This window comes from Sorex araneus, chromosome X (assembly GCF_027595985.1).
Source record: "Sorex araneus isolate mSorAra2 chromosome X, mSorAra2.pri, whole genome shotgun sequence".
Lineage (NCBI taxonomy): Eukaryota > Metazoa > Chordata > Mammalia > Eulipotyphla > Soricidae > Sorex > Sorex araneus.
The window spans coordinates 370,754,550-370,891,262 of NC_073313.1; the positions used below are offsets into that span (position 1 = coordinate 370,754,550).

The following is a 136,713-nucleotide window of genomic DNA, read 5'->3' on the forward strand; positions in this document are numbered from 1 at the left end:
CCCCTGAGCCCTGCCAGGAGTCAGCCCTGAGCACAGAGGCAGGAGTCAGCCCTGAGCACCTTCTGGGGTTGCTCAAGCAGTGCTCGCTGTTGGTGCACATACATGTGTATGCGTGTATGTGCCCGTATGTGTGCTTTTGGCATATCAAATACTCCAAAATTTTATTTGACATAATAATACTGTGTGTGAGGGATGGAGGGTGTTTGGTGCGCATATATTTAGCACGCATGTGCATGTGTGTGCATGCCCATGTGTGCAAAAAATAAAACAGAACAAACCTTTCTCTGGGGGTGAGGTTCTGGGTAGAAATTGAGTCGTACCAGCGATGAACAGTCACGCCAAGTTCGGGAAATGGAAGCAAGGAAGAAGCATCGTTCCGCCGCAGGGCTGGGAGGTGCCGCTGCTGCCTCCGCGTTCGCGTCTAGTCTCAGGGCTGGAGCGCCTGGCGGGGCCCACGGCCCGTGCCCTGAGGCGTCCTGACCTGCCCTGGCCGCGGCAGCTGCCGCCGGTCCTCATTCCCGCTCTTCCCGCCTTCCCCGTGCCGTCTGCTCGCTCCCTACCATGTTACCCGGGAGACACACGTGTGTTCTGGACAAGGGGAACCCGGATGACAGACACTGCCCCCTCGGAACGTTGTTGAGGAGTGAAGACTAGCGATCTGGTTCCCGGGGCCAGCACAGAGCACAGGGTCCAAGCCGGCTTGACCTGGAGGCCCGTAGCATGGCCGGGGGGCTTGGGGGGGCCGCACCCCCAGCACCGCAGGGCCTGAGCAGAGGTGCAGCTTCGGGCCCTGAGCTAAACCTCCGGCAAGAACGACAGAACTCCAAGGGGGGTTATGGGCTTCCTGAACAATGCCTGGATGTCCCCTACCCCCTAACAAAAACCAAAATAACATAAAGTGAATCTGGTCTTATAAAGTAGGATTTTTTTTTTTTTTTTTGCTTTTTGGGTCACACTTGGCGATGCTCAGGGGTTACTCCTGGCTCTGCACTCAGGAATTACTCTTGGTGGTGCTCAGGGGACCCTATGGGGTGCTGGGAATCGAACCCGGGTCAGCCGCGTGCAAGGCAAACGCCCTCCCCGCTGTGCTATTGCTCCAGCCCCTGATTTTATTAATTTTAGTGGGAAAAAAAGAAGAAGAAAAAGTAGGCAAGGCCTGTCTCTGAGTGCGGGATCAAGCCTCGCTGGTGTCATCTCATCCTTAGCCAGCAGTAATGTCGGAAGAGCCTTTCCCCTTTCAAAACATGTTCTATTAATTGCATTAAAAGCATCCTGACATTTACACATAAAATAAAATAATGAAACCTTGTTAGAAAAGTTTTCTCCCCTCTTCTCAGTTTAGTAAACATTCACTGAGTGCTTACTGAGTGCAGACTGAGCTGCAGATACAGCGACTGAAAATAACTATGGATTTAAAAATGAAGATTTGGGGTTGGAGCGATAGCACAGCGGGTAGGGCGTTTGCCTTGCACGCAGCCGACCAGGGTTCAATTCCCAGCATCCCATAGGGTCCCCCAAGCACCGCCAGGAGTGATTCCTGAGTGAATGAGCCAGGAGCAACCCCTGTGCATTGCCAGGTGTGACCCAAAAAGCAAAAAAAAAAAAAAAAGAAGATTCTTCTGTGGGTGGAGGGGGCCAAACAGAGGACCCTGGGAGTGACCCCCAAGCACTGCCAGGTGTGGCCCCCAAATCAGTGCTTACACACAGGTGTCTGGAGAGCAGTGTGGGGACACAGGATGTGGCTGAGTCGGGGCTTTGGAACATACCTCTGATAGCTCTGGTAATGGTGAATTACCCTGTCCCATTCGTTGGGATGACCAGAGGCTGCACCCTCGGCTGTGGGCTGGAGGTGGGTCCCACAGCTGTGCTGGCACCAGGGAGCCCCACCCTCTGAGCAGACGCTCCCAGCCCTGAGCACCCCCAGTGCAACTTCCGCTCACGCTCCGTGGTGTTCCTGCCACGGCCCGAGAACCCTGATTGGGTTATGCCCTCGCCAGAGGCACAATTTCTTTCTCTGGTTTGACTCTCAGTGTGTCTTTTTTTCCTCCTTTTTTTCTTTTTTCACTTTTCTTCTTGCGAATGGTAAGCAGCAATTTCTAATCAATTTATTAAATCAAAGCATTTTATTTATTTATTTATTTATTTATTTATTTAGGGGGTCACACCTGGCGATGCTCAGGGGTAACCCCTGGCTCTGCACTCAGGAATTATTCCTGGTGGTGCTCGGGGGGCCCTATGGGATGCTGGGAATCGAACCCGGGTCGGCCGTGTGCAAGGCAAGTGTCCTACCCGCTGTGCTATCGCTCCAGCCTCTCATTGTGTCTTTTAAATAAAATATAAGAGTGAACAGAAGGAGTCTTATCATGTGCCAGGTCCAGACCACAGGAATCACGGGGTGCCGTGCCGGGAATTGAACCTCAGTCCGCCACGTGCAAGGCAGATGGCCTCCCTGCTGTAATAATCGTTCCAGCTGTGTGTTTTGGATGTTGGATGGTGCTCAGATGTTACTCCTGGGAGGACTAGGGAAGATCACGGCAGAGCCTGGCAAGCTCCCCGTGGCGTATTCTACATGCCAAAGACAGTCACAATAACAGGTCTCGTTCCCCTGACCCTGAAAGAGCCTCCAATCATTGGGAAAGACGAGTCAGGAGAGGCTGCTAAATTCTCAGGGCTGGTACAAATAGAGACGATACTGGCACCCGCTCGAGCAAATCGATGAACAACGGGACGACAGTGACAGTGATATAAGAGTGGAACAACTAAGCTACAAGGAAAGCGTCTTGCAAGTACCGAGTATTTTAGGGGGCCGTGGGGCTCCAGATCACCGTGTCCCGGGCTGCTGGCCGGGCTGTGCAGTGCCGGGATCAAACCCGGGCCTCTCCCTGTGCTCGGCCGGGAGCTCTCTCGCGGGCCCCTGGGCTCAGCTGCTGCTGGACTTGTTTGCCTGGTTTGGGGGCCATTCCCAGTGGTGCCCGGTGCTCAGGGATCAGTCCCGGCCAGCTCGGGGCATGATACGGAATGCCAGGGATCGAACCCGGGTCCTCACATGGAAGGCAAGAGCCTTCCCTATTCACTGTCCCTCCAGCCCGGCTCTGAGCAGTTTTAACTCCCCCTGACTCTGGGTCAAAGCAGAAACTGCTCCCAAGAGCACTGGTGGGGGAGAGCGGGCACTGGAGGAGGGATGTAAAGCGACCATTGTCTGGCTGAAATGCAGACACGAAAGTTCCTAAGTCTGTAACTGTACCTCTCTGTGATTCACTAATAAAAAATTTAAAAAGGGGCTGGAGCGATAGCACATCGGGTAGGGCGTTTGCCTTGCATGCGGCCGACTCGGGTTCGAATCCCAGCATCCTATATGGTCCCCTGAGCACCGCCAGGAGTAATTCCTGAGTGCAGAGCCAGGAGTAACCCCTGTGCACCACCGGGAGTGACTGAAAAAGAAAAAATATATATTTTTTTTAAAAAATAGAAACTGCTGACTATGCTGCAAAATATACAAAGGAACCCTGCCACCAGGAAATAAGTCACTTTCCTTTCTTTTTTTTTTTTCTTTTTGGGTCACACCTGGCGATGCACAGGGGTTACTCCTGGCTTGCTATCACTCCAGCCCCTGGTCACTTTCCTTTCTGCCCCGAGCACTTGCCCTAATATTTCTCACCATACAGGTACAGGGGGGACGGATTCAGCCAGGTGTTAAAAGCAAAGATCCTCTGTGAGTGGAGAGGACCCTGGGAGTGACCCCCAAGCACGGCCAGGTGGCCCCCAAATCCAAAGTGGAAACCCAAATCAAACCAAAACCGGAAGTGAACGACAATGGAAGATCAGCTATTAGTGGGGTGGGGGTGGGGGTGTCTAAGGGCTCCAGACGCGACCCCCAGCCTGAGGGGCAGTGCCCTAGGGGTGACCCCTGAGCCCCACCCGTGGGGTGTCCTGGTGACCCCGCCCTGCCCCCACTGACGGCCGGTCTCCCACTGTTGTTCAGTTTCAGTTTTGGTTTTGGTTTCCACTCTAGGTTTCGGGGCCCCCAAACAAAGACTCCCCCCTGAAAGGAGAGAATGACGGAGAAGCCGCAAAGGGACGAGGCGTGACTGTTTCGCGGCGCCTCTGCCCCGTCCGCTGTTTACTCTGAGGTGCGCGGTAACTAGGGCCAGCGTGCAGGCGGGCTGCCGGCCGCTGCGCTGGCCCTGACGGCTGACCGGGCTCTCCCGGGCCCGCCCCACTCTGACCCTCCCAGCCCCCACCGTGATATATGTACTTTTTTGTGTCCTTCAAGAGAAAAATATTTTCCTTCTTTGTTTTTAATAATAATAATAATAACGACCATGATGATGATGATGATGACGGTTAGGGTGGGGGCTCAGGGGCGTGGGGGCGCTATGGATTGGCCGCCGCCCGCCCCTGTGTCGTCGCCGCAGCTCTTGGAAAGATCTCCCGAGCCTCCATCTGGTCCCCTCGGTGTCCCCAGCGCAGGGGACGGATCGCTTGCTTGTTCTGTGTGCCAGGCCCGTGGCCCAGGGCCTGGAACATTCCACTGCCGAGGCCCGAGTTCCCCAGCCCGGGAGAAGGGGCGGGGCGCTGTCTGACCCGGCCTTTGCTTGGCGCAGGCCTGTGACCGTCCCTCTGCACCCTGCGAATCTCACGGGCTTGGGCTCCGGGGAGGAAGGAGGCAGAGTGGAATACGGGGCGTCAAGGGCCCAGAGGGGCAGCCCGGGAGGGTGCTGCTGCTCCTTTGGGCAGCTGCGCTGCAGTGTGGCCGGCCCGAGTCTCACCGCAGCCCGGGACTGTGTGACCCTGGAGAGCACCGGTCAGCCAGCGACCCCCCACGCTTCTGCCCGGTGCACCCCCACGAGCCCACTGCACCCTGCCATCCGGGTGCAGCCCCACAGTCAAACAGAGCAACCCCCGTGGGCACTGCAGCCAGCTGTGTGACCCCCCCATCAGCGCAATGACAGAAATGCAGAGAAGGGGAGCAGCAGGGGGAAAGGCGCGACTGAGAGAATCAGAGGGCCACCGTCCGCTTCCCCGGAACATTCTCGACCTTCCCTGTCATTTCCCACGGGTGAAAACGCCCCGGCCCAGAGAAAGGAGAAGCCGAACAAAGCAGCAATGCAAGGCTTTGGCTCAGACAGACGCCCACCGGGCCAGGTGGCCCAGGGGTTAAGGCACCTGCCGTGTATGCGGTGGACCCCTGTGTGATCCCCGGCACCACCAGGAGTGATCCCTGAGCACAGAGCCAGGAGTAAGCTCTGAACACGGCCAGATGTGGCCCCCTAACAAAACAAACCAAAAAGAAAGCTCCTGGAGAGTGAGGTGAAACCAGCGTTTCTTCTTTTTACGAAAAAAAAAAAATTTTTTTTTTGAATCACCGTGAGATAGAGTATTACAAAGCTGTTCGTGATCGGATCTCAGTCAGACAGTGCTCCAGCACCCGTCTCCCAACCAGTGCACGTGTCCCACCACCAGTGTCTAATGCTTCCCTCCCGCCACCCCCTACCCACGCCCCCTCCCCCCGCACACCCAGCCTGCCTCTGTCCCACCAGCCTCTGTCACCCGGAGCCCTTCCAAGCTTGTTTCCCCCTTGGGCTCCCCCGTCCTGCAGCTGACCCCCAAGGCTCATGCCATGGCCTCCCATTTATGTGATTTTTACCTGTGACCCCCTTGGGATATCCTGGGGGCTCACATGACCCCCCCGTTGAGAACACTGGTCTATACTATTCACGATTCTTTTTGTATCTTCTTGGACATTCGCTCTTTGAAGCTATCCCTAAAAGGGGATCACAGAGATGGGGCCGGAGCGACAGGACACTGGGGAGGGCGTTTGCCTTGCAGGCAATGACCCAAGTTCAATTTCCGGCACCCCATATGGTCCCCTGAGCATCCCTAGGTGTGGTTCCTGAGTATAGAGCCAGGAGTAACCCCTGAGCATTGCTGGGTCTGGCTCATAAACAACAACAACAGCAAATGGACACAGTGAGATTTATGCTTAGGAAATGATGTCTTATGGTGATCGCTAACTTTGTGTTACTATCTAAGTATTATGAATATTATTTTCCCAGTGGATCAAGTTGCTGAATCAAATTCGATCATTACTAGGTAACTCGCTGGAGTCACACGTGGCAGTATGTGTCATACTTCAGTTTTTCCCCCAGGCTGGTGCCCGCTAAGCACGCTTTGAATTTTTCATCCATCTCTTGGTTCTGAGCTTCGCTGAACAAATTTTTCCAATCGCCGACTTCACCTACAAAACACCAAGAAATGATTAGAACATTTGAGTTTCCCATTTCTTGGCACAGAGTCTCACTGTGTCTGGGTTTGGGGCCAGTGGCACTCAGGCTCACCCCTGCCTGGGGGCCACGTGAGGTGCCAGGTTTCCGGCAAGGGTCGGACACGTGCAAGGCAAGTGCCCTCGGACCCTGGGTCACCTTCAGTACTTCTTGGAAAGAAACCATTTTACAGCAGGTTTAGGTGAAGAACACGGGTACTCAAATTTTTGTCAAAACTTATTCTGGGACAGGAGCGGGGAAGGCATTTGCCATGCACGCGACCCCCCTCAGGTTCGATCCCTGGTATCCCATAGGGCCCTCGGAGCACTCCCAGGAATAATCTCTAGGAGCAGAGCCAGGAGTAAGCCCTGCCCTGAGCATCACAGGGACGGGCCAAATCAAACAAAACAAAACCAACAAAAAATAAAACCCAAAAGAAACCAACAAAACTTTTATTCTTCTGCCTGCAATTGGGAATTTTGCTAACTTTTTTTTTTTTTTTTTTTTGCTTTTTGGGTCACTCCGGTGATGCACAAGGGTTACTCCTGACTCTGCACTCAGGAACTGCTCCTGGCGGTGCTCTGGAGACCACATGGGATGCTGGGAATCGAACACAGGTCGGCTGCATGCAAGGCAAAGTCCTACCCACTGTGCTATCGCTCCAGCCCACTAACTTGTTTTAAAAATTAAAGGATGCCACTCCTGTCTCCAGATGATTTGGGCTGAAGTTCTCAGTTGCCTGTGTAGACATGGGCGTGTGTCTGAAGAAGAAGGACTGGCATGAGGAAGTGTGTTAACTTGGAAATAAAGCAGAAGCTTGTTTGAAAATATCACCATCTAGAAAGTAGACTGTAGACCAAACATGATGGCCACTTACTACCTATATTGCAAACCATAACACCCAAAAGGAGAGAGAGAGTAAAAGGGAATGTGTCTGCCACAGAGGCGAGGGGCAGGGTGGGATGGGGGGGGTTGGAGGGATACTGGGGACATTGTGGTGGAGAATGGGCACTGGTGGAGGGATGGGTGCTCGATCGTTGTACGACTCAAACGTAATCATGAAAGTTTGTAAGTCTGTAACTTTATCTCACAGTGATTCATTAAAAAATACACACACACATATGTATATATATGTATAAAGAAATGTCCCCAGCAAGATGAAGCCGCAGAGAGCAAGACTGGAAGGAGCCAGTCAAACCTCTCTCCAGCAGGAAGCGGGAGGACCACTGTTCTTTTCTGGAAGCCCTCAGAGACTGCTCCGAGTGAGGCTCAGGGGACCCTTTCTGGTGCCAGGGATCGAACCAGGGTTGGCTGGGGCACGGCCAACATGGAACCCCAGTGCTGTCTCTGGAGCCCTGGAGGGCGGCACCCTGCTGAATGTTTTTCTACCTTTTCTTCTGCTTTCTGGACTCCCTAGTAGGACTCCTACACCTGCCCCTCCGTCCTGCTAATAAAACCCACGCAGAGCTCAGGGAGAGGGTCGGGATTAAGCCAGAGGGCTGCTGGAGCCACGGGACCGTGAAGGGGACATTTGCCTTGCACGCAGCCGACCTGGGTTCAATCCTTGGCATCCCGTAGGGTCTCCAGAGCACCACCAGGAGTAATTCCTGAGTGCAGAGCCAGAAGTGACCCCTGAGCACTGCCGGGTGTGGCCCCTCAAGCCCCCAGAGGGTTTTGTTCAACAGACTCGGGGAGCCCAGGAGCCAGAAGTGTGAGTCCTGACCCTCTCCCTGCCCCCGAACTCTGGACCCTGGAAACATGCACATCCCTGAGCCTTTATCCCCACATTAGCAACCGGAAGGATTTACTATCCTTGTTGCTATAAAAAAAAATTTGTTTGTTTGTTTTTGGGTCAGGCTGGAGCGATAGCACAGCGGTTGGGCGTTCGCCTTTCACGTGGCCGACCCGTGTTCGATTCCTCCACCCCTCTCGGAGAGCCCAGCAAGCTACCGAGAGTATCGAGCCCACACGGCAGAGCCTGGCAAGCTCCCTGTGTGTACTGGATATGCCAAAAACAGTAACAATAAGTCTCTCAATGAAAGACGTTACTGGTGCCCGCTCAAGCAAATCGATGAGCAACGGGATGACAGTGACAGTCACAGTGTTTTTGGGTCACACCGGCAATGCTCAGGGGTTACTCCTGGCTCTGCACTTGGAAATTACTCCTGGCGGTGCTCAGGGGACCATATGGGATGCTGGGAATTGAACCCGGGTCGGCCGCGTGCAAGGCAAACGCCCTCCCCGCTGTGCTATTGCTCCAGCCCTCCATAAAATTTCAGCCCAGAACCTAATACACCATGCCTGGCAATGCCATCGTGTGCGTTGCCTCCCATTGATTTATATTTTTATTATTTATGTAGCCAGAAAACAGATTATCTGTAAGTGCAACTATCTGAAATTCCCATAAGCCATGGAAAGGTTTTGGGGGCCAGAGTGATAGCACAGCAGGGAAGGTGCTTGCCCTGCGCACAGCCAACCCAGTCGCAAACCCCAGCACCTGCGTGCCCCTCTGGGAGTGAGCCCTGAGCACAGATCCAGGAGTCAGTCCCAAGTACAGAGCCAGGAATCAGTCCCTGAGCACAGAGCCAGGAGTCAGTCCCAAGCACAGAGCCAGGAGTCAGTCCCAAGCACAGAGCCAGGAGTCAGTCCTGAGCACTGCCACATGTAACTCATCAACAAGAAGGAATGAACATGTTTCCTGGCATTGAGTCAATCACCTGTACCCGGCCAGTCGCTGGTGCTACCCCAGGATCATTTCCTCACCCTCTCTGTTTAGTTTGTTTGGGGGCCACACCCTGCAGTGCTCAGGAATCATTCTGGTGGGCTCAGGGGACCATACAGGATGCTGGGGATGGAACCCAGGTCGGCTGCGCGCAAGGCCACGGCCCTCCCCGCTGTGCTGTCGCTCTGACCCATCATTCTCTCTCATTAACAGCCCCATTGACTGGGCGTGAGGGCCCCCCTACAGGGTGGGTGGTGGGTGGGGAGAGGGAGCGCTGGGTGGGACGGCTCATCTCTTCATCTCAAGGAAGTGGCGTCTCTGGCTTCCGCGGGGGCCACGGAAGGGGCCAGGGCCTGAGCCGCTCTCGGGGCCTCAGGCCAGCCTGGGCCCCCGCCCCCCGGGGAGAGAGCCACAGCCTCGCGGAAGCTGGGGCTGGGGGTGTCCGGACCCCAGGGCGCCTCACCCTTGCGGAACAGGTAGGGGCCCACAGCCCCGTGCGTCTCCGGGGCCCGAGCCCGCATGGCCTGGAAGGTGCTGAGGGCCGCGATGGCGCCCAGCTGCTCCCCGCCCAGAGAGAAGCCCAGGAAGTCGGCGATGCGCTGGACCCCGGCCGGCAGGTCCTGCAAAGCAAACGGGAAAGCGTGCTCGTCTCCCGGGGAAGCGCTGGAGCAGGCCGGCGGCCCAGCACCCACCCCCGGGCCGCTCTCCCTGGGCCGGGGGCCGGGACTGTCTAAGGGAGTGGAGAAGTCTGCCCCCCTAGGACGCGGTCCTTCCGGGGGCCTTGGAAGCTCTTCAGGACACAGTGACAAAAGCATCCGCGAGCTTTCTCACCCGTGATGGTATTTATTTCACTGAAAAGTTCCCGTGTAGGAGACCAGCCGAGATGGACACACGTGTGCGCCATCACTGTCTGCTTCCTTCTGAATCTCACCTGTCGTATTTACCCAGAGATTGGCTCCCCCAGGTCAGAAACCTGAAGGAATCTTGAAACGTGTCTTGTCTAAGTGCCCCTGGGAGGGGCCTTCTTGTTGGTGAGTGAGTAGTACAGTGGGGAGGGCACGTGCCTTAAATGCGGCTGACCCAAGTTTAATCCCCCGTACCCCGTACAGTCCCCTGAGCTGCCCGGACGTCCCGGAGTGCAGAGCCCCGCCGGGTGTGACCTGAGGCCCCCAAAGCCAACAACATACTCCACACCCACCACTTCCCACCTCCCCAGATATTCCGGAGTGAGGTGGGGTCAAGGCTTTCCTCCCGGCCTCCGTGCTGAGACTTCTCGGCAGGGACCACGTGCTGGTCCCATGGGGTCTCGGCAGGGCCCTCCTGGGTTTCCCATTGCTCGTGTGGACTCTCAGAAAGGGAGGCGGAAACAGCCTCTGGAAGCATTATGTTCCAGAACATTCCTCACTTCTGTTTCACAAGTAGCATCGGCATTTGTGCCTGAGTTGACTCTCCTCCCCTAGCTCTGGGTCCCTTATCTGGAACATTCTTCTCCTAAAATGGAGTATCTGGGGGCCGGAGTGATAGCACAGCGGGTAGGGCGTTTGCCTTGCACGCGGCCGACCCAGGTTCGATCCCCGGCATCCCATATGGTCCTCCAAGCACCGCCAGGAGTAATTCCTGAGTGCAGAGCCAGGAGTAACCCCTGAGCATCGCTGGGTGTGACCCAAAAAAAGAAAAAAAAAATGGAGTGTCTGGTGGCTGGAGAGAGTCTCCAGCAGGTAAGGTCTGGCCTGGTACGTGGCTGACCTCGACTCAGTCCCCAGCACCAACCCCATACCAGCTCTGAGCACTGTTGGGGGAGTCTCCCCTGCTCTCCCAAGACCAGCAAGCTAAATCCCTACGTACGTACAGCCATGGCAATGAACCTCTGCTCACGGAGGTCAGTGCTCGTGGTGGCAGTTTATCTAACATCTGTCTAAATATCGATGGCCGGAGTCTCACCTCCTTCAGGTCCTCGTACAGTATGAGCTGGACGTTCTCCTCTGCCAGATGTTCGTTCCAGCTCACTGCAAAATCAAAGAAGCTCCCCCACGAGACTGAAACGCAGGAAAAAGAAAACTTTCAAACTTGAGGAAGTTAGTTTATTTATTTATTTTTTGCTTATTTTTTTTTGTGGGAGGGGTCACACCCGGCGATGCACAGGAGTTACTCCTGGCTCTGCACTCAGGAATTACCCCTGGTGGTGCTCAGGGGACCATATGGGATGCTGGGATTCAAACCCGGGTCGGCCACGTGCAAGGCAAACGCCCTACCGGCTGTGCTATCGCTCCAGCCCCTCAAGGAAGTGGGTTTAAACTGACAGGGTGTTGTTCCGGCACGCTGGGTCCATGGGCCAGTGGGAGGGCCGTGGCAGCCCCCCAGGTCCCACCCGCTGCTTGCAGGGCAGGGAGGGAGAGAACCCGGGAGGGAGGGTGAGGACTCGGAAAAGACAAAGACAAGACTCGGCTCGGAGCCTCTGCAGGGAGGAGCCTCGCAGCGCTGCGACAGGCTCAGCGTACAGAGCTTAGGAGAGGAGGGGACACTGGGTGGACACCTGGGGGGAGAGGCCCGCGCCAGCCCTCACGCAGTCGAGCAGGGCGTTCCTGATCCTCGCTCTCCTGGCTGGCTGGCAGTTGGCTCCACAGACCCAGTGCAGATCTGAGGAGGGCGGGGACTCGCTGCCCTGAAGCCGAGGGGGTCTGCAGGGGAGGGCCCACCTGGGCCAAGTGTCGGGGCTCACCTGGACCCCAGCTGTTCCCCCAGTCACTCCCTGCAGCTGGGTCACACCAGGCGATGCTTGGGGGTTACTCCTGGCTCTGCACTCGGGAATCACTCCTGGTGGTGCTGGGGGATGCGCGATGCAGGGATCGAACCCGGGTCAGCTGCATGCAAGGCAAACGCCCTCCCCGCTGTGCTATCGCTCCGGCCCCAATATTCTTCTCTGAACTATGAGCTATATCCTTGCACGTGTGCTCCGGCCGGACATTTCCCAGCGTCCCGAAGCTCTGTTCTGAACCAGGCCTATTGCCAAATCTCAGCTCGTTTTCTTTTCTTTTTTTTTTAGGGGGGTGTCCCAAGTGTTACTCACCCCCCAGCCCCAACAACCCTCCCCCAATCAGGCAAGGCCCGAGGACGCAGCACTGCTACTGCTGGGGTCACCAGGCCACTCCGGCGATGCTGGGGGCCTCCAGGGATGCACCCAGCAAGCCTGGGGGCCTTCTCGTGTCAGGGCTGGACCGGCCCGGCCTCACACGGACATGAGCAGTGCCCCTGGATGGTCTCAATGCTCCTGGGGGCGGGGGGGGGCGGGGAGGCCGAGTGAGGTGCTGGTACTGCATGGTCCCAGGAGCACTGCTGGGAGCCACTGAAAAATCAAAACTAAAAGAGAAAGTCGGGGCCGGGGAAATAGGATGGGGCAAACTGCTTAGATCCACGTGGCAAACTCCGATTGGATCCCAGCACGGCGGGTGGTCCCTGAGCACCAGCAGGGGTCGCTCCTGAGCACAGAGCCCAGACAAGCCCTGGAGTTTGGGGTGTCAATCACAACAGCCACTCCCCAAAGAAAAGTGGATTCCCACACTCAACTTTTAAGTAACTTAATAATTTTTAATTTACATATATGCTTTGGGTAGGACTGGAGCAATAGCACAGTGGGTAGGGCATTTGCCTTGCACACGGCCGACTCGGGTTCAATTCCTCTGTCCCTCTCGGAGAGCCCGGCAAGCTACCGAGAATATCTCGCCTGCACAGCAGAGCCTGGTAAGCTACCTGTGGCATATTCGATATGTCAAAAACAGTAACAACAGTCTCACAATGAGAGGTTACTGGTGCCTGCTCGAGCAAATCAATGAGGGGAGGACAGTGATTATGTATATGTGTAGCTAGCACTGTCACTGTAGCACTGTCATCCCTTGTTCATCATATAGCTAGATAGTAGTGTAGCTAAATAAGTATGATTTATATGTCTTAATGTAATTAATCAAGGTAGAGCCTGGCAAGCTCCCCGTGGCATATTGGATATGCCCAAAACAGTAACAATAAGTCTCACAATGGAGATGTTACTAGTGTCCCTGGAGCAAATCAATGAGTAACAGGATGACAGTGCTACAGTGTTACACTAAAGTTATGTAAAACTGTGTAATTACTGAATGATGCATCCGTTCTGAAATGTCTCATTCTTGAGCTGGAGCGATAGTGCAGCCCTAGGTAGGGCCTTTGCCTTACATGAGGCCAACCTGGGTTTGGTTCCCAGCATCCTGGTGATGTTCAGGGGTTCCTCCTGGCTCTGCACTCAGGAACCACTCCTGGCGGTGCTCGGGGGGCCCTATGGGATGCTGGGGATTGAACCCGGGTCAGCCGTGTGCAAGGCAAACACCATCCCCTCTGTGCTACTGCTCTGGCCCCTGATACCCACTTTGCTGACGGGGAGCTAGAGGCCAGGGGAGGCGAAGTCTCAGCGGGAGGCTGCACTGCTGGCAGAAGATGGGCGACACCCTCTCAACGCTGCTGACGTAAGACCCAGAGCCCAGATGAGAATGTCGCAGCGCAGGGCTGGGGCGATAGCACAGCGGGGAGGGCGTTTGCCTTGCACGCGGTCGACCCGGGTTCGATTCCCAGCATCCCATATGGTCCCCTGAGCACCGCCAGGAGTGATTCCTGACTGCAGAGCCAGGAGTAACCCCTGAGCATCGCTGGGTGTGACCCAAAAAGCAAAAAAAAAAAAAAAAAAAAAAGCAAAGTTCAGGCCATAAAAGCCGTCACCGAGTCAGCAGCAGGCAGGGAGCGCTGAAGACCCGGCTCTGCTCCGTGACCTCCCAACCCCCTCGCTGGGGCCAAGGGGGTGCCGGTGAGTCTTTCCTCCTCTGTAATTACTCTCTGGTTACACAACTAGAGGACCCTCCCCTCCCCAGACCTTCTCCTGCCGAGTGCTCTTAAGTTTTCCGGTTTCCTCCAGAAGCCAAATCGATGCGTGTACCAGCGGCAGGTCAGTGCGTGTGCCCGTGCTCCTCGCGCACGGCCCGGCCACTCTCGGCCACTCCCAGCCCCACGTCAGGCGCGGGCCGGTCCTGCTCAGTCCCCAGCACCCCATACGGTCCCCCAAGCCCGCCAGCCATGCTCCCTGAGCACCGAGCCAGGAGTAAGCCTGGGCACAGCTGGGTACGGCCCACAAAAACCAACACATTTAAAAACTTGATTTAAAAGCAACTTTTTGGCTTTCAGATCTGACGCAATCTCCTTTTAAAAAAGGGGTGTGGAGATTGGAGCAACAGTATAGCAGGCAGAGCGCTTGCGCACGCAGCCCACCCTGGCCTGATCCCCAGCATCTCATATGGTCCCCTGAGTATGGCCAGGAGCAATTTCAGAGCACAGAGCCAGGAGCAACCCCTAAGCATCACTCATGGCTGGGCGTGGCCCCAAAACTGAAAAAAGCATATTTCATTTTTTGCCATTTGGGCCATACCCAGTGGGGCTCAAGACTTACTCCTGGCTCAGTGCTCAGTGATAATTCCTGGCAGGGTTCAAGGCTTACTCCTGGCTCTGTGCTCAGTGATCACTCCTAGCAGGGCTCAAGGCTTACCCCTGGCTCAGTGCTCAGCGATCACTTCTGGCAGGGCTCAAGGCTTACTCCTGGCTCAGTGCTCAGCGGTCACTCCTGGTAGGGCTCAAGGCTTACTCCTTGCTCAGTGCTCAGCGATCACTCTGGCAGGGCTCAAGGCTTACTCCTGGCTCAGTGCTCAGCGATCACTCTGTTAGGGCTTGGGAAACCATATGTGGTGCCAGGGATCCAGTGAAGGTTGGCCCTGGGTTGACACACGCGAGGCAAGGGCCTTAATGCTGTTCAGTCTCTCGCCCCACCCCCTCTCGACCCTGAGAGGCAGTGCCTTTCACATGTACGCGGCCGTCTCTCGAAGGAGACAGGCTCTCCTACCCGCAAGCCCTACCTTCTCCTCGCATGAACTGGGTGAAGAACTCATCCCAGGAGCCGTAGCTGGGAATGTCCGGGACATCGTTGTGGAACCGGAAGAAGGAGGCGGCTGTGTCTTTGGGGTTCCGAAACATCACCAGCATCTGGGGGGAACGGGTTCACTCGCTGGGGTCTGGGTTGGGCGTTGGGCAGCGGGGAGGGGAGTGGCCGGGTGAGGAGGAAGAGGAGGAAGAGGAGGCTGGGCAGTGCGGGAGAGGGGGAGAAACGGCCGAGACTCGCGCTGAGCACTGGAGACGGACAAGGCCTGTCACAGACCCCGCAGACCCTAGAGGGCCGGCGCTAGCCTGGGAAGCTGCCCCGGGGGGCCGGGGGGACCCACCTTGGTCTTCTTCCTGAGGATGGACCCGGGTAACCTGTCGTAGCGCAGGTGAGTTGCCAGAATCCTCGGAGACGGGAACTGTTTCATCCTCTGAAAAATGAGCACAGGAAGGTGGGAGTGTGTGTCTGAGCCCGACTCACACCTCACTCCTCCTCTTCCTCCTCCTCTGCCCGATTTCCTTAGCGTGTGTGTGTGTGTGTGTGTGTGTGTGTGTTCATCTGTTTCTGATCACTTGTGCTATTGAAGGGGGGGGCATGGGAAATCACCCCATGCTGCTCCCAGCTCAGTGCTCGAGGGTCAGGCACCATATAGTGCTGAGGTTTGGACTCAGACCCCCCCATGCGTGACGGGGGTCGGTGCCCAGTCCTAGGAGCTCTTTCTCCAACTCTATTTCTGATGATTTTCTTTGGGGCCACACCAGGCAGTACTCACGGCTTCCTCCTGGCTCTGTGCTCGGAGTCCTCCTGGGAGCACTTTGGGGACCCCTACAGATGCCAGGGACCCAGCCACCCAGATCAGCCATGCGCAAGGCCAGTGCCCTGCCCGGTGTCCTACCTCTCTGGCCCCAAGTCTAGATCATTTAAAAAGTCAAACCCCGGGGCTAGAGTGATAGCACAGCAGGGAGGGTGTTTGCCTCGCACACGGCTGACCTGGGTTCGATTCCCAGCATCCCACATGGTCCCCTGAGCACCGCCAGGAGTAATTCCTGAGTGCAGAGCCAGGAGGAACCCCTGTGCATTGCCGGGTGTGACCCCAAAAGCAAATAATAATTATAATAATCCCGCATGGCAGAGCCTGGCAAGGTACCCGTGGCGTATTCGATATGCCAAAAACAGTAACTACAAGTCTCACAACGGAGACGTTACTGGTGCCCGCTCAAGCAAATCGATGAACAACAGGACGGTGGTGCTACAGTGTCACAGTGCTTGTTCTGGGTCCCCGCTGGCAGTGTGCAGGGCTGACTCCTGACCCGGTGTCCAGGGATCACTCCTGGTGCTGCTCAGGGGACCAGGTGAGGTGCTGGGGAGCAAACCCAGCCAGCCACGTGCAAGCCAGCGCCTCCTCCTCTGTCCTGTTGTCTTGCACGAGCTTTGCATGCCTGGACCACACATGCTCCCCTAAGCACCATCGGGGTACGCCTGAGCACAGAGCCAAGGAGCTCCGGATACGTACCCCACCCCCACCCACTTCATCCTCCACCGCACCCCATGACTTTTAGACATTTAGAGCCAGATGCTCAGGGGTTGCTCCTGGCTCTGCACTCAGGAATCTCTCCTGGAGGGTTTGGGTGGGTGCTGGGGGCGGAACCTGGGGAGACCGTGTGCAGGGCAAGTGCACCACGGCCAGGGGGGTTATATTTTTTAGATTAATATGGATCCAAGCAGTGAAGTATAGCTGTGATATTTGATCTCCCTCAAATCGCACTTCTGTATTCTGGCCCAACTCGAGTTCGTGTTTGAATGAATGAACGATTGAACTCGTGTTTTAAGGATTAGCCGTGACTTCTCAGCTCCCAGGCCTTTGTGCAGTTTCATAAAGATGGTAATTTACAGATTAAGTTAGAAAGCTGTTTCTAGTAATGTTATGACCCCAAACCCCACAGAGACATATGAGAAAACTCAAAGTTCCTACAAGGATCAGAAAGATATCCAGGGAGGAAACTGGGAGTGAACTGTAACAAAACTAGGTTACTATATAATCACCGTATCACTGTCATCCCGTGGATCATTGATTTGCTGGAGCGGGCACCAGTAACGTTTCCATTCATCCTGGCCCTGAGACTTTAGCAACCTCTCTTTTTTTAAAAAAATTTTTTTTAATAGTTTATTTTTAATTAGTGAATCAACGTGAGGGTACAGTTACAGATTTATACATTTTTGTGCTCATGTTTCCCCCATACAAAGCTCGATAACCCATCCCTTCACCAGTGCCCATTCTCCACCACCAGCAAACCCAACGTCCCTCCCACCCTCCCCAGTCCTGTCTCCCCCCACCCCACACTGCCACTATGGCAGGGTATTCCCTTTTGTTCTCTCTCTCTGATTAGGTGTTGTGGTTTTTAGCAGCCTCTCTTTACTCATTCTTCCCAGCGGTGCCTCATTGGAGGCTCTTTCAGGGCCAGGGAATGAGACCCATCATTGTTACTATATTTGGAATATTGAATGTGCCATGGAGAGCTTGCCAGGCTCTGCCATGCGGGCAGAATGCTCCCGGTACCTTGCCAGGTTCTCTGAGAGGGAGAACTAGGCTATAAGAGCCACATCCGCAACACTTCCAGGGGCGTTGTTTCATATACTATAGAATACAACCATGAAAATGTGTGATGGAGAAAATCTTAAGCAAGGTAAAGACTTGGTGCATCTTTTTTTAGAAAAAATACATATTTTAGAGGCTTCCTTCAATCCTTTCCACTCCTCCTTGCACCCACAGGTGCTCAGGGCTTATTCCTGGCTTTGCACTCAGGGATCACTCTTAGTAATGCCCAGGGGACTATCTGGGGTGCTAGGGATCAAACCCTAGTGTGCCGTGTTCAAGGAAGCGTCCTACCCACTGTACCATCTTCCCAGCCCACCTAAAAGCGAATAACTAGTAAGTGAAGCTCATTTTCACTTATTTCCAGCTTAAATTTAAAAAAACACATGGCACAGGAAAAAAATCTTTTCCTTTAGGTATGATGATGACATATTAGTTAAAAAAGTTTTAGTCTTTACGATCACCAACTACATTGTAGTCGAAGGCCATGTGGGGGAAGGGAGTTGCGGGCTGAATGAGGGCTAGAGACTAAGCACAGCGGCCACTCAACACCTTTATTGCAAACCACAATAGCTAATTAGAGAGAGAAAACAGAAGGGAATGCCTTGCCACAGTGGCAGGGTGGGGTGGGGGGGAGATGGGATTGGGGAGGGTGGGAGGGACACTGGGTTTACGGGTGGTGGAGAATGGGCACTGGTGAAGGGATGGGTTCCCAAACTTTGTATGAGGGAAGTATAAGCACAAAAGTGTATAAATCTGTAACTGTACCCTCATGGTGATTCTCTAATTAAAAATAAATAAATTAAAAAAAAAAAGAATAAAAAAAAAATAAATAAACTCAGGGCTCACTCCTGGCGGGGCTCAGGGACCATACAGGGTCCTGGGGATCAAACTCAAGTTGTTGGCAAGGCAAGTGCGCTGTCTACTGTACAATCTCTCCAGTCCCTATAAAGTAAACATTTTATTTCATCTTATCAACTTTGCTTTTATCAGTGGAATAAAACAAAATAAAATGTATGTTTTGAATTAAAAAAAAAAGTTTTAGTCTTTAGATAGCTCTAGAGAGAAGGAACTATTTCTAATAAAGTATAGCTATCAAAACCCTCAAAATCCAAAATACTATGTTGAGTTAAATATTTCACAGATATTCTGGGGCCAGAATCCTATATTTCATTCGCCTGAATGAACATTTCAGGTGAGTGCTAGCTTTACAATTTTAGGTTTTTTTGTTTTGTTTTGTTTTTTTAGATAAATTGAGATCAGCGCTGAAGGATGCTAGGGCTGGTGTGAGCGCCCAATAAGTTTCAGCGATTATCTGGACTGTTCTTTTTTTTTTTTTTTGGCTTTTTTGGGTCACACCTGGCAATGCACAGGGGCCACTCCTGGCTCTGCACTCAGGAATTACCCCTGGCGGTGCTCAGGGGACCATATGGGATGCTGGGAATCGATCCCCGGTAGGCCGAGTGCAATGCAAACGCCATCCCCGCTGTGCTATCGCTCCAGCCCCCCGGACTGTGTTTTCTGAATTCAAAACTTCCCCCAAAAGGAAGGAACCTATCGACAATCTGTAAGTTCAAAGACTATGTTATACTAACCTGATATTTTTCTGGGTCTCCACACTCAAGAACTGGGAATTCTGGATGTTCATACTTTTTTTTAGAATCAGCAGATATTAATTCACTAACGATGTGGAGAATCCAATTTGAACCTACAAGGAAAAACAAAAAAAATACAACCAGACTCAAAACTCCTTAAGGAGACTTATTAAATAGCAAAAACATGTTACTGAATGTCTGCAGATCTATTATCTATCAGTTGATTATGATCTACTAACATAATCAACTGTTCCCTGTGTGTGCCATTGGCTCTGTTTGAAGTAACCTGAGGTCTGTAAAGAAATCAGTTTGTGGAAAAAAGCACCTGCAGATATTAGCATAAAACTTTTCCTATTTCCCCAATTTTTCCTTTAATAAGAAAAAATGTTTCCATTTTTTGGACAATATCTCTTTTTTGGATCTAAATCATGACCCAAAGAGAATAACATTATGCTATAGAGATGATTATTAATTGCACTTCATATATTATTTTACCATAAATGAGTACTTTCTACGGTAGTGTAGAGTTCTGATTTCATACAAAAAACAAACAAAAACCACCCCAGCTTCAGAGAAAAGACACATATGACATGAGGTTGGCTTCATAAACCCTTAGAGATAAAGGAAAAATTTTAAAAGAATATCAAAAGCAGGCCTGGGGTATAATTCTTTTTTTTTTTTTTTTTTGCTTTTTGGGTCACACCCAGCGATGCTCAGGGGTTACTCCTGGCTTTGCACTCAGGAATTACTCCTGGCGGTGCTTGGGGGACCATATGGGATGCCGGGGATCGAACCCGGGTCGGCCGAGTGCAAGGCAAACGCCCTACCCACTGTGCTATCGCTCCGGCCCCTGGGGTATAATTCTAGTGGGTAGGGCACCTGCTCTGTATGTGGCAGACCCGGGTTCAATCCTCGGCATCCCACATGGCCCGCTGAGCACCACCAGGAGTGATTGCTGAGCGCAGAGCCAGGAGAATCCCCTGAGCATCGCCAGAGGTGCCCAAAACCCAAAAACCAAAAAGTCCATTGAAAGCCCCCCGAGTCCAGAGCAGGAGTCAGCCCCGAGCACCGCCGGGTGTGGCCCAGAAATAAACAATCCAAGCCAAACAAACAAAAACCAAACCCCAACATCCAGAAGGCAGGAGGGTGCTCCGGACTGAAGCCCTCACCCCCCCCCACGGACCCCCACCCAATGCGCAGTGCAGCCCTAGCGGGCTGTGAGCACTTGGCGTGACGGGGGAGCCCCAAGGTAGCCCTGAGTCTCGGGCCTCACTCAACCGCCAGGCAGCTTGGTTGAGAGTCGGGAGGGACCCCCAGCCCCTGACGGCGGCCTGGGAGCCCCGAGTCTCGCTCCTGTCCCTCCAAAAGCCCGAGATGGAGAAGGATATGAGTGTCTTCCTGCTCAGGCCGGAGGCAGCTGCTCTTGGTTCCTGTGTCTCCCTCGGGGCTGCCTCCCGCCCCGCGCCCCGGGGCCCGGAGTTCAGGGGGTCCAGAACCCAGAGCCCCCAGTTCTAGATGCTCATTTGGTTTGGGGGCCACACCCAGTGGTGCTCAGGGCTTGGGGGCCCAACCCAGGTTGGTCGTGGCAAGGCAAGTGCCCTCCCCGCTGTGCTGTCACGGAGACGGGCCCCCCGGCAGGCCGTATTTACCGCACTTGGGGTAGGAGGCCAGCACGATGTCGTCGGCCCGGGCTTCGAAGGCGTCCAGGGCCTGAAAGGTCTCCGAGCTGCAGAGGGTGATGGGGTAAGGGACAGCCTGGTGGGTGAAGAGCAGCCGAGACAGTGCCGTGTCCTTGGATTTCTCCAGCGCCTCCTCGATGTCCTCGAGGAATCGGGACTTCCCGGCCATGCTGCTGGGCTCTGCCTCGGCGAAGCACCAAGCCAGCCGTGGCCAAATAAATGGGGGTGGAGGGGAGGAGGAGGAGGAGAAAGTGGAGGAGGAGGAGATGGAGGAGGAGGAGATGGAGGAGGAGGAGATGGAGGAGGAGGAGGAGGAGGAGGAAGAGGAGGAGGAGGAGAACGAGGAGGAGGAAGAGGAGGAGGAGGAGGAGGAGGAGGAGGAGGAAGAGGAGGAGGAGGAGGAGGAGGAAGAGGAGGAGGAGGAGGAGAAAAAATGTGCTGGGCCAGGGAACAGCCACTTTTTTTTTTTATTGAATCACCATGAGATACAGTTACAAGCTTTCATGTCTGAGTTTCAGTCATACAATGATCGAACACCCATCCCTGCACCAGTGCTCATTCTCCATCACCAATATCCCCAGTGTCCCGCCCCCCATCCCATCCCTCCCCCTGCCTCCATGGCAGACAATTTCCCCCATACTCTCTCTCTACTTTGGGGCAACGTGGTTTGCAACACAGATACCAGGAGGCTGTAGGTTTGGTCCTTGTCTGCCTTCAGCACAGTCTCCGGCCCAGAAGGATCCCGTTAGCCACCAGTGACTGGCCACGTGTCTAAAGGGGCTTTCCACAGGCGCTGAGACTCCGCCTGCTCTCTCTCAGCAGGAGGGACTCGGGGACCTCTGCACCCCTCCCCACCCCTGACAAAGGCCTGCCCAGGTGCAGTGAGGCTGTGGGGCGGGAAGGGGATTAGCAGCAGGTGGGGAGAGGGAACCTCCCTGAGAAGCAGGACTGGAACTTGGGGACTGAGACAAAGCAGGAAATACCCACGGGCATCAGTGCCCACAGCAAAGCACAGTTCAGGGACGCAGAGTGCTCCCCACCTTCCTGCAGTGCTCCCACCCTCCTGTAGTGCTCCCATCCTCCTGTAGTGCTCCCATCCTCCTGTGATGCTCCCATCCTCCTGTGATGCTCCCATCCTCCTGTGGTGCTCCCACCCTCCGCAGTGCTCCCCACCCTCCTGCAGTACTCCCACTCTCCTGCAGTGCTCCTCACCCTCCTGTAGTGCTCCCACTCTCCTGCAGTGCTCCCACCCTCTCCAGTACTCCCACCCTTCTGCAGTGCTCCCACCCTCCTGAAATGCTCCCATCCTACTCATGCAGGCAGGAGCTGCAGGACAGCGGGGGCTGCCATGGGTGGACAGGCGCAGGTCATCTCTGCTGTGTCCTGGCTCCGTGGCCACAGGCGTCCACAGGCGTCCGGAGCCCCGAGTGGCCCTGAGTGTGCTGTGCGTCTCAGCGCCCTGCTCCCCACCGCCCGCTCTGAACTCACACGCCCCGTCCCGCGTCCAGGGCACAGGGACCTGACAGTGCTCTCATCCCCTAGAAGGGGGCTGCACATCGCCATGGGGGCTCAGTCCCGGGAGCGTAGCCCATGGTCAAGGGTTCGAGGGGAGGTGCCGTGTGCCCCTCAGGGGCTGTCCCTGAGCCCAGGCTTCTGGGTGGGGTCCCCCCCCCATTCTTCTCCAGCCACACCTGGAGGGTCTCCCTGAGACTGGCCAACAGCTTCCGCCTAAGTGAACTTTCCGGAAACAGACACGGAGCTCTGGGTTCCCTCCTGCCCTCGGTGCTGCCGCTCCTCCCCTCTGGCCTGCAGGCGCGCAGTGGGGTTGTTTGCGTTTCCGTGTTGAGGACTCGTCCAGCCAGCTGTGGGCTTTGGCGGTGCTGGAGGGAACCACGTTTGGGGCTGGGGATTCGAACCAGGGTCACAGTCTCTGCAGCCATATGCAAGGCTCGTGCCTGTTCTGTGCTCTGTCCCGCTGTGTGTGTGTGTGTGTGTGTGTGTGTGTGTGTGTGTGTGTGTGTGCATTGGGAAGCCAAACAAGGGGCTGCAGATTTGGAGATGAGGCAGAGAGAGCGTCTAGGGGCCCCCTTAAGGGAGAGGTTCATATGTAATATTTCCCACAAAATGGCACCTTTTTCATTTTTTGGTTTGTTTTGGGGCCACACCTGGTGATGCTCAGACTTACTCTGGCTCCCTCAGGAGTCACTCCTGGCGGTGCTCGGGGACCCTAGTGTAAGGCAGGCTCCCTACCCACTGTGCCATCTCTCCGGCCCCTGCTCCGCCTTTATTAGCATTCCTCAACTCCAGTAAACGTTCTGTCCTTGGTGCTCACTGATCTTCGCCCGCTCGCTCCCCTTCACAGGGCAGAGGCAGTGATGTCTGGGAGAGGAACTTCCTGGGCGCTGTTTTCTTTCCACAAACAACAGTGATTAGCAGTGAGCACTGTATGGCCGGGGATACAGCCACCCTCAGGCCTGTGGGCCCTGCAGCTTGGACATTGATGTGTCATGTGGGAAGAAGGTTCCTGGGACTAGGAGAGCAAGTGTGTGTGTGTGTGTGTGTGTGTGTCTGCGTGTGTCTGTGTGTGTGTGTGTGTGTGAGACACCTGATGGTGCTGGGGGACTGTGCTTTGGTTGGTACTTGGGCGTCACTTCCAGCAGTGCTGGGAGACTGTGCAGAGCAGGGGATTGAACTTGGGTCTCTTGCATAAAAGCAAGTGCTCTAGCCCTTTGAGTATGTTCTTAACATAAGAGAAACTGCTGCCCCTTTTCGTCGTCGTCGTCCTCCTCGTCGTCCTCCTCGTCCTCCTCCTTCTCCTTCTTCTTCTTCTTCTTCTTCTTCTTCTTCTTCTTCTTCTTCTTCTTCTTCTTCTTCTTCTTCTTCTTCTTCTTCTCCTTCTCCTTCTCCTTCTCCTTCTCCTTCTCCTTCTCCTTCTTCTCCTTCTTCTTCTTCTTCTTCTTCTTCTTCTTCTTCTTCTTCTTCTTCTTCTTCTTCTTCTTCTTCTTCTTCTTCTTCTTCTTCTTCTTCTTCTTCTTCTTCTTCTTCTTCTTCTGCTGCTGCTGCTGCTGCTGCTGCTGCTACTGCTTCCTCTTCTTCTTCATCCTCTTCCTTCCTCTTCATCCCCTTTCCTCTTCATTTTTTCGGGGGTATTCAGGGCTTACTCTTGACTCTGTGCTCAGGGTCACTCCTGGCGGGGCCCGAGGGACCCTATGTGGTGCTGGGATTGAACCTGGGATGGCCACATGTGAGGCAAGTGCTGTGACTCTGATCCACAGAACGACTTCTGAACGCCGCTTCTGAGAGGGCTAAGCCTTCCTGGTCCGAATGGGTCCCTCACCTGGTCATTTGTGTTATTTGTGATTTTATAAAAGCCAGTTGGCGAGAGGTGACATGAGAGTGCCCGAGTAGCTTTCCGCTCCTACTCTGCCTCTCCCTCCCCGGGTTCTTGTTACCTTACATAACTAGGGGCTGCTATTCACCGCAGTTGGAATTTCAGAATCCCCCGCCCCAGAAGGCAAGGGAAAGGCTAGTTTTCCTACCAAGAGGCTTAGTGGGCCGGTCCCTGTTGGCGGGCTTTGTCTCCTGAGCAAGGGAGAATTAGGACAGAATTCAAGCTTCTTGATTGCCCTTTGCTCAAGGGAGAATTAGGACAGAATTCAAGCCTCTTGATTGCCCTTTGCTGGCTTCTCAGGGGGTGACTGTGAGCGAGAGAATGGGTTGGCGCTTGCTCTGACACGAATGCCTGTAATGGCAGGAGACTTGGGGGACTTGGGGGCTGCTCCTGGGGGCAAGGCGAGCTCGGCGTGTTCCTCTCTCCGCTCAGCTCACGAGGTCTCAGACTCACGTCCGTAAATGATGCTGGAATTGCAGTGTAAGCGCACCCTTACCCGCCAGCACGTGTGGAGACCACGCAGAGTCCTGCGGGAAGCCCAGCTCCATCCTTCACCATGGAGCCAGCTCCTTTTTTTTGGGGGGGGGGAAGGTGGGGGAAGGCCACACCTGGCTCTGCACTCAGGAATTACTCCTGGTGGTGCTTGAGGGACCATATGGGATGCTGGGAATCGGACCGGACCCGAGCCAGCCACTTGCAAGGCAAATGCCCTTACATAGTCATTCATTTGCTTCGTTTCTCTTTTGGGGACCACGCCTGGCAGTGCTGATATAAGCAGAGGGGGGCTACTCCCAGCTCAGTACTTGGTCGGGGTGTGTGTGGGGGGAGGGGGCTGTAGCTGATCCTGGCAGTGCTGGTTGAGGGGGGATTTATGGGAATCAAAGTCTTTTTTTTTTTAACATAAGAAAAAGGAAATATATTCTGTTCATTTTTTAAAAGAATCCATTTATCTAGCCATCTTTTTCCATATCACATCATTCTAAACTGTAAATAACCAGTTTACATAAATATAAAAGCACAAAGAATGCTATTCATGAACATAAACAGAGTCTCTGAAAATGCACACATATCTATAAGAAACACATGCCAGGGGCTGGAGAGATAGCACAGCGGGTAGGGCGTTTGCCTTGCACGAGGCCAACCCGGGTTCGATTCCCAGCATCCCATATGGTCACCCAAGCACCGCCAGGAGTAATTCCTGAGTGCATGAGCCAGGAGTAACCCCTGTGCATCGCTGAGTGTGACCCAAAAAAAAAAAAAAAAAAAAAAAGAAACACATGCCAGAATACCAATAGGAAATTTTGCACCAAAGTATTGTATACTAAAGAGATACAGAAGTTAATAATGCTTATTACTTCATCCTTTTAATTTCTTCTGATAACTTATGTTTTTACTCTATCGAAGTCAGCCTTTAAAATTTCTGTCTGTGGGTTTTCTGGCTCATGCTGGATTCTTCAGTCATGAGGAATCAAAATCTTGATTCTCCGACACTCCTACAACTGAGCTCAGAGTCCTGGGTTTAAATGCAGTTTCTGTCTCCTTAGCTGTAGGGTGGCATTCTCTTTTCGGGGAGACACTCGGATATTATTACGTAGGAGGAGTCAAATCATAGTAATAGATGAGGCTGCGAGCTGATTTGAAGTGAGTGCGCAGTAGGCGGTAGTTACGGCGGGGGCGTGGCCATCGCGGCGGGGCGGGCGTAGGTAGTCCCCGCGCACGCGCAGCAGCGTCGCACGCCGCCAGGTAGGACGCGGCTCGCGGCGCCCACTCGGGCTTCGGCTTTGGGCTGTCCCGCGCGTCCACGCGTCCAGCCGTGGGATTTTTTTTAAGTGTGGGGGAACATCGTTTGAGTTCGAGGGCCGCGTGTGACCACGCGGTGTCACTATTTACAGCCCGCCCGAGGGGCGCGGGGCCGGCCCGAGTGTTTCCGGGTCGTTTGGTGACCTTGGGTCCCTGCGAGTCAGCGCTGGGGGCGCGGGCCGGTGCCCGGGGACTGGGGCGGTCACGGCTGGGGGCTGGTGTCGGGGCTCGGTGCGCGGAGCTGGGGCTGCATCGCGGGGAGTGGGGTGCGGGGACCCGGGCTGGATCCCGGGGTGCACGGGGCCGGGGTGCGGGGTCCCGGGGCTGCATCCCGCTGGGGTGCACGGGGCTGGGGTGCGGGGACCCGGGCTGGATCCCGGGGTGCACGGGGCTGGGGTGCGGGGACCCGGGCTGGATCCCGGGGTGCACGGGGCTGGGGTGCGGGGACCCGGGCTGGATCCCGGGGTGCACAGGGCTGGGGTGCGAGGACCCGGGCTGGATCCCCGGGGTGCACGGGGCTGGGGTGCGGGGACCCGGGCTGGATCCCGGGGTGCACGGGGCTGGGGTGCGGGGACCCGGGCTGGATCCCGGGGTGCACGGGGCTGGGGTGCGGGGACCCGGGCTGGATCCCGGGGTGCACAGGGCTGGGGTGCGGGACCCTGGGCTGGATCCCGGGGTGCACAGGGCTGGGGTGCGGGGACCCGGGCTGGATCCCGGGGTGCACAGGGCTGGGGTGCGGGGACCCGGGCTGGATCCCGGGGTGCATGTTGCTGGGGTGCGGGACCCGGGGCTGGATCCCGGGGTGCACGGCGCCTGGGTGCGGGAACCCGGGGCTGGATCCCGGGGTGCACGGGGCCGGGGTGCCCGGGCCGGGGTGCTGAGCCGGGAGCCAGGCTGTCCTGCCGGGGTGCTCACGGCCGGCCCAAGGCACACGGCTTCGCTGGTTCCTGACTCAGGCCCGGGGGGTGCCCAGGGCAAGCTCCCAGCGTGGGCGCCCAGCCCTCCTTCCCCGTGCTGGGCGGCAGGGCCCTCCTGCCCTCTGTGGGTCCTCCAGCACTTGCCGGCGGCTCTCACCTGACTCTAGCGGGAGAAGCTTGCTGAGTGCAGGAGGCCACGTGCCTTGCAACGCCGCCACCGTGGGGAGCCCCTCTGCTCCCCAGCACCTCTGGGGCTCAGTCCCGAGCACTGCTGGGGGTGAGCCCTCCCACGGTTGCTTTCTTAGTGATTTTTTTTTTTTTGTGGGGGGAGGCATTTTCCCAGCCCTTAGCTTCATCTCCTAGCTCTGCAGTCGGGGATCACCCGTGCTTGAACCCGGGTCTGAGGTATGCCGGGCAAATGCCCAGCCCCCAGTTCTGTGGCTCTTGACCCTCCTCAGCTTCACCTTCTCCCGACAAGATGTTTCTTGGGGATTTTTGTGGTCAGTCTGCCGGCAGGCCTGCTGGACACAGGGAAAGGCCGGCAACCCCCAGGACGGGCTCTGCCGCCTCCCCCTCCCCGCCTCCCCCTGTTCCCAGACTCCTTGGTTTCAAAATAATAAAGTTTTTTTTTCTTTTTATTGCTTTTTGGGTCACACCCAGCGATGCTCAGGGGTTACTCTTGGCTCTGCACTCAGGAATCACCCCTGGCGGTGCTCAGGGGACCATATGGGATGCTGAGATTAGAACCCGGGTCAGCCACGTGCAAGGCAAACGCCCTCCCTGCTGTGCTATCGCTCCAGCCCAGAATAATAAAGTTCTAATCTTTCAGTCCACGGGCGATCTCATTTTCCCGGTGGGAGGAGGGGCTGGGGTGGGGGCACACCTGGGAGGGTGTTTGTGGGTAATTCCACCCCGAGGCGGTCATTCCCCCAGGCACTGTGAACCCCGCGTCTGCACAGCGCACAGGACAGGGTGTCCGCACAGGTGTCCGGAGGGCGGGGCAGTGGCCAGCTGCAGGCCTGGCTGAGGGTGGGAGAGGTGTGCCGACACCCGGCAGTCGCTGCGTGCAGATTCCGGAGGTATCCGCATGGTGACGTTTCATCCCACTTCGGGTTTCATCCCACTTCGGCCGTTTGTTCCGCACCGGCGCGTCCTCGCCTCCTGGCTGTGCTTCCTCAGGTGCTGCCTTTGGCCCATCGCGCTCGCCCGTGCCGGTGAGAACCGGGCTGAGGTCACTGCAAAGACTACGCAGAAGTCTTGGAGTTTAAAAGAAATGTTTTGGGGTGGCGCCCCACCCAGCAGGGCTCAGGGGCCACTCCTGGGAGGACTCAGGGGGACCTTACGGGGTGTCTCGGGTCGGACGGGGCTCTGCCCGCCGTCTCCAGCCCAGGCGTTTTTGGCCGATGGTTCTAAGTGCTCGTTCCAACAGCAGGGGCTGTTGCTGCAGAAGCGGCCTGAGTGCGACCCGTCCCCACCGGCTGCCGTGTCTTACTACCCGAGGATGTCCCGGTCCATGGAGCCAACGGCAAAGAAGATCTTCAAAGGAGTTTTGCTGGCCGAACTGGTGGGCGTTTTTGGTGCCTATTTTTTGTTTAAGAAGATGGAAACGAGCCAAGGTGATGTGGGTCCAGCGCTGTTTTCCCGAGGGTTGTGTGGTTTGCCGGTGCGTTCAGGTGCCGAGTGCTGACGTTCAGTCCAGCTGTTGGCCTCGGGGTCAGTTCATCTCTGGAGTGGGGAGTCTCGCGGCTCTCGCAGCTTTACTAGGGAGAGGCCGGGCAGGGAGGGGGCCGCTCCATTTGCCCCCCCCCACCATCCTGGCCCGAGCTCAGCTGCCGGGAGCGAGGGGCAGTGCTGGGCCCCAAATCCCTCCCGCACCCCTGCCGTCACTTCTGGTGCCCGCGGGTCAGGTGCCGTCCCCGCTTCTCAGCTGAGAAACGCCGGCTGGGGGCTGCCGAGCCCGGTCCTGGGTTCAGGCACCGCGGGGTTCCCTGAACCCCGCCAGGACTTGGCTGAGCACTGGCAGGTGCGGCCCCAGACAGAAACGGCAAAGCAGGGAGGCTCTGGGGCGGGGGAGGTGGCGCCAAGGGCAGAAAGGCGACTTGGCAGGTAGGAGCCTGGCTCGGGCCCCAGCACCCCTGCGCGACCAGGGCGGGAGGCACGGCCCGTCTCGGCACCACGTGGTCCCCGGGGTGTCCCCGGTGCCTCCCTGGAGGACGACCTGTGTCATCCCAGCACCCCACCCTCTGGCCCTTGGGTGGAGCTGAGAATCGCCAGCAGGGCCCTGGGCCGTCCTGGCCACTGCTCCCCCCACAGTGCTCTAATGCTTTTCCAGCAGCACAGCGGCCTTTCAGACTCCCCAGAGTCCTTCCCTGGGACGCACTCCAGGTGCTGGTGCGTTTTGTTCTTTAGCAGCTGAGGGGATGGGAGGAACATCCAAAGAATTTAACCACAAATGAAGCGTAAGATCGATTTTTAAAAACTGGGTAGTTTTAATTTCTAGTTCTGTAATAAGTAATGACATTTATAAAGCGATATAAGAACACATCACTGAAAACTCGCTTTTAAATATTGCTTCTCAATAAATGACAGTTAAAAAAATAAATTACATAATACATACAGGTCAAAGCAACACACTGATGTCGTGTTGGCAAGTGATGTTATTTACCAGCCGTTCCCATTTAAACCGCTTGTTTCCTAGCAGTCGAAAGCGTTCCTGTGGGCTTGCTTTTGGGCTGTGCACAGGTGCTCAGAACTTCCTCCTGGCCCTGTGCTCAGGGATCATTCCTGGGGGTGCCGGCATCAGACCTGGGTGGTCGTGTGCAAGGCAAGGGCCCTCCCTGCCAGGGTGGCGCTCTCTCTTCCCAGCCCCTGCATTTATTTATGAGTAATTGGGAGGGGGGGAGCATTCAGGTTGGTCACGCCTGCCAGTGAGTGCCCGGGGAGGGGGGGCCACGTGCCCGGGGATGGATGGGGCAGTCTCTGAGCTTCACATCTAATGCTTTAAGGTGCCAGGACCAGGCCCAGGGCCTCACAGGCCCTGAAGTACACCCAGGGCCGCATCCCTGCTCCCCAAGGCTGGGTTTGAAAGCTGTAGGAAGTCTTTTAAAAACATGTTCTGATTAACTTCTTGTTCTATCAGATTTCAGGCAAACGATGAGCAGGAGGTTCCCCTTCATCTTGGAAGGTAGGTCCTTCAGTGAAGCGTTAGATTCCTTACGCTCAAATAAGGGCTAAGTGACCTAACCTGGGACTTCAGACTCAAGTCCCGGCTTAAGCCCAGCTCAGGGTTACCAGGTTGTCGGAGCCTTTCAGTCGCCGCTGGGATTGCAGGACTAAGAAAGACGACTCCGGCGCCCAGCCCAGGGTCTACAGAGAGCTGCGTGGACGGGCAGCCCAGAGCGGGGAGGGGGACGCTGGTTTGTCCTCGGTTCTTTTTTTTTTTTTTCTTGGTTTTTGGGTCACACCTGGCGATGCACAGGGGTTACTCCTGGCTCTGCACTCAGGAATTACTCCTGGCGGTGCTCAGGGGACCATATGGGATGCTGGGATTCGAACCCGGGTCAGCCGCGTGCAAGGCAAACGCCCTACCCGCTGTGCTATCTCTCCAGCCCCTGTCGGTTCTTAACGTGGTTTACAAATGACAGCTGCTTTTATTTCCAGCTTACTACAAATCCATCGAACATTCTGGAATACATGGAATTAGAGAGCAAGACCAAGAAAAATGGCTCAGCGGCAAAAGCTAGACGTGAGTGGGGTTCAAGCCTTGGAGACGGCCCTTTTCTTGGGCCTTTTCGCTCTCTGCGCCGCTCCCAGCCTCCTCCTGGAGTTTCTCTTTCTCCGGATGATGCTTTTGGCGTCTCGGCCGTGCAGCCAGTCGTCACGCTCGGCTTCCCAGCGCAGCTGTTTGAAACCTGGGGAGGAGGCGCAGCTGCATGGGGTGCCCCTCTCCCCGCCCGCTCACGGCCCGCTCTGAGCCCTGAGGCGGCCTGTGGAAAGAACGCTTCCCCACTCCTCCCGAGGGGGCGCCAGGTCTAGGAAGCACCTCGCCCGCTGCCTGTGGGTCCTGGAGGGCTGCCCGCGGGCTGCTGGCTCTGTCCTGAGTCAGCCCCGCCCACCGCCTGCGGAGTGAAGACCCTCAGCGAGAGTTGGGGCACTTACTCGCGTTCTCCTTGTTGGCCATGGCGTTCATGCCGATATTATCAAACTTGGAGCCCATGTTTTCATCCAGCAGGTGGCCAAACTGAAAGGACGTTAGCATTTGTTAGGAACACAGACCTTGACAGGCGGGCGGCAGGGAGAGCACGTTCCCCTCCCCCTCCCGCGGACAGGGCAGGGCAGCGCTGGCGACAGGCCAGGCCAGGCCGCACTCGGCACCCCTCACCTCTTCTGCAGACACGAACAGGCTGGAGTCGTCCAGACCTCTCTTCTTTTTCCTTGGCCCTAAGATAAAAAGTTCAACTGAGTTTACCCAACTGTCCGATAATCTCTGAAAAACCTCTTCCACGTGGTCTTGTTAGACTGCACGTGTTAAAACACACAATGCACAGTCTTCCCGAGGCAGGAAACAGGATTAGAGTAGAACCATCTTTCCGGAGACCCGCTTACTGTGGCTGTTGTGACCCGTGTCCTCTTGCCTTTCAGAACTGGCCCGACAGCCACCCGCCCCACAGTTTCAGACAAGACTGGAATCCCACCGCTGACACGGATGGAATTTGGAATATTTACAGGCAAAAATGTCAACTTGTAAAGTCTAATTAGGTTTAAGGTTTTATTCTTTGGATTAACTATGAAGAGGCTGATTGAAATCATCCATTTTATTAAGGAAATTATGTTTTTGCACTACTCAAACTGGTGCTCCTTTTAAAAACCTGTAGTACTCAGCATATTTTTAAAAATAAATTAGTAAATGGTTGTATTTATATTTAATTTCCACTACATATTTAATTCATTTACACCACACTGTCTAAAAGATCAAACTAGGGGCTGAAGCGATAGCACAGCGGGTAGGGCATTTGATTGTACGTGGCCGACCCGGGTTCGATTCCCAGCACCCCATATTATGGTCCCCGGAGCACCGCCAGGGGTAATTCCTGGGTGCAGAGCCAGGAATAATCCCTGTGCATCACTGGGTGTGACCCAGAAAGAAAAAAGCAAAAAAAAAAATCAAACTAGAAATACTGTGTTTTTCAGTCCTCATGTTTTTTCCTTTTGTCCTTTTGGGTGACAGCCAGTTGTGCTCAGGAACTACTCCTGTTGGTGCTCTGGGGACCATATGGGACCTCAGGATGGAAGCCGGGTGGGCCCTCCCCCTTTGGAAACAGCGCTCAAAGGGCATCACGGGAGCCCCACGGGAGCCCGCCGTCCGCATGGACTTAACCAGCCAGGCAGGGCTGTTCCCGGTCACCACGAGCCAACTGGAGGCGTGTCCATCGGGGCCCACCACCTCCTGTGCTCTCCCTGCCGTGCTGCAGAGGGTGGACACACTCCCTTACCTTGAAATGACCCAGCGAAGTCCAAGTCGCGCCCACCTTTCCTCTTTTTCTTGGCGTTGCTTTTGGCGCCGACTCCGTCAACATCTGTGGCCCAAAGATTCGAGAACATCAGGGCTAAGGAGCCGCCACCTCTGTAGCTCCCGCATCACTGGCGCCGCACTCTGCTGTTCGGGTGGCTCCTAACTGAGTCCAGGGCACCCCGGGCCCACCCCACCTTCGGGGCAAGGACGCAGCTGAAGCGCTGACCGTCCTGTGCTCCAGGGGCCACGACGGACACTGAGCTGAGAGTCGCCGCCCTGATCTCAGCCTCGTGCAACAGGCACCAGCCAGGAGCCCGTGCCGGCCTCGGGAAAGCTCGAGTGTGCCCGCAGCTGCTGCAGGGAGAGCCGCCGCCACTCCTCCACTTCCGCCGCGCGGACGTCAGAGGGGCTGAGCGGGTGCAGGGGAGCAGGGTCTGGCGCCACGGGGTTCCAGCGAGACCCGCAGGCCAGTCCCGCTGGGAGCGACTGGACCTTCCTCACGCCTGTCCCCCGCGGCCCAGACACTCGTCACCGCCTGTCCCCGTGGCCCAGACACTCGTCACCGCCCGTCCCCCGCGGCCCATACCTTCCTCACCGCCTGTCCTCCCCAGCCCCAAGTCCCAGGTGGCCGTTGCAGCCGTGTGGCCCCTGGGGACTGCGGCTCACCCGGAAGGTCCTCGCCCTCCTCGTCCGACACGTCCAGGAAAGTGCCGCCGTCGTCGTCGAGGCCGAACTCCTCCTCGTCCATGCTGCCCAGGGACACCTCGTCGTCGTCCAGGTCCTCGCCGTCCTCACTGCCCTCTGAGTCCGCATCCTCCAGCTCGTCCTTCTCTCCTTTCTTCCTCTTCTTCACGTTGCTGGAAAAGGCCCACCCGAGCCGTGCCAGCGAGGGGCCGGGACCCCTCCCAGGGCGCGGCCCTGCCCGCCCCGCGCCTTACCTGGCGAAGTCAAGGTCATTCTTTCCTGCGCTGAAGCAGTTGTCATCTTCGAACGTGTCTGCGGGGGACAGAGCCGTGAGCCCCGCTGTCGGCACACTCGAACCCCGAGCCGGGCTCTGGCTGGTCGAGTAACCGCTACGGGCTTGGGGGAGCCCGGCCTGACCTGCACGCCAGGTTAAATGGGGCCAATTCACGGCAGCTTTTTACGTGAAAGTTCTTTCATGGGAAGAGGCGGAGACGGAACTAATAAAGCAACCGCATCTTTGTCACGATTATTCAACACCTACTTTCTGTACTCCTATGACGATACGCGAATAACCAAGGCCAACATGGCTTGAAATTCCCACCATGTTTTGCGACAATTTTAAAATTTTCAAATTAAAATCTTACTGTGGATTAAACAGCAGATTCACTACCATGTGGCAGCAGGTTAGAGTGGTTTGTGGTGGTTTGGGCTGTAGCCTGGGGGGCTCAGGATCAAGCAGAGCAAGCGCCTTACCCGCCGGACTATGGCTAAGGCCCCTTGAGGTGATTTTCCTGTTTGGGGGATTTTTTTTGGGGGAGGGGGGCACACCTGGTGGTGCTCAGGGATCACTCCTGGCAGGGTCAGGGGGAACATACGTGGTGCTGAGATCAAACCTGGGTCGGCCATGTGCAAGGCGAGTGCCTGCCTGCTGTGCTATCACTGCACGCGCCCCACACACCGGTGCTTTGTTCAGTAACTGCTCTGACCCTGAGAATGAATGTACTCATGGCACTAGACCCCCAGATGAATTGGCCCAAGCACACTTATTTCTCTGGAGCAGGTGATTTACAGTATACTTTCAATCAATCTCAATCCTCCGTGTGATTTGCACGTATTTCTGGCAAAGGATTTTTAAATATTTTGGAGGGGTGGGGCCCGGCCATGCTCAGGAGGCCCCACCTGGGCTCTCGGGATGCTGCTCTGAAAACTGTGCAGTGCCGCCAGACGCCGCCCCGGAAGCTCGGGGACCTGCGCCAGAACAGATGCGGGGGGCCCGCCCACTGGGCCTGCACCCGGCCCGGCCACTCCCAGCCTTCGAAGTGAAGCTCACCTCGAGCTCGGATACTCTGGTCCTATGAGCAAGTACCGACACCGTCCCGGGTCAGAGGCAGTGCCGGGTGAAGGCTCTCGGCCTGTGCCCGTGAGCCTGGTTCGATCCCCGAGCACTGCCGGGGGTGGCCCCCACCAGAACGTCTCACACACGCTCACCAATCATCCGTTCAAATTCATCGTCGTCCACATCTTCTATACTCTCCTCGTCGGAATCCCTCCTCTGTTTCTCTTTAACGGTGACGTTTTTATAATACCTGCGGGAAAATGCACGTTGCTCATCTGAGAATCTGACGAAAAGGTCCCTTTCAGTTTCATCAAAGCACCTAGAGCCTGTGACACACAGGCAGAAGCTGCCACCTCAGTTGTACATAAGACTGAAATAATTTATGAATTAAGATCACTTAAACATGACTGGATACTTTTGAAATGATACATTTTTTCCCCCTTTTCATTCTTGGGTCCCACCTGGAGATGCCCAGGGCTTGCTTACTCCTGGCTCTGTGCTCAGGGATCACTCTTGGCGGGCAAAGAGCCCCGAGGGAGCACTGAGAATGGAGTCTGGGATTGCCACGTCCCTACCTGCTGCGTCACGGCTCCAGCCCCAGACTGGGTTTCTCTATGCTAGCAGTGCTCCGTGAGAACATTCCCACACAGCTGGACGGCGCAGGGAAAGGTCTGGGGCTCAGCACAATGTGCTAGAATATCGCAGTGCTGGAGGAACAATGTCGGTGACCGCCAAGCACACGGGCTGCCTCACGCTCAGTGCCCAGCCGCGCTCTAGATGGGCCGGAATCTCAGAACTCCTCACCAACATGTTCGGCAGTGACAGTCCATCAGGGAGCCAACAGCCCCGTCAGGGCCGAGCGCTACAGGGCTCTGCGGGGCAGGTGTCACCCCGCCAGCTCTGAGCCAGGGCTCATCATCGGGACTGGAGCCCAGACTTAGTCTAGGAGCAAAGCCCTATGTTAAAAATGGAATCATAAGTCTCACAAAACTCGTGCTCGATTATTAAAAGCCCACACTGTACTTGTTTCAGTTTCACTCAGAGGTGAGACACGAAAGGAATGATTTATAAATTCCTTCAGGGAAATACTTATATCCTCTAGTTTTTCCAGAAAGGTCTATTATGGTAACACAGCACTTTACAGAACTTAAATCCGAATTAACATTTCCCAAATAAATCTGTAGTAAATGAAGTATATTACCGGTGAAAAAACACTTCGTCCACGGGTATCTGGCTTTCTTCTTTGGCAAGAAACTCCTTACTGTTGACTAGGAAAGAAAGTTCAGACTGTTTATGAAGACAGCCATTTCCGAGTTCAAGCTTCTGAGACGAAGCACGTCGCATCCTGACAATCTACAGCCACCAAATGTAAGAGAGGGGGCGGAGGGGCCTCTGGCCGTGTCTCGGGTGCACGGGTGCCAGGACAATCCGGGCCACTCACTACCAAGCCCGGGCTCCCGCCCTTGGCACCATTGCCCTGGCCCCACAAGGACAGCCTAGGAAAGTGTGAAGCGCTGGCAGCAAAGAGGAGGCAGCAAGTGGTAATTGCGGCAACTGGCAAAGGCCCTCTCCTCCCACACACTGAGAAATCAAAACCCCGAGCTCCGAAAATCATGGCCGGCAGGGCCCAGAGACGCGGCACAGCGGGGAGGCACTGGCCTTGCGTGTGGTGGAGCTGGGCTCAATCCCAGACACCACACATGGTCTCCCAAAAGCCCCGCCAGGAGTGATCCCCGAGCACAGGCCAGGAGTCAGCACTGAGCACTGCTCTGGGAGCTTCTGCAAGTAATGGAAACACCCGAGCACCCCCGTTTACTTAGCACTGGGGAAAACCAAGACACAAACAGAAAAAAAAGATCAGCCTGGGGCCGAAGCTCTAGTACAGTGGGGAGGGCGTTTGCCTTGCATGCGGCCGACCAGGGCTAACCCCCGTAATCCCATATGGCCCCCTCAGGAGTAATCCCCGAGTGCAGAGCCAGGATAAGCCTTGAGCATCACTTAGTGTGACACTGACCCCCCCCCACCAAAAAAAAAGCAAATACGAAAGGATCAGCCTGGGTGGGAGAAATAACTACAGTGGGCAGGGCGCTGTTCCTGTTTGTGGTCAACCTGGCTTGGATCCCTGGTGCCCCATCTCCCTGGTGCCCCATCTCTCTCTCTAAGTCTGCCAGGAGTGACCCCTGAGTACAAAACTAGGAATAAGCCTGGGCATAGTCAGGCGTGGCCCCAAACCACCTTCTCTCAAAAATACCTCATCCTGACGCAAAGGGATATGACTTCAATTTTAACTCAGTAACTTTACATCTCTGGACCCCCGGGAATTTAGGCAAGCTCGAAATGAAATGATTCATCAGCTGCAACTTTACCCTTGTCTGAAAAGGCTGTTGGCCTCCAGATGCAAAGGAAAGTTTCAAACATAAATAGATGCAGGTGCACAAGACGGGCCCAAAACTACAGAAGCAGGCGACTGTCTACGTTCCAAGGACACCCAAAGACTAAACCAGCTGTGGGGCTTCTGCCCGACTCCTGCTCGGGACCCTACAGCCTGAGATCCTGCGGTCGGAACCAAGTCTCACGGTCAGGGGAGACCCCACGGTCAGGGGAGACCCCACAGTCTGGGTGTCAGTGCCACAGGTCTGCGGCGTGACGCCCCTCAGCCGGCGAGCGGGAGGCCCGCGGGACCCAGCGCGGGGAGCGGTGCCTCACACAGTCGGAACTTCCTCATTTCACGGTGACTGAAAAACCAAAAATCTGCTTCTTGGGACGTGCCTGGCCCTCCCTTAGAGACCCGAAAGGACAGTCCCAGAGCAACGCCGCCTTGGGACGGACCCTGGCTGTCTCACTCTGCCGCGCGCGGGGGGCGGCTCACCGGGAAGTGCACGGATGTCGTTCAGGAAGTGCTTCCTCTTCGGCTGCATCACGACACTGTCCGTGTTTTCTGCAAGGTGACAGCACGCGGGTGAGAATGCAGTGAAGCGCCCGGCCCGCCGCTCAGGCCCCGCGCTAGGCCCGAGCCTACCTTTGCCTTTATGTGGCTTCGGATTGCGGTAAACGAATCGATCCAGGAACCGTATCAGTGTGAAATCCTGCAGCGGGTCCCCCGAATACTGGATAGAATTTCCCTGCCGGGGGGAGGAAAACACAAGCCTGGAGAACACCGTGACATCGAGCGCACACAATCCTGCAGCCGCTCAGCTCACGCGCACCCTTACAGCGGGGACAATCACGCACAGTCTACGGCACACGGCGGACTCCGGACAGAAGGCAGCGGCCAGCAACCAGCAGGCAGGCGCCGGGAAGGGGAGAGAGGCCTCGACCCTGCGCCCACTCATCTGGGGTGCAGGAAGCCCGACAGCCCTTCCCGCCAGCGCAGGAGAGCGTCTGACCGGCCGAGGGAACAGCAGCCTATTTCTCTTATCTGTCGTCTGAGCTGGAGACTTACCTCAAGGATAGTCCTTGCAAACAGGGCCACGGAGGGATGAAAATGCTCGGCGAGCTGGAAGGGAGGAGGGAGGAAGAGGTGGAGACACTGGCGGGCTCCTGATTACTAAACCCAGGCGAAGCCGGTACTCGAGGGCAGTGGCCGCCCGAGGGTGACGCGGCTTCTCCTGCCTGGACTCAGGCCAGCTCATGTCTCCCCAGCACGACGGTCACCTCGGTGGGGGTCACCCCAGAAACGGGTTCCCTTCACACCCAGGAAACCCATTCCACGGCACTGTCCAAACACACGCTAGAGCATCTCGTCCCCTGGGTCCCGGGGGAGCCGAGGGCACAAGCATCCCGACGGCCAGGCCGGCCTGGGGCCGTGGGAAACGGTCTTCTCCGAACGCCCTTTCTCTGCTCCTTGCCGGGAAATGACAAGGCCGAGGAGCTCGGTGGCTCTTCACCACGTTACCACAAAAACCACCGTCAGCACGGCAGCGGCTGGAAGCGAAAGCGAGGAGGCTGCCGACGGGCCAGGCGGGCAAGGGCTTCCCACTTCCCCCTCGGTTCACCAGGAGCAACAACTACTTGGGCTCTTTCGCTGACAGCCGACTCCAGTCATAAGGAACAGTCTCCGAACTCGAGACCCACCTGCTCAGCACTCCCGCTGGCAAGAGCAGCAGACAAGTATTTTCCCCCCTTTTTGGGTCACACCCGGTGATGCACAGGGGTCACTCCTGCCTCTGCACTCAGCAACCACTCCTGGAGGTGCTTGGAGGACCATATGGGATGCTGGGAATTGAACCCGGGTCGGCCGCGTGCAAGGCAAAGCCCTCCCCGTGTGCTATCGCTCCAGCCCCGGGGGACACGTCTTTAACAACTGCGTGTGCACAAGCTCTCTGGGATCCGGGGGCCCCGCCCCACCCCACCCCAATAAGGGACTCTGCATCTCGGGAAAATCTGCAGGGTCAGGAGGATATGCGGGCCGTGCCCTGCGTTTGTCCTGTGGACGCCGTTTCCTGGGCACCAAGCGAGGGGCCTCTGGCCGGGAGAGCTCGGCCAATGGGCCGCTGCTCCTCGGCTCAGTTCTCATTTTCATCTGCGGGGCCCTGGGAGCTGCCGGCCTGAGGGTGGGGGCGCAGTGGTGGGGCGGGCCCCTTTGTGGTGGCACGGTAAGGCACTGTATGTAAAATGTCCCATCACTACAAGACTCTCAGGGACCATCTGGAGAATGAAACAACGTTACCCATTTTAACGTCTCTGACAAAAATCAGGAACTCGGGGCAGAGAGACGGGAAAGTGGACCAGGTGTCTGCCTGGCCAGCGGCAGACTCAGGTCCAAGCTCTGGCACCGCGGATGGTTCCCGTGTGCCAGCAGGAAGCAGAGCTGGGAACAGCCCAAGGCACGAGGGTATCCTGCAGCCTGTCACACCAGGATGACCCTGGAGGGTCTCACTACACGGAGGCGAAAGCCAGACGGGGGAGGGCGGGGTGGCCTGCGCACACGGTGGAGGGGGCACTGGTGGGGGCGAGGTGGCACAGCAAATACTAACGACGGGGACCCCGGCAACGAGAAGGAAAAGGGCGTCTTACCTTTTTCAGTTCCCAGAGACTTGTATTTTCAGCGCCACAGAACAAAGGGTTTCTACTAAACGGATCGTATTTGTTTGACTGTTTCCCACCTGAGAAAGGCAAAAAAAAAAAAAAAAATTTCATTTGCAAACACTGTCCTCCCGAATGGTCACTGCTCCCGCTTGCCCGAGTTAAAGAGCAGGAAGTTTACTGGAAAGTAGGAGAGAAGAGACACTCGGCACAGGGGCCAGGTCCCCAGCAGTCACCGCTGCCAACGCTGGTGCTCGGCTGGATGGGAAAACCCAACCTCTTTAAGGACTCCCAGACCCAAAGCTCTGCGTGCTACGCGTCAGCTAACAGGCAGCGGCCCACAACTCAGAAAACTCAACAAACGGTGCCCTCTGTGGGTCAAGGCGATGAAGGTGACAGTAACTGGAAGCAAGCCTTCGGGCTTCCAGGCCTCCACATGACCGGCACCTAGTCACGCCCCAAAGCAACTGTCTCCTGGACAGGCCTTCAAAGATGCCCACAACGCCAGGTGCAACAGTGCTCAGCGCCCTCTGCCAACGGCCGAGCTCAGCGCACGTGCAGTTCCTTCCAAAGAGCCTTCTCAGCTCCGCCTCAGACACGGGTGGGCTCTTCCAGAAACTTCTCCGGAGCCACCTTCCTTCTCTCGTGTATTTCACTGGCACAGGAGGTCTGGGGAGATCACCTGACCAGGACTCCCCCGGCTGGTGGCTGGTGAGAACGGGCTCACACACCGCTGCCTCCGCTGTGGGGAGGGTCGGCTGGTCCTTCGGGCTTCTCCGGAGCCCGTTCCCTCTCGCTAGACCGAATTCCCCGTGCTGGGTTACGGAAGCCGAGTTCCCAGCTTATGGGAACGTTTTTCAACCCCAAAATATTTCGTAAGAAAATCTACAGTCTCAAATGTGCCAGTGCCAGGAAGCTGCGTTCTCTCCCGGTGCCCGTCCTTCCTGCGTGGTATCTGCTGGTGGAGGAGGCCTCACCACGTGCACAGAAAAGCAGATGAAAACTAGCTCAAGGTTAGAAACTTTCCTCTACTTTTTCTTTCTTTATTTTGAATGGTTCTGGGGCAATGCTCAGGACTCACCCCTGACTCTGCACTCAGGGATCACTCCTGGCGGGATCCCCGGGGAACCGTGCAGGGATCACTCCTGGCTCAGGCAGCCCTAACCCCTGTATTATCTCTCCATCCCGAAAACCTACATTTGAAATTAAAGCAAATAAAACTTACTGTGCATTTAACGGTTTACCGTTTTCTCACTGAATCTTCATAGCTCCAGCAGGCCTTTGCTTTCATTTCTAAAGGTTACAATTACATTAAGCTGCTTTCCAAAGCCAGACAGTACAGGGGTTAAGGCGCTTGCCTTGCAGGTAGCTAACCCCAATTTTATCCCCAGGACCATGTGATGCCTGAGCAGAGCCAGGAATAAGGCTGGAGCACTGCTGAGTGTGGCCCAAAATGGAACAGAATGTTGTCAGACATATTTCTATTAAGACCTAAGGGGAAACCAAGTCTCTGGTTAAAACACACTAAGGAATCACTGAGGGATAACAGAATGGTGGGCACTCGCCCTGAACACGGCTGACCTGGGTTCGATCCCCAGCACCACAGACGGGAGTGATCCTGAATGCAGAGCCAGGAGTAACCCTGAGCACTTCTAGGTGTGGACCCCAAAACAGAAACAGAAAACCTCACCTTTCAGGTTATCGAAGTGCACCCAAGACGCGGATTCTGGCGCTTTGGTTTTGATCTGCTCTTCAGATGAAGCTTCTTCCGGTTCAACTGTCTTCTCTGTCTCTGCCTCTTTATCTGCATCGGTGAACTGCTCTGCGTCTTCCTCATCTCCGACGTCAACAAACTTCTCTTCATCATCAGACTCCTACAGAACAGTTTAGCATCCGGAATAAATGAACTGGAAATCCTTATTCATTCACACCGCACTGCACGCCTAATTGCTGGGGACTTTATGGGGTGGGGCAGAGGGGGTGCAACTATCGTATACAACTTTTGAAAACAAATAGTGCCAATATAACTGGAAAAATACAAAAAAACAAACAAAACCCAAACTGGGGTATAACAATTATGGAGTGCAATATAATGATGTTTGTACTTAACAATACAGTACGTCATTTTGAAATCTCCCTTACTATAATACTGGTAAGCACTGTAGCACTGTCATTCCCGTTCATCAATTTGCTCGAGTGGGCACCAGTAACGTTTCCACCGTTGAGACTTGTTACTGTTTTGGGCATATCGAATATGCCACAGATAGCTTGCCAGGCTCTGCCATGCGGGCGGGATACTCTCGGTAGCTTGCCGGGCTCCCCGAGAGGGATGGAGGAACTGAACCCAGGTCGGCGGTGTGCAAGGCAAATGCTCTACCTGCTGTGCTATCGCTCCAGTCCAATGCTGGTAAATCATGAATATGCTACCAGCGGAAGTTAGGACGAGAGTGGACTCTAAATATTCTGCATTCTGACTTCTAAAACATACAATCGAGAATGTTTTGAGCCAAGAGTCCCAGGACTCTGGGACCCTTAATCCGACACGTTTCTGCTGTGGTTACTGGTGACCACAACACAACCGCCCTCTCCGAGGACGACCAGCTGCCCCATTACCCCAACTGGGAGGGCAGCGGTCACGAGAACTGCCCACCAGGGTGGAAATCCACTCCGTCCACTCCAGCACGGTCTCGCCGGCCAGAAGTAGTCACCGTCATTATCACAGAGGGAGAAGCCCCCGAGCCCCGGCCCCCGGCCCCGGGCAGCCGCCAGTACCGGGTGGTCGTCCAGCTGGCTCCGCAGGGCCGGCTTCGCCTTGAGGATCTCGGAGAGGAGGTAGAGAGCCCCGCAGATGAAAGGGGGCGCCTGCCCGCAGGTGACCTGCAGCAGCCGCTTCACGAAGGCCTTCACCCTGCGCAGCGCCACGTCGGCCTTCAGGGACTTGTACAGCAGGTTCAGGAACATGGCCTGCTTGGAGCACGTGCGCAGCCCCGGGTCCAGCATCTTCCTGTAAGACAGGGCAGCTGCCGGCCTCGCCTCGGGAGGGGCCCTCCCGCCCGCGGGGCCCAGAAACCACCGGCACCAAGGGGCGTGGGGGCCAGGGGCCGGAGAGCAAGGCCAACGCGCTGAGCACACGCTTCAGAGCAGGACGGCACTGAGCACTGCAGGTGGGACCCCCGAGCAGGCCGTCAGGGGCCGGTCCCCGACACGGATGGCACTGAGCACTGCAGGTGGGACCCCCGAGCAGGCCGTCAGGGGCGGTCCCCGACACAGATGGCACTGAGCACTGCAGGTGGGACCCCCCAGCAGAGGGCGCTGATACAGGCCCACCCAGCCACCTCTCAGGACCCCTCTGCTGTGAGGTTCCTCTCCTCCCAAGTTCTACACCTCAGAGCAGGGCTTCCACAGGGGGGTCACTGCCCTCCCGGGGGGGGGGCCTGGGACAGGGCAGGGCGCTGGCGGTTCAGGCGCACGGGGAGCCCTTCCTGTCCGTGCCCTTGAGGAAGCTGGATTTCCGGGCCATGCCGAGTCACTGCTGTCCTAGAGGGGCCCAGAGGTCGGTACCTTTGGGGATCTCCACCCAGACCTGGGGTCTACAAGCCGAAGCCTCGGGCGCAGGCCCGCTGGGCCGCCCAGCCTGGGCCGACAGCATGGAACCCCCAGCACTCGCCCGCACCTGGGCAAGGGCCTTCGCCTTCGTCCTACCCCTGCAGCCCACGACGACGACTCAAACTGCTCCTCGCCCCATTGCTCAGTCCTAGAGGCCCCCCTGACCTGGGGCTCCAGATCCCAGGACCGCTGGGAAGAGCACAACCTGCAGAGCCCCTCGGACCCAAACCCCCCTTTCAAAGCAGACCCCACCCCGCACTCTCGCTCTGCACCCCGGGATCCTGCCGGCCGCGCTCCTGAGCCCCTCAGCCGCGGGCAATCAGCTTCCTCACCCTCCCAGCACTGCCCCCGCAACAACGCGGCCCCCCAGAATCCCGGCACGCGCCAACAGCACCAAGGCGGAGACAGGACAGGCTCTCCCAGGGAGCACCTGCCCGGGAGCACCGGCGGCAGACACGCTCCCCCAGGGAGCACCTGCCGGAGGTCTGTGCCTGCTGTCGGAACCTCCCCACGCACACTGCACCGCAGGGACTGAGTGACCCCGGGATGTGTTCTCAGCTGCCGCCAGGCCAGAGGGAAGCCGGAGGAATGTTTTCTAACCCACTCGGATGGTTTCTAAAATTCAGTTTTTACAACTCAAAGTCCTCCTCCCCCTAATTAAAAAGGCCATGACCCCCAAATCTCTCCACTTCTGCCTTAAAGTGTTCTTTCCCATCTAAAAAAAAAAGAGGGAGGCCAGTGCAGACAGAAGCCTCACGCGCCACAGGGGAGTGAACGGGCCACGGCGGGAACATGTCTGAAGCGAGGCACACGCCCGCCACCGGTCCCGCGACACGGACACAGGCACGCCTGTCAGGGCGGCCCTGCCCACACCGCCATGGCCGGAGAGCTGAGGGGACACCGGTGTGGCCTGGACACCACATGGCCTGGACCGACCCTAGCGCTCGGCTCCCGAGAGGCCGGAGTCCTGTGCTCCTGCCTCTGGCCACGAGGCCGGGCCTGGCGGGCGCGTGTGACTCGAACTGTTCTGAAGGGAGAGACCAACCAGGTGTCACTCCCGCGCGGTCTAAGGAAACTGCAAGGGGGGAGACACAAAAACAAGCCCTGCGCAGGGGGCGCGGCCCTCTGACGGGGTCGCTGGGCGGGGTACGGCGTGCTGACAGGCCGGCGCTGGTCTTCCGGGACCCCTAGCGCGCACAAACGCTGTCCCTTTTTTTTATTTTGGGGGGGTGGGGGGGCTCCACCATAGCGTCAGGGCCTGCTCCTGGCTCTGTGCTCAAGGGAGTACGTGTGTCGGTGGGGATCTGAACCAGGACTGGCCAAGGCCAAGGCCAAGGCAAGTGGCGTCACCTTGACCGCCTCTCCAGCCCGCTCACAGGGTCTTACTGAAGAGTCTGTCCAAACTGACCAGCTGATAGCACGGATCTAAGTCCAGGATAACGTGACCACGTGACGACAGCTATCTCAAGCCACCACGCTCCTACCGCCATGAAAACGAGGGCTGGACAGAGGACAGGGCGGACGGCGCCTGCCTTGCAGGAGGCAGGTCCTGGCTTGATCCCCGGCACCAGGTACGGTCCCCCCGGCCATGCCAGGAGTGACCTGGGGCACAGCCAGGAGTCAGCCCCGAGCACAGCCAGGTGGGGGTCGCAAAGGGAAAGAAAATCCCCTGCGCTGTGGACTCTCTCCGACCCCCAACCCGAGCTTCTGGAGGAGTCCCAGCTACAGCCGCCCCCCGTGAGGGCCGCGATGGCAGACTGACGGGGGGGGGGGGGGGGGGGGGGAGACGGCCGGGCGACTAGGACACCCGCCCTGAGGACCCCGAAGCACGGACAGCCCGGTGGATTCGGGATGACGGGGGAGGGGCGCCGTGGACGCGCTCTGGTTGGGGCGCGGGGGGCTCTCCTGCACCCCAACAGCTTCTCAAGGCAACCGGGACTTAAAGCCACTTAAAATGAACTCCACCGAGAGGGGCTGCGGGGCCAGTTAACCCAGGCTGCGAGGGGCTGCCCGGCGCCCCCGGCCCGCGGGGCCCCGCCTTACCGGTAGAGCGCTGCGTAGTAGCGGTCGGAGACGGTCTGCTGCGCGTTCATGACCTGGAAGAGCAGCATCAGGGCCTGCAGGCCGGTGCTGAAGGTCACGGCGTGCAGCACGCCGAAGAGCGTGTCCACCTGCTCCCGCACCTTGGCGTCGCCCGCGGGGGCGTAGGGGTAGGCCCGGTTCACGCCCGTCAGCAGGGCGCCCAGCATCTTGGACTCCACCTCCTTCCTCCTGATGCAGGTGCGGAAGAAGCAGAAGTAGAGCGCGATGAGCCGGCTGGCCAGCTCGCCGTCCTCGGGGGCCAGGGCCATCTGGTTCAGGAAGCACACGGCGTAGTACTGCGCCTTGGCGCTGACGTTGGGCCGGAAGAGCAGCCGCTCCACCTCGCCGCACACCACGCCCTTCATGTTGGGGTGCTGCCGCAGCAGCGTCTCCAGCAGGTGGGAGGCCCTCGTGGCCACGCGGCTCAGGGGGTCCCCCAGCTTGTTCACCACCTGCACGAGCAGCGCCTTCTCGCCCTCGGGCTTGTGGCACAGCAGCTCGTGCGCCACGCTCAGGGCTCGGGTCCGGGTGGCCGGCAGCGGGTCGTGGCTCAGCGCCTCCAGCACCTGCAGGAACTCGGCCACCAGGTGCTTGAGCTGGTGCTCGAAGTGCCAGAGCAGCAGCCTGCGGTCTCGGGAGTCGCGGTTGCCGCTGCAGAGCTGCTCCAGCCGGCCGAAGGGGTGCTGGCTGAAGGGCCGCAGCTTCCGGCCTCCGGGCAGCAGGTCCGAGAGCAGCAGCTCCTTGAAGGTGTCCAGCGCGGCCAGGCACTGCTGCTTGCTGCCCTTCTTCCTCACCAGCCCCACCAGCGTCTCCACGAACTCCAGGGTGTGCACCGCGTCGTCCTGGATGAGCAGGATCATGGCGGCCATCCTGTCCCCCAGCGTCCCCGAGGACACGATGGCTTTCATCCAGGTCGAGGCGCCCTTCTGGCGCGCCGTCTGGGCCTTGAACAGGCTGATCTCGTGCTCGTAGAGCCGCTGGGCCAGGGCGCCGTACCGGGCCACCAGCTCGCGGGGCTGCGGCTCGGGCGCCCACTCGCCGCTGTACTCCAGCTCGTACCACTTGCCGCCCGGCCGGAGCAGCAGCGCCTGCCGCTCGCAGAACTCGAAGGGGTCCTGCGCCTTCTCGCGCCGGCCCTTTGCCCCCGCAGCGGCCTTGGCATCCGCGGGCTCCGGCGCGGGCCTCTTCTTCGGTTCCGCCTTGCCGGCCGGCGTCCTCCCATCCTCGGCTGCGCTCTGCTTTTTCTTGCTGGCTTTCTTCTCCTTTTTGCTCACCTCCTCTGTCTCAGCGGGCCTGTCGCCGTCATCCTCGATCACGCACGCTCCGGCGTACTTGCTCAAGTTCAGGCTCTGCACGAACGCCTCGAGCTCCCCTTGCTGGAGGTCGTCGATGGCGCCCTTCTTCCCTCCGTCCACCACCTCCTCGTTCTCGTCCAGCGTGGCCAGCATGAGGAAGTCTTGCTGCACACAGACAGGAGGAGAACACGCGTGAGCGACTCGGCAGCTTCTAAGGCTAATTTGAAAGCGGGGTCTTAAAAACGGAGTACCCCCGAGTGCTCACTGAGCTTCCAGGGACCTGCCTGAGAACCCCTGCCCGCACCCAGGTCTCCACCCTGGCCCAGTACGGGGAACGCGCGACACGCGAGGATGCCCGTGTCAGTCAGGCATCCCTTTTCCACTCTGACTTTTGACGCTGGGCCCTGCGAGGGAAAGAAAGGTGTAAGAAACACACGTTTACTAAGCCCGGGGCGGACCCTGACCAGTCACATCGAGAGCTGGGCTTAACAGCTCACACAAGTAAGTCGCACGCGCCCAAAAAGGGAGAGCAGCACGACAGGCAGACACGCAGAGGATACACACAAAAGGCCCCCAGGCTGCCGGCAGGGAGCCGAGAGGGAGAGGGAGAGGGAGAGGGAGAGCGCCAGCTTAACGCGCCAGCTTAACGCCAGGACGTCTGCTCCATTCTCCAGGCTGGCTTTGGGGCCACACCCGGCCTGTGCTGGGGCCCCCCGCAGTGCTGAGACACGGGCCCGGTCTGGGCCTCTCCTGCCGGGCCCCTCCCTGGACGCCTGACCACCTTCAACCCGTCACATGAGCTGCGATACAACGAATGAGGCCGGGCAGTGCTGGCAGGGGACCGGGTGCTTCCCTACAGCCCCTCGGGAGGGCGGGGGGCTGAGCCCACGGAGGAGAACGCACCCACTGAGCGGCACATCTTCAAGGTTCTGAACTGAGGCGTCGCGTTTAAATAAACACGAGAAAGGGAGCCAGGGAGACAGGACAGTGGGCCAAGTGCTGGCCTTGCATGCAGCCGACCCAGAACCCGGGGGGGGGGGGCATCCCCTGAGCCTTCCTGGAATGATCCCTGAGCACAGAGCCAGGAGTAACCCCTGAGCACCGCTGGGTGTGGACGCAAAAATGCACCGCCTCCTGGCACGGTACGGTGACTCCCTCCCGGCGGGGTACGGTGACTCCCTCCCGGCGGGGTACGGTGACTCCCTCCCGGCGGGGTACGGTGACTCCCTCCCGGCGGGGTACGGTGACTCCCACCCGGCACGGTACGGTGACTCCATCCCGGCAGGGCACGGTAACTCCCCCGTCCCCTCCCTCGCCTCCCTGCGGGTCTGCTGCCGATCATTCCTGAGGCCTCTGCTCTAACACCCGGCAAAGTGCTCCCCCGGCAATCAGTCACCTCGTGCCCTTTCCTGTGTCACCTGCCCTGCGCACACGTGCGCGCACACGCACATACACACACGCGTGCCACACCCACGCACACACAGGCACGTACACGTGTGTGCGCACACGCACATACACACACGCGTGCACATGCAAACGCTCACACGAGCACAGACGCACGCACGGACACATGCAGACGCGCACACTCGCATGCGTTCACGAACGCTCGCGCACGCGCCCACACACGCGCACACACGCGCGCACACACGCGCACGCCGGCGGCGCGGGCCCGTCCCGCCAGGCCCGGAGCCCGCTCGGTACCTTGGTGCCGCCGAGGCGCAGCACCTCCTCCAGGGAGAAGCCATCCTCGGTCTCGTCCTGCTCGTCCGCGTCCGGGTCCTGCACCGCCTCCTCGGGCCGCCGGGGCTGGCGCGCGCGGAAGGCCGCGGCTCTCCCGGGGGCCGCCATGGCGCGCGGGCGCACGCGTCTGCGCCGCCGCTTCCTTCCGCCCGCGGGGGCGGGACTTCCGGCTTCCGGCCCCGCCCCGGAAGTGCGGCTGCCCCGACGCCGCCGCCGCCATGCGAGTGCTCGCGCGGGCCGGCGCGGCCGTGCTGGGCGGGCGGCCGTGGCGGGGCGCGGGGGTCCCGGGGGGCGGCCCGGCGCGGGACGCGGCCCGGCGCCCCAGCTCCGACGGCGCCGCGGGGACGGCCCTGCTGCGGCACCTGGCCTACAAGATCAAGGCCAGCGGCCCGGTCAGCGTGGCCGAGTACATGCGGGAGGTGCTGACCAACCCCGCGCAGGTGGGGCTGCAGCCTGGGCGCCCGCCGCCCCGAAACTTAATTTCATTTTTGCTCTTTGGGTCACTCCTGGCTCTGCACTCAGGAATCACTCCTGGCAGTGCTCGGGGGACCCTATGGGGTGCTGGGAATCGAACCCGGGTCGGCCGCGTGCAAGGCCAACGCCCTCCCCGCTGTGCTGTCGCTCCAGCCCCGCGATAATCTCAAAACAACAAATCTAAATATTGTACGCATGTTTCCTTTTGGATCACGCCCGGTAGTGCTCAGGGGCTGTCCCTGGCTCTGCAGGACATACTCCTAGCGGTGCTTGGGGGGCCTCGGGGGACCCTGTGGGATGCCTGTGATCGAACCCCGGTCGGTGGTGTGCAAGGCAGACGCCCTCCCCGCGTGCTATCGTTCCGGGGGGGCCCCCCTCCCACCGAAATTTTAATTAAAAAAAGATTTTTGGAAAGCTGTCTTTAAGAACGTTCCGGGGGAAAAAAAATCACTGTTTTTCCCCATTTTCTTTTTTCTTCCCCTTAGGGCTATTACATGCACCGGGATGTGCTCGGAGAGAAAGGAGATTTCGTGACTTCCCCTGAGATCAGCCAGATCTTCGGGGAGGTACGGCCAGTGCGGACCGCAGGGCTCAGAGCTGTCGAGGGCGCCACTCCGGGTTCGGACCCGGTGCCCGGCTTCCATCGTGTTCCGTGTCCTGAGGGACCGGAGAGTAGCGGGGTGGGGGGGGGAGGGAAGCACATGGGAGCTGGCATGGGAGACAGCGTCCAGAGGAACCGAGGAATGGGAGGCACGGGGCGAACGCCAGAGGGAGGGAGGCTGGCGCTGGCGGAGAGAGGGGAGAGGGAGGGCCGGTGCAGGGAAGAAGGGGAAGGGCTGGAGGAAGAAACGCAGCAAGACCGGCTCCGTGGTCAGTCTCCCTTGGGGAAACTCTGGTTTCTCTGCAGAAAGTCTAGTTTGTTTGCTTTCCCGAGGAGACTTTTTCCCCTTGATTCGGAAGTAGGACGCACTACACGGAAAGGGGCCTGGATCTAGTCATCAAAAAGCCCATTCGGGCTGGGCGTGCATCCTGGTGAGAGCACAGGCCTCGAGGTGCAGTGCCCCGGGTTCGATCCCTAGGGACTCGGCGCCTTCAGGAGTGGCCCCTCCCAGTAGCAAGAGTGTGTGATGCTCCAGAGCCTGGCGTGGCTGAGCGGGAGGAGTCCCCCGTGGGACGGCGTTTGTCCCGCCTGCCCAGCTGTTCCCTCTGTCACCGAGCGGCAGCTGCCTTTGGGTCACTGGCCCTGTCACGGAGCCTCCTGAGGGGTGTCTGTCGTGGCCCGGGCCGGGGCAGCCCTGGGGTGTGTGCTGGCCGTGTGTCCGTGGAGGCTCCCGTACCCCTGACCCTCGCCTGCCTCTCTCCTTGCCGCAGCTGCTGGGGATCTGGTTCGTGAGCGAGTGGATGGCCGCTGGGAAGCGTCCTGCCCTCCAGCTGGTGGAGCTGGGCCCCGGGCGGGGCACGCTGGCCGGAGATATCCTGAGGGTAGGTACGGGGACAGCCCGCGCCCGGCGGGGATGCTTCCCGGTTCCGCTGATCTCCAAATGTCGTGGGTGCCCGGACCTTGCAGCCCTGCACCTTCAGGGCTGCTCAGCCCAAGTGTGATGGCAGGAGAATGTCACAGGGGAGGACTGTAACGGGGGGAACCGTCAGGGAGTGTTTGACCTCTGAGTAGGAGGGTTCCGTGTTCCAGCAATCGGAGCCCGCGCCGTGCTCGTTGACATGCCGGAGCCCCGGGTCCGACCACCAGCCCCTCACGGTCCCTACCTCCTGCCGGAAGTGGCCAAGAAATGACAAGACGGACGGTGCCCCTAACTGCAGTTCTTTTCCTCACACACCCGGCCGGGAGGGTAGTTAGTGAGGAGAGTCAAGGCAGACACGGGGGCGCTTGTGGCTCTAAACCCGGAAACTTCTGGCGTGTCTCGCTCACGCGTGGCCCCCCTTGGTGCTCAGGTGTTCGGGCAGCTTGGGTCAGTGCTGAGGAACTGCGACATTTCCGTCCACCTGGTGGAAGTGAGCCAGAAGCTGAGTGAGATTCAGGCGGCAACGCTGACCGACGGGGCGGCCCCCCTCGAGCAAGCGGCCGACGCCCCCGTGTACATGAAGGGCGTCACCAAGTCTGGCCTTCCGGTGTCCTGGTACCGAGACCTGCGAGATGTGCCACAAGGTGCAGGCCTTTCTGCAGCTGGGGGCCCGGGAGCACTGCTCCGTGCGCAGTGACAGTGGGGCCCGCGTTAGAGCGGGTGGACTTGGGGGGTCCAGTGAGGGTTCTAGAGAAGAGTGTGGGAGAGGGGTTGCCTGACACCAAGGCACGGTGAGTCTCGCGAGAGCCGAGGCAGGAGACAGGTTTCTGCTTGCCCAGCCGGAGCAGGGGTGCAGGGGAAAGGCCCGCCGGGCCAGGACCCGCGGGAGCTGGCCCTGCCCTCTGGGCGTCCGAAGGGGCTGTGGAGTGAGAATCCCGTCCTTTCCCTGCACACGCCCAGGCCCTCGCCTGGAAACGCAGAGGATGCAGTCTCGAGCAACTCCGGCAAACCTGAGGTCGGGTTAAAGCCGCGAGTGTCGAAGGCTGAGACTGCAGACGGCTGCGGGCGCGGGTTTGTGGCAGTGGGAATCCGCCCGGGCCTTGTTCAGAAGTGCCGGCGACGTGCCCTCCGAATGCCGACGCGCTCCCCGTTGCTTCCCCACAGGGCACAGCTTCTATCTCGCGCATGAGTTTTTTGACGTCCTTCCCGTCCATAAGTTCCAGGTAGGACTGGGAGGTCACCTCCGGGACTGAGAAACGGGTGTTGCCGCTGGCATCAGGGTGCCGGGAATCTGGACGCGTCAGAATGCTCGAGAAGCAGGGCGGCTGTCGGCCAGGGGTGCGAGCGGGTCTGGGTTCTCGGTTCTGCTGGGGCAGAGGCCTGTGCAGGGCTGGCCGGAGTGTGAGTGTTTGAGCCGCGAAGGTGGGAGTTTCTCGGGGTCCCCCTGGGGTGCCGCAGGGGCTGGTCTGGATCCGGAGTGAGTGGGTCCAGGCTTCTCCCTGGCCCTCCGGGAGGCCTCTGCACTTAGTGGTTTCCAAATTTCGGCGCTTTCCTTGGTGCAGATGTGACCTCCCTCGCTGCCCGTGTCACCTGCACGTCACTCGTGGTGTCTGCCCATCCCGTAGAGTGGCAGGCGGCAGAGCGGCGTCCCAGGCATGCGGAGAGCACTGTGGCCCGGGGCTCGGCAGACCGTAGTCCTTCCCTTGTGGAGAAACTAGTGGTTGGTTCTGATGCAGCTCGCTTGGAGAACGAACCGGCCCGTGCTAACCTTCCTGTGCTGTTCCGTTTAGAAAACACCCCAAGGATGGCGGGAAGTCCTCGTGGACATTGACCCGGAGGGCTCGGATAAACTGAGGTTTGTGCTGGCGCCTTGTGCCACCCCAGCGGAAGCCTTCATACAAGTAGGAAGAAGTTCTTTCCTCCTTCACTTCCCACCCCGGTCCTCAGGGGCGCGGGGGCCGAGGGGGCCGTCCTTAGCTTGCCCAGCAAGGCCTTCCAGCACCTCGGGCCCCGGAGGGGACACGAGCCCCTCCTGGGAGTCGTGGTCAGCGCAGCAGTGTTAGCTGAGGACGTGGAGCGTTCTCGCACCCAGACAAGACCTTCGGGAAGGCTGGTCGGCGCTCTGGGCTCCTGTTCCCTGCCAACCCGGGGACCCGTCTCGGTGGGGGTGGGGGGGTGTCGGGGGGCTCAGAAAGAGCCAGTAATGCCGGGTCCCCCAGGAGTGGCCAGGCTTGAGGCCCCCCCCCCCCCCCATTCCTTTCCCCTCTCCCTGGGCCTTTCCTGGGCGCTTCTGCCATAAGTGACTATTTTAGGGGCTGGTGTGGGGGGGTGACTCCCTGGTAAGATGTGTGTTTCTGGGGCTGGAGCGATAGCACAGCGGGTTAGGGCGTTTGCTTTGCACGCGGCCGACCCGGGTTCGATTCCCAGCATCCCATATGGTCCCCTGAGCACTGCTGGGAGTGACTCCTGTGCATCACTGGGTGTGACCCAAAAAGAAAAAATAAAAGAGATGTGTGTTTTTGGTTTGGGGTCCACATCTGGTGGCGCTCATCTCTTACTCCTGGCTCTGCACCCAGGGGTCCCTTCTGTTGGGGCTCAGGAGGCCTGTGGGGTGCTGGGGCTTGGCTCTGGGTCAGCAGGGTGCAGGACAGGCGCCCTGCCCTGTGCTGTCTTCTCTGGTCCCTGAAGCGGTCATTGAAACTTGCTCTGCAGGGTCTAGAGCCAAATAGTAGCTTTGCGCTTTGGGTGTTTTTTTTTCCGTATTCCGGCTCCCGTAGCGAGGAGCGAATCATGAGCTGCCTTGCTCCCCTGTTCCTGGGCTGGGTGGGCCGCTGTGGCCCGTGTCCCTGTGTGCAGATGGGGGGCTCGCCCGCAGCCTGGGGCTTGGCCGCGGCAGCTGACCGCAGCCTTCGGAGCCACTCGTGGCCTTGGGCTAGCCGCTGACTTACACGGGTCGGGCCCGGCAGGCAGAGTCGGCCCTGAGCTGCGAGAGGCCCGTGTGCAGGATGTTCGCCCCGTGCCGGGCCCGTCAGCGGGACGTCGAGGCGCAGGCCACGCCTCGCTTTGCAGGGGCCGCCAGGAGGGAGCAACGGCTGACGCCACGTCCCCGGTTCCCGGGTGCTGCCGCCTCCTGGCCTTCCCTGCCCAGCTCTCCGGCAGTCTGGACACGCTGGGGCCCGGCCTGCTCTGGAGATTCGGGCCGTCACGGTGGGCTCTGGGACCCCACAGCAGGCGGCGCGGCGCGGTGGCGGAGGGTCTGCCCGCTGGCGGTTCCCGTGCCGGTGCCTCTGCGGGGGCCAAAGTGGGGTGTCCCCGTAGACTTCCCAGGGCCAGGGTGTCTGCGGGGGGCCGGGCCCTGCACGCCGGCGGGGAGAACTGGCGAGGCATGTGGCGGCTCCGTGCGACTGACGCGCTTCGTCCCGCTGCCCGCCCCAGCCCGACGAGACCCGGGAGCACGTGGAGGTGTGCCCCGACGCGGGGGTGATTGTCCAGGAGCTGGCCCAGCGCATCGCCCGCGACGGAGGGGGCGCCCTGATCGCCGACTACGGCCACGACGGGACTAAGACCGACACCTTCCGGGTAGGCTCCGGGGCGGCGGGACCCACAGGGCTCTCCCGGGGCGGGCGGGGTGGCCCTGCGCCTTGAGGCCAGTCGCAACGGCAGTGCGCTCCTGAGGAACGGCTCCCGCCAGCCTCCGGAGAAAATGCTGGAAACGGCGCCCATGTGCCACCAGCGCCGCCCACCAAGGTGGCCTGACAGACACAAAGTCCCGGCGCCTTAAGTTTCTCTTTTTGTTGAAAAATACTGTTGCCACTTTACATGTTTGACCTCCGTCCTCAGTCACCCGGACCTTCCTGTCAGGTTCTCGGCATGCTTTCCTCCTCCTCGGACGCGGCCTCTTGACTCTGCTCAGCCCGCCTTTCTTTTTCTCCTTTTCTGGGCCACAGCTGGTGGTGCTCAGGGGTCACTCTGACAGTGCTCGGGCCACCCCCTGCAGTGCTGGGGAAACCGTGCGGGGTGCCGGCGTCCGGTCTGAGGCGGGCGCAAGGCAAGCGCCCTCCCCACCGCACTGTCGCTCCCGCCCCCCGGCGCCTTCGTTAGAGTGTCTGACCAGGATCGCTTCACTGGTGCTGCTGCTTTCCCGACCCGGCGGTCGCTTTCACTGTGTGTGAGGGAAGCGGGGATGTTCTCTAAAATGCTGGCCCAGGCTCGGTCCCGGGGCGCGGAGGGGAGCACACTCTGGCCACGGCGGGGTGGGAGGGGCAGGGAGCCGCTACTGGGGTCTGTGCGCGCCTGGTTCCACCGACACGTTCTGGGATGACAGCACTGAACGAGCACTGGCAACGGAGCACTGGCAGCCGCAGCAGGACGGGCGCTCACTGAAAATGTTGTTCTAGGGCTTCCGTGACCACAAGCTGCACGACGTGCTGGTGGCCCCGGGCACCGCCGACCTGACGGCGGACGTGGACTTCAGCTACCTGCGCAGGGTGGCCCGGGGCCGGGTGGCGGCTCTGGGGCCGCTGCAGCAGCAGGACTTCCTGAGGAACATGGGCATCGACGTGCGGCTGAAGGTGTGGCCCGGCCTGCGCTCCGGGGGGCAGCAGTGAGGGGCGAGCAGGTCCGGCACCCCCTGGGCTCCCCAGCTCGGCCTCTGCACCCTCTGCAGTTCTAAGCGGTTTCCTCCGCAGGTTCTTCTGGAGAAGGCAGAAGAGCCGGCCGTGAAGCAGCAGCTGCTCCAGGGCTACCACATGCTCATGGACCCCCAGCAGATGGGACAGAGGTTCCACTTCTTTGCCTTGTTGCCCCTTGAGAGGCTGCAGGGCCCCGGGCAGTCGGCCAGTGGGCGCCGCCATCGGGCGCCGTCCTCCGCGGGCTCCGTCGCTGGGTTTGGCGAGCTTACCTGGCAGTGATGGTTCGGGGTGGACTTGGCCCGAGTGTTCCTGAGGAGCCACAGTAAAGGCAACAACGTTTGACACGGGGCAGGTAAAATGACTCCTGAAATACCGGCTCCTTACGGCCAGCAGAATACCTGCCGTGTGACAAGCGCTGGGCGTGCAAGGTTCTCTCGGTGCAGAGGAGTCCGCTCAGCTTACTGAAGATGACGGGTTTCCTCTCGTAATAAAGACAGACACTTGCTGTGCATCTTTGTTTGTCTTTTAATTTGGGGGCAGGGGGTTGGCCCAGCCTGGCTAAGATCAGTGGACAACATGGGGTGCTGGGGATTCAATCCCATGTCACCACACGTGAAGCGATGACCTCACCTGCTGGACTGCACCTCCCTGGCCCTTGGTTTTATTATTTGTTTTCTGGGTCACACCCGGTGATGCACAGGGGTGACTCCTGGCTCTGCACTCAGGAATTACTCTTGGTGGTGCTCGGGGAACCATTTGGGATGCTGGGAATCGAACCTGGGTCGGCTGTGTGCAAGGCAAACGCCCTCCCCGCTGTGCCATCGTTCCAGCCCTGGCTTTATTTTAAAAAGGAATGTGACGCCGGTTCAGTAAAAAGCCAAGCAGGCCCTGTGCTGGAGCAGCCCTGCGCATAGCACACAGCTTTGCACGGGGCCAACCCGGGTTTGGTCCATGCACCACAAATAATCCCCCAAGTCCTACCCGGAGGGAGCCCTGAGCACCACCCGCCATGCTCCAGGAAACAAACTGGCCATTTGCAGGGACATTACAGAGATTTATCCAAACGCTATTTTTATTTTTGTTTTTTTTGTTTTTTCTTTCTTTCTTTCTTTCTTTTTTTTTTTGCTTTTTGCGTCACACCCAGCGATGCTCAGGGGTTACTCCTGGCTTTGCACTCAGGAATTACTCCTGGCAGTGCTTGGGGGACCATATGGGATGCCGGGGATTGAACCCGGGTCGGCCGCGTGCAAGGCAAACGCCCTACCCGCTGTGCTATCGTTCCGGCCCCTCTTTTTATTTTTGATGTTTTACAAAGTTCATGGTCGTTGGCTCAGGTGTTGTGTCCCCCCGAGCCCCCGCCACTGTGCTCTTCCCTCCAATACCCCAGTTTCTCCCCCTCCCCGGCCCCGTGTAGGCACATTTACATTACTACCTACAGCATGGCCCTCGCTGGGGTCTCTGAAGTTCCTGAGGACTTGCTGAGCTGCCCCGAGCTGGCCGAGCCTTCTCTGTTCCCGTTTCCGCTCACCCTGGGAGCTGTGAGGCGGAGGCAGCAGCGCGGAGCTGGGCCGCGTGTGTGCCGGGAAGTCGGCGTGGGTGGGGCGCTGGGCCTTCCTGCAGGAAGGGAACGTGGCCCGCTCCGGCCGAGAGGGCCCCGGACACTGGGCCCACCTGGATGGTGCAGCAGCGGCGTCTGGGAGCAGCCCTGGAGCCGGGCTGTGGTGCTGGCAGAAGTCGGGGCGAGGGGCTTCCCGCAGGGCAGGACTTGGCCCAACCCCGTCCCGAGAGGGTCTGGGGATCTGGGCCTGCCTGGGACGGCTCAGCAGGAGTGAGTCACATAGACAATGCTCCGTACAGTATTTATTAAAAATGCATCGTTTAATAAAGTGAGTGCAAGAGTTCCAAGTAGCTGTGGCTGCATTCTGGGCTGGGAATAGCTCCCTCAGAAATGCTCGGCGTGGGAGAGCACAGGGGTCAAGAGGACAGCGGCTAAGGCACTTGCCCTGCACACTGCTGACCCTGGTTCAGTCCCTGGCACCCCCGGGTCTAGCCCAGAACCGCTTCCCTAAGCTTCTGTGAAGCAGCAGGCCCAGCAGAATGCCCCACCGGGCTCCTGTGGGAACGGGGGCTAGTGACACAGTGACGTCCGCGCAGGCTTGGTCGCGCCTGTTCTGTTGCTCACGAAAAGCAAACACTGCCAACAGCCACGTTCAGGATTCCTCCCGGAAAAGGGTGAAGCGGCAAAGCACCCAGCTCTGGAGGGTGCGGGCCGTCACCGCCGGGGGCCGGCTTGCTACTCGAGTGAATTCTCGCAGATTTCCAACGGCGTCAGGCTTTTGATAATTCCATTTTGGGGTCATAGTTCTTCTCTCACTTGATGCTGATACCAAGGAGTCTGAGCAGCTGCTGCATTCGAAGGGCTGACGTCTCTCCTGGCGGCTTCTCTGTCCCAGGACAGGGACTTGCAAGGCACCGCCCAGCCCGGCCACGCCCACCAGCCCTGCCCCTCCGCCTGGCCACGCCTACCCAGTCCTGTCCCTCCCCTCCCGGTCACGCCCACAAAACCTTGCCCCTCCCTCCTGGCCACGCCCACCTAGCCTGTCCCTCCCCTTCTGGCCACACCTACCCAGCCTGTCCCTCCCCTTAGCCACACCTCCCAGCCCTGTCCCTCCCCTCCTGGCCGCGCGCACCCACCCCCACATTCAAGCTTTCTCTCCAAAAACTTAGCTGGGAGAAATTTCAGAAGATGCAAAAACCCAGGCTGAGTCTTCCCAGTTATTTGTGGCTTTTATATTTAAGGAGGAAGAGCTAGGCAAAGCCTCCTAACTTAGAAGTTTGAAAAATGGGGGGCTGGAGCAATAGTACAATGGGTAAGGGGTTTGCCTTGCACGAAGCCGACCCGGGTTCCATTCCCAGCATCCCATATGGGCCCCTGAGCACCGCCAGGAGTAATTCCTGAGTGCATGAGCCAGGAGTCACCCCTGTGCATCGCCGGGTATGACCCAAAAAGCAAAATAATAATAATAATAAATGTTTGAAAAATGTACTTTGTTAAGGTTAGTCTCCAGACAACAGCAGTCCCTGAAAAATTGGTAGTTAGAACCTTAGTTCTAAGAAATGAGACCTCCAGATAATTGCCTCAAATTCCATATAAAATTATAATAATGAGGTGGTTTTATTTTTATGCAGTTCAAGAAATCAGTGTTCTTAAATATAGTATTACTTTCATTTACATTTACTATATCCAAAATAGTTCTCTTACTAAGGCCTGGGAAAATAATACAACCGAATAATATTTTCTTTGGATACCTCAACAAGAGATAGTTTTCACATGGAAAACTACGGTAATATGGAAATACATTTTATTATCAAGTTTCTTTGAGGATATTTACAAAAAGTGGGATGTAACAAAAAATATAAAAATGTACTAAACAGTGTCATTATAAACTATTTTGTACATTATAAAATGTCTCAAACAACTAGTTCTTATACAAACACAACTTCAAGACAAAAAAAGATTATATAGGCCGCCTGGCACCAGAGTGACGGCCGAGTCCCGGCCCCCCAGACAGCGCCTTGCCCGGAGATGCCAGGGACTTGGTAGTGGGCTTCACGGCTGAGTGAGAGGCTGGTTCCACAAGTCGAGTGAACGACATCATTCCAGTTAACCTCTGAGTCAGACCTTGGGGGAGCTGGAGGCTGGCATCTGCGGGGCTGGCTTGGCTCACCGACAACCCAGGTCTGCTGACTGCAAGTGTCTTGCTCTTTTTGGAGATTGAAAAGTATAAAAAGATTTACAGTGCTCACTGAGGAATGGAGATGCAGAGAGCGCTCGCTCATTCTGTTCGTGCGTGACCAGTCTCAGGCTCTCTAGGGGGAAACGTGGTTCCTAAAAGCCCCAAAACCGTGGAGGGGCAGGCGCCGCCTCTTGGGCCGCCCTGCCCGCCCTAAGATGCACCCTGGGCCACGTGCATGGCAGCCCGCACTGGCCTGACGACCCTCACCAGCTCTGACGACCCCCACATTGCTTGGCTCAGGGAACCTCCTGCAAGCTGGCGCTGGGCTGGGAGGTCTACACACGCCTCGGGGACCCCAACCCAGCCGCCAGGGTGCGCCCCCACACAGGAGGGGCCAGTGAGACGTGACGGAATAGCCCGGGCCCCACTCTCCCGGCGTCGGGGAGGACCCGAGGCAGCCTCGGGTCAGCCGGACATGTGGTGCCCGGGATTTTACACGCAAACCATGGGGATCGGCCTCAACTCCAGTGGGCTCTGGTCACACACAGTCACTGGACTCTACTTTGTCTTTAAAAAAAAAATAGCCTACAAACAGGAACGGGGAGATAAATTAAGTGCCACTATTGTACTAAAGTGGAGGATTAGGAAAAAGTACAAAAACCAGTTATTGCTTAGATTAGGACAACTCGGGAGAAGCTGGTTCCAGGCGCGCCTGCTCCGTGCGCCCCCTGCTGGGCCCCCGCGGGAACTGCAGGGCCGGCCTAGGGGTCCTCGTCCATGTCGTCGGGGTTGGGCGCCATGATGAAGTGCTGCGGGTAGGCCAGGTTGTGCGTGCAGGCGTGCACCTCCCAGCGGGCGTCGTCGCTCTCGTGCGTGATGTAGCGCTCCCCGATGCGCGTCTCGAACTCGCGCAGGTCCAGCCACGTCTGATAGTCCTGCGGGAACAGCAGCGACCGGGGCTGGGGCCTCGGCACCCCACGCGGCCCGGCCTGGGCTCCGAAACAACCACCTCGTCCCCCTGGCCACCGAGTGGACAGCACCTCCGGGAAAGCGCCGGCCCCGCACCAAGTCCCATTTGTAGGACGGGCACGGGCGGTCCTTCGGCAGCCTGGAGCCCTGCAGGGGGCTGTACTGCCCCAGGCACCCCGTGACCACCTGGCCACCACCTGGCCACACCTGGCCCTCGTGCCCCGCGGCGAGAACACGCCGTCAGAGCCACTGGATGACCCCCTGGATTGAAAACATTTCTTCCCAGCTAACGCTCCCTCTACTTCCTTGGAAAATTCATCTGCGGGGGGTTACTCCCGGCTCAGTGCTCAGAGGTCCCCTCTCTAGCCTGCAGAGCCTCTCCAGGCTGGCCAGGCTGGCTCTGGGCAACAGCTTCCGGGGTGCCTCAAACGGCCTCTGATCTCTGCCACGTCAACAAAAGCCTCCCCTGGACGTCCCTCCCCTTGGCTGCGGGCATGGGGGCTAGGGGACCGGGGGGGCTGCACTCTCACTGCAGTGCTCGCCGGGACTCACAATTCCAAAATCAAAGTTTAAAAACTGAGACGCCTGAGTGGCCACGATCCAGAGACTCACTGTCCTCTCTCGGAATAAAGCGTGAAGCGATGCTGCCAGGGCCACGCCGGTGGGCACCCGGCCGGGCTGCTCCAGAATGCCCCGGGGGGTGGGTAAGGCCCCGCCCCGCCCCAAGGGACCCAGCCCCGGAGGCTGAAAACCTCCAGGACCCAAGTGCCACCCTGCTCAGGGCCGCTCTCCACACGCTCCGGCCGGGCCTCACCCACGAGTCAACCTACTCGGGGATCACCCGGCCATGGTGCGACGTCTTGCACCTCACAGCACCCATGCTCCAAGAGCACCACACTCACGGGGTTACAGCAGAAGGCAGCCACTCTTAGAGGGAAACACGTTTTTTACAGACATATACATCTATACCTATACATTTAAGCACACAAGGCTCAATCCCTGACAACATATTAGTAACCTCCTATAGGAGGACTTAGTGGCCCCTGGGTGAAATACAGCAATCTTCACCCACTCTCCTCTAGGGAAAGTTTTTTGGAGCATATTCAGCAGTTCATTCATAACAATACAAAATAAACTATTTCAGTTCTGCTTGGGGCAGAGGTTGGAGTTCAGGATGGAAACATCCAAAGCATGGTGGTGGGATTGGTGTGCAAATATTAAATGTAATCAAATATTGTGAACTGTCACTGTCAGTCATCCACTGCTCATCGATTGGCTCGAGCGGACACCAGTAACGTCTCCACTGTGAGACTTGTCGTTACTGTTTTTGACATATCGAATACACCACGGGGAGCTTGCCAGGCTCTGCCATGCGGGCGGGATACTCTCGGTAGCTTGCCGGGCTCTCCGAGAGGGGACTATTTTATAAAAATAAAATTATAAAACAATTTAAAAATCCAAAAAAATGAGACATTTGACCAAGGAGATGCGGCGCTCAGCCGCCGGGAGGTGAAATGCACACGCCCCTCTCAGCTCGCCTCCAGGGCCCGGGTTCCTTCCTGGCCACCCCCCCCCCCCCGTCCTTGCAGCCCCCCGGGTGTCCCCGGACCAACCTGCAGCCAGGGGTGGCTGAGCGACTTGTCCACGCTGTAGCGCTTCCGCATCTTCACCTGGAGCAGGTTGTTGATGAGGTCGATGGCTGCGGAGGGAGCAAAGACGCGTGAGCCGGCAGGACGCTGCCCGGGGCTGGGGGCGGAGGGGCTCTGGGCGCCGCTCTGCACGGACACGGCACGGGGTGGACGGGACCCTGCACGGTCGGGCTGGGGACAGAGGGGCCAGACTGCGCCCTGTGCTGTGCGGTGGATCGGGACAGCGCCCGGGCAGCAGGCTGGCGTCAGCTGCTCTCCGTGCGGCCTCTCTGGCCCGCACAAGCGGCCCAAGTCACTGCATTCTTCGGGGACGGCTGGGCCACACCCCGAGGTGCTCAGGCCTCCCCCTGGCGGGCTCTGGGACCCTCTGGGGTGGTGCCCGCGATGCAACCAGGGTGGCCTCGTGCCAGCCGGTGCCTTCTCCTTGGCGCTGCCGCCAGGTTTACTCCCAGTGCTCCATGCGCCCGGATTCTTGGATCTCTGGAGACTGAGACCCCCAGCCGAGACCCTCACAGAGGCACGGCCCACGGCCCGGGGTGGGAGACTCGGGCGGCTCTGCAGCCACGGGCATCCCAGACCCCAGCCCAGACTCCCCTCGGCCGGGGCCCAGGAGACGGCCGGGGTCGGCGCTGGCTCTGCACGCGGCCTGCCCGGGCTTGCTTCCGGGGCGCGTTGGTGTGGACCCCAGCAAACAGCGGGTCTGCACGCTGCTGAGTTCTGGCTGCCCCAGGAGCAGCTGCCTTCCCTGCACGTCCCCCCCGGACACACACGTCCTCACACACGTCTGGGGCCAGGGGACCCTATCCGGCGACTGGGCCTGGTACTTTCCGGAAAATCACCAGTTCCAAAGGGCTGGCCAAGGCCCCGGTGTGGGGCCCCCACGGCAGTGCTGCACACCATGGCCCCGAGCAGTGCTCGAGGGTGGGGCGCTCTTCCCAGCAGCGTGGGTGAGGGCGCCGGCCCGGTGAGGGGCGCGCGGGCAGGGGTGCAAGCCCTCACACCCACGCTGGCACGGACGGACGCAGGGGAGTGAGCGAGGGTCAGGGCCGGGACCTCCGAGCCCTGACTCGGAACAGAAGCAGAGGAGCGGCCACGGCAGGCAGAGCCGCCCAGAGCCTCCCCTCGCCACGGCCCGAGGTCTACGGGGACAAGCAGGGGCCCGGCCAGGGGCTGCAAGCAGGGCTGGGCCTCAGGAAACAGGCGGTCAGAGAGTGACCGCCACGTGCCAGCCTGGGCCGGGCCCGTCCAGGCGGCCCGTGCAGACAGGGCGGCCAGCGGGGCCACCGGACACGGGGCGAGGGCTGGCGGGCGGGCGGGAAGGAGGGCAGCGGGCCGCGCTCGCACCTTCGCCCGAGATCTCCCTCCACGGGTTCGGGGGGTACATGAAGGCCGCGTTCTGGATCTGGTCGTTGATGTCCTCGTCCTCGTTGAAGGGGAAGGTCCCGCTGAGGCTCACGTAGACGATCACCCCCACGGACCACATGTCCAGCGAGCGGTTGTAGCCCTTGCTGCGCAGCACCTCGGGCGCCAGGTAGGCGGGCGTGCCCACCACGGAGCGCCGGAAGGACTTCTCGCCGATGATGCGCGCGAAGCCGAAGTCGCACAGCTTCACCTGCGGGAGAGCCGGGCGTCACCTGCCTCTGCGCAGACAGCCACGCACCGCCCGGCAGCCCGCCAGACTCGCCCGGCCCCGCCCAGCCCCGCCCAGCCCGACTCGCCCCGCTCAGCCCCGCCCCGCTCCCACCGACTCCCCGCTCCCACCGACTCGCCCCGCCCAGCCCCGCCTGACTCGCCCCGCCCAGCCCCGCCCCCCACCGACTCGCCCCGCCCAGCCCGACTCGCCCCGCCCCCCACCGACTCGCCCCACCCAGCCCCACTCGCCCCGCCCAGCCCCGCCCAGCCCCGCCCAGCCCAGGGAGCTGGCTCGGCCCACGGCCCAGGCACACACAGGCCCACGCGCACTGCGGTGTTTCTGCTTGTTCGCGGGCTGTCGAGTCACGTGGCCGGCCTCTGTGCGGGGCATCTGGGCACACCGGCCCGCCCCTGAAGCGAGGGAGCCGAGGACCCTTTGCCGTCTGGCTTGGGGAGAGATCAGGGCACTCAGGGCGCCGGCTCGGGGCCAGAGAGCACCAGGGCTGCATCCTCGCCGTGCACACGGCAAACACAGGTTCCATCCCCGGCTCGGCAGAAGGTTCCTCCGAGCACGGCGCAGGGTGACGCCCGAGCAAAGCGTGAGCCCCCCGCCCTGCTGCACGTGGCCCCCGAGACGGCTCAGCCTGTGCCCAGCCTCTCCCATGCACGCTAACCGCACGCTAACCGGCTCGTAACGAAATCAGGCTGCGAGAGGCGACTACTCATCTGCCCAGCGGAAGAGTGAAAGGAGAGACTGCTGGACACATGCTTTCTGTGGGCCGAAGAAATAGGGCAGCGGGGAGGGTGCTGGCCTTGCATGTGGCCAACCCGGGTTCTATCCCCGACACCACATGTAGTCCCCTGAGCACCGCCAGGTGTGGCCCAGAAAACAAGACAAAAAAGTCTCCTGTGACGGCAGAGCCAAAGGTGGCGTGTGAGGCGCGGAGAGCCCCCAGGGCCCGGGCGAGGGGCCGGCACAGGCCGAATGGGCAGAAGGACGCAGCCTGGGGAGGTCCTGGCCCTCCGGCTGCAGGGCGGGGGTCTGCGGGGAGCACGGGCACACCCCTGCCGGCGTGAGACCCCGCTGGAGGCCCGAGCAAAGCTGCCGGCACTCGGGCTGGGCCATATAAGGACCCTGCAGCCCCCGCAGTCAGGGAGGGAGGCGGCACCACGTGTGGCGGGGTCACAGAAGCACATGCTCGAAGTGTCATGCACGGGCACCTAGAACCACTGCCGGTGCCACTGGCCACCGTTACTGACTCTTTCGACTGTGCAAGGACGGGAATTACTTTATTCGGGGACGCGTGTGGCTGTGCTCAGGGGACCACACGCAGTGCCGGGGGTCGAACCCAGGTCAGCCACGTGCGAGGAAAGCGCCCTGCCAGCTCTCTGTCCCTCTGGCCCCAGGAGGCGACTACTTTTACGGATTTTTTATTTTGGGGGGGCAGCGGGGTGGAAATCTCACCTTGCAGTGCTCGGGGCTGACTTCTGGCTCTGTGCTCGGAAATCACTTCCTGAGTGACTCAGGGGACAATATGGGCTTCCGGGGACCAACCCTGGGCCGGCCACCTGCAAAGCACTACCCCCTGACTGCTAATCAATCCATTCCTCTCCCCACACTGCCGCGGGGCCCCTAAGCCACGCGGGGTAGTCAGCCACTCTCAGACTGTAAGTGTTCGGGTTCCAGAGACGTTTCTGTAGGGCACGGATCTATTTTGGAAGCGTGCAGCACCCAAGATACTCAAAATGAGCGATGGAATAAATGGCCCAGCGTCTGCCCCGGCAGGCAGGTTTGAGTGCAGTGGGGAAGTTAGAGCAAAGCAGAATGCCCGGAAGTAGAGAGTACTGGGGAAACCACCCGCCCTGGAGGCAGGGTGAGGACTGGGGGTGGGGGTGGGGGGGTATATACTGGGGACACTGGTGGCGGAAAGTGTGCCCTGGTGGAGGGATGGGTGTTCAATCATTGTACAGCTGAAACTCAAACATGAAAACTTTGTAACTGTATCTCACGGTGATTCAATAAAAAAAAAAGTACTGTGGAGTTCAAGGCCAATTCAAACAGCTTAATCAAGGGCTGAATAAATAGCACTGCTTCTACATGGGCCGGAGTGACAGCACAGCGGGTAGGGCGTTTGCCTTGCATGTGGCCGACCCGGGTTCAATTCCTCCATCCCTCTCGGAGAGCCCGGCAAGCTACCGAGAGTATCCCGCCCGCACGGCAGAGCCTGGCAAGCTCCCCGTGCCATATTTGATATGCCAAAAACAGTAACAACAAGTCTCACAAAGGAGATGTTACTGGTGCCCGCTCGAGCAAATCGATGAACCATGGGACGACAGTGCTACTCCTACATTAAAAAAAAAAAAAGCCACTTTTAGGCAGTTAAACTAATTTGCATCAGGACCCATGCTTTTTGTTTTTGTTTTTTTTTTTTTGCTTTTTGGGTCACACCCAGAGATGCACAGGGGTTACTCCTGGCTCATGCACTCAGGAATTACTCCTGGCGGTGCTCAGGGGACCATATAGGATGCTGGGAATTGAACCTGGGTTGGCCAAGTGTAAGGCAAACGCCCTCCCCGCTGTGCTATCACTCCAGCCCCAGGACCAATACTTTTGACAAAAACAAAATTTATCCAAGTGAGAAACCCCGTGTGGGCTCCGAGCCAGGGACGCTGCACACATGGGCAGGCCGGGAAAGCCCCTCACACGGGTGGGAAGGGTGTCTGGACAAGCCCTCAGGGCCGAGAGCCCCGTCGGCTCCCGTCATGGGCAGGAGCTGTGACCATGCCTGTGCTAAGCCTTATTCCCAGCGGCCGGCTCAGTCCGGATCCAACAGGACCAGCCGGCGAGGCCTGTCTGCAGAGCGGAGGGCGGTGACGCCCACAGTGGTTGGTTTCGGCGACCATCACGGTGCCCCCCTGCCCGCGGCGCTGGGCTCTGGCCACTCTCACCTGTGGGAACGGCTCGGCCGACGCCAGCAGCACATTCTCTGGCTTCAGGTCACAGTGGACGATGTTCTTAAAGTGCAGATTCCTCAGAGCAACAAGGATCTGTCGTTAGAGGAAACAATTTGCCTTTTAAGCGCCCGGAGAGGAAGGAGCACGAACCCCCCGTCCGAGCCCACCCGGTGCGGCTGGCGCTCACGGGGCCGGCGCGGTGCGTGCGCGCGGGCACGTACCTGCGTCACCATGAACTTGGTAATACGTTCCGGGAGGCGGCTTTTCTCGCTGGACAGAATCATTTCCAACATGTCCCCGTGCAGCTTCTCCATCACTACAAACACTCGCTCTGGGGTTTCAAACATACATTCCAGGTTTACAATCCCAGGGTGGTGCAAATTCTGAAGAGTTGCAGAACATTTATTTGACCGACTGAAGCAGAGAAGCAGTTTCAACCCCACATACATCTCTCCCACCTGTGCGGATGACCGGGCGGGGTGGGGTGGGGCGGGGCGGGGCGGGGCGGGGCGGGGCGGGGCAGGGCAGGGCAGGCTGCACCATGTCCAGTGCCCGCGGACACGCGAACCTCCTACCCCCTCCCCCCGCAGTCTCGGGCACTGGGGCAGGGGAGCTGCGGGCACTCGGATCCTTGCCAAGGGCACGGCCCGGCCCGGGCGCCTGCTCACTCCCCCCCACCCCTGCTCCCTTCTCAGCTCCTGCCAATGAGTTCTGAAACGGGCCGTGGGGCTGTTCCCGCTGACGAGTGCCCCGTCCTCTGAGGAACACACACAGGCGGACACGGCAGCCACGCTCCAGGACGCTCCAGGGCCAAAATGCTGGGGTTAACTTGTGGCTTTGCTTTGGGGGCCACACCCAGCAGTGCTCAGAGGTCACTCCTGGCGGGGTCTGGGGGCCGTGCGGGGTCGGCCCTGCGCTAGGCCAGCGCCTGGGCCCTGCACCAGCTCTATCCGGGGGGTGCGGGGGCGTCCGCCCGCCTGGCCTCGTGCTCCTGGGCTTTACTCCTCAGAGGCACCTTCCGACGCCGCCCCCTGCCCGAGGGGGCCCAGCCAGGCGAGGGGGCAAGGGGTCGCCTCTGGAGCGGGTGTTTGAATGCGCCTGGATTCCTGCTGTGCCCACTGGCTGCAGCGTGGCTGTGCCGGCCCCCACAGCGGGGCCGACGAGACCCGGGTGCAGGGGCTGTGGGTCGCTCTGGCTCAGAGCCCGAGGTCTGCTCGGGGACCCCCACCCCGCCACTTCCCTTCTCTTGGTCTGGAGTCCAGCATGTTCCACCACCGCGGGGTGCCCGAGGCTCAGCTCTGGGACTGGCCCACCCCCCACACAGGGTGCTGGGGGGCCCCTGAGAGCAAGTCCCGGGTGGGTGCCTGGGAGTGGGTCTGCCCTGGATCCAGGCCTCCCTTGGTGACCCGAAAGTGGTGTTTGGGAATGTTCAGGGAACGGGGACCGGCAGGCAGCATGTAGCAGCCCGATGCTTCTCCGCCAGCCGGGGGGGCCCAGGGCTGGGTGAACGGGACTGGCTGGAGACCCCCGGGGGGGAGACGGGAGCCAGCGGGACCCCAGGGGGAGATGAGACCCCAGGGGGAGATGAGATCCCAGGGGAGGAGGTGGGGCCCTGGGGGAGGTGAGAGTCTGACGGGGGAGGTGGGGCCCCTGGCAGGGAGGGAGATCGGGCCCCGAGGGAGGCCCCATCTGTCCCCACAGAGCCAGGAGGTCCCTGCTGGGCCGAGGATGAGGGCGCTAAGTCTCAGCCGACCCACGAGCGCGAGTGTCGGGGCAGTGCTGGGCTGGGCCCAAGCGCGTGCGGTACTTCAGGGACGGGTCTCGGTGGGCCCTAGTGCACCGGGCAGTGGACTCCACTGGAAGGGGTCTGGGTGTCCCCTGAACACAGCTCCCCGAGCCTCGTGGGGCACCTGGGCCCTGAGCGAAAACCAGACCACGCTGACAGGCAACGGCCCACGGGTCCCTCTGTACCTGGGGCGCGGGGGGGGGGGGTGTCAGGCACTCAGCCAGGGGACACCTGACTGTCCTACGGGGGTGAGGCCACACCTGGTGGCGGCCCAGACCCCAGCCTCACGCTCGCGGGCGGCAGAGCCAGTGCACCGGCTGCCACCTGACACGGGTCCGAGACCTGCACGGACGCACAAGACCAGCGGGAGCCCCTCCCGCCGCACCTGCAAGATGGCCACTTCGTTGCGCAGCTGGCTCTCCTGCTTGGTGGGGAAGCGCATCTTGTCGATCACTTTTATCGCCACGTCCCTCCCGGTCTTGCGGTGCTTGCCTGTCGTCAGAGCAGGACAGACAGACGGTCACCCCGGGACGCCCCCCGCAGGCTGCTCGCGCCTCTCGCCAGCCCACGTTGCTCCTCCAGATTTGACCCTGAGAGACGAAGCCCCTCGGCTCCACAGCCCTGAGACCCCGCCTCGCTCTTCGCCACGGCAGAGAGCACCGCGCCCGAGAAACTCAGCCAGCACCGCGCCCCGCTCTGGGTGCGGGGGCGCCAGTCTCGTGCTCCGAGCACTGCTTCGAGAGCACTGCTGCAAGACCATGCCATGCGCAGAGACGGGGACACGCCTGTGGGGGGCGGGGACCCCTCCCACGGCCCGAATCACGGCTTTCCACGCATGTCACACGGGACCTGGACCGAGAGCAGCCAGCGGCCACAGCCAGGCTGCGTGGGAGCTGAGGGCGGGTCCGGGGGACCGGGGGATGGACAGACTGACCAACAGGCACGCAGGAATCCAGGCCGTCACACCTGACTGACCACTCGGGGCCAGAACGGCTGAAGGACGGAGCCTGGCCCGGGAAAGGCTTCAGCTGACGGGCACAAGTCGGGTCTCAGGTACCCGGGAGGCGGCCACGCCCCCCCACCCCCGGTGTCCAGGGTCCTGCACGGGGGTCCCTGCGCCCTGGCACACAGGGCAGAGGCCACAGTCACTCACCCCCATACACGATGCCGAACTGGCCGGACCCCAGCACCTCGTCTGCAAAGATCTGGTACACGGAGCTGATGTCCTGTGGGGAGGGGAGAGGGTGTGTGACTCGGGGGCGCGTGTGATGGGGGCAGGGTCCGCCTCGCCGAGGCCCGGCACAGACGCCAACCGGACACCAGCGACGTCCTTTCGGAGGCCGGAGTGTGACGGGCTCCCCGTGTCCGGGGGGCGTCGGTCTGGGCCCCCTGGGAAGGGCAGCGAGCGAGAGGACAGCGGGCTGGAGCCTCAAGCTCCGGCTCAGCGCGGACACCTCGGGCCGGGCAGGGCAGCAGAGGGCAAGACGGGGGGCGGGAGCGCGGGCACCTCCCCGAACGCGCCGGCCCGGAGTCCCGCAGAGTCAGCCCCGCGCCGCCTGGGTGGCCCAAACCCCGAAGGAAAGTGAAGCAGAAGTGAAAGGTCTGAAACGAGACTCGTCCCTGGTCCTCCCCCCTCCCCCTCTCCTTCCTCGTGCCCGCTGGCCGCGGGGTTGCTGTCCGGAGTCCGGCCACTCCCCTGCCTGGACGGGGCCCCGCTGCACGGCTCTCCCAGGCCTTCCTCTGTCCCGGTGGCCGGCCTGATTCCTACCTCGGGGGCCACAGGGTGAGGGACGTGACACCCGTGAAGCGTGTGTGTGCCGGCCAGGCCGTGAGAGCTGAGACCCTCGCACACGCCCGTGTGCCAGTGGGTGTGCCAGGGCCGCTCAGGGGACGGGGCCGGGCCCGCACGCAGCTGCTCTCTCTGGCCCGCGCTGCAGAATCCCCAAGAAAGCTCAGGGCCTTCCGCCACGTGCGTTTCTCACTTATTAAAAACGTTGCTCTGGGGGCTGGAGCGACAGCACAGCGGGGAGGGCGTTTGCCTTGCACGAGGCTGACCCGGGTTCGATTCCCAGCATCCCATATGGTCCCCCGAGCACGGCCAGGGGTGATTCCTGAGTGCAGAGCCAGGAGTAACCCCTGTGCATCGCCGGGTGTGACCCAAAAAAGAAAAAAACCCAAAAAACAAAACCCCTTGCTCTGTCTCCTGAATCCCTCCACTCTTTCAAGCTTTGTGATGACCTGAGCTCTGTCAGACAGACGAGACCGAACAGGCTCCTGAGGCCCGAGGGGAGTACGAAAGTGTCTGTCGATGAACAGGCAAGCGGCCCCGCGCGCACGCCAGGGCCAAAGGCAACAGGGGCTTCCCGCGCCCCTTCCTCACTGCTCCGGCGAGGGAGGCCCCGCCAGGAAGCCTCTCAGAGTCTGTCCCCAGCCCGGGGCCCACTCAGGGGCTGGCGATGCCCCCGGGGTCCAACGCCGGGCTGCGGCCTCTCTGCGGGCGCCCCGGGCTGAGAATGGACTCCAAATATTTACATGCTGAAGCGGTATTCTTCAGCCAGATGCGAACAGGAAGCCTCTAGGCACTGTTCTCACGCCCCACACGAACCCCGGGCTCCAGCTGTGCTCACACAGCCACTGTCTCCTCACGGCCACTGTCACTGTCACAGCTGTCTCCTCACAGCTGCTGTCTCCTCATGGTGACTGTCTCCTCACAGCCACTGTCTCCTCATAGTGACTGTCTCCTCACAGCCACTGTCGCTGTCTCCTCATAGCCGCTGTCTCCTCACAGTGACTGTCTCCTCACTGTCACTGTCTCCTCACAGTGACTGTCTCCTCACTGTCACTGTCTCCTCACGGTGACTGTCTCTTCACAGCCGCTGTCTCTTCCCGGTGACTATCTCCTCACGGTCATTGTCACTGTCTCCTCACAGCTGCTGTCTCCTCACAGTGACTGTCTCCTCACTGTCACTGTCGCTGTCTCCTCATAGCCGCTGTCTCCTCACAGTGACTGTCTCCTCACTGTCACTGTCTCCTCACGGTGACTTTCTCTCCACAGCTGCTGTCTCTTCCCAGTGACTATCTCCTCACGGCCATTGTCACTGTCTCTTCACAGCCGCTGTCTCCTCACGGGGACTGTCTCCTCAGAGGACTGTCTCCTCACAGTCATTGTCCCTCACAGCCACTGCCTCCTCACAGAGGCACCTCTGCCTCTTACCTGCCCCCCACCCTCCCCTGGCCCACTCAGGGCTCAGCCCTGACTCCTTCCTACCACCTGGACAGAGCAGAGCTGCTCCACCCTCTCCTCAGGAACCTCCTTCCCCAGCCAGCAGCCCTCCCTCAGGGCCATGCCCTCCTCGGGGCTCAGGAAGCTTCTGTCCCTGCTGAGACTCTTCCTCTGCCCCATCCCCTCCTCAGGAAGCTTCTCCCTCAGACACGCCCTCACGCTGGCACCGTCTGCGGCACCAGTCACTCTTCACCTCAGTCTCAGCAACCCTCTCTCCCCGGGCTTGTCGGCGATTTCTCTAATTTTCACTCCCTATGTCCTCAGTCACCCGACGGGCACGCTGAGACGGGGACTTACCACATTCTCCTGGATCTGACAATTCGACACAGAGATGCTGGTGGACAAATCTTCTGTGAAACAAACAGAAAAGAACAGACGCGTTATCAGGAGGCAACTGATGTTCACCGGCACGCACGGGCCATGCTGGCTCCCAGCATCCCTGCACTTCGGCCTGAGAAACCCACCCACGTGCTCACTGCCTTATTCGCCAGGGGAACCGGCGCATACAGCGACACACCCACGCACAGGCACAGCGCCTGAGTGTTCACGGGGACGGAGCTTTGACCGCGAGCTGCCCCGACAGGTCACCAGGCTGAGAGGCGCGAGACCAGCAGCACTTAAACTTAAAACGATAGAATATATGTGACCAGCCCTGGAGCAGGGAAGGGGAGGTTTGGGGCGACGGGACCTTAGTTTGTGTCTGTCTCTACACGGCTGCCCCCGAAAGCACCCTAGTCCCCTGTCCGTGCTTACACGCGTCTCGTGTCTCGTGTGGGCAAATCATCTGACAACACTCTGGGGTACAAGCGTCTACGTAACAGTGTCGCCACACAGGGTGCTTCTCTGGGCAGCCCCGAGGCAGGAAACGCTCCCCACAGTCAGCCCGTTTTCTGGGGGGGGCTCTCTGGGGAAGGGGCACCTTCTCCCCGCATTGCACGGATTCTGCCCGGTTGCAGCGGGGGCCTTGGGGACGCAGAGGAGGTGACTGACAGGGGCCGTGAGAGGCGCCAGCGGCACAGCCTGCGCCTGGGCGTTTGCTCCCTGACCCCAGACACGCGTGAAACGCTCGTTCACAGGGAAAGGGCGCAGAGTAGGACCCAGGTGAAGCGGCGCGACCACCCAAACCCTGCTCAAGGATATGAACTGGGGCCGTTTCTGTCTGTTCTCAGGGGCTGCGCCTGGGGCCGGTGCCTGGGGTCCCACCCAGAGTCTCTCGAGCCATGCCCGAGGTGGGTGGCTCGAGCCCTAATCCAGGAACTCATTTCAAACACGAAACTGAGGCAAAACTCAGGGGCTCTGACTGGCTTTCCAGCCGTTCCAGGGTCCTGGGGTCAAGCCCAAGGTCGTGGCTCTCCCTGAAAGACCTCCGGGCCAGGGTGGCCACCGCACGTCCGTCCAGAGAGCTGGTTCTGGCCGCCACATCGGCGAGGCTCTGTGGGCGGGTGTAGACTGGGAACCCTGGCACTGACTCTGGGGACACTCGGCCCCGCGCACCGGGGTCAGAGCGTGCAAGGCTCCTTCCTCGGGCCCAGAGCCGCCCTCTTAGTCCATCAGGAAGGGTCTGTGTGTATGCGTGTGACGGTCCCCGCCCAAGCTGAGACAAGGTTTCCTCCTCTGCGCCCCGAGGCTTTTGGGGCTGAGTTCCACTCACGGCTGTAACCAGATGATCAGGAACAGACGACAACACCCGCGAGCTCCCGAGGGGAGCGAGATCCCGAGAATGAGCTCCACGGCCCGTCCCTCGGGCGTCCACCTCCCTCCCCAGGCTGGGGTCTATGCCCCGAGCCCCCACCCACGCTCTGCGGAGTTGCGACCAGCAGCCTTTCTGCCTCCCGAGGGCTCACAAGCACGAGGGGAAATGACACCAAGGCTCATCCCGGGCCAGCGGGTCCGAGTTAGCCCATCTCTGACCCTCTGGGCCCTCCTCGGGGTCAAGCCCCGTCGGGCGCCTTCTTGGTTCTTCTGGGCTCAGTACCGAGAGCCCTCGACGGAGGGGCTGGTACCGAGAGACACGCCTGGCCGAGGTGTGTGGACGGAGACGTCAGGAGCTCACGGAGGTCAAGGTCACCGAGACACAGCACGAAGGGCAGGAGACGGTGGGGGGGGGGGGAGCCAGCCCCAACCAGCCCTGCCCGGCCCTGCCTGGCACGGTGCTTACTGTGATCCTTCCCGGGGCCGGGGGCCGTGCCCACGCTGGCCTGCGGGGTCACGGGCATGAGCGCCTGGCGGATGGCCTTCTCCCAGCTCTGCGCCACCTCCAGCCCCACGCCGGCGGCCGCCAGGACGGGGCTGTGGGCGCTGTCCCCGCTGTCCTCGCCGGCGAAGTAGACCATGGTGTCAGTGATGATCTCGAAGCAGTGCGGGTTGCTGCCCGCGGGCACGTGCGAGAAGTCTTGCGGCGCGGAGATGCGCAGGATCTCGGACAGCGGGATCTCCTGCGGGAGCGAGGGTCGCGCCAGCCCGCCAGGCAGCCCGCCACTGCCCGCGCCGCCCACCTGCCACCCGGCCGCGCGGGACTGGGCCCCAGGAACGCTCGGACCCCCCCCCCCGCGAAGCAAGCGAGCCACAAGCGCCCACTGTCCACCTGCAGAAACACGGGCGCTGGCTGGGGCAGGGCCAGCCCAGCACAGGCGACTGCAGGAGGACACGGACACAAACACACACACACACACACACACACACACACACACACAGACACGTGGGGTGGGCAGGGGACACACACAAACACACACCACATACACACGTGGACAGGACACATACACACACACAGGGATGGGACACATACACACATGGGGCAGGACGGACATACACACACATACATACACATACTACACGTACACGGGGCAAGGACACACACATACACACGGGATGGGACACACACGGGGTGGAAAGGAGACACAAACACATACCACATACACACGGGGACAGGACACACACACAGAGCAGGACGGACATACACACACATACATACACATACCACACATACACAGGGCAAGGACACACACATACACACACGGGACGGGACACACACACACACGGGGCAGGACGGACATACACACACATATATACACATACTACACATACACGGGGAAAGGACACACACATACACACACACACGGGATGGGACATACACACACACGCTCTCGCGCACACACACGCGCACACCTATGCAGGCGGGGGGCGACTGTGACGGACAGACACGCCCAGGCTCCCGGGGCTCCGTGGGCGGGCACCGAGGCCCACGCACAGGCGGGCGTTACCTTGTAGTACTTGGACCCCGACTCGTTCTGAAAGAGCGTCAGGCACTTGCAGTCGAGCCTCCAGTAGTGCCTCTTCCTCTGCGGGGGGCACAGGGTGGGCTGGACTGCGCCCCCAGCCCACCTGAGCCCCTACCACCGACACGAAAGGGCCCACGCGCCAGTGCCCAGGCGGTCCCGGGACCCCGGGGGGTGAGTGCGGGGACACGCCCAGGGCCCGGTGTGTCTCCTGCCGTCTCCGCCCCTCGCCCCGGCCATGCTGCCCAGCCTGCTGGAGCCCCAGCAGGCACGGCCGGGAACTGTGACTATCCTCTCTGGCGCCGGGGGCCACCTGGGCAGTGCTCGGGCTCCACGGTCAGGGGGCCACAGGGGTGCCGGGCCGGAACCTGGAGAGCCTCGTGCAGGACAGCTGCGTGTCCTGTCGCCCCGACCCTCTGTCCCAGGTAACAGGGTCTTAGTTTGGGGGCCTTTCCCACCTTAAAATCGGGTGTGCTGGGTTGATGCGGATTAACACGGGCCAGGCGCCCCGAGGGCAAACACTTCCTCCCAGCTCACAGCCCGCTCGCCCCCGTCTCCAACCCACCCAGGTTCTCCGGGACCGTGTCCAGCTGTCAGGGAGGCTGGGGCTGAGCCTCTGGGACCCCAGTGGCCCTACTCGCGTGGACACACCATCTGGCCAGCCCCGAAGAGTGGGGGACGGGCCACGCCCCCTGCAGGGCAGAACCAGGACGAGCAACCTCGTTCCTGCACTTTCCCCAAAACAACGGAAACGCCCCAGGGGGAAAACGAGGCACGGCGAGACACTGCCAGCACCGCCAGGAAACCAGGACGGTCCCCGCAGCTGGGTGGGGGGCACTGACCAGGGCGTCCCGGCTGGTGTGGTGGACCATCCAGCCCTCCTTCACCATGGTGCTGCTCTTCCTCTTCGTGTGCTTCACGGACTGCACCACCCGCATCAGCGGGATGTTGTTGCTCGTCGAGGGGCTGGAAGACACGCAGGACCAGGGCGTCACGCGACACACACGGGCAGGCAGGCCCGAGAGGCGAGTGCGGGAGGGACGGAGCCCGCCTCCTCTTCCTGCTCCGGAGAAAGCCGGCCCTCCGCCCTCTTCCCAGGCTCTCAGGCCGCCGGACCGGGAGGCCTGCTGGTCGGAGTATCTCCCGACGGGGATAAGGGCAAAGAAAGCGAACCTGAGGGCGGGTCACAGCTCTGAGCCCACCCAGGCCAGCGGGGGGGGGGGGGGCAAGGGAAGGGGGGGGACAGCACAACTGGGGGCAGGGCTGGGACGCCGCGTGCCGGAACCGCCATCATCAGCACGACCCTCCAGTGCTTCGTAAGCATGAAAATAAAGTTTCAAAGCAAATGAGGTGAGCGCCCGGCTGATGGGCCCTCATCGAAGGCTGTCCTTGAGGACGGTGACACCCCCGGGCCGAGCCAGGACACCGAAATCCATCCACGGGGCCCAAAGCAAGGGCCTCGGCCCCCGAGCCCCAGGCTTCCCAGGGCAAAGCCCACCGAGCAGCTAACAAAGCACTGGGGCAAGTGATGTACTAGCACTGAGACGACAGAAGTGCGACCAGAGGAGGCGTGGGAGGGCGGGGGTTACTGACGGCGAGGCTGGAGACTAAGCAACTTCCATCGAGTGTCTGAAAAGCTGTCCTGAGTCTCAGTCGCTCGGTCTGTTAGTGAGTGAGGTCTACGCGGATCTGCTGCGCCTCCAAACTGGGTGAATGGGAGGACTCAGCCGAGCCACAGGGCTGGGATTTAATAGGCCCAACTGAACGTGACAGTTCAGCAGGGTGAGACTGACAGGTGACCCGTGTCGCTGACCACCACCCTCCCGCCAAGGCGCGGCGAAACCTGCCAGGAGCTGACACCTCACTGCGGAGTCGTGCGCTGGGCAGCGCCGGCTCTGCCGGGAGCAGCGAAGAAAAGGAACCGAGAAACACTCAGGCTCGACGGCTGCAACCCAGGTGGGACCGGCAGTGAGGACAGTGGGAGGGCGTCTGCCTCGCCTGTGGCTGACCGGCCCCCCCAGAGCGACCCGGAGAGCAGAGCCGGGAGGCGGCCCTGAGCACTGCCCGAGGTGGCCCACCCGCCCGAAATAAAAGCTGGATGACCCGGTAACGTCTGAGAAAATGCTGACAGATTAACAAATGGGAACTCCCGCAATCAGCAGGATTATCTGATGCTCCCGCAGGGCCCGGGCAACTGGGAGGCCCCCGCCAGCCCCAGGCGACCCCCAGCAGCCTTTAGCCGGGGAGGGGGCAGGGCACGTGGACGCGGCACACTCACGCTCAGCCCCTCGGACAGGCTGCGCCGGGCACGGTCACTGCTGCCCAGTTTCACACCACACTCGGGACGGAGCACTTAGCAAGGAGGCCGCCAGAGGCCGAGAAGCACCGACTGCCCCGCTGGGGTGGACATGGTCCATCGGGGGCGGGGCCCTGGCCTGACGCTGTCCGTCGGCCTGCGGCCTGTCTGCTGCTGGGGATAGCCCGTGGGCGTCACGGACAGCTAAGGGCAGGCAAGGCCCTTCCCGCTGACCCCCGAGCACTGCCACGGTGAAGAAGGCAGGGCCCTCCCTCCTGCCTCCTGTCTCGCGGGGGCGCCAAGGACAGTGGGTGGCACGTGGGAAGGCCCCGCGAGGTTTCGCTGGGGGTCCCCTGGCCCCATTTCCACGGGCTCTCCACTCTCCGCTTCCGGTGCCACCTTGGGCCTGACCTATTGGGTTGTTGTTTTTTTTTTTCTTTTTGGGTCACACCCGGCGATGCACAGGGGTCACTCCTGGCTCTGCACTCAGGAATTACTCCTGGCGGTGCTCAGGGGACCCTATGGGATGCTGGGAATCGAACCCGGGTCGGCTGCGTGCAAGGCAAACGCCCTCCCCGCTGTGCTGTCGCTCCGGCCCCTGACCTGATGGTCTTGACGGCTTCGTCGTCCTTCTCCACGTCCAGGTCGGAGGGGTCCAGGAAGAACATCTTGTCGTCGGGGCGGGAAGGCTCCTCCACGTCGTCCAGGCTGCGGCTGCCGTCGCTGTGCAGGTCGCCGCTGTCGATGTCCATGGGCATGTCCGCGTCCGTGCCCAGGCTCGAGGGCTCTGGCAAGGCCACAGACGCGCCTCAGGGTCAGAGTGGGGACGGCACAACCCGCGACACGCTCCCCCCAGCGCCAGGAAGCATTTCAGAACCTTGGAATAAAAATCTAGCGGCTTCCTGGAGGAGACTGTGTGGATCAGCTCAGGGCTGCGGGGGGCCACGGGCCAAACCGCCCGGCACGCCAGAAGCCGAGCAAGTGACCAGCACTCCCAGGCACGGGCGGCCAGCAGGGCCAGAGATGCTCCGGGCGCCCGTGCAGATAAACGCACGGAAGGAGGGAGGCGAGGGCCGGGGACACGCAGTGGGCTGCAGCCTCGCGCCTGGGGTCCAGGCGCCGGGCGGGCCTGAGGCAGAGGCGGACGGCAGGACGCAGCCGTCTCATGCCCACATCGACCCACGAAGGTGCCACGCGGCTTACTTACCCCCATTGAAGGTGACCTCGCCCAGGCAGTCCCGGGGCACCTTCGCGGCACAGCGCTTGTGGCAGTTGAACTTACAATCTGAAAGAAACGGCGACCGGTTCAGTGCCGCCAGCCGGGCGGGGCGGGGGCGGCTCGGGCACCCGCCGGGAACCATCCCGAGTCCTGCAGTGAAGCGGGAGTCTCAGCTCCCCCGCTGAGAACTCGGGGCCCGGGAAGACGGGGCCCACGACAGGGGCAGTGAGCCCAGCTCTGGCCATGCCCCCGCCTCGCCCCGGGGCCACTCTTGCGGGTCTGCAGGGGGCTCTCGGGGCCTGCCCCCGCCCCCCGACCCGACCACACAGGCCACTCTGGGGCGGGGCTGACCGCTGGTGTCTCTGCAGCTGACCCTAAAGCCGATACCCCACGGGTGACTGACAGTCCCAACCGCCACCCTTCGAACCCACCCACCAGCCCTGGCTGGGCCTCGGCTCAGAGGGAGGCTGCACTCGGGCCGGGCCGGGCCGTTTCCGCGAAGCCCACGAGACAAATACTCCAGTGAGCAGCGAAACCGTACTAGAGGACGCTGCCGTTCAACACGAGCTTTTCCTTCCGGTCCCATCACCCGTGGTCCTGCGGCTCAGCCGGCAGTACCCAGAAGCTGCTCCCGGCTCAGTGCTCCAGGGTCGCAGCTGGCCGTGCTTGGGGGCTCAGGGGGGGCCAGAGAGTAAACCTGAGTTCCACGCGTGCAGGGGGCCACCCAGCAAGGGCGCGGCCCACCTTCAATTTCTCAATCCGAGAGCCCATACTCCGGCGCCCGTGGCCTCGGCTGGTCCTAGTGGTGCCTGGGGGCCACCGGGGCTGGCCCTGGCATGGTGCCAAGGAGGCTCAGCCTTGCCCCTGTGTGGGAGGAGGCCTGGGCGTCGTGCCTGAGCCCCACAGCCCCGGCGTCACACACACGTGGCAGACCTACCATCGTCCTGCATGCAGCCTGGAGACCGGCCCTCGGACGCTCGGGGGCCAAGCCGAGAGCCCCCAGGCTTCAGACCGTCTGCCCCTTTGGTGACGTCGTACCAGGGACCCAGGCCCCGGCCCTGCTCCTCACCCACCCCCCACCCAGCGGCTGTCTCAGACCCTCTGCCTTCCGCTGCCTTTGAAGTGCCCACACACAAAGCGAGACATTCATGGAGGCATGAAAGGCTGGTCTCAGGGCTGCGGACTCTCCAAAGACCCGCCCGTCTTACTTGAGTGGATGCTGGCTGTCTTCCGAGCCCGACACTCAGACGGACACGAGGGCAGCGTTTCTTTCCGGGTGGCGTAACCCGTACAGATACACGAAGCCCGGGAACACATGAGCCTTACTTGTATAAGGGAAGTACCGAGTCATGGAAACTATTTTATACTGAAAACAGCCTGGGTCACTTCAGACCGGCAACCTGCGACTTTCGGATCCAGAAACTGAACAAACGCTTCTTTCAGCCCGTGAACGTGTTGACCAACAGCCCCGTGGGGGCGGTGCAGGTTCCTTAAACTCACTCACGACACCCTCTGCGGGTCGGCTCCTCCCCGGCCGCCGTCCCTGGCCGTGGTTTCCAGAGTCCGGCCCCCTGCACCGCCGCCTGCCTGGGGCCGGGACCCAGACAGCTGTCCCTGCCCCCGCTGCGGCCACACTCGGGTCCGTTGTTGTTTTGCTTGGGGGCACACCCGGCGGCCAGAGCTGCACCCCCGGGCCCGGGCCCGGTCCTCCCCCAGCAGGACTGCACAGCGGCCTCGCTCGAGAGCAGGCACCGACACCAACGTCTGGCCTCGTGCGACCATAATCCCGCCAGCGCGAGCACAGCCTGTGGACGTGACGGTCCGCGCTGCTGCAGGTTGCCAAGGGAAGTTCTCCTCTCTTACTTATTTTTTTCTTTTTGGGTCACACCCCGCGATGCTCAGGGGTTACTCCTGGCTCTGCACTCAGGAATTACTCCTGGCGGTGCTTGGGGGACCCTATGGGATGCTGGGAATTGAACCCGGGTCAGCCGCATGCAAGGCAAACGCCTCCCCGCTGTGCTACTGCTCCAGCCCCAGGTCTCCCTTCTCATACCCTTGTATTATATACAACTATAAAGAGAATTTGCTCTAGCAGAAACCTCAAAACTAGTGTTTTTAGATAATATGAGATAACTCGGTCGCAGAACTATTCCTACTATAAAAAAGAATAGAACGAAAACAATCAAAACAGAGGGTCCCAGACTGACTTTCAGAAAAGAAAACCAAAAACAGCCACCACCACTCGGCCTATTGTTTCCCTACCTCCCGCCCCAGAAATCCACCATTTCTACAAGAGCCAACTAAAAGCGTTCCCCAATTTCACCCGCCCCATCACTCCAGCAGCCTCTGTGTGTGTGTGTGTGTGTGTGTGTGTGTGTGTGTGTGTGTGTGTGTGTGTAGTGAGGGGTATCGCCCACTTTGGAAAACACTGAAAACAGAAAATCCCATGAGACCAAAGTCCACTAGGGCTGTGAGTTCCTCCCGTGCCCGGGCAGAGACTGGCCCCAGGACGGGGCCGGAAGCCTGACAGCGCGTCAGGACAGGGACACCCGCACGACCACCCGCATCCTCTACGGCCAGTCCAATTCAGGGACGACTCTCTGAGGTGACCATGTTCGTGTCACTCTCTGAGGCACATACCTGAGAGAGAGGATGCGTGTGTGAGCGCGTGTGGGTGTGTGCATGAGCGTGTGCAGGGTGGGTGTGAGTGTGGGCGTACGTGAGTCTGTGTGTGGCACATGTGTATGAACATGTGAGCACGTGTGTGAGTGTGGGTATGTGATTGTGTAAGAGTCTGTGAGCAGGTAACGGTGTGTGAGAGCGTGTGTGGTACGTGTGAACGTGGAATGAACAGAGGACAGCGGTCTTCACGCACTGGGCATCCCTGACTCTGGACCCCGGTGTCAGTGGCCGAACCCTGTGGTGACCGTGCGAGGGTGGGCACCTCAGGGCAGACCCACACCCGCCCACGTCTGTGCAGAGCCTGCCGTGCCCTCACACAGCGCACACGGGGAATCACGCCCACAACACGCAGACACAAGCCCCATCCGGGCAAAGGCCGGGCTAGGAATATTCCAAACCCGGGTCGGTTACCACGCACAAGTCTCAATTTTACCCAGGAAAGCGCCCGGGCCAGAGGGCTGCCCAGCAATCCTGGACCCGGGCCTGGTGGGGGCGGGGGCGGGGCGGGAGTGCAGACCCAGGACGGGCTTCCTGAGCCCAGCAGCCACAGCGTCTGGGTGCCGCCGAGCTGGGCTATGACCCCAGCGACAGCAGGGCCACAAGCGGGAAGGGCGGCCCCTGGCGAGCAGGTGTGGACACAGCCGCACCCACGGGCAGCACCACGGGAGATGTGACCTGGGCGGGCGGGTGCCACGGCTGGGGAAGGGGCGGTGGCAGACAGACACCTTCAAAGGTGATCAAAGTCTTGTTCTGGTTTCTGGGGCCACACCTAGTGGTGCTCAGGGCTCACTTCCAGCGGGGTCAGGGGACACTGTGGGATGCCAGGGCCTGAACCAGAGTCAGCTGCACGCAAGGCAAACGCCCTCCCCGCCGTAGTCGCTCTCCAGCCCCCAAAGGATCGAACCCTTTAAAAAGAAAATAAATCACGGAGCCCTTCCCGCTGTACGTGGGTCCTGGGGGTGTGGGGCCTCCCTCTGCACTGTAGGTCCTGGGGTGTAGGGGCCTCCCTCTGCACTGTAGGCCCTGGGGTGTAGGGGCCTCCCTCTGCACTGCAGGCCCTGGGGTGTGGGCGCCTCCCTCTGCACTGCAGGCCCTGGGGTGTGGGCGCCTCCCTCTGCACTGCAGGCCCTGGGGTGTGGGCGCCTCCCTCTGCACTGCAGGCCCTGGGGTGTGGGGCCTCCCTCTGCACTGCAGGCCCTGGGGTGTGGGGCCTCCCTCTGCACTGCAGGCCCTGGGGTGTGGGGCCTCCCTCTGCCCTGCAGGCCCTGGGGTGTGGGCGCCTACCTTTGCACTGCAGGCCCTGGGGTGTAGGGGCTCCCTCTGCACTGCAGGCCCTGGGGTGTGGGCACCTCCCTCTGCACTGCAGGCCCTGGGGGTGTAGGGGATCCCTCTGCACTGCAGGCCCTGGGGTGTGGGCACCTCCCTCTGCACTGCAGGCCCTGGGGGTGTGGGGCCTCCCTCTGCACTGCAGGCCCTGGGGTGTGGGCACCTCCCTCTGCACTGCAGGCCCTGGGGGTGTGGGGCCTCCCTCTGCACTGCAGGCCCTGGGGGTGTAGGGGATCCCTCTGCACTGCAGGCCCTGGGGTGTGGGCGCCTCCCTCTGCACTGCAGGCCCTGGGGTGTAGGCGCCTCCCTCTGCACTACAGGCCCTGGGGTTGGAGGGCCTCCCTCTGCACTGCAGGCCCTGGGGTGTAGGGGCTCCCTCTGCACTGCAGGCCCTGGGGGTGTGGGCACCTCCCTCTGCACTGCAGGCCCTGGGGTTGGAGGGCCTCCCTCTGCACTGCAGGCCCTGGGGGTGTGGGCGCCTACCTTTGCACTGCAGGCCCTGGGGTGTGGGCGCCTACCTTTGCACTGCAGGCCCTGGGGTGTGGGGCCTACCTTTGCACTGCAGGCCCTGGGGTTGTAGGCGCCTACCTTTGCACTGCAGGCCCTGGGGTTGTAGGTGCCTACCTTTGCACTGCAGGCCCTGGCGGAAGAGGCCCTTGAGCAGGCGCTTGCAGTACTGGCAGACGGTGGGCCGGGCGTAGGAGTGCACGGCGAAGGTGTGCGGGACCTTGACCCTGCACAGCACCATCTTCTCCATCCAGATGGGGCGCCCGCTCCAGGAAGGGATCCTCTTGCTGGGCTCCTGGTGGACGTGGGACTGCGAGAGAAGCGGGTTCCAGCTCAGGGCAGGCAGCGCCCGCCCCCAGCCCCCAGCCCCCCCCATACCGAGATCAGGGCCTGACCGTAAAGGCCAGCTACGGAAACGCTAGAGCCGAAACTCCCAACACGGGGGGCTTCCGGCAGCGCCCCCGGAAGCCCGACCCGCTCCTCTGCCGGGCAAAGGTCAGCACTGCTCTGCTTTTATTTATCTAAAACAAAAGACGCCCAACAACTTCAAAGACACTCTCATCCTCACGCACACACAGCCAGTGATGAGCTGTTTCCCAGGGACACATGTAATTTTCACAAATAAAGAAGGAAAGCTTTAAGATGAACGTACGACAGGGCTGGAGTGATAGGGGAGGGTGTTTGCCTTGCACGCGGCAACCCGGGTTCGATTCCCAGCATCCCATATGGTCCTCCGAGCACACCAGGAGTAATTCCTGAGTGCAGAGCCAGGAGTCACCCCTGAGCATCGCCGGGTGTGACCCAACAAACAAACAAAAAGAATTGTACGACAGATGGACAGATCTCTTCCGTCTTGTCTGTGGGCCACCCCCGGCAGTGCTCAGGGTTTCCCCTGTCCCTGCACTCAGGAATCACTCCCGGCAGTGCTGGGGGACCGTGGGGGATGCCGGGAATCAAACCCGGGTCGACCGTGTGCAAGGCAAGCGCCCTCCCGCTGTGCTGTCGCCCGAGCCCCAGATGCTCAGATCTTTCCAGAAAACCTCACCAGGAAATTACCACAGAAACAGAAAACAAACTTTAAGAGTGTCAACGTGATTCACACAAATCTTCTGAAACAGCCTCAGTCTCTCAGACTTTCATACTGAAACACACACTATCTCTGTCATCCCGTTGGTCCTCGATCTGCTCGAGGGGGCCCAGTAACGTCTCCATTCGTCCCGGCCCTGAGATTTCAGCAGCCTCTCCTTCCTCGTCCTTCCCAGCGGTGCCGCGTAAGAGGCTCTCCAGGGTCAGGGGAATGAGACCCAGCATTGTCACTGTGTTTGGCGTATGGATACGCCTCGGGGAGCTTGCCAGGCTCTCCTGCGAGGGCAGGAAACTCTCGGTAGCTTGCCAGGAAAGTTTAATTCTAAGTAACGCTGAGACTAGAGACAGATGACTGGCCACAGCGACACACATGAGACCACGACACGTCCCCCAGGAGGCAGGAAGGGAACGGCGCGGGGAGGGCTGGGTGCGCCTGCAGCTGCGGCCCTGCATCCCGGGGGGACAGAGGCTGGGCCCAGCAGCCCCCGCCCACCCCACGCACGGGCCCAGACCCACGCTGCCACGTGACCAGCCGTGGCCACGTGTGTCCCCGCTGCCAGCAGGCCCGGGTGGACACAGGACGGGCACCGCCCACACGGCTGTAGCAGGGGTGCGAGCAGCGGACCTGAGTGAGGTGGGGGAGGGCAGGCGCTCGCCCCGTCCCCGCCCCATCCTCCCCCACGTGAACGTCTCCAAAGGGAGCGACTTCGCCTCACTGTCAGCAGCACAAAGAGCCTGAGGGACTCCCCCGCTCCACAGAGCCCTCGAAGGTGCCTGTGTCTACACTGCGGGCTTCACCCTCTTCCCATCTCAGACAACGGGGCAAACCCCGTCTCAGCAGAGCCTGTGGCTGCCGCACGCCCCGAGGGGTGCAGGGAAGGGCCGACGTCAGAGATGGAGGGGAAGGCGGCGGGGGAGCCACGCAGAGCCCTCCTTTCTGCCCTGGGCTGGGCACAGGAGCCCGTCTACACGGAGGGAACACCGTGGCTTCCCTGTCCAAGTGACCTGCGACCCCGGAGAGACAGCCCAGCCCAGTGCACTGAGCAGGCAGCCAGGACTCCAGGAGCAACCATCCAGCACGGGTTACAGGACTCAGGAACACTTCGAGTGTGACCCTCCCCTACACACACACACACACACACACGGAGACCCCGCCTCCACGAGGTCCTTTCCAGTTTCCGAGTCTGCACACACCTCGTGTTCCAGGAAGGCTGCCTGGCTCCTGCAATCGCACCTACCTCCTCCGCAGGCAGGGCCGCACACTCCGTCTGCAGGGTCCTGGGGACCGAGAGGCCGGGGCCCGGCAGAGACACGTTGGACAGGCGCCGCTTCCTCACGCCGCTGCAGTTATTGGGGATCTTGAAGGCGCATCGTTTATGGTAGTTCAAGCCACAGCCTGAGCATATTGGAGAGGGCAGAAGGTGAGGCCCTGCACTGCCCCTGAGCCTGCACCGCCCCTGAGGCCTTGCTGCGTGCCCCCCACCCTGGGGCTGCACCGCCCCTGAAGCCTTGCTGCCGCCCCTGGGGGCTGCACCAGCTGCACCGCCCCTGAGCCCGCGCACCCTCGCAGCTCCCTCTGTGAGTGCTGATCCGCTTGCTTGGCCCTGCGGTCCCTGAGCTCAGACTAGAAACCCAGAGGGCAGGGCGGGGGCGGTGAGCTCCCTCCCGCGTGGCCCGAGTCCCGCTGCCGCCCCGCCCTACCTTCGCACTTGAGCCCCTGGCGCACCAGGCCCCACAGCATCTCGCCGCAGTAGTCGCAGAAGGCGGGCGCCTTGTACGAGTGCACGTACAGCGCGTGCGGCCGGATCTGGAAGTCCTCGACCGTGGCCAAGGCTGCGGGGACAAGAGCAGCGGGTCGGCCCGGGGGTCCCGGACGGGCCCACCTCGCCCACCGATGCCAGCCACAGGGCCCCTGTGCCGGGGAGGCCACAGCCAAGGCCGGGGGTCGGCGTGGATTCCTGTGGCCCCCAGGTGGGAGGGAGGCGGGGGCAGGGTGGGGGAGGGGAGGGGCAGGGTGGGGGAGGGGAGGGGGGCGGGGAGGGGGGCAGACGCGGAGTCTGAGCGGGCGATGGTGCGGCCTGGACTCGGGCCCGCCTTCCCGGCCTCAGTTTCCCCTTTCCTGCTGCCAGGGAGACGGGCGCCCAGGGCTGAGCACAGACGGACAACAGGCCCAGGAGCCAAGGGAGAGTGGGCACGGCCCTGCCCGCCCCACTCGGGAGCCCCTCCCCGAGCCCCCACGGGCCCTACGGCCAGGAGGCGGCAGCGTCTCCAGGTGCTGGTCTGGGTCCCCCTCTCCCAGCCGTGACCCCCCCCCAGGCCAAAGGCCAGTTCCCCGGGCTGAGCAGACAGGACAGCGGGCAGGGCGCGTGCCCCGTGCAGCCAACCCAGGTGTGATCCCCGGCACCCCCTACGGTGCCCCGAGCCCGCCAAGAGTGGCCCCTGAGCACAGAGCCAGGCCCTGAGCACTGCTGGGTGTGGACCCTCAAAAACAAAAAGCCAATGGCCATGTCCCTGCCGCAGGCCCTGGGTGAGCAACTTCCCGCAGCCCCTAGGGGGAGCGGACCCCATCAGGGACCATGACCAGGAGGGAAGGAGTCAGCGAGGGTGCCCAGATGCGGCTCCTTGGAGAGGAAAGGGTCCTCACCTGCTGGTGCCACCTCCAGGCAGCCCTCACCCACCTGACAGCACCACCTCCAGGCAGCCCTCACCCACCTGAGGACACCACCTCCAGGCAGCCCTCACCCACCTGACAGCACCACCTCCACCAGGTCCCCCTCGTGTATCTCGTCGGCCGAGGTGAGGAGCTGCAGGATGTTCTCTGAGTTCATGTCGTGGCGGAAGAGGAGGATTTTGTCGTACATGCCGAAGAATCCACACTCTGGAAACTGGGGGGCGGGAGGCGGGAGGGCGTGAGCGCCTCGGGGTCGGGCACAGCCGAGCGAGGCCGCAGGCAGGATCCCGAGGGCCAGGCAGCCGCTGGCCACAGCTACCCCCGGCCCGGGAGCCCGCGCAGCCACTCGGGCCCTGAGTCTAGACCCCGAGTGAGCACATCCCCCGCCCACGGCTGCTCCCTCCCGAGCCGGGTCTGGGCGTCAGAGGCCTGGGGCCGGCCTGGACACGCGCCTAAACTCGGTCAGCCAGGGCCAGCAGCTTCAGAGACGCCAACTCTGCCGGCCTGCCAACAGGCGCCCCAAGCTGAACGCGCCTGGACCGCGAGGCCACGCGGGGAGGGCGCCTGCCCTGTCCACGGCTGACCCGGCTCGGTCCCCGGCCCCGCAGGAGCCCGGCGGGGCAGACAGGGCGGGCCAGCAGGAGCCCACCAGGCTGAGGGGACAGCAGCCACTGGGGCCTGTCTGCCAGCCCCGGCGACTCTGCGGACTCTCGGCGCGGACTCGGGGCCCGGGGTGAGTCCCGCCTGGCAGGGCCTGTTGGCCGGGACCCGGCGAGGCCCCAAAAGCTAATTCCGGGGCGCCTGGGGCTGCCCCATTTTCTCCAGCCCCTTCTCGTCCTGTCCAGAGCACAGGGGACGGCGCCCAGGGCAGGGCGAGGCTGATGCACACACCCAGGGCCAGCCCCGTCTCCCGCTCCAGCCTCACCCCAGGGTGGGGCCCCCACAGGCCCCTGACCGGGGCGGGGGGCTCTGGCCTGAGTGGGTGGAGAACTCTCGGGCCGGACCCAGGCGCTGAGCTCGAGAGCGGGACGGGGCGTGCGTGGCGCCTGTTTCCGGGCCCGCCTGCCTCGTCTCGTCCCTCGAGGGGACAAACCGGCTCAATGGCCGTGGTCACGGGCGTGCCCAGCTCCCTCGGGCAGGGGTCAGGGCTGCTGCCATGATTCAGAATGACGGGATGGCCTTCATCAGGGCACCCAGCTCCCGCCGCGCCCCCCGCACTCTGCAGGTTCTTTCTTTGCTTCCTGGGGCCCCCCAGTGGCGCCGGGGGCCACCAGGGCTGCGGCCGGCGAGGGGCTGGCGAGGGGCACCCCAAGGACCCTGTGGTGGCAGGAAACCGGACGTGGGCTGAGGCTCGCGCCCCTGCACGGGCGCCCCCACCCCGCTCTCCGCTGTGACGCTCGAGGGTTTCAGAGCCGCCGCCTGCAGGGGAGAACACGCTGGCACACGCGTGTCCGACAGAAGGCCGCCCGCCACGTGTGTGAAGCTCACAAACCCACAGCGAAACGCCGAGAATCACGAGCAGGCGCTTTCTCGGGCACAGAAGCCCCCGCTGGGCCGGCGTCCCCAGAGACCGTGAGCCGAGAGAGGGAAGGGCTGCTCCATCGGGAGCCTCAGACCAAAGCCCGTGGACGGTCAGAGCCAGGCCAGGGGTTTGCGCCCGGCCCCGAGCAGCCTGCGGGGGGCTGGGGGGGGGCAGGTGCACAGGCACAACCTCGCCAACTCCAGTAACAACCTTTCGAGGGGCCGCCCGCCCACCTGCCCACCCAGCGCCTTCTCTCAAGCCCCAGAGGAGCACTGCGGCGGGAGCACGTGGCGGGGCTCTGCACTCTGTCTCCGTAACGTGAAGGCAGGAACACGGGGGACGGTCACTGCATCAATGGAGGGGTAAAGCCCCGGCACCCCTGCCCCTAAACAAGGAATCAGACCCTCTGACGTGGGGAGCACGGGACTGCGAGTTTCCACGGCGGGGCTTCTGCGGGGTGCCGAGGCACAGGGTGGCCGAGACGGCAGCTCGCTGCAGGGGCCTGGCGTGCCTCGGGGTCCAGGGACCCCGAATGACGTGCCAGAGATCCTCCCGAGTTGGGGTTTTCTGAGACCCCTGGCACTTTTCTCACACGGACTCTGGTCTGAGTGCTCCCCAGGGAGCCGTCACGGCTGCTGAGAATCACAGCCCGGCCCTGCTTGTCCACCTAAACACTCTGTCTCTCAGGCCCCAAGGTCCAGTCCTGGGTTTGCCCAGCCCCCGGCCCAGACCACACTGACAGCAAGGAAATGGCCCGAGCTTAGAGGAAAGGGAGGGCTGGAGCGATAGGTCAGCGGGGAGGGCGTTGGCCTTGCATGCGGCCGACCCAGGTTCGATTCCCAGCATCCCATATGGTCCCCCGAGCACCGCCAGGAGTAATTCCTGAGCATCGCCGGGTGTGATCCAAAGAGGAGAATGCGATTCTTCCTCCCTTGGGTGCCGGGCACCCCCAGGCTCACGCAATCGCAGACTGATGACCTGAGGGTCAGAGCTCCCTGGGGAGGGCAGGCAGGGGCTTCCCGGTGGGGAGGGGACTGGCCAGTCGCCGCCTGGCTGAACCCCAGGCCAGCTGCCGCTGAGACGGGCCCCGCCCTCAGGCCTTACCCGTCTAGGGAGCGCGGGCAGCGGGGATGGCCGGAGGGACCCGCCCTCAGCTGCGGTTTATGAGCCGACGTGAGGATCAGGAGCTGAGCCGACGGCGGGCGCACATTCCAGCCACCGTCCAGCGTCCTCATAACGGAAACGGCCACTCTTCAACCTCCTCCACGTCAACCCGGAAATCCCGTGTAAGGCTCAAGTGACCCATTTCCTGTCTAGAGACTGACTAGTCACACACTTAATAAGAACCGGCAACTGGACGGCCGGACAGACAGACAGACGGGGTGAGGCTCTCGGACAGGCACCTGACAGGCCCCGCTTTGATTTCCCAAACACCACCTGAGTGATCCCTGAGCACAGAGTCAGGAGTCAGCCCCGAGCACTCCCGGGTGTGGCCCCGCCCCCAAGCCTCCCTGCCCAAACAGAAGCGTCAGGAGCACCTGTGCCGGTACTGAGAAAAGGCGCTGACCTCCCGGCCGCCCAAGCTTCAGCGAGTCCCCGACGACAGCTGAACTGAGGATCCTTTAACTCAATCACCAGGGTATTCTGCACGACTTGGGGCTGCACCCCGCCCGATAGGCACCTGCAACCCCCCTCTCCATCCAGGAGGGCCCCAAACGGCTCAGAACACGACTAAGTGGTCCCTGGAGAGGAAAACCAGCCCAGCTCACGTGGCTCTACGCGTAATACTGCGGGGCATTAAGACAGACCTGTCCTGGCGGGGAGATGCTCGGGCCCTGCACCCCACCGACCCCAGCATCCCCGCCATCCCACACGGTCCCCCCCAGCACTGCAGGAACCACCTGAGCAGAGCTGGGTGTGGCCCCCAATCCCCGCACAGAAGTCCCAGGTCTTAACCCCATTCTCACGCAAGGAATAAGGGGAAAAGTCAGTAGCACCTTCTGAGAGTAAACAACAGAAAAGTCTGGAATTTTCTAGAAGAACCCAGCCCTTTCTCTGCACCATCATGAGAAGAAGGAGCTCCCAACCAGCAATGGGGAGATGTAAGCCGGCGGCGGCAGACCGGGTGCCCGGAAGGTGCCGGGGGACGTGGGGTGCAGGAGGGCCCCTGGGGGGGGGGGGTCCCAGGCTCCGCCCTGCAGCTGCAGCTGACCCCGTCAAAGTCCTCGCAGCAGCAGGAGGGCGGCGTGGGAAGTGGCCCGGCCCTCTGCACGGGACAGACTGACCACCACGCTCTCACTGTGACCTGAGTGCTGGTGTATCCCAAACCTTCAAAACCGAGGAAGCCACGTCAGGTGACGTCAGCGAGGACGGCCACGACGCCAGCAACAGCAGTAACGCCGCCCGCTCCCCGGCACGTGTCACAGAGCTGGACGGGACCCAAACAGTGTCCACTCTGGCCATATTTCCCCCCTTTCCATCACATTCCACAGACCCACAGCTTCACTGGAGTCACTCAGTTTCCCCGACAACACACGGGGACCATCCCCACCCCTTTCCTGGGGACGGCTCGTTGACGCATGCGGGACAGGCCTTACGTCCCTTGGCCACACACTCAGCAGGCCCTGCTGGCCGCACCTGTCGGGAACACAAACGCTGGCCCGGGCCGAGGCCTGCTGGGTACTTCCCCCGCTCTACTGCCCTGTGTCAACACTCCCATTCCCAGCAGCAAGCCCGGACAATCTCTTCCCTCGTGGATCAGAAAGTAAGACAGCCGACTGCACAACTCGACTGCACAACCCGGCTGGACAACTCGGGGGTTCCCGACACTCACACGAGTTTCCCTCCCCTGCGAATCCTCCGCAGTTCACCCAATTCCTCTGAAACGCATCGTGGAGCAGGGACCAGGCAGACGTCCGTGTTAAGCACTTACCAGCAGGGTTTGTTTAAAACTCCCATTTCTGGGGGCCGGAGCGATAGCACAGCGGGTAGGGCGTTTGCCTTGCACGCGGCCGACCTGGGTTCGATCCCCGGCATCCCATATGGTCCCCCAAGCACTGCCAGGAGCAATTCCTGAGTGCAAAGCCAGGAGTAACCCCTGAGCATCGCTGGGTGTGACCCAAAAAGCAAAAAAAAAAAAAAAAAAAAAAACTCCCATTTCTGGAAAGTGACCCCCTTGGCTCGCTCGTGCCTGCTCTGGCGTGGACCCGCAACGCCCCGCAAGCAAAGACCTGGGCGTGCATCTGGCCACGCCGGCCCGGCGCCGCTCCTGGGCCGACAGCTCTGCAGCTCTGCCCCGTGCTCGCTCACTTGCCACATGGCTTCTGGTTTGGGTTGTTTGTTCTCAACTACTTTTCCTCCTAGAGAGACCTGAGCCCCCCCCAAAAAAAACCAATAAAATCTTAAATGGAAAAAAACAGAACAGAGCCCCTGGGAGGGAGAGACCAGCGCCTGCCTTGCGGTGTCTCCCGGGGAACAGCAGACGCTCGCTCAGGGCTGCATGTCTGCAGCTGTGCCCGCGCCAGGCAGAGCCTCGACGCCGAGGGCCCCACGGGTGAGCCGCACCCCTCCCCACGACCTTCTCCATACCTGGACCCGTCCGTTTCCCGAAACACACCGACACGCACTCCCCAGCCCTCCTCCCTGTCTGACTGGGCTTCATGATCGCACCCGGCCCTCCCTCTGCCAGCCCCAGCCGCGGGCGCCCGGAGACAGCGGGAAGTGGGGGAGTCCCGCCCGGGCGGACGCCACCGCCTGCAGGTGAAGCGCCGTCACTCACCTCCACCACGCGCTAACGGCTGGATCAGCTGAGCTCAAACTGCCCCGATTCGTAAAGCCACAGCTCGCTTCCTTCTCCTGAAGCGCCAGAGCTCGGCCGGCCTCGGCCCCCAGGGACAGCCCCCGAGACACTGGGCACAGGCCACGCAGCACGCGCCAGGCCCGCCAGAACAGAAGCTCGCATACGAAACACGGAGAGGTCACGACTCCCCGTTTTGTGCATCAGTGAAAGGAGAGTTCACAGAGCTCATAGAGAGCTGGGGCGATAGCACAGCGGGTAGCGCATTTGCCTCGCATGCGGCCGACCCGGGTTCATCCCCGGCATCCCATATGGTCCCCCAAGGACTGCCTGAGTGCAGAGCCAGTAGTGACCCCTGTGCATTGCCAGCTATGACCCAGAGAGTCAAAAAATAAATAAAAAAGGAAAAGAACACAGAGTTCACAGAAAACTGGGCATCCTTTGCCCAGACATCAAGGAATGACGCGGTTGTCTGATACGGAGTGGAGAAGACACGGGCTGTAGAAACCACTCGTCACCCGACCCCGTCCTGTCAACTGCAGGGGGGCAGGGAGACAGAGCCCACTGTGAACCCCCCCAGTTTGGGGGCCACACCAGTGGCGCTCGGGGCCGAGTCCCGGCTCTGAGCCGAGGGATCAGGCCGGGGAGGACCGTATGGGATGTCGAGGGTTGAGCCTGGGCCAGCCGCGGGCAGAGGCAGTGCCCCCCACCGTGCTGCCTCTCTGGCCCCGTGACGGGGTCTACACCACCCAGACTCTGGCGCCGGGTGGAGGGTCAGAGCCCGGTTCATCTGACCATGGCAAAGACCAGCTGTTTTTCTGCTTTTGTCTGTTCCTGTGACAGCAAGAGCCAACCTCTGTCTCTCCCACCTCCCGGGTGTCGGCGACCTGCTCGGCAGCTCTACAGAAGTAGCAGAGTGGGGGCTGGAGCGATAGCACAGCAGGTAGGGCATTTGCCTTGCACGCGGCCGACCCAGGTTCAAATCCCAGCATCCCATATGGTCCCCTGAGCACCACCAGGAGTAATTCCTGAGTGCAGAGCCAGGAGTGACCCCTGTGCATCGCCGGGTGTGACCCAAAAACCAAAAAAAAAAGAAACACAGAAGCAGCAGAGTGACGCGGGGCGAGGCCGGAGGAAACCACCCAGAGCAGAAGGGGAAAAACCGACAGCAGCGCACAGGACTCTCGGGATGGGACTCTCGGGACAGGACTCTGGGGACAGTGCTCTCGGGACGGGACTCGTGGGACGGGACTCTCGGGACGGGACTCTCGGGACAGTGCTCTCGGACGGGGCTCTCGGGACGGGACTCTCGGGACGGGACTCTCAATGCGTCCCTGCAAAACCCACCTTAATCCAAGGCAGCTGGTCAGCAGCAGCCGCACCTGGGCGAGTGTTTCACCTCATCCCCGTGCAGAGGCTCCGTCCCGGGGAAGCAGGACCCGACACGGGACTCTGAAGGGCCGAGTCCACCGCGTGCGGCCCGCAAACACTCACCGAGCGTCGGGGACACAATGAAGGTAGGGCAAGGCCTGTCGCGAGAGCCCACGCGGCAGACACGGCCCAGGAGGCCCACGTGGCCCCCACGAGGACAGGGCGGGGCTCCCAGAGAGGGAGGGGGAGAGAGAGAGGGGGAGGGGAGGGAGGGAGGGAGAGAGAGAGGGAGAGAGGAAGAGAGAGAGAAGGAGGGAGAGGGAGAGAGAGGGAGGGAGAGAGGGAGAGAGAGGGAGGGACAGGGGGAGAGGGAGAGGGGGAGGGAGGGAGGGAGAGAGAGGGAGAGAGGGAGAGAGAGAGAAGGAGGGAGAGGGAGGGAAGGAGGGAGAGAGAGGGAGGGACAGAGGGGGAGAGGGAGAGGGGGAGGGAGGGAGAGAGGGAGGGAAGAGGGAGAGAGGGAGAGGGGGAGAGGGGAGGGAGAGAGAGAGGCCACTCGCAGCGGCTTCACATCCCGAACCTGCCCGTGAGACACTCGGGCAGCGGCAGCGCTGGCCCCACGCAAGGCCCCGGGCGTGGCTGCTAACACACCCACAGCCCGAAGCCCAGGGAACGGAAAAGGAAAGCGAAGCTGAGCCCAGAGCTGGCGGGGGCTGGGCGGCTCTCCCACCAGAGGTCAGGGGCAGGGCAGAGAACCCAGGAACGGACTCAACACGTCCGGAGACTGTCACTCGTAGACCTGCCGTTTACAGAAAGCGCCACTGGGGGCCAGAGAGAGGGGACGGGGGTAGGGCCACTGCCCTGCACCTGGCCAGGACAACGTGGCTTGGATCAGCACTTTCCATAGAGCCGGGGCCCGCCAGGAGTGATCCCTGGGTGCAGTTAGGAGTCAGCCCCCAACACGGCGGGTACGGAATCCCCCACCCACCCCTGACCCCCCCCCCCCCCCCACCACACACACACACACAGATCATTCATTGGGAAGGAAGCCGGGTCAAGGCCGGGAGAGGCCAGAACACCGCCGTGTGGAGACGTCTACAGACAGCAAGAACGTCAGGCAGAGGACCTGCCCGTGACTCACGGCTCGGGAGCTGAGGACGTCGCTAGCTGGGGCGAAGCAAGGCCGTCTTCACCGACGCTTACTCAAAGGGTGAGGGGGGAGGAAGAGAAAATGTGTTTAAGACAGAACAGAGGGTCCCCAGGGTGCAAGCAGGCCAAGCAAGTGACAGGAAAGGGAGATGCGTGTTCAAACTCGGACTTGCACGGCAGCCAAACGAAGTGGACAGGCTACCAGGGCCCACTCGGATAGCCGGAGAAAAAGAAAGGGCACATTCTAGAAACATGCCCTGCCACCACTGAATCATGAAAGAAGCGGAAATCTGAACAAGACCAATTACTGGTATGGGCTGGAGCGACAGCACAGCGGGGAGGGCGTTTGCCTTGCACACGACCAACCCAGGTTTGAATCCCAGCATCCCATATGGTCCCCTAAGCACTGCCAGGAGTAATTCCTGAGTGCAGAGCCAGGAGGAACCCCTGTGCATTGCCAAGTGTGAGCCAAAAGGAAAAAAAAAAAAAGACCAATTACTTGCAAAGATAGTGAATGAATGATCCAAAACTTCTCAGTAAACGAAGTCCGGGATAAGATGACTTAACTGGTGTGAGTTCCACCAAACACTCAAAGAAGAATCAATACTAATCAATCCTTCTCAAAACCTTCCTAAAATTTCGGGGAGAAGTGATAATTCCAAACTCATCTGATGAGGCTGGTGTAACACTGACACAGAAGCCAGACCAGAGTACTGCAAGAGAGAAAAAAGGCCTGTATCCTGCAGGAGCATACCACACAGGCCCTCAATAAACATCAACAACCTGAATGACACAATCCACCAAAATGATGACATACACCAGGACACAGTGAGATTCATTCGGAGATGTAAAGTTGGCACAACTTCACAAATCAAAGCGAAGTACCACATGAAGAAAAGGCAGGCTAAGAACTATGATCGTCTTTCTACAGAGAAAAAACATTTGACAAGATCTAATATCCAATCATGGTCAAAGCTCATCGCGAACAGGTCATGGAAGGCCAAGCCTACAACTAACATACCTGAGGGTAAAAAGTTGGAAACTTTCCCTAAGGTGAGGGACAAACCAATTAGGCAAGAAAAGGAAAACAACGTCACCAAAATTGAAAGGGGAGAAGTAAAATGGTCTCTTTCTGCAGGTGATGTGATGCCATAAACAAAACCCTAAAAATTCTACCAAAACATGGTCAGAACAATAAATCCAGCAAAATTCCAGAAAACGATTTTATTTCCTTGACATCACTCACATTTTTCATGGATTATGGTTTTGGATCTAGTTTCCCAAGAAATGAACCTTTCTGACCCACGTCTCCCCGAGGTCTCAAAGATGAAGCACCAGTGACCCTGAAACAGGCCTACACAGCCCCACAATCTGCAGAGAGGCAAGGGAAGCCGTCAGGACCGAAAACTGACTCGGCCACACAGACGCCACCAGAACACGGGTCGCTGGGTCCCTACGAGCTCGAAGGAAAAGGAATCGTCTGAGTTGCCAATGCTATGTAAGCTAGAACATCTTATTTTTAAACTAAAAAGCACAGGGGGATAAAAAAGAGGGGAAGGGGAGTGACAGCACACCGGGGAGGGCGTTTGCTTTGCATGCGGCCGACCTGGGTTCGATTCCAGCATCCACATGGTCCCCCAAGCACTGCCAGGTTGATTCCTGAGTGCAGAGCCAGGAGTAACCCCTGTGCATCACCAAAAAGCAAAAACGCACAGGGGACAGAGTGACAGTACCACGGGGAGGGTGTCTGCCTCACACGCGGCTGACCCGGGCTCGAGCCCCAGAGGGTCCCCCAGCACCACCAGGAGTGATTCTGAGTACACCAGAAGCAAGCCACTAGCACTGCCAGATGTGGCCCCAAACAAACAAACAAACAAGCACAAGTTAAAAACCGCAACCTTGTTACCAACATTTGGGAAAAAGAATCTGTCACAGCGAAGGCCGGGGAGTTGAAAGCAAGCGCAGGCCCTTGAAGACCAAGGACCCCACCGAGTCCCACACGAAAGGGGACCTTCCTCTAAGGCACAGCCGGGAGCCCGGGGCCGTGGACGCAGGAAGTGCTCCGAGCGCGGCAGAGCACTGCCGGGCCCGAGGGAGGGCTGGCTCAGGCCCCCACGGCAGGAATAAAGCAAGCAATAAAGCACAGGAAGTCTGGCCACTTTGACGGATCACCTAACATTTTTTCTGACTGTTAATTTCTTTGACATCACAGGCCAGTGACAAACTACAGAAGCCAAAACACTGAGCCGGAAACTCGGAATCCACAGAGATTCACCTCACCCATTCTCAGAAGCATCCTGAGCTGTCTGAAACATATCCTTGATGCCTTAAAGGCGGGCCGAGGGGCAAGAGACAGCTCCACCCCCGGCCCCCACAGGCCCAGCTGGGACCCAAGGCTGGTCATCCCCGGCAGGCCCCCGCTGGGTGCCACCCTCAGCCTTCACTGCACGCAAGGGTGCAGCTCCAGGTGCCCTAACAGCAGTGACAGGAGAGAGGAAAACAAATTACAAAATTAACTCACAGGAATCATATAGTCATGACACGCTCGAGAATAGACCAGCTCCTCCGTAATATCATGATTATTTGGGGGCTTTCGTCTGGGGCCACAGAGCTCAGGGGCTACTCCTGGCTCTGTGCTCAGAAATCACCCCCTGGCAATGCTCAGGGGACCCGATGGGATGCCAGGACTGAACCTGGTTGGCTGCGTGCAAGGCAAGTGCTCTGACTGTCTCTCTGGCCCCCAAAATCATGATTATTAGAGTTCCTTAAAAATTTTCTGGCGGGGGGCTGGAGCGATAGCACAGCGGGTAGGGCGTTTGCCTTGCACGCAGCTGACCCGGGTTCGATCCCCGGCATCCCATATGGTCCCCCAAGCACTGCCAGGAGTAATTCCCCTGTGCATCGCCAGATGTGACCTAAAAAGCAAAAAAAAAAAAAAAAAAAAAAATTTCTGGTGGGAGTAAGGAGGAGGGTCTCAGTGGTGAGAAAACAGAGCCTCCCCGTCAAACGTCCGTATTCTCCCTCTTGTGTTCAAACCCCTGAGAACTGCACGTGGCCCCAGAATCGGCACAAAGAAGAATGAAAAATACAGCTGGGACGATGACTCCCCCTGGGGGCTGGGAGCCGGGGGGTGGGGGGGCCTCGACGGGCAAGTGGGAGCGTCGCGTCCCGAGCCGTCTCCCCGTTCGCGCAGGGCCAGGACCCGCACCCACCTTCTGGTACACGATGGAGCACACGAGGTCCTTGACGGCGGACAGCGACAGCTCCTGGGCGTCCAGGGCCACGCTCTCTCGCGTCAGGCCGATCTGCAGCAGGAAGGACACGGTGTGCACGGAGCCGCGGGAGTTGGTGAGCGATGCGGCCCCGAAGCTGCCACCATTGGACGGCCGGGCGGCGAGTCCCGTCTTGGGGCTGGACGTCGGGGAGGGCGTGGGGGGCACGGCGGGCGGCTGCGTCCTGGGTGCGGGGGGCGGGGAGCTGTTGGCAGACATCTGCCCGCCGGGGTGCTCGCTCCGTAGACAGCTGGCGGGGTCCTGCCGGGGCTGGCGGGGGCGGGGGGGCGTCGCTTCAAATCCGGGGACTCAGAGACTCGGCGGAGCCCCCAGGACGGTGGCGGGAGGCGCGGCTTCCTCCCTCGGGCCGCTCATGCCGCGGGCTGCGGGGATGCGGGCGGGGCTGGCCCGGGCAGCGGGTGGCCGGGGCCCCCAGAGCCGGGGTCACGGCCGGGGAGAAGCTGCCGCGGGGAGCCGGCCACTCATCGCACCCACTTCCTCTCAGCCGGCGGCGCCCCGGCCTTCAGCTCCAGGAAGTCCATGTCGGGCAGGCGCTGGCTCGCTGCCCGGGGGTCTCCAGGTGCCCAGGCGCGACGCCTAGATGCCCCCCATGCCGTCGGAGAGCGGAGGGTCGATTCTCGGCGGGCGAGGCGCAGCTTTCCGAGCACAGCACCGGAACCTTCCGTCTGGTGGACGCGGCGCTCCAGACCGTCGTGGTCAGCCTGGACGGAAACGGAGGGGGGAGGACAACTTACTCGACATTCTCTGGAAAACACAAACCAGCTTCACAACAACTTTTGCTGCCTCACGATTCAGCAATGGGCCGAGCAGGCAGACGCTCTGGGTTCTAGCGCCCAGATCCGAGTTGTTTGTTTGTTTTTGGCGGGGGGGAGAGGGGGTCACACCCGGCGATGCACAGGGGTCACTCCTGGCTCTGTACTCAGGAATCGCTCCTGGCGGTGCTCAGGGGACCATATGGGATGCTGGGAATCGAACCCAGGTCGGCTGCGTGCAAGGCCAATGCCCTCCCCGCTGTGCTATCGCTCCAGCCCCGCGCCCAGACCCGTTTGTTCACTGGGGGTCTGACTGTCATTTTGGGGGGAGCCTCCTGCTTACAGGGGTGAAAGGCCCTTTCACACACACCTCACTCACACCCGAAGCCCGACGGCCAAACACTTTCCTTCTGAGTCATGACAAAAGTCAAGAACAAACCAGAAGGAACAGAAACAAAAGGTAAGACAGAGGGTCGCGGAGAGCCAACGCCGCGCTCGGCCGGCCACGGAAAGGCCTGCGTCTGCCCGGCATCAGTCCTGCTCGCTCCGTTCAGTCTTCTAGAAGACGAAGGAAGCAGAGACGGGGTTACCACGGTGAACAGTGGCGGGGGGGAGGGGCTTCCCCAGGGGCCAGGTTAGAGCGAGGAAGAGAACAAGACCCCGCCAGGCTTTCACCTAGGACAGTCCTAGGTCTCGGGGCGGGGGGCTGCCCCCGCTGTCCGTGGACACCCTAGAGGGAGCAGTGGGGCCAGCGGAGGGGGTGAAGGGGAGGAAGAGCACTGGGGGGGGGGGCGGAGCGAACATGGCGGGCTGGACGCTCCCCACCCACGCTGGGCCCTGCCCGCACACTCGCACTCGCGGTCAGCAGCAGGGGACAAGGCCGCAGCCCCCACCCCCACCCCCGGCCCCAAGCGCAAGTCTCAGGGGTGAGGGGAGCTGGCCCGGGCCGCACTTCACCAACGTGGCCTCCTCGAGGGAAAGGAGGAACTGAGAGGGCTGGGCCCGACGGGGCGGGCGGCCGGGCGGAGCTGGGCTCGGGCTCTGCCCCGCCCTGTCTGGGCGCCTGAACTGAGGCTGCGGGAAAGCAGGGAGAAGAGAAACCGGGCTGCGGCTCCAGCAAGAAGCCCCAGCACTGCGGCCAAGACAGGACTGGGATCCGGGTCCAGGCGGACGGCAGCGGCCAGAGCAGCCGGGAAGCAGGTCCCAGGAATCCAGGCGGAAACTCTGCACTAATCCTCGCTTCGGAGAACACAGCGGCAGGATTAGCGGGAACGAAAGCAGAGGCCACAGCATCGGCGGGGCCACGTCCTGGGAGCCACGCGGTTCAGCCCGACTCCGGCCGGCAGGCAGGCACTGCCCACGCCAGTGCCCCGCAGCGCCCACCCGACTGACAGCACAAAGATTAAGTGCCCGCCCTGGAGCACCTAGTTCTGGGGAGCACCTACTCTGGCCCGTCTCCAGGACGACTTCTCTGCGCGGTATCAGGTCGCTCAAGCGTGGACCCGACGTGAGGCAGAAAGACAGGGCAGCGGGGAGAGCAGGCGCCTGGCACCTGGCTGACCCAGGTTCGATTCCCACCCTCCCCAGTGCAGAGCCAGGAGTCAGCCCTGAGCACTGCTGGGTGCGGACCCAAAGAGCAAACAGGGAAAAGAGAAAGAGTGGCCTTCCCACGGCCGCCATGTAACACGGCCCAGCCTCACGGCGACTCCGGGCAGACACACCACGCCACGCGGGTGCCACTCTCGACTGCGGGTCTTCCGGCGGGAAGCGCTGGGGCGGCCGAGTCCCCGCCCTGCTGAAGCCCTGGCGGCGTCCTGGCAGCGGCGCCCACGCCTGCAGCCCAGCTGTGCCAACTCACGCCTGACCTCGCAGAGACGCCACGCCAACGAAGCTCCCGGTGCGCCAGTTTGCGGGCAGGCTGAAAACTCTGGGGTCTTCTCGGCGTGGGGGCGGGCGGGCGGCCTCCTTGCACCCCGGTGCTGCTGAAGCTCCAGCAGTCACACCCACATCCCACGGCTGCCGCCACGTAAGCAGCCCAGCCTCACAGCCAACCTCGGGAGAGACGCCCAGAACAGCCAGTGCCCCTGATGGTACACGGGTCTCGGGCGGGCAGAGAACTGGGCCACTGTCCGGAACCTGGAACCCACAGCCACACGTGCAGCCACATGACAGGGTCCAGAGAGCCCCGCGGGAGCACGGCGCATGGGATGGGAAGGGGGCACAGAAGCCCACGAGCTCGAGAAGCAGAGACAGGAACAGAGACGCTCACCCGGCTGGTGACCCCGCAGACCACGGCCTCGGCTGCCCCTTCTCGAGCTGGAAGGGGCTTCACAAGTTTCCTCTCACGGACTCTTTTGCGATAATTCCACTCGCCATTTTGTAGTAATTTGTGCAGCCACCATAGGGGCAGGCGTATAGGGCGGGTGGGACACTGGGGCAAGGGTGGAGGGAAGGTCACACTGGGGCGGTGGGATTGGCGGCAGAACTGTAAATGCCCAGGGCTGTATCATGAACAAGTTTATAAACCACAGTGTTTAAATAAAGTGATAATGAAAGAACAGCAGCCAACTGCCTGGGCCGCTGCAGGTGAAGCAGAAAAGTCTTCAGGCCCCTCCAGAGCCTTCGCCCCTGGGGAGTAACAACGGACAGAGAAGATCCGCCCACAAGAATCAGGGCTGGAGGGTAGGGCATTTGCCTTGCACACAGCCGACCCGGGTTCGATCCCGGCATCCCATATGGTCCCCAAGCACTGCCAGGAGTAATTCCTGAGTGCGAAGCCAGGAGTAACCCCTGAGCATCGCTGGGTGTGACCCAAAAAGAAAAAAAAAAAAGAATCAGGGCTGGAGACACAGTACAGAGAGCAGGGCGCTTGACTGCAGACCCGGGTTCGAGCCCCGGCACCCTATGTGGTCCCCGGAGCCCCGCCAGGAGTGAGTCCTGAGTGCAGAGCCAGGAGAAACCCCTGAGCATCGCTGGGGTGTGGCCCAGAAGCCAAAACAAGTTGGTAAGTCAAGTCCTCTGATGAGGCGAATCCGGGAGGGCCCAACTCAAAGTCAGCGGAGAGGCCTCGGCGACGGGGGGGGAGAGCGGCTTGCGTCTCAGAAAGCGGAATGGGCAGCTGCATGGCACGGTGCCCGGGGAGAAGTGCTGCTGGCAGGGACCAACACACACAGCTCACAGGTGCCAAGGCCAGCGCAGGCAAAGGCACACACGCAGAGGGCTGGGCACGCGGCACACGGCCAGCGGTCAGCCCCTCCCCGCCCCCCCCAGCTGCTCCCTCAGACCCTGCCACGGCCAGCCTAGGCGCTCCGTTGATTAAAAACCCCGAAGCCCCTGCGTCAGGATAAAGGCGATCAGGGTGCCAGGGGGAAGACACGCTCCGCAGAAACCAACAGGAGAATGAATCTTCCCTTTCTGGAAAGGTGTGAAGAGAAAACTTGTCTTATCCAGAACCACTACAGAGCGGGGGTGACCCGGCACTCGAGGTCTGAGCGTGCCCACAACTGCTTCCAGAAAGTTCCCGCGATTTCCTAGTACTGGATAAAGGAATTAATGACCAAGCATCTACTTGCTAGGCCTGCCACCGCTGCACGATACCTGGCGAAACCCCTACACCGCGCTGGCAGATGCATTCAATGCCACTGTACGGGAAGGGAAGCCGCCCTGGGCGCCGTCTGCCCAAGAGCACACACTCACAGGGCTGGGATGCAAACTGGGGCTTCCCAGCGCCCTAAGTTTGCACATTCCTTCTGACAGTTCCTTCTGTTAGTTCACGCCCCGGCCCACAACTTCACAGTGCGATAGGTTTTCCCCTTAAGTCAAGAGCTCTTAGCCGATCTACTTGGGTGGTTTCAAAAAGCTAAACAGGGCTGGAGCGGTAGCACAGCGGGGAGGGCATCTGCCTTGCACGCGGCCGACCCAGGGTCGATCCTCAGCATCCCATATGGTTCCCCGAGCACCGTGGGAGGGCGTTTGTCTTGCACGCAGCCAACCCGGGTTCGATCCTTGGCATCCCATATGGTCCCCCGAGCACCGCCAGGAGTGATTACTGAGTGCAGAGCCAGGAGGAACCCCTGATCATTGCCAGGTGTGACCCAAAAAGCAACATAATAATAAAAGCTAAACAAGGGACATCTAAACAGCAGTAAGGGTAAGGGGCTGGGCACGTCGTGCCCGTGTGTACCCCCAGGCACAGCAGTGAGAACAGGGTACCTTGGCAACACCGAGCGCAGGACGGCACCTTCCCCGCACGGACGCCCTGTGCCCGGCAGTGACTTATTTGAACAGACATCTTCCCACTGGCTTTGTTCCGCCAGCCCAGCTCCGCTGCCTCGTAAGCGATAATGGCTCTCAGGGGTCACCATTTTATGTAAAAGTGATTTTTGAAGTTCTAGCGGAACAGCTCGGGGGGGCGGCTGTGCCTGGCCCGTGCCCACTCAGGTTACCTGTGGCTCCTTGGGCTGTCTCCTGGAAGCCCGATTTGTCTAGAAGATGCAATGTGTGCAGGGAGAAACAGTGAGGCTAAATATTAGTTAACTCCAGTTGGTCTTTATGCTTCAATTAGAAAATTGGGAGGCAGTGCTGCTTCAAGAAGAAACCCCGGGGGGCTGCAGCCAGAGGGCAGCGGGGAGGGCATTTGCCTTGCACATGGCTGAGCCGGGTTCCAGCCCCGGTGCCCCGTAGGGTCCCCAGAGCACCGCCAGGAGTGATCCCTGCGCGTAGAGCCAGGAGTAAGCCCTGAGCATCGCCAAGTGTGGCCCCAAAAACAAAAACCAAAATGGAAGCAGAAAATCCAGATTCCAACTTGTTTCTAAGTTGTATTAGCGATCACGATTATTTCTAGAAGCTCCCAGCTGACAGGTACAGATCATTATTATTAGTATTATTATTATGTGTGTGTGTGTGTGTGTGTGTGTGTGTGTGTGTGTGTGTGTGTGGTCGGAACTGGGACCCAAACACAGGGCCTCACCCCTGGGACCGACCACTGAGCCTCGGCTGGCAAGCGTCACCAATCTTATATGCACTTCAAAGCCCTGCACTATTCACACAAACTAGGGCAAAGCGATAGCACAGCGGGTAGGGCGTTTGCCTTGCATGCGGCCAACCCGGGTTCGATTCCTCCGTCCCTCTTGGAGAACCCAGCAAGCTACCGAGAGTATCCCGCCCCACACGGCAGAGCCTGGCAAGTTACCTGTGATGGATTCAACATGCCAAAAACAGTAACAAGTCTCACAATGGAGACGTTACTGGTGCCCGCTTGAGCACCAGTAATGGGATGACAGCGCTACAGTGCTATGGACTGTCCCCGTGAAAAGACGCCGAAGGTGGCCCGGGATGACAGCCCAGGTAAAGCTGGCGTCCTGCAGGCAGGGCCAGCGCCGAGATTTCCCCTCCCTCACTGCAAACCCTCGGCTTCCCCCTCCCTCCCTGCCTCCAGCCGCATCCCCTTCGGAGCGGAGCCCCTGGGAAGCTCTCGGGTTCACCCAACAGCTGTTACGCTACGGGACGCCGGGTCCTGCGGGAGCACCAAGGCGCACACAACCTCAGAGTGTGACGTGGGGAGCAGGACGGTTAAGGTGCTGGCCTCGCATGCGGCTGACCCGGGTTCAAATCCCCAGTACCACCTGCGGTCCCCCGGGCAGCACCAGGGCTCACTCCTGAGCACAGAGCCAGCGACCCAGCCCCTGAGCACCACCGGGTGTGGCCCCAAACAAAACATAACAGGACCCCAAACCTCCACGGCAAGGACAGGTGACTCAAAGGGGTCTCGGCCGGGTGCACTCAGGCAGCTCAGCCCGAGCAGGTGTGCGGGAGGGACTCCGGGAACCGGGGAGCCAGGGGGACCGGGACAAACCCGCTGTTTCTCGGCTGCAGCGCTGCCAGCACAGAAAAGTGTCTCCAGACCAGAGTCAACTCTGCAGCTGAACCGCTCCCGGTGCGGGCCACCTGGCTGGCGAGAGCGTGTGGCGGGCAGGCGGGGGCAGGAGGCTCGCAGGGCTGCAGGGACGCAGAGGGCTAGACCACTGCTGCTTTCACGGCAAATTAAAATCCCAATCGCTCTGTCGCCAGTTCTTAAAACCAATCCCGATGTCCTAATACCGCCATCTCATTTGTACATTTAAAAACAAATAAATCTGCGTCTCCTTGCAGATTACCGGCAATGCTGAGCGCGGCGAGTGGGCCGCGGGGGCTAAAGCCTTGTTCATCCGGGATTCGGACGAGACAGGCCAGCTCTGCCTCCGGAGCACTGATCCCCGGGAATCCCTGCAGCTGGGCTCTCCACGCCCCTCTGCTCGGCTCTGCGGCGCGGGGCTGGGAGATCTGATTGGCCCGGAGCCAGGGCCCATCGCTCACACGTGGCCACTATCATCTCACCACACAACCCCAGCAAACTTCTCCACTGAAACCGAGATGAAAACATCCCCTAAGCACACTCTCAGATTCGCTGTGAATCACATAATTGAAGAGACAAAACACCCTCCGCAGAGAAGCCTGAGTCAGGAGCACGCTGACAATTAAATCACACTTAAGAGGCTCTGGCACCTACCAAGATCTCTAAGAGTAGTTTAATTTTTTTTTTTCAGACGAGCAATTAACTCTCGCTATCAACTTCAGATGCCTCCGTGAACTTGAGGACAAAATGGCCCTGAAGGAAAGCGCAGGGACAATGATCCCTTTCTGGCCGGCAGGAGGGCTGTTCTCCAAAAGCTCGATGTTACACTGTTTTGTTGTTTTTTTTTTCTTTAGGGTGTGGCGATTTTCAAACGAAAGCCCACCCACCAAAGAGAAATTTCCGTCCGAAAGAATCCATCTGCCGCAGGGGGAAGAGAGCGGTTACAGTGTAGCGACTCACCGCCGGCGTCCTAAGGCTCGGGCAGCCCCCAAAGTTCTGGCGCCGGAGAGACCCCAGAGAGCCCCCCCACCCCGGCACGGACCCCTCGACCCGGGCACGGGGCGGGCGGGTGGCAGCCCCCGAGCCCCGCCGGGGGGTCCCGGGCCAAGTCCCCCAGCCTCGCGCTGCGCCCTGGAACTTCTCCTTGGCCGACTTTCCCGGCGGGCTGGGCTGCCAGATTCCAGCAGGGGTGGGGGCGGGGGGCCAAGGGAGGGAACGAGCCCCCCCCACCGGCCCCCCGCACCCCCGGGGCGCCCGCGTGGGCCGCGCGGAACCGCGAGGGCCCCCGAGGCAGCGCCCGCGTTCGCAGGGCACGAGAATCGGGGCATTGAGGAAAGTTTCCCCGCTCCGGGCGGCGGGCGGGGTGGGACGCGGCGGGCTCGGGGGGCTGCCGGGGGTCCCGGCCCGCGTCCCCCCGCCCCCAGGATGCCGGTGCGGGGCTGGGTGTGGCCCGAGCCCTACGCTCCCGGGCGCACGGCGGGCGGCTCGGACCCCGCCGCGCGCACCCCGGAAAGGACGGCGGCGGGGGGCGCAAGGGGCGCGCGGGGGGCCTCGGGGCCGGGCGGGCGCGCCCTGCGCCCCCCGCCCCGTGCCCGCCGCCCGCGCCCCCCACCCCGCGCCCCCCCCCCCGCCGCTGGCCCGCGCCCCCCGCGCCCCCCTCGCGCGCCCGGGTGGGGGAGGGGACCCTTCCCCCCCCCCCGCGCCCGACGGGCCGAGAACAAAGCGGCGGCCGCGCCGGCGCCAACTTTTGGGGCGTCGGTCCCGCGCTCCCGGCCGCCCCGACTTACGGAGCGACTCGGCCGGCCGAGGAGCCGCGCGGCCGCCGCGTCCCGGCCCGGCCCAGGCGCCAGCGAGGCTTCCCCGCCGCGCCGGATCCCGCCCGCGCCCCCCACCCCGCCCCCCCGGCCCGGCTGCAGGCCCCAGGGCGGGGGCGCGGCGCGGGGCCTGCCGGGAGCTGTAGTCCCGCCCGCCCGGCCCCCGCCCTGCACCCCGGGGCGCACCCGCACCCCTGCCCGCGCCCTGCCCGCGCGCCCGCGCCCCGACGCCTGGCCCGCCGCGCCCCCGCGGCCCCCCGCAGCTCGTCCCACTCGAAACTCCGGGGGTCCCCGAGGGGCAGACGGGCCGGGTGGGGTGCGGGGTCTTAGCGGGGAGACCCCGACGCCTCCGCCCAGCGCCGGACTGCAGGGGAGAAGCGGGGACAGTCCAGGACGAGTCCGTCCGCCAGGAGGGCGGCTCCGGGGGGCTAGGAAGAGAAGTTAGGTGGGTCCCAATTTTTATTTTTTTTTAATATCAGATCATCGTGGCATAAAATGCTCCTGGGTTAACGGTTAGGGACGAGAATTTTAGAACAATTGACCTAAAAGACGGGCAAGTAAAGTTGCTTATAATCTTCCTCGACTGGAAAAATCTTTTTGTAAAGACGTTTCTGGAACATTCTCCGAAATTGGAAGCTGCTAACTATCTCACACCCAGTAAAATCCTATTCGAACTACTGCTTTCTACTTGCTACTTCGGGGGACTCTGCCCTTTGTTTTTTTTTTTAAATGAAAGTAAATTCACTTAGTTTTTAAAATTTTAAGTATTAAAAATAAAAAGTCTTGAAAAATGTTTTTCCCTGTCTATTCCTTGGTTCCTTTTCCCAGCCACTGTTTGAGGTCAGCCCCAAATATCCTTTCTGCAGGACTCAGGCTCTGTTGGAGCACTTTACAGGCCCAGTGACTTCCACTTTCTCTTGTCCTTAAAGGGACAGAAGTTACACTTCCTAGAAGTGAATTGGGGGAACTGGAGGGAGAATACTGCCCAGAGGGCCTTGCCTTGCACTCCCCTGCCTGGGTTCAACCCCTGGCCCCCATATGGTCCCTGAGCACTATCGGGAGTGATCCTTGGGTTCAGAGTCACCCCCCCCCAAAAAAAAACCCTGATTTTTCTAACTCAGGGCTTTGTAAACTTTTTCCACTTGTGATCCCTTTTCTTTTTTTCCCTTCTTTTTCTTTCAGCGATGCACAGGGGTTACTCCTGGCTCTGCACTCAGGAATTACTCCTGGTGGTGCTCGGAGGACCATATGGGATGCTGGGAATCGAACCTGGGTCGGCCACATGCAAGGCAAACACCCTGCCCGTTAGGCTATCGCTCCAGCCCCCTTGGGATCCCTTTTTACCTGAGAAATTTTGATGCAACACCAGGCCTGTCAAATGGGCATACAAACCAAACATTTACTAAAGATAAATCATATGAAAATTCATATGAAAACTTTATCAAGTTCTATGACCCCGGGTGGGTGGACGCCCAATGGTTTAGGAAGCTACAGGGTCTAAATAAAGGTGTGGGGCTGGAGCAATAGCACAGCGGGTAGGGCGTTTGCCTTGCACGAGGCCGACCCGGGTTTGATTCCCAGCATCCCATATGGTCCCCCGAGCATCGCCAGGAGTAATTCCTGAGTGCATGAGCCAGGAGTAACCCCTGTGCATTGCCGGGTGTGACCCAAAAAGCAAAAAATAAAATTAAATTAAATTAAAAATTAAATAAAAAAATAAATAAAGGTGTGAAATAGGCAGGTGGGAGAGATGTGTTCCTTCCCACTGCTTCTCATATAAAAGAGAGATCTTCCATTTTATCTGGACTCTTCAACACTACATGCAACTGGGCAAGAACCTTTGGAGGGGCAGGAAGATCTCCAAGGTTGTCTATGTCTGGCCTGGGTTCCATCCCTGAAACCACGTGACTGCCCACCCCCCCCACCCTGGCCTCTGTCTGGTCCTGGTGGTCTCCAGCACAATATCAATGACCCTGTTGGCCAAGAAGTCCCAGAGGCTGGAGCAGTATTCCAGGGATTAAGTGCTTCCCTGGCACTCAGCCCACCGTGGTTCAACTCCCAGCACCACATACCGTCGTCCCGTGAGCCCGCCAGGAGGGATCCCTGAGTACAGCTAAATATAATAATAATAGCTACAATAAATAAATGAAAATCCATTTAAAGGTTATTGTTGGAAGTGGTCCCCAGACCCCAAGTACTGTTAAGGAACCCCATTCCCCACCCCCCAAAAATGACTCTTTGTACCTGAGATTTTTTCTTTTTCCTTTTTTCTTTTTTTCTTCCTGGGTCACACCCAGCTTTGCACAGGGGTTACTCCTGGTTCTGCGCTCAGGAATCACTCCTGGCAGTGCTTGGGGGACCCTATGGGATGCTGGGTATAAAACCCGGCTTGGTTGGCCTTGTGCAAGGCAAATGCCCTCTCCGCTGTGCTATCGCTCCAGCCCCCTCTTTTTCCTTTTTGATGTAAACTAATTTCCTGTCTTCAGGAGACTATAGCAGGGAGCAAGACTTGGTTTATAAATATGTAACCATGTGAAATTTTTATCCTGGAGAGAAAATATAACAGGAATGACGAAGGTGGAAAGGATATTCGCATCCCTTTGTTCATTGTGGCACTGTTCACAATAGCCAAAGCTGGAAGCAGCCCAAGTGCCCGAGAGCAGACGCACAGATGCGTGGAGTAAGAACCCACGGCCCCATCTACACCTGGAATACTACTCGGCTGGGAAAAAAGGTGAAATCACACAATTTTCTGCCAGGTGGACAGGGCTGAAGAGTATGAGCTGAGTGAAAGAGTCAGGGAGGGAGGCCTGCTCAGGAAGACTCGGCATGTGTGGGATACAAAGTAACGCAGTGAAGAAACAGTAAGGACTTCAAGGCAGCAGAAACTGAGAACCGTTTTAATAGGAAGCAGATCCCTGGAGCAGGGCTGAGGGGTTGGGGGCCCTTGGGACGCGGTGGTGGAGGGTGTGGTGCTGGAATTTTTTTGCATGAAACCCTGCCAATATCAATTTTATAAAGCACCGGTGCCTAAAATGAAGTGTTTTTAAAAAGTAGATTTTTCTGCTTCTGGTGTTTTCTGGAAAGCAGAAGAGCCCCGGGTTTGCAGCCAGGCCGTTTGCTCCAGGACCTCATGCGTGTTGTGTAACCCAGCAAGGAGCGGCGCTGGCGAGTCCGCGATGAGCGTTGCCTACTGCCGGAACAACACGATGCGCTCAGGCTCCGCGGGAGGGAGTCAGCATTCTCCTCACCCCAGCCGGGTCTGATTTACAGAACGTGACTAAGAGGAGAAACAAGTTCAGTTTTTTTTTGGTCTTTCCCCCTGACCTCAAAACACAGACGGACACTTCAGAGCACAGCGGGAGGCAGCAGATGGCGCAGGAAACGTTTGTGGGAGAAAACGCGTTGGGGGCTTTTGTTTTTCCAGACACCAATGAGGCACGTACACCTGAACGTGCTTTCACGCACACAGACTGCAGTCCCGCCCGTGGTCATCAGACACACTGGCCGCACCTCCCCGGGGGGCTGCCAGGGCCTCGTTCTCCACCCGGACTCCCGTGTGGGGTCACATCTGGCCCTGTGCTCCTGATGGACGGGCTGCCCGGGATCGGCACGGCGATGCCCAATCACATGTGCACGGCATCAGGGGTCTCAGGGGTCTTCTGTTTGAACACAGAGGTGGGCGCTGAGGCCCGTGGCGCCCCTTCATCAGTCTCTACACTGGGTTTACCCCACTAACGCCACCTGGGGCCTTATTCATCCTTTCCGTCCCCTTTAGATAACAGACCCCGGTCACATGCTATAACATGTATGCAAATGAGCATATGTGCAGATAGAACTGAATATAGAAGTGCGTTTTATAAATAACTATAGCCGCAGGTACATGCACAGTGTAGCATAGACCAGCAAAGGGAGGGTGGCCAGCCCGAAGGGGGGAAATCCCAGAGACACTTGGTCCCTAGGGCTGGGCGGAGGGCCTCAGGGCTGCAGGGCAGGTGGAGTATGCGGGAACCCCAGGGCCCCTCAACATCACTGCACAGAGCCCTGAGCACAGCTCGGAGCAGCCACCAGCCATGGAGTCGGAAGGAGTATTAATACTCCTGAGCACGGCTGGGTATTAATAGTATTGTGGAATACGCTACCTCGGTTAGTACCCGGGTATCAGTGCTTTCGTGAGACACGATTCGTCCATTAACCTTGGTGCCTGGCCCTCAGGAAAGGCAGGAAGGTCCGACTTGGCCACAGGAAGGAGTTTATCTCCTGCTGTCCTCTGGCAGCTCAGAGAAGGAAAAGTGACGGCGCTGAAGTCTCGCAGGGAAAGTCCCAGTGACGCAGAGGTGAGCAGGAAGAGGAAGCCCGCGGCCACCCAGCCGTCCCTCTCACACCCTCCCCGAGCGGAGGCCACCACCAGGGCCACACCAGCAGCTCCAGGCGTGACGTGGGGACTCTCTGACCCGTACTGTGCCCACAGCTTTGTGCGTGACATCGTCGGTCGGACGCTGGGGTCCGTCCTGTGACCGTGACGCCCGACCTTTCCAAAGGTCAGCTATTTCCAGAAGGAATTTGAGCAACTCTGAGACGTCAAAGGGTCTCCTAATCCCTTCGGAGGTGACCGGGATTTAGCTGGGAGCTGATTTCTGTCATTTGGGCTCTCTGTCCTTCCCCCTTGCTCCCTCGGGGACCCCAGTCCACGAACACTGGGTCGGGGTGGGGGGGGCAGCTCCCGCGGACAGCTGCAGGGAAGCAGCTATTGGTCTCGGGAACCTGAACTTTGCTCACTGGAGCATGTGGAGCCCATAACCCAGAGAAAAGAGGAGGCAACAGGCAAGGGACACCTGGGAAGTACCAGACCCCCCCCTCTAAGCAGGGGGTGCTGAGAACGTGGGGTTTTGAGAAGAGAGGGGACGGGAAGGGGAGCAGGGCCATAGCACAGCGGGGAGGCGCCGGCCTTGCACACGGTCGGTCGGCCCAGGTTCGATTCCCTAGCACCTGATTTTGGTCCCTCTGAGCCCTGCCAAGAACGATGTCTGAGCACAGAACCGGGACGCGACTGACCCAGGTTTGATCCCCGGCACCCCATATTGTCCCCCAAGCACTGCCAGAAGTAATTTCTGAGCACCACCAGGTGTGGCCTCCACCTCCCTCCACCTCCCCGCCCCCCCCCACACAGGAAGAAAGTTCAAGTTGGAAATAACAGGGATAAAAGGCAATTTGTCACAAACTCAGAAGCTAGGAGGCTATTTCCTCACAGTGTTTAGAATCACAAAACAACTCACCATCTCTGAATTCCACCTTCTAGGAATGCATCATTTCCTGGTTATTTACTGGGGGGTGTTTTTTGTTTGTTTTTGTTCTTTGCCACATCGAGCAGTGCTCAGGGGTTACTCCCGGTTCTGTGCTCAGACATCGTTCTTGGCAGGGACCAAAATGAGGTGCTAGGGAATCGAACCTGGGCCGACGGTGCGAAGGCCGGCGCCCGCCCGCTATGCTGTCACTCGGGCGCTGCTGCCGCCTCTGTTTTCCTTGGACTATTCGGAAGGTCACGCCCTGTCAGTATAGACCATCAGAGTAGCGCTGTCACCCTGCTAAGACCCTCCCCCCACCGGCAGTTGCACCCCACCCCTGGGGGTGTCCCCACCCTCCTCCCCTGCCAATTCCAGGCTCCCCAGGTCACACAGATGGGGACAGTGAGAGTGGCTGGTCCTGGGCGTGCAGCCTCCTCGGCTCCTGTGGCTCCCACCTCCAGCCCCAGCTCCCTGGGGACACACCTCACAGAGAGGCCACAGAGAGGCCACAGCGGAACTCAACTTCCCCTCCTGCCTGGTGTGGGTCAGGCGTGAACCCTCCAGCCACTCAGGTCAGAGCCTCCCGGGGTCCAGAGCGATAGCACAGCAGATAAGGCACTTGCCTTGCACGAGGCCGACCCCGCTTCAGTCCCCGGCATCCCGTATGGCCCCCAAGCACTGCCAGGAGTGATTCCTGAGTGCAGAGCCAGGAGAAAGCCCTTTGCAATACCGGGCGCTGGGTGTGGCCCGGAAAAAGAAAAAAAAATAGAACTTGCTGTATCGAACACCCACCCCCTTCTTCTCCGAATCCAACACGTGGCCGCACCCCTTCACCCTGTGCCGTGGTCTGCCACGGCGTGTAACGGCTCCTGCTCTCTGAGGGGACGGCCACGCAAGCCAGGTGGGGCCAAGGCAGGTCCCCGGGTGCTTGTCCTCCTAGGAAACCGCCCCACCCCACCCCGTTCTGGGGAGCACCCAAGGCTCATGGGTCTCCCCCTCCGTGCTGTCCACTCTGGGTCACCTGAATGACCGGCCCTTTCTTGGTCCTCTAAGCATGGTCCTTCATGCCCATGGCAGCCCCGACTAAGCCGTGAGTTCTAACGCAGAGCCCAGCGCTGTGGCAGCGAAGCTGTCTCAGGGGCAGCCACTGCCCAGGGCAGACAGTGGACCCTGGGAGGGGGCGGGGACTGCGAGGAGACAGGAGGCAGGTTCCCGACCAGGCAGAGCCTGGGGCCCCGCGCTGTCACTCAGCTCATCCGGACTAAGGCAGGCCGCTCTCTCTCAGAGGCGTCGCCTCACGCTTTGCGGGCCGGCGGGAGGCGGCAGGAAGGTGAGGGTCAAACCAAGCACAGCTGCTGAGGAACCAGCGTGCCAGGAGCAGGAGAGAGAGAAAACGCGCCCACGGTTCTCAAAGGTGCAGACCAAGGGGACAACAGGTTTACCAAAAACTGGAGACGCAACGTGTGCCAACTTAACTTTTTTTTTTCTTTTTGGGTCACACCTGGAGATGCTCAGAGGTGAGCACTCCTGACTCTGCACTCAGGAATCACTCCTGGCGGTGCTGGGGGGGACCATGCAGGATGCCGGGGAGGGAACCTGGGTCAGCCACATGCAAGGCAAACGCCCTCCCCGCTGTGCTCGTGACCCAGCCCCCGTGCCAACTTCTTTCTTGTTTTACCAAGACGACGGAAGCCAAGCAAGACCTCGAGATCATCGAGCAAGAGAGAAAAGGAGACACAACTACAACGAGATGCCATCTCATGCCGTCGGGGCCGTGGGGATCCCGAACAGAATGACAGCGCGGAAAATAACACACTTCAAATGGTCCAGGGAACCCGCAGCTGGTGGGAGGTAAAAATGGGGGGACTTTCACTCACCCTGTACGGGGGTCCTCAAAGCACATGGAGGCACCGCAGCCCCTGACCGAACAATCCCTTGTCTAGGGGTGTGGCCAGAAGATTTCCGAGCAAGGCCTCCAAGAAAGACCCTTCCCGCCTCGTTCTCAGCAGCCGGTCACCCACGTGTCCACCAACAGATGGACGGATAAGCAAGTGTGCACTGGCCACGCGAAGGAACACTGTCCAGTCCTAGATGCCACGGCAGACATGAACCCCGAGGACGTCCTGCTCAGTGAAACAAGCCAGCCACTAAGAAACGCAGACTCCAGAATCCCCCTGTGTCGAGCTGAGCTGGCCTGGGGGTCCCGGGGTTGGCAATTGAGGGGGGCAGAGTTTCCATCGACCCGAGAAAGGAAACGGGCAGGTGTGGGTCCATAGAGTCTGTGCCACAGGCTGGAGCGACAGCACAGTGGGGAGGGCACTTGCCTTGCATGTGGCCGACCCGGGTTCGATTCCATATGGTCCCCTGAGCACCGCCAGGAGTGATTCCTGAGTTATTCCAGGAATAACCCCTGAGCGTCATTTTGGGTGTGAGCCAAAAAGAAAAAAAAAAATCGGTGCCACCCAGCTGTCCTCTGAGCAAGGCCAAGGCTTCATGGTCATTCATGGTCAACCTCAGCGGGCTGCCCGCCTTTTGAAGACATACAATGACCTTATTTACAAAACTTGGCTTTCCATTTTCTCATTGTGCAACAGGCTGAGAAAGCCTCGACCAGCATCGCCCTGGGCCGGCGTTTGCAGACCAAGCGTGCAGGTTACACAGAAGAGAGACAGCACAGGGGCAGAGGGCGCCCGGCTGCCCGCCCCGCCTCGAGTTGGGTCCTCCTCTCCAAGGAGGGTGAAGAATTTGTTCCCAGACATTCCAGACTGCGAGGACTTACCAAGTGGCCCTTGTAAAGATTCTAGCGCCGAAGCCGCCGCCCGTGGAGACAGGTCGCTGGCGGGGGCACGTGGGCGAGAACACACTCCAGCAGAGGTCAGGCGTCCCTGCCGCCCACACAGACGGCACCCGGAGGTGCCAGCAGCGCGCCCGGCACCGCACCGTCCCCGCACTCGCCCCGGCTGCACCTTGCGTGCCTGGCGTGCTTCAGAGTCCACTGCTCCGTCTGCCCGACAGCCGGCTTCTGTGATGTGACGGGACTGAAGGGCCGTTTGCTTGGGACGCAGAATGCAGGTGTCCTTCAGAGACGCCTCCTTCCTGGCCTTAGGAAAGGGCCCAGCTTGGGGCTGGAGCGATAGCACAGCGGGGAGGGCGATTGCCTTGCACGCGGCTGACCCGGGTTCGATTCCCAGCATCCCATATGGTCCCCTGAGCACCGCCAGGAGTGATTCCTGAGTGCATGAGCCAGGGGTAACCCCTGTGCATCGTCAGGTGTGACCCCCCCAAAAAAAAAATAAAAAAATAAAAAAGAGAAAAGGTTCCAACCTGATTTTGAAATTCGAAACTTGCCTGCATCTGGTTTCTGCTGTGCTCTAGCCCAAGGCGGTACAGTTTTCCCTGGAGAACTAAGCAGATATGTGGGTTTTTTAAATTTATTTTTTTATTGAGTCACCGTGAGATACACAGTTACAAAGCTGTAGGTGACCAGGTTTCAGGCATACAATGTCCCAACACCTGCCCCCACCAGTGAATAGTCCCGCCACCAAAGCCCCAGGTTCCCTGCGGCTGCAGCCACCACGCCCAGCCTGCCTCAGTGGCAGACACTCTCCATCTCTCTTTCCCTCCCTCTCTCCATCTCTCCCTCTCTCTTCTCTCTCCCTCTCTCTCTCTCTCCTCTCTCCCTCCCTCTCTCCCTCTCTCTCTCTCTCCTCCCTCCCTCCCTCCCTCCCTCTCTCTCCTCTCTCCCTCTCTCTCTCTCCCTCTCTCCCTCCCTCTCTCTCTCTCCCTCTCTCCCTCCCTCTCTCTCCTTCCCTCTCTCTCTCCCTCTCTCTCCTTCCCTCTCTCTCTCCCTCTCTCTCCCTCTTTCTCCCTCTCTCTCCTTCGCTCTCTCTCTCCTCTCTCCCTCCCTCTCTCTCCTCTCTCCCTCTCTTTCCCTCCCTCCCTCTCTCTCCCTCCCTCTCTCCCTCTCTCTCCCTCTCTCTCTCCCTCTCTCTTTCCCTTTCTCTCTCTTTCTCTCCCCCCCCCACCCGTGGCTTGCAATACAAAGAGTTTATCATCTCTGTTCCTTTCCCAACTTGGAGCTCACAGTTCTTACCCGGAGTGATCGTTTCCGACCCTCTCTGTCACAGGGTTCGGACGTGTTTGCTCTGACGATTGCCCACCTCTGTGCTTCCTTACAAACCTCTAAATGTGAACTTTTGGTGTTCCCCATGATGGTGAAGGCGCTCAAGCGTCGGTCAGTTGAGGAGCAGATAGCGTGGAGGTCTTTCTATGGGGGGCAGGGTGGAGTTTGGGGCCTCAGGCAGTCATGCTCAGGGCTTGCTCCTGACTTTGTGCTCAGGAATCACTCCTGGTGGGGGAATGCCTGACCGTACGCAGTGCCAGGGATTGAACCAGGGTCAGCCCCATGCAAGGCCAGCACCTTAGCCCCCGTCCGTGTCATCTGTCCCGCCCCAGCCCAGCGCTTTCTATTCACTTTTTTTTTTTTTTTTAAAGAAGAAGGTAACAGATGTAATCTTAGCTGGTGCTGCAGCTGAGCTCTGTGAAGAAGTTTTTGGGTGTTCTTTTCTTTTCTTTCCTTTTCTTTTCTTTTCTTTTCTTTTCTTTTCTTTTCTTTTCTTTCCTTTTCTTTTCTTTTTTCTTTTGCTTTTTTGGTCACACCAAACGATGCTCAGGGGTTATTCCTGGCTCTGCACTCAGGAATTACTCCTGAAGGTGCTCAGGGGACCCTAGGGGATGCCGGGGATTGAACTCAGGTTGGCCATGAGCAAGGCAAATGCTCTCCCCGCTGTGAGACAGTTCTGGACCCTGTGAAAATCATTCTAGAGACTAACGTTGAAACATTAATGTTAAACGCTAACCCACTTCATGTGTTAGTCGGGCATCATAGGGCATAGAAACTCATGTCAAGAGGACTTCTGTGTCTTTGTTTGGTTTGGGGCCACACCTGGCTCTGCTCAGGGCTTACTACTGGCTCTATAGCCGGGAATCTCTCTTGCCAGTGCTTGGGGACCATCTGGGAGGCAGAGGATTGAACCCAGGTCAGCTGCATGCAAGACGGGGGCCCTACCTATTGTCCTATTGCTCCAGCCCCAACTTTTTTGTCATTTTTGGTGTTTGGGGCCACACCCAGCGGTGCTCAGGGGTAACTCCTGGCTCTCCACTCAGGAATAACTCCTGCTGGGCTCGGGGGAGCAGGTAGGATGCCGAGGATGGAACCCAGGTCAGCTGCGAGCAAGGCAAGCAGTGGAAAGGTTTCTTCTGAGCGGAGTGTAGACGCCCGCAGAAGCATTACCAGGCTCCAAGTACTTTGCTAATGTTTTCAGATCCATACACATGGTAGAAATTCCATCTCCAGGCTGAAGGTTGTGCATCAGATCCCCGGCACCGCCCATGTCCCAGTTTTATTGCGGTGGCAATGTTGTGACAACAAGAGCGGATGATCTCAGGGTGTTAGCGCCCCAGCCAAGCCTGTGGTTCTTGGTCATCAGGAAAGAGAAGGGGAGGCGTGGGGGGAGGCAAGTGCACGTAGGAACATGGTGTTAGAGGCAGCTTTTGCTCGGAGTGACCTCACAACGTTCAATTATTATCACGAATCTCGCAGGGCCTGTCAGGGCTTTCTCTTTCTTCCTGTTGCTGGGGGTGTTGGGGTGTTGGTATGTGTGTGCCCCTTCGTTTCCCGGCTGGAACTTCCTTTTATCTGCTGTGATGCCCAGGATATCATTCCATCATCTAGTCCTGTCAGGTTTTCGTTTGTTTGCTTCTGTGTTTTAATAACTATTGCTGTTCTTCTGTGTTCTGGTCTTTACTGGTTTTTTTTTTTTTTTTTTTTTTTTTTGCTTTTTGGGTCACACCCGGCGATGCTCAGGGGTTACTCCTGGCTCTGCACTCAGGAATTACTCCTGGCAGTGCTCAGGGGACCATATGGGATGCTGAGATTCGAACCCGGGTTAGCTGCGTGCAAGGCAAACACCCAACCCACTGTCCTATTGCTCCAGCCCCTTTACTTTCTTTTCATTCTAATTTTGGACCCCATGTGAAGGATTTTAGAGACTCTCTTCCTCTTGCATTTGATCTCCTGGGCCTAATCTGAATTGTGAAGACAGCCTCCTTCCCCTCCCCCATTCCATCATCTGAAAACTACTCTTGCATGGATTGTTCTTTCATGAGAATTCAGAAAGGCGGGACTGGAGCAATAGCACAGCGGGTAGGGCATTTGCCTTGTATGCAGCAAATACTTTCTCCTGGGGCTGAAGAGGTAGTACAGCAAAGGAAGTGCTTGCTTTGTATGCAGACAGTCCAGGTTCAATCTCCAGGCCCTCACGTGGCCTCTGGGAATCGCCAGGAGTGATCCACGAGCACAGAACCAGGAGTCAGCCTACAGCACAGCCAGATATGGCCCCAAACAAAATAACAAAATTACAAAATTTCCCCTTCGAAACAAATGATACTAGACATTTGATTAAAATAAGGAAAGCAGTACACAGTAATTATTCTGCTTGAATCTTGGAAGTCAGGGATCAGGAAATATAGCACCGTGGGTAGGGCATTTTCCTTGCACGCATCTGACCCAGGTTTGCTCCCTTGCGCCCTAGATGAACCCCTGATTCCTGCCAGAGGAAGCCCCGTGCATACCCGGGAGAGGCCCCCAACCAAAACCAAACCAAACCTGGAAGTCAAATTATTTCAAAAGTATCTGGATTTTATACTTAGTAAAAGCTTGTCCCAAGGTATTAAAAATTAAAATTTTTTGTTTATTTGTTCATTTGTTTGGGGGCTGGCAGAGAGTCTCTTGCCCGAATGCCTGGCTGTCTTCCCCGGGGCCCCTCGGAGGGGATGGGCTCCAGCTTCCCTCCCCACCCCGAGCACAGCTCCCGGCGGCCAGAGACCACCGGAACCTAGCTACAGCCATGCTCGAGGCCCCTCTCCACACGTTCGGACAAGCCTCACGCATGAAGGTACCGGCAGAGGAACCCAGGTGTGTAATCCCAGCAATGGTCAGCACCCAGAGACTTAAAAGCAAGCTCCCAGAAGCGATATCTTGTAGCCTACTTCTCCGTCTGGGAGAAACTGGCAAGCTTCTGAGAGTTTCCTGCCCACACGGGACAGCCTTGCAAGCTCCCCATGGTGTATTCATATGCTAAATCCAGTAACAAGCTGGATCTCATTCCCCTGACCCTGAAAGAGCCTCCAGTGCGACATCCACATCGACATCATTGAGAGGGCTGAGCCGAGAGAGACTTCTAAGATCTCAGGGAAAGGACGAACAGAGAGGTTCCTGAGCCCGCTCGAGAAACGACGATTAACGGGGATTTCATGATTCGTGATTCGTTTTGGGGCCACTCCCGGCTGTGTTCAGGGCTTCCTCCTGCCTCTGCAAGCAAGGATTACTCCTGGCGGGGGCTAGGGGACCATACTGATGCCAGGGATTGAGCCGGGGCGCTGGGGGTGGGGTGGAGCCAGTCGCATGTAAAGCAAGTGTCCTACCCTCTGTGCTCTCTGTTGCTACAGCCCCCAAAGTAGATTTTTCATTAGCTAGTAGAGTGTTCCTTTGTGTGTATCTATAGTGCAAAATCATTTTGCTAATTGATTGAGGGAGGATACTAATTCCAAGGAGAATGTGGAATTCTTCAGGGAGCTGGAAAAAGAGAGAGAGAGAGAAAGAGAGAGAGAGAGAGAGAGAGAGAGAGAGAGAGAGAGAGAGAGAGAGAGAGAGAGAGAGAGAGAGAGAGAGGAGAGAATGAGAGAGAGGGAGAAGAGAGAAAGTGAGAGACAGAGGGGGGGAAAGAGAGAAAGAGAGAGGGGGAGAGAGAGAATGAGAGAGGGGGAGAGAGAGAGAAGGAGAGAGAGAGAATGAGAGAGAGGGAGAGAGAGAGAAGCCAAAAGTGAAGTCAGGCCATACAGAGGGCATGGTGACGCAGGACAGAGTCTCAGAGCTGGGGGGTGGGCAGCCCAAGGGTGGTCTGGGCCAAATTTCTTCTCTGAACACGGAAATGCCTTCGTTGTAACGTAAAAGCAAACCACCAACAGTTCACGAGACTTGGTCTGCCCCGGGCAGGCTAGCAGGCCTTCCTGTGCTTCAAATTCCCCATCCCGTGGCAGTCTTCAAGAACACAGAGCAAACACGTCCCAGATTCCGATGGAGCCATAACGCTCTCTGGGCAGCGCAGAGAAGAGAGGAGAGGGAGGCACCAGCCTGACCGCCCTGACGCTGGTGTGTGCCATGGGGGCTCCAGCTGGCTGTGCGTCCCGGGCAGGAACTGCAGCCCCAGCTGGCTGTGCGTCCCGGGCAGGAACTGCAGCCCCAGCTGGCTGTGCGTCCCGGGCAGGAACTGCAGCCCCAGCTGGCTGTGCGTCCCGGGCAGGAACTGCAGCTCCAGCTGGCTGTGCGTCCCGGGCAGGAACTGCAGCTCCAGCTGGCTGTGCGTCCCGGGCAGGAACTGCAGCCCCAGCGGCCGGCCATGGGCTAAACTAGGCCTCAAAACTACAGTCATCAAAACTGTGCGGCACTGACCCGAGCATTCTCCGCTCAGGGCGCCAGCGGCCTCAGCGGTGTGGACAGCCAGGCGGCGACCCCGGGCCGAGGTGCGACGAGGAGTGAGGAGAGCGTCTCCAGGGGCTGCTGCTGGGCTGGCGTGAAAGTGGGTTTGTCCCGCGCGCCTGGGCTCTCGGGTGCTTAAGAAGATCAAGGTTCTGATCCAGCTCCACCAGGCAGGACTGACTCACCCCAAGGACGGCGGCGCCCGTCTTCTCTCCCCCTGCCCGGCTGGGTCTCACGTCCTGCTGCCGCCAGCCTTCCACCACCTGGACCTCCTCTCTGCGCTCTTCTCGCTGTCAGAGCCACCAGGGGTCCCGGTCTGGACTCAGTCTGGCTGAGAGTCCCTGTCACTCCTGCCTCCTGCTGGGGCCGGCTGCTCCGTCTCCTGTCCCAGGGCCGCTCCAGGACGGAGCCCGAGCTCAGCTCTGCTCGCCTGAGCCTCTGGCCACGTGCAGGAGGGACGACCCCTGTGCTCTGGGCCGAGCCACCGTCCTGCCCTTTTGTTTCCTGGCTGGGACTCCCTTTATCTGCGGTGATGCCCAGGGTATCATTCCATCATCTAGTCTTGGCTGGGAGGCAGACCCACAGAGAGGGGTCCCCAAGGCAAGGGAATTCCTAGGAAGTGGTGAGCCAGTAGCCCGAGGCTGCAGAAAGCCCACCTTGCGGACACAGGAACTAGCCCCGAAAGATGTGAAGCTGGAGCCAGCACAGACCAGAGAAGCCCAGCCCTGGAGGGAAGCCCCCGCAGGAGCAAAGGCCAAGGAGAGAAATTACAGAGAACATCAACCACTCCCAACTCTACCCCTTGGCAACCACCTTAGCAACGACTCTCACCTGGCTCGAACCCCCCTGCAGGGCAGCTTAGGAAAATCCTATGAAAGCCACCTTGAACAGAGAAAGCACATGCATGTGATGGCCGAGCCCATGCACTGCTTGTGCCCACGTGATCGAGCACACGTGATTGAGCACACGTGGCACCCAAGCACATGTGTTGCCCATCCGCATCTCCCCTCCTGAGATGTGGCCTGGGGCTCTCCAGTCTCTGGAGAAACCTGCGCTCTCTTGAATGTATTACTTTCCCTCCCTCTCTCTCCCCTTCTTCCCTTCCTTAAAGCCTCCAAATAAAATCCGTTTTTACGGGACTGGAGCGATAGCACAGCGGGTAGGGCATTTGCCTTGCACACGGCTGATCCGGGTTTGATTCCCGGCATCCCATATGGTCCCCTGAGCACTGCCAGGAGTAATTCCTGAGTGCAGAGCCAGGAGTAACCCCTGAGCATCGCTGGGTGTGACCCAAAAAGAAAAAAAAAATCCATTTTTACTTCACTGCGCATCTACTTCTGAAATTCTTTTCTGGGGCTGGAGTGATAGCACAGCGGGTAGGGCGTTTGCCTTGCACGCGGCCGACCCAGGTTCGAATCCCAGCATCCCATATGGTCTCCTGAGCACCGCCAGGAGTAATTACTGAGTGTAGAACCAGGAGTAATCCCTGTGCATCGCCGGGTGTGACCCAAAAAGCAAAAAAAAAAAAAGACATCTGAAATTCTTTTCTGTGAGACAGACAAAGGCCTGGCAGGCCTGGGTAAGGCTGAGACTGACTTTCCTTCCCCACAAACAGCAATTCCTCTCTCCAGCCTGAGTCCGGGGACGTCCCGTGTGGCTGGACAGCCACCTGGTGGTGCTGGCAGGGTCCGACCCATGCCACACAGGGCTCATCATGGATCTCGCCAGTCCTAGCCTTCCCAGCCGGTCCTGGGGCGGCAGAGGCAGGTCCGGAGAAAGTGACCGTCTCTCTCCTCCCTGCCTCACATAAGCCACCCGTGGGGCCCCACCTGCTTCAGTTGGTACCTTCCGGGCAGGTGGGATTTAAATGACTCGATTACATTAACTTTAATGAGTTTATCTGGCATTCCACCCTCCCACTGTATCACTGGGAAACTGAATAAAGAAAGAGTAAAGAAAGAAAGGGAGAGATGGAAGGAAGGAAGGAAGGAAGAAAGGAAGGAAGGAAGGAAGGAAGGAAGGAAGGAAGGAAGGAAGGAAGGAAGGAAGGAAGGAAGGAAGCAGAGAGGGAGGAAGGGAGGGAGGGAGGGAAGGAAGAAGGAAGTGAGGGAGGGAAAGAAGGAGGGAAGGAAGGAAGAAAGGAAGGAAGGAGAGAGGGAGGGAGGGAGGGAAGGAAGAAGAAAGCGAGGGAGGGAAGGAAGGAGGGAAGGAAGGAAGGAGGGAAAGAAGGAAGGAAGGAAGGAAGGAAGGAAGGAAGGAAGGAAGAAAGAAAGGAGAGAAGGAAGGAAGAAAGAAAGGAGGGAAGGAGGGAATGAAGGAAGGAAGGAGGGAAGGAAGGAAGGAGGGAAGGAAGGGAGGGAGGAAAGAAAGGAGGGAAGGAAGGAGGGAAGAAAGGAAGGAGGGAAGGAACAAAGGAGGGGAGGAAGGAGGGAAGGAATTAGACCCACCTCAAGCCATACAGAAACATTACCTCAAAATCAAAGACCTCTCTATCACCTCCATGTATAGAACACGGGCAGGAATCGCCAAGATCTTTCTTGCCCTCAGAGGAGTTTCCAGTGATATTACCCCATTGGCAGAGAAGATAAAAATTGGAACTAACCCCAAGCACTCATCTTTCCAATAAGTTGCCGCAAACTGTAACTTCATCTTTCTCATCTCGGAACACTGTTCCGTTATGCATGTGACCACGACTCCTTTCTGCCTCTGTGGGCTGGGGGAAGAAGCTCAGGGCTTTGACCCCGGCAGGACTGGGTTGGTGAAAGCATCGTCATGGGTTTCTGGGGTTTGGGGGTGCCGCCGGGACTGGGAGGGGCTGGAGGGACCTGGAAGAAGGGGTCCCCCCTCACTTTTTTTTCTTTTTTCTTTTTGGGTCACACCCAGTGATGCTCAGGGGTTACTCCTGGCTCTGCACTCAGGAATTACTCCTGGCAGTGCTCAGGGGACCATATGGGATGCTGGGAATCGAACCCGGGTTGGCTGTGTGCAAGGCAAACGCCCTACCCGATGTGCTATCGCTCCAGCCCTCCCCTCTCACTTCTAACTTCGCTCACAGCCTGCCTGACGGGGCGAAGGGTGGGCTAGTGCCCTGGGGTCCACACTCTGCCCCTTCCTGGAGCAGCTGCAGGCAGACAGGGGGCAGAAGCGAGCTCACTCTGATCCCGTGACTGCCATAGGGGCAGGGAGAGCCGGTGGGCTCCCGTCCCCTGGTGTTTGGGGTAACGGGGACGTGCTTCGGTCGGAGGTTCATGTAGGGGCGAAGAAAGCGAGGGAGGACATGGGAGGCTTTGAATCCGGGCTTCTGCGCTGTGGCCCGTCCAGGGCTGACCACGTGCACAGAGCCCCCACATCCTGGTTCCCGGGGTTAGCATTCATCTCATTCTGTGGCTTTTCAAAGCATCGCCCGGGGTGTGGGGTCCGTGCAGAGGTCGGCAGCCCTGGCAGAAGCCCCCCGGGGACTTTCACAGCCCACCAAGTCCCTCCCGGGTCGGCCGGGCACACCAGGCCGAGCCAAGCACGGCCTCTAGGGGGCAGCACTGGGCACCATAACTACAAGCTAGGGTTTGTAGGTAGCCACTGTCCCGCAGGTCAGGCGCGGGCCTCCATGCCGCCGACCTGGTCCCGTTTGCATCCCTGCGGTGCCCTGAGCACTGGCAGGAGTGATTCCTGAGTGCAGAGCCGGGAGTGACCCTGGGGCCTGAGTGTGGCCCCCAAACAGAACCCAAAAGAATAATAAAGGCTTTTTGGGCGATCCCGACACAGACGCCCTACTCCCAGGGGAGCCGTGACCCCACCGGTCCATCTCGCTCTGGAAGTGCCCGCGTGGCACCCGGAGGCACAGTGCATGCAGGGACAGTTGTATGGCCGTGACTTCAAACTTCGTTGTCCCTCACCCAGGGCTGTGTGGACCTTTGCGGTATGAGCCTGACTGTCTGCTGTGATCACCAGCACCAGGAGCCGTTTCCGGCAGCACCGCCACCAACTGTGTGTCATCACGCAAAGGGGTGTGAACCCAGCAAGCCTGCGACTGAAATGACGGCTGAGGGGCCAGAGCGATGGCCTGCCCTCCAGCGGCCGGCCTCGGTTTGATCCCCAGCACCCCATATGGTCCCTGAGCCTACCGGGAGTGATCTCTGAGCACTGGGCCAGGAGTAAGCCCTGAGCTTCACCAGGTGTGGCCCAAATAAATACACAAAAAGATAGGTGAATGCCAGGACCAGGAAGTGCGCCCTCTGGAGAGCACATGGTGAACTGCAGTGAGCCCTGGTTAAGCTGCCCCAGTCACAACTGAAGCTTGGGTTCGATCCCGGCATCCCACACGGTCCCCCGAGCACCGCCAGGATTAATTCCTGAATACAGAGCCAGGAGTGACCCCCGGGCATCACCCGGTGTGGTCCCAAAGCAAAACAAACAGGAGTTCTACCTCCAGAGCGCGTATGTGCAAACACTGTGACTGAAAAGGCCTCGGTGAGCACTGTGGCTAAGTGCAGGAGCACTGGGACCGGATGTGTGACTCCCAGAGCACCCCAGCTGAAAATGTGGGGTGCCGCAGTCAAGCACAGGTGTAACCTCGGGTACGACAGCAACAGTGATGAAGGAGAACAAGCAACAAAAAGAAAACATCCTAAGTGGAAAATGCATTTCACAGACGTAAGTTACTGGAAAATATGTAAATTTATGGATTATTTCTTCAGGGGTGACTCCAAGACAGTGCTCAGGAGTCCCTGAAGTTCTTCTCAGCCTTCTCGGCCAACCAACAGGTGGTCCAATGCCAGCTCTGAGGCTGGCAGAGCCACTTGGCCGCTGTAAACCCGGGGATTATCCCCCAGGAATGCCACGTGACGAGTGAGCTTAATCCCTCCACTAGCTCTTCGCTCTTCAGCCCAGGTCACATCTCTCGCCCTGAGAGCACTTACATTAGCCTGCACTGAGGCCGAATCAGGTGGCATGACCCCGGTTTACAGTAAGGTCAAAAGCAGAGACCTTTTCTGTCAGGGAGCCTCCGCAACGCTCTGGATAACCCCTGGCTCTGCACTCAGGAGTCACGCCGGGAGGCTCCAGGGGCCATACGGGACACTGGGGAATCGGACCCAGGTTGGCTGCGTGCAAGGCAAGCACCCTACCTGCTGTGCTCTGGCCCCCTAAGCAATCTTTCCTGCTTTTTGTAGAAGGGTAAAATTGAAAGAGCATGAGTGAATTGGGGAGGCGGTGGGGGGATTCCTGGGCCGAGCAGATCAGGCTGGGTGGGCATGACGTGGCGGCCACGCGGTGGGTCTGGCCAGACAGTGGCCCACCGAGAGCAGCACCCAGCAGGGCTTCCCCTTCTCTCCCTCGGGGCTCTGGGGTGTTGTGCTGATCTGTATTTCCCTAATCTCGAGTGTGGACTGGAGCATAGCACAGCGGGTAGGGCGTTTGCCTTGCACGCGGCCAACCCGGGTTTGATTCCTCCGTCCCTCTCAGAGAGCCCGGCAAGCTACCGAGAATATCCCGCCCACACGGCAGAGCCTGGCAAGCTCCCCGTGGTGTATTCAATAAGCCAAAAAACAGTAACAAGTTTCACAATGGAGACGTTACCTGTGCCCGCTCGAGCAAATCAATGAACAACGGGATGACAGTGCTCCAGTGCTAATCTCGAGTGATAAGGGGTGCTTTATACACTCTTGGCCATTTTATGCCTCCTTCCAGAAGTGGCTGAATTTGGCTGGAGGCTGGAATTTGTAGGAGGGATCCTGGGAGGAGAGAGTTTCGGAGGCCAGAAGCGGGGTCTCCAGAAACCTTTAGCTCTGTGGGCAGGAGTCCCACACTCCAGGGCCAAGGGCGACGCAGCCAGCCAGCGGCCGTGAGAGCCACCCGCAAAGGGGACTCCTGGCAGAGCACGGAGACCCTGGGAGGGGTCCCCACTGCCGGGGAAAAGTTTCAGAACCAGGGGCACTGCCAGGGAAGTGTCGCCTCTCCCAGGGTCCAGCGATTTGGGGTACCGGCTGCTCGGGCTCTCTGAGTGACCAGGCTGCAAAGAAGCTGCCAAAGGGTCAAAGTATCCCCAAGCCTGCGGGGTCAGGGATGGAGTGAGGGAGGCCAAAATGCAGGAAGAGGGGCTGGACCAATAGCACAGCGGGTAGGGCGTTTGCCTTGCACGCGGCTGACCCGGGTTCGATTCCTAGCATCCCATATGGTCCCCTAGCACTGCCAGGGGTAATTCCTGAGTGCAAAGCCAGGAGTAACCCCTGTGCATCGCCAGGCGTGACCCAAAAAGCAAAAAAAAAAAGGCAGGAAGAGGGCTGGACACCCCCAAAACAAACCTTACAACATCTGGCACCAGAGGAAAATATGACCAGGCAGGGTCACGGGCTCTTCGTCCGGGGCGTGGCTGACCTCGGCCCTGCCTCCGGTGGCACCATGGTACCTTTCTTCCTTTATTAAGGGCGGAGCTCTGCATTTGGTATCAGAAGATCCAAAATACCAGCATCAAGACCGGAGCGATAGCACAGCGGGGAGGGTGTTTGCCTTGCATGCGGCCGACCCGGGTTCAACTCCCAGCATCCCATATGGTCCCCCGAGCACCTCCAGGAGTAATTCCTGAGTGCAGAGCCAGGAGTCACCCCTGAGCATCGCTGGGTGTGAACCAAAAAGAAAAAAACAAAATACTGGTGTCAAACATTCTACCATCTGTGTTGTCTCTAGAGATTCTGTTTGGTTTGGCTTGGGTCGGGGGCACACCCAGTGGGGCTCACGGCCTCCTCCTGGCTCTGTGCTCAGGGTCGTTCCTGGTGGGGCTCAGGGGACCATATACGGTGCCGAGGATCAAACTAGGGTCATGGAGGCAGCTGCTGAGAGCAAGACAAAGTATCTTCTGCACGGGACTCTGCCTTGGGTGCTCTCTGGCGTTGCCCGTCCCAGGCCTTCCTCTCACGCCTCAGGGCCCTGGGTGCTGGTCTGTGTGTGGACGAGAGGTTCTGTTTCGTTGTCTCCCCACCTCTCTGGTTCTGCTTCACGGTCTCGCGTGGGAAGCTCAGCTCAGCCCTGAGGGCTCTCCTTGTCTTTGATGTTTTGCCCTTTTTCTTTTCCTCGTCTCGCCCTTCCTCTGCTCTCTCCCGGCAGGGTCATGGAGAACAGAGATAAGGGTCCTCCTGCTGTTTTCTGTCGTGGAGCTTTGGTTCTGTTTTGAGCAGTGTGCAGCCAGCAGGTCCTCTTAGGGGTGCCCAGTCCCTAGAGTAAGGAGAGGGGGATAAAAGCAGGCCTGGTCTTGTGGACATGCAGAAAGTCCTGGGAAACCCCCGGGGGTCCAAGGATCATACTTGGAGAACTCCTGCCTTTTGTGGGACTGCCTGCAGCCCTCAGTGGGCCTTGGGGCCACCCCAATGCTACTGGCCTGGCTGGGAGGGCCTGAGAACTCTGTGCACAGGCCCAGGGCCAGGGTGGGCTCGGCGTGGCACTTCTGGGGCCCCCGTGGGGCAGGAGAAAAAAACGTGGGGCCTGGTGCACGCAGAAAGGCGCTCCATGCCCAGACTAGGATTTTCTTTTTCTTTTGGGACACACCTGGGGAAGCTCAGGGGTGACTCCTGGCTCTGCACTCAGGAATTACTCCTGGCAGTGCTTAGGGGACCGTGTGGGATGCCGGGGATCGAACCCAGGTCGGCCACATGCAAGGCAAACGCCCTCCCCGCTGGACTGTGGCTCTTGCCCCAGACTAGGATTTTTGTGGTAGTTCCGGTGGCTGGAGAGTGGGAGGTGGGGCTTAGAGCAGGGCAAGGGCGTGGCTTAAAGCGGGCGGGGGTGTGGTTTACAGGTGTGGCTGACATCTGGGCAGGGGCGTGGCTTACACTGGGCAGGGGTGTGGCTGAGCAGCTGAGTGTGTGGCTGACAGCGAGGGGTGTGGCTGACAGCTGGGGGCGTGGCTGACAGCTGGGTGGGGGTGTGGCTTACAGCTAGGGGCGTGGCTGACAGCTGGGTAGTGGCGGGGGTGTGGGGGTTTGGCTTATAGCTGGGCAGGGGCGTGGCTTACACTGGGAGGGGGCGTGACTGACAGCTGGGCGGGGTGTGGCTTACATCTGGGGTGTGTCTGACAGCTGGGGGCGTGGCTGACAGCTGGGTAGTGGCGGGGGTGGGGGTGGGGGTTTGGCTTATAGCTGGGCAGGGGGCGTGGCTAGCACTGGGCGGGGTGTGACTGACAGCTGGCCCTGGGGGCTTGACAAAGCTGCCCTGGGCTTCACCTGGGATCCTCTCCAGCAGCTGGCCTGAAAAGTTGATTCCGGTCACAGAATCTCAGGATTCCCTCCCGGGCCTGAGTCCTGAGTCCCAGCACTGGGTCCAGGGCTGGGTCATTTTCCAGGGGCTGCATTGGATAATAGAGTATTCACACGGAACGATTAGGCAGGTTGTGGTGGGCAGAAGCCACGGGGGCTCTGGGAAAGCTCGCAGGAAGGAGGGAGGCCAAGGGAAGGAGATCGCTCCGTGCACTCACCCTTGTCCTCTCTCCTTTTCCCGTGTTTTGGGGGGCGGGTTTGGGCCACAGCTAGTGGGATGCCCCGGATCAAACCTGGCCTCCTGCCCCAGCCCACTGAGCTACCTTTCTGGCCCCTGATTTCTTCCGCCTTCGGACCTCTCTCCTTCCCTTGCATGTCGCCTTCCTCCCTCCCTCCTCGGCCCATCACTCCTTCCTTCTCTCCTCCCAGCCCGCTCCCCACCGCCCAGCCAGGCCAGCTCAGGTCCCCGCGGGCGGGCGGGCGGGAGGCGGCGCCGGGGGCGGAGCGGGCCGGGCCGGGCCGCGGGCGGAGCCACCCTGGGCCGGGGGCGCGCGCTCCCGTGCGCGTCCGTGTCGGCGGCCCCGGCCCCGGCGCCCAGACGGAGCGATGGGCGGCGGCGGGGACAGGCGCGTCGCGGGCCCCCTCCACCTGCTGCTGCTGGCGGCCGCGCTGCCCGCGCCGGCCCGGGGTACGACCCCCTGGACCCTGGAGAAGGTGAGGGCGGGCGGGGGACCCCGCGGTCCCTCGGGAGCCGGACCCGGGCCCGCCGCGCAGCCCGGCCGCGGTGCGTCCCCGCGGGCGCTGTCACCGGCCCCCGCGCGGTGCTGGCGGCCCGGGGTGTGCGGCCGGCTGCGCGCCGGGGGCCGGGTGCTCGGACCCTCGACCAGGCGCCGCCCCCAGCCCGTCCCGGCCCCGCGCCCCGGAGCCCCGTCCCGACGCCGCGCGCCCCACCGCGCGCCTCCAGCCGCGTCCTCGACCCCGCGCCCCGATCCCCGGCCGGACCCCGCAATCGCGGAGCGACTTCCCCGCCCCCGATCCCGCCCCGGGGATCCCATCCCGGACCCCGCGACTCAGTAGCCGCGTCCTGCACCCCCATCCCGCGCCCTCGGATCCCAGTGCGGGTCCCCCAGCCCGCGCCCCCAGATCCACGTATTGGCGCCCCGGTTCCCCGCCCAGAACTCATCCGCGTCCCCGCCCCCGCCCTCCTCCCGGGCCCCCCTTCCCCTTGCACTCGGTACTGTTCCTGGTGTGGAGATTCCAGAGAGAGAGAGAGACAGACAGACAGACAGACAACACAGAGAGAGACAGACAGAGAGGGAGAGAGTGGGGGAGAGACAGACAGAGACAGAGACAGACAGAGAGACAGACAGACAGAGAGACAGACAGACAGAGGGAGAGAGAGAGACAGATACAGAGAGAGAGAGGGAGAGACAGACAGAGACAGACAGAGAGAAAGAGACAGAGACAGAGACAGACAGACAGACAGACAACACAGAGAGAGACAGACAGAGACAGACAGAGAGGGAGAGAGGGGGGAGAGAGAGACAGAGACAGAGAAGGAGAGACAGAGACAGACAGAGAGACAGACAGAGAGACAGACAGACAGAGAGGGAGAGACAGACAGAGACAGAGAGAAAGACAGACAGACAGAGACAGAGACAGACAGAGAGAGACACTTGCTAGGTTCTCCCATTCTTGTGCAACCCTCTCCCATTTCTGTCTCCGCCCTCAATACTGCGAGAGGTCGCGTAAAGGGGCTTGTGAGGAGCTTACAGTGGGGGAAGTTGAGGATTGCTGAACAACCCACAACGGGCACCAGCCCGCAGGGTTCCTGCCCCGCAGGGCACAGGCAGGGTTGGCCCGGGGAGGGGGGCAGGGGGGGCGAATCCACCGAGTCATCTGCCTGTGTCGAGAACAGCTCATGCAGTTCCCTGGCTGTGCCGACCCACCGGCCTCCCGTCCTCACGCCTGCAGACGTCAGCCGGAGACCCGGGAAATGGAGCACAGGCACTGGGGCTTGCAAGCCCTGTGTAGGAGGGGACGGACGGAGGGAGGGAGGGGACGGGAGAAGGAAGGAGGACACTTCCTCATCAGTCGGGAAGGGCTGGTAGGAGCCCGGAGAAACCCCTTTACAGAGAGACGCCGCCTTTGATGGCCTCTGCTGGGCCCTGCTCAGGGAGATGGCTGGCGGGAAGGAGGTGTCTGGGGGTGGGGAAGGTGCTGGAAGGTTCTGAACTATGACAGACTGCTGAGCTTCCGAGGGATGTCCTGTTTGGTTGGAGCCAGGGCCGCCCGCACGGGTCTGGTGCTCTGCCCAACCTGGTCCCCGCCCTGAGACACCGCGCTGAAGGCCCGGAGAGATTTCTCGTTCGTGAGAAGCATCTCACCACCGTTCTGTGGGGGAAACTGGATCCCTTCAAACGCCCAGGAAGAAGTGACAAAACCCACCCGGTCTTCCTGGTTCCTGCCCCCGCTCCCCACCCCGACTGCCCGACTCTCTGAGGCGTAGCCTAGCTGGCCGCCCGGGAAGGGAACTGGCCCGCATCGAGAGGTGTGTCTTCCCGCCCTGTGTGCAGTGAACAATTGTAATGCGGCAAGGAGTGCCTCGGCACGGCGGGCTGAGGTGTGGTCCAGAAAGGTCTGATTTTGAAATCAAGGTGCGTCTGTCCCAGAGCCACCCACTGTTCCACCCTGAAGTGCCACCCTGGCCGAGGCTGGCTCAGACGCCCGCAGAGCGCTGATTTGAAGGCTGTCCCCACTGTCCCCGTAGAAGCAATGTGACATGGCCAGACTCTTTCGGGCATGACAGCGGACCCCAGGGAAGGCCTGTCTTCTTTGCTCCACGAAAGGATTCAAAAGCGTGCCGAGATGCTCCCGCCCAGAATAGCCGTTAGTTAAATCAGAAAGCAGCGTGGCTGAGACGGGAGCTGCTCCGAGGAGCAAGTGGTTTACTCAAGGCAAGGGAACGGCCCCAGCCAGGGGGCAGGTGCTGCGTCTGCGCACAGGGCCCCGTTGCTAAGTATAGAAGTGGGTCATTAAGAAGGGCGGAATAAACTCGGCGTTTCCGGCCAGAGAGAGGTTTGGGGTTGGTTGTGTCCTGGAGTCAAGCTGCCCCTCCGATCCCACCACGTTTGGTCATGTCCTGGGTCCCCATGGCAGTGATGAAGGGCCTTGGGTGTGACTTTTATATATATATATATAAGTCAGGGGAGTGTGTCTCAGTGAGATGAAATCGTCAGTCGTTTATCTGCCCTGGGGTCCCCCATCTAGGGCTCACTCCGCTGCTCTCTTACTGTTCTTACCTGTCTCTGGCATCTCCTAGACGCCTTGACCACGAGCACAGTGGCACCTTTATTAAAGCACATTATGCCCTGGGCACTGCATGCGGGCTTACAAGAGAAGCCTGACTAGAGATGGCAGGGAGCTGGGCTGGCGGCCCGCGGAAGCTCCTGCCCGCGGCTTGAGGGTGTAACAGGCTGTTGTAATCGTGCTGCGTTGTTTCGCCTGCCAACCAGACATTTTTCCCTGAGAGCAGAGCGTCCTGATTGCTTTCCTGCTGAGGTCCACTGGGAGACTTGTCTGAGTCACAGATGGCCACGGGTCTCCATCAGTCACAGATGGCACCCGGGCCTCCAGCTTCTTACTGCAGACGGTCCCCACCACAAAGCCAGTTGACCAGGCACTGGGGGCTCTGCCCGGTAGTCAGCTGCAGAGAACGAGGTGGTGACCGTCCCCGCGGGACGACACTCGCCTCAACAGCCCCTGCAAACTTCTTTAGTTTTGGCATCACTTCCCTCTGGCTCCCATCTTGAGTGCCATTTAATATATATATATATTTTTTTTTTAATTGGTTTTTGAAATGTCTTTTGCATCTGACTTGCTGTTCTTCCCGACTGTCTGGAAGATGGGTGTGAGGGGGGCTGTCACAGACCCCTGCCTGAGGAGGCCTGCACCCAGAGAAAAGGGCCTAGGAGGGTCAAGAACACTGGGGGCTTGCGCTTTTACCACGAGAGGCCACACCCCACTTCCTTCCCCACCCCCCAACATTCTCCAGGCGCAGCCCCTGCGTCCTGCACGTCAGGCTCTGTGGGAGTTCAGGGGTTGCTCAGGGGAGCACAGGATGGGGCGCTTCCGAATCCTTCCCTCACTGGGGGGCTCCGGTCTGGGTGGTCTCAGGTGTGTGTTCTGGGGTGGTGAGCCGGGAGAGGCGGGGAGCCCAGAGTCAGGGAGCAGTTTGTCATCTCTGTTCGGAGACCCCGTGGCCTGTGTGCTGGACGTGTCTGCCCAGTAAATCACGGGGGTCGTCTACCACATTTGCTTCAGTTCGCGGGGCTGGAGGCTTAGTTTACACGGGGCCAGGTCCTGGGGGTGGAGCCAGGCCCCAGGGGGAGGAGCTAACGCCAGGGGGAGGAGTCAGTCCCAGGGGAGGAGCTAACGCCAGGGGAGGAGTCCGGCCCCAGGGGGAGGAGCTAACATCAGGGGGAGGAGTCAGGTCCCAGGGAGGGGCCAAGCATCGGGGGAGGAGCCAGGTACCAGAGGGAGGAGCCAAACCCCAGTGGGTGAATCCTGGACCAGGGGCCGGTTCAGGCTCCAGGAGGCCAGAGCGAGGATGATGAGTCACGTGGGTGATGAGACCGGTCCCGGGCACATCACCTGGCGCAGGTGGCCCTGCGTGCTGGGGGAGGCCTAGGAGAGGCCAGATGCGCTCGCTAACCCGGTTAAATAATCATTAACCCTGAGTGTCTCCGACTCCACGGCCCAGTGTTGTTTGTTGCCTTCTGCTGTCTTGGAAGCTTGAGTTAACCTCAGCGTCCGGATTCTGGAGGTGCCGGGAGATCCAAAGGCACCGCCGGAGCGCGCCAGCCCAACCCCCTAGTGAAACTGATTTTACCTCCTGTTCGCTCGTGCTTCTGTTTGTCTTGCGGGGCAGGTGCCCCTCAGCTGTGCCCAGGCGAGGCTCAGCGTGAGGGCCGCAGGATGCCAGGCCCGCGGTGGTGCCCGCGGCCTCCAGGGCTGCCCCGAGGGCGTTGGAGGGAGAGCGGTACTGGGAATTAAACTGGGTCCGCCACCTGCAAGGCCTGCACCTTAACCCCTGTGCCGTCTCTCTGGCCCTAAAATTAATTTTAAAATTTAATAATTTAATTATATCAATAGTGATCATTTCAGCACGTAATCTCTGAAAAGATGGTTAGTGAGCAATTTTTTTTTTTTTTTTGCTTTTTGGGTCACACCCAGCGATGCTCAGGGGTTACTCCTGGCTGTGCACTCAGCAGTTACTCCTGGCAGTGCCTGGGGGACCATATGGGATGTTGGGAATCGAAACCGGGTCAGCCGCATGCAAGGCAAATGCCCTACCCACTGTACTATTGCTCCAGCCCCTAGTGAGAAATTTTTAAAACCCTTTTCGTACTATATCTTCAAATCAACTGCCTGTATTATACTCAAATATCACCTTTCAGCGATATTATTAAACGGGCAGTTTACTTCAGGAGCTTAGCAGTCACGTGATTGGAGTCTGCAGCCAAGCACTGTTCCAGCTCAGACCCCTTTGACTTTGGGGGGGGGGTGAGGAGCAAGAGACTGGCTCAGAGGTCGTCCAGGCACGGCCACAGACTCTTTAAATTCCTTTGCTAGTTCTGTAACCCTAAACCGCCTTTTTAAACAGCGATTCTGCATCAGAGATAGCGTCCAGGTAAGACACTTGTTTTCCATGCAGCTGACTGCAGTTCAGCCGGCAGTGCTGTATGTAAGGTCACCGAGCATAGCCCACAGTGGCCAGTGCTGCCAGGGGTGGCCCCGAAACCAGCCAAAAAAGAAACACAAAACAATTCTGCTAGCAAAGTATTGTTTTGCCAGCAACAACTTTTATAAATACTGATTTCCTTAAGCACAGGAGATCAGGGGCTGGAGCAATAGTGCAGTGAGTTAGGTGCTTGCTTCGCATGAGTTTGACTCGAGTTTCATCCCCGGCATCTCCCATGTGTAGCCTGAGCCTGCCACGAGTGACCTCTGAGGGCAGAGCCAGGAGTAACCCCTGAGCACCACGGTGTGGCCCAAAAAGCCAAAAAAAAAAAACCCAAAAAACAAACAATAACAACAACAACAACTCACCAAAAATACCCACCCCCCCGAACAACTGGGATATCAATAATTGCTGTATTTAAACCTTAGTTTTATAGGACATTTGTACCAAAAGTCATTCAAAGTGACAAGAAAATAACTATTAATAACTATTATTTCTCTGGCTCAAAGTGCAATGTCAGTTTCGTAGTTGGGGTAGCCAGCACAGTCACTCGGCACATCTCAATCTGAGAAGCCAGTTTTGAAGTCAAGTTGTCTATTTATTTTGTTTTTGAGCCACACCCAGTGTACCCAGGGCTTTCTCCTGGCTCTGTACTCCTAGTGGGATTCGGGGGGGCTCTATGGGGTGCCGGGAATTGCACTGAGGTCTGTGTGCACGTCTGCACTGCATCCCTCGTGCCATTTCTCTGACTGTAGCGAGATGCCCTTTATTTTGAGGTTAAAATAATTCTCTTCTGATTGCAAAATGTCTGAAAGTCTTAAATTTTTTTTTTATTATAACACTGTGACTTACAAAGTTGTTCATAGTCCAGTAGTTCCAGGCATGCAGTGTTCCAACACCCACCCACCCCTGGGTGACCTTCCCTCTGCCCATGACCCCGGTCTCCCTTTCATTTTTTGTTTTTTGTTTTTTGCTTTTTGGGTCACACCTGGCGATGCTCAGGGGTTACTCCTGGCTCTGCACTCAGAACTTACTCCTGGCGGTGCTCAGGGGACCATATGGGATGCTGGGACTCGAACCCGGGTTGGGCACTTGCAAGGCAAATGCTCTACCCGCTGTGCTATTGCTCCAGCCCCCCCCCCCAGTCTCCCTTTTACCCCCAGAGTCTGATCCCCTAGCAGGAACATGACAAATTCACTTCATGTTCATCGTGACAAAATTACTTCGTGGTGCTTGCTACAACAAAATACAAATGGAATGATTAGAAAAGAGATCAATAAAAGTCAGTTTGTGATTATTGATTGGTGTGTCTCACAATGGCACTGCTGAAGTTGTCGTCTGAGGCTCTGCATGCTGGTTGTTGCTAGCTGAGCCTTCCGTGTTATTTTTCCACTCGCTGGACTTGATCTTCGATGCAACTTTCCCATCAAACTTGCTGTGCTCCTGCTGGGCTGTCAGGCCCGTGGTTGGAGGAGGTGGACATGGCGGCCGCTGGGCCTAGCCAGAAGGGGAGGGAACCAGCCTGGCCTGCCCCATTCCAAAAAGGCCACACAGGGTTTTTGGTTTTTGATTTTTTGGGTTTTGCGCATGCCCAGCCGTGCTCAGGGCTTATTCCTGGCTCTGTGTTCAGGGACCCATGTGGGGTACCGGGGATGGAGCCCAGGTCGGCTGCGTGCAAGGCAGGTGTTCTACCCACTGAGCTATCGCCCTGGCCCCCCAAAGGCCACGGGGTTTTCAGCCCAGAGCTGGATCTAGCGGAGCGGTTGGGTGCTCTGGTCACTTGCTCTCAGGGAGAGTCTTGGGCCGTCCGAGGTGCCCGTCTGTGCGAGTCGTTCTCTCTCGTCCTCAGAATCACCACCAGCCGGCCCGCCTGAGCCCCTCGGCTCTCCAGCACGCGGCCCAGAGCACCAGCCTCGCCGCCATGTGGAAGGACGAGCTGACCCCGCTGCTGATCGAGCGCTACCCCGGCTCCCCCGGAAGCTACGCGGCACGCCTGGTGAGCACACGCCAGCCGCCGCCGCCGCCTCCAGGCAGGCCCGGGGCTGCTCCGGGGAGAGGGGACAGGACAGGGTCGTGTGCCGGGTGCTCAGACAGTCAGTTTCCCGAGCTCATGGCTGAGCGGACGAACGTCCAGAGAGTCTCCGTTGTGGCACCCGGTCATCCAAGCCCGTTCCAGGGCCAGCAGCCCCAGACTGGAACTCGGGTCCACGTCAGGACCCCTGCCCCCCACCACAGTTCCTTAGACCCCGACACCCACTTCAGCACAACAGACTCACTGCTCGGAGGCCCTGCTTCCACCCGCCGGGAGCCGCCCCAGAGGGAGGCCCTGGAGGAGGTCAAGGGCCCCAGAGGGAGGCCCCGGAGGAGGTCAAGGCCAGGGTCGCAGCTCCTCTCCCCAGGCCGTGCCTCCAGGCTCAAGCACACGGGCCAGCACTTTCCTCATTCGGTAGCTAAAGTGTCGATATTGCCTGCTGCCGGGCGGGCCCGTCCCTAACGCCCTCACTCCTGCCGTAGACTCGGGTCTCCTTGACTCTGTTTCCCCAGCATTCTTCTCTCTTAAAGGCCGGTCACGGAAGGGCTGGAGAACTAGTACAGGGTTTTATTTTTATCTTTTATTTTTTTGGATCATACCCCAGCAATGCACAGGGGTTACTCCTGGCTCTGCACTCAGGAATTACTCCGGGCGGTGCTCAGGGGACCCTATGGGATACTGGGAATTGAACCCAGGTCAGCCGTGTGCAAGGCAAATGCCCTACCTGCTGTGCTGTCGCTCCAGCGATAGGATAGACAGGGATTAAGGGTCCTCCCTCGCCTGCGGCTGACCCCCAGCTTGATCCCCAGCGTGTACGACCCCCTGAGCACTCAGTGTGGCCCGGCATCCCCCGACCCCGAGATCACTCAATAAACCAAACACTGTCCCGAGGTTTCACAACCCCCCAGCCAAAAAAAAAAATCTGCTTATTGGATTTTGAGGATTTTTTTTTCTTTGTATTGGAGAAAATGACATGTTTGTGGACCAAGTAATGCAAAGCGTTGCGTGGGGGCTATGTCTGTGATCCCCAGCCGGGAGAGAACAAGAGTGAACTTCAAAGCCGGAGCAGAAAGTCTCACTCGGGAGCAAGCCGGGGAGGCTCCCGGAGAGGCAGGCTGGAGAACGGGGTGTGGGGGGCCACAGGGCAGGCCCCTCACTGGGAGCACAAGAGACTGAGTCCCTGGCGGGTTCTGCGTCAGGACCGGTCCAGGTGCTGCCGCTTCCTCCCACCCACCCATTTTCTCTCTCATTCCGGCCCTCAAAATTGCAGTTTATTGTGTCATTTGGTTGTTTAGTTTGGGGGCTGCACTGTCTGTGCTCAGGGTTTGCTCCTGGCTCTGCCCTCCGGGACCACCCCTGGAGGCCGTTTGCGCCTCTGGGACCTGGACCAGGGCTGGCTGTG

The 136,713-nt window shown here is 59.7% G+C and overlaps 6 protein-coding genes across 10 annotated transcripts in view; 3 read left to right on the forward strand and 3 right to left on the reverse strand.

Annotated features, from left to right (window-relative positions):
- Positions 1-6,107: 6,107 nt before the first annotated feature.
- Positions 6,108-20,965, reverse strand: SULT6B1 (sulfotransferase family 6B member 1). Its single transcript, XM_004616102.2, has 7 exons — positions 20,767-20,965; positions 19,118-19,230; positions 15,270-15,359; positions 14,907-15,033; positions 10,927-11,021; positions 9,449-9,605; positions 6,108-6,238 (listed from the first exon to the last, which is right to left on the reverse strand). Exons 1-7 carry the CDS (start codon positions 20,963-20,965, stop codon positions 6,108-6,110), a joined length of 912 nt encoding a protein of 303 aa, XP_004616159.2.
- Positions 20,966-25,881: 4,916 nt separating this feature from the next.
- Positions 25,882-31,823, forward strand: CEBPZOS (CEBPZ opposite strand). Of its 4 annotated transcripts, none has more exons than XM_055120993.1 (5): positions 25,882-25,930; positions 28,334-28,520; positions 30,044-30,088; positions 30,565-30,649; positions 31,546-31,823. In XM_055120993.1, the coding sequence occupies exons 2-4, from the start codon at positions 28,406-28,408 to the stop codon at positions 30,645-30,647; spliced, it is 243 nt and encodes an 80-aa protein (XP_054976968.1). In that variant the 5' UTR covers positions 25,882-25,930; positions 28,334-28,405; the 3' UTR covers positions 30,648-30,649; positions 31,546-31,823. The 4 variants fall into 4 exon arrangements, with proteins under 4 accessions (XP_054976968.1, XP_054976971.1, XP_054976969.1 ...); XM_055120996.1 differs by having other exon boundaries at positions 25,913-25,930; positions 28,337-28,520; XM_055120994.1 differs by lacking the exon at positions 25,882-25,930 and adding an exon at positions 27,797-28,118.
- On the reverse strand, positions 29,370-48,326 carry CEBPZ (CCAAT enhancer binding protein zeta). The gene is made up of 16 exons (XM_004616101.2): positions 48,146-48,326; positions 45,111-46,609; positions 42,234-42,465; positions 41,152-41,335; positions 39,453-39,541; positions 37,879-37,932; positions 37,456-37,558; positions 37,306-37,374; positions 35,638-35,704; positions 34,589-34,686; positions 33,355-33,412; positions 33,083-33,273; positions 32,397-32,480; positions 31,286-31,344; positions 31,063-31,144; positions 29,370-30,815 (listed from the first exon to the last, which is right to left on the reverse strand). The coding sequence occupies exons 1-16, from the start codon at positions 48,290-48,292 to the stop codon at positions 30,661-30,663; spliced, it is 3,171 nt and encodes a 1,056-aa protein (XP_004616158.2). The 5' UTR covers positions 48,293-48,326; the 3' UTR covers positions 29,370-30,660.
- A 76-nt stretch (positions 48,327-48,402) lies between these two features.
- On the forward strand, positions 48,403-55,320 carry NDUFAF7 (NADH:ubiquinone oxidoreductase complex assembly factor 7). Its single transcript, XM_004616100.2, has 9 exons — positions 48,403-48,624; positions 49,144-49,224; positions 50,030-50,140; positions 50,609-50,822; positions 51,343-51,401; positions 51,969-52,079; positions 53,614-53,757; positions 54,576-54,749; positions 54,867-55,320. Exons 1-9 carry the CDS (start codon positions 48,403-48,405, stop codon positions 55,086-55,088), a joined length of 1,338 nt encoding a protein of 445 aa, XP_004616157.2. The 3' UTR covers positions 55,089-55,320.
- A 2,640-nt stretch (positions 55,321-57,960) lies between these two features.
- Positions 57,961-105,565, reverse strand: PRKD3 (protein kinase D3). 2 transcript variants are annotated; one of them, XM_055122861.1, is made up of 19 exons: positions 105,443-105,565; positions 96,930-97,711; positions 85,958-86,096; positions 84,913-85,044; positions 84,450-84,607; positions 82,243-82,435; positions 77,599-77,676; positions 76,995-77,178; positions 74,938-75,061; positions 74,081-74,158; positions 72,979-73,255; positions 71,118-71,170; positions 68,691-68,763; positions 67,923-68,029; positions 65,973-66,134; positions 65,746-65,844; positions 62,509-62,776; positions 61,129-61,214; positions 57,961-59,481 (listed from the first exon to the last, which is right to left on the reverse strand). In XM_055122861.1, exons 2-19 carry the CDS (start codon positions 97,206-97,208, stop codon positions 59,308-59,310), a joined length of 2,664 nt encoding a protein of 887 aa, XP_054978836.1. In that variant the 5' UTR covers positions 97,209-97,711; positions 105,443-105,565; the 3' UTR covers positions 57,961-59,307. The 2 variants fall into 2 exon arrangements, with proteins under 2 accessions (XP_054978836.1, XP_054978837.1); XM_055122862.1 differs by lacking the exons at positions 85,958-86,096; positions 96,930-97,711; positions 105,443-105,565 and adding an exon at positions 85,890-85,901.
- A 22,492-nt stretch (positions 105,566-128,057) lies between these two features.
- The window catches only part of QPCT (glutaminyl-peptide cyclotransferase), a 22,949-nt gene continuing 14,293 nt past the window's right edge, over positions 128,058-136,713 (forward strand). Inside the window, 2 exon segments of the mRNA XM_055122121.1 lie at positions 128,058-128,250; positions 135,129-135,275. Coding sequence (XP_054978096.1) covers positions 128,143-128,250; positions 135,129-135,275 — 255 coding nt within the window. The 5' untranslated portion in view covers positions 128,058-128,142.

What these genes read in the sequence shown, in the direction of transcription:
- SULT6B1 (XM_004616102.2), bottom strand. Translation starts at nt 20,965, where the DNA reads ATGGCCGGGAAGTCCCGATTCCTCGAGGACATCGAGGAGGCGCTGGAG. An exon ending in GAGACCCAGAAAAATATCAG is followed by an intron (nt 15,360 to 19,117) that starts GTTAGTATAACA and finishes CTCATTTTTCAG; the next exon opens with AGGATGAAACAGTTCCCGTC. An exon ending in CCCCTACCTGTTCCGCAAGG is followed by an intron (nt 6,239 to 9,448) that starts GTGAGGCGCCCT and finishes GGTGTTTTGTAG; the next exon opens with GTGAAGTCGGCGATTGGAAA.
- CEBPZOS (XM_055120993.1), top strand. Translation starts at nt 28,406, where the DNA reads ATGTCCCGGTCCATGGAGCCAACGGCAAAGAAGATCTTCAAAGGAGTT. An exon ending in GAAGATGGAAACGAGCCAAG is followed by an intron (nt 28,521 to 30,043) that starts GTGATGTGGGTC and finishes TTGTTCTATCAG; the next exon opens with ATTTCAGGCAAACGATGAGC. An exon ending in GTTCCCCTTCATCTTGGAAG is followed by an intron (nt 30,089 to 30,564) that starts GTAGGTCCTTCA and finishes TTTTATTTCCAG; the next exon opens with CTTACTACAAATCCATCGAA.
- CEBPZ (XM_004616101.2), bottom strand. Translation starts at nt 48,292, where the DNA reads ATGGCGGCCCCCGGGAGAGCCGCGGCCTTCCGCGCGCGCCAGCCCCGG. An exon ending in GACGAAGTGTTTTTTCACCG is followed by an intron (nt 34,687 to 35,637) that starts GTAATATACTTC and finishes ATTTTCCCGCAG; the next exon opens with GTATTATAAAAACGTCACCG. An exon ending in GGAGGGCGAGGACCTTCCGG is followed by an intron (nt 32,481 to 33,082) that starts GTGAGCCGCAGT and finishes TTTGGGCCACAG; the next exon opens with ATGTTGACGGAGTCGGCGCC.
- NDUFAF7 (XM_004616100.2), top strand. Translation starts at nt 48,403, where the DNA reads ATGCGAGTGCTCGCGCGGGCCGGCGCGGCCGTGCTGGGCGGGCGGCCG. An exon ending in TCAGCCAGATCTTCGGGGAG is followed by an intron (nt 49,225 to 50,029) that starts GTACGGCCAGTG and finishes TCCTTGCCGCAG; the next exon opens with CTGCTGGGGATCTGGTTCGT. An exon ending in TTCCCGTCCATAAGTTCCAG is followed by an intron (nt 51,402 to 51,968) that starts GTAGGACTGGGA and finishes TGTTCCGTTTAG; the next exon opens with AAAACACCCCAAGGATGGCG.
- PRKD3 (XM_055122861.1), bottom strand. Translation starts at nt 97,208, where the DNA reads ATGTCTGCCAACAGCTCCCCGCCCCCCGCACCCAGGACGCAGCCGCCC. An exon ending in CCAGGGCCTGCAGTGCAAAG is followed by an intron (nt 77,677 to 82,242) that starts GTAGGCACCTAC and finishes CGTTTCTTTCAG; the next exon opens with ATTGTAAGTTCAACTGCCAC. An exon ending in GTCAGATCCAGGAGAATGTG is followed by an intron (nt 68,764 to 71,117) that starts GTAAGTCCCCGT and finishes CCCTCCCCACAG; the next exon opens with GACATCAGCTCCGTGTACCA.